The following is a 144,179-nucleotide window of genomic DNA, read 5'->3' as shown; positions in this document are numbered from 1 at the left end:
ATTCTTGGGAAAAAAGCATTGCTTATTCCCTGAGTTTTAAGATAATGAATTTAAGATGACTCAAGTTTCCATATCACGTTGGGTAATTTCTTATCGTTCACTGGGCTTTAAAAATCTGAAAAAGTATAGTTGACCTTGTCTACTCTAAGGTTCTTTACAAATCCAAATTTTCTCCCTTGGAGGATTTTCATGATTTGTTTTTATAGGCCCAGACTACAGAGCTGAATAAGGAACAAAACTGGTGGCGATTCTAAAGGTAGAAACATATACCATTTGTAGGAGTACGCTTACCAAAGGAAGCCATGGTTAAAGACACTTAAGGTTTTACATGGATATGTTATAGTTTGCGATGTCTCCTTTCTTTGGTTTCTGAGCTTAGAGTTTAACTGATGTCCCAAATTTTTGGCAGGAATATAGAAACTAATCTTATTCATTTGTTGTATCCTAACATTTTCACTCTAATTTCCTTTCATCTTATTTGATGTGTTAAGTTTCCAGCTCCCTAAAATCAAATCATTGGAAGATATCCTTCTGGGCGCCAGTGAGTCATACCTGTAATTCTAGCTGCCCGGGAGGCTGGGCTCTGGAGGATGGAGCCTTCAATCTAGCTTGAGACTTAAGTTCACGAGACTCCATCTCCAGCTAACCAGCAACAGGTAGAATGGAGGTGTGACTCAAAACCAGAGCAGCAGTGGAGCAAGCAAGCACACGTGAGGCCCTAAGTTCAAATCCTAGTACCAACAAAAAATGAAATCAAATCAAAGAGACCACACCCTATCTAAATCAGCAACCAATTACTAGACATGGCCAATATTACCCTGGAAAGGTTATAACATATCTTAAAGTAGAAATAGATGAGGTGTCAATACATGCTTCGAACAGCCAATATTCAACCATCTTCGGGATCCTAACGCTCTATCCACTGCTTATTTGGTCTAAAGTGCAAATGGTCCCTGTGCCTGTGCTAAGCAGGAACTTTGGAGACGCCACAAAGCGGGCCACGGAGCGCATCCGACCCCAGCGTCCTCTTTTGCAGCTCAACCTTCAAGCGTGGAACTTCTGAAGGGGAGACGGCTGCCTATCCGGGGACAAAGCTCTAGGCTGCCGCCAGCCCGTGGGCACGCAGCTGTGCTGTGCTTGGCTGGGGGCCCCTTGTGTGTAAGCTGCTGGGCTCCATCCTTTAAATCATGTCCAAGCTGGGCGGCGGTCCTGCTTTGTAGGGCACAGAAAAGGCGTGGTGATTAGAATTCTCCCACAAAAGAGAGGCTGGCTGGCTGGGGCCTGGAGAGAGACTTCCTATGGGAACCGTGTTTGGGTCACTACTAACGTCCACATTATTGCCTAAGAGACCTAGAAGAAGGTTCTTGAGGGGAACTTAGACATTAAAGTGTTGCTCTTTACACTCATTGCAATTGTCAGAAAGTTACAGGAACACAGGGAATTCCTTCTTCTCTAGGAGATAATTCAGAATTTTCACTCACAGCCAAGTATTTTTCAGAGTGAGTTAAGACTAGAAAAGCTCCGGTTTCTAAATGCAATCTAAGTTAAGTCAAAGACAAAACGAAGACTTTTTAACCTGCTTTCTTCTGCCACAAATGGCGTTGGAATAAGTAGACACAATTGGGAATTGGAAGATCAGTTGTGTGGTCTAGAATTGAATCTGGAGGCAAATGCCAGTGTTGATCTTAATGTAAGCGTGAAGGTAAAAATCCCTTGGCACAGGGTTTCCTGGGCAGGAGGGAGACTGAGCCTCAGCCTCTGCCAGCTGAGAGCAACTTGGGATCTACCCAGTCAAGCTGCAAGTTTCATGGGTTCTCGTCCTCAGACGGAGGCGGAACTCAGAACAGAAGGGGATAATAAGAGCAGGGACAGGCTTTCATTAACGCTGCTTTAGAAGGCAGAGAGCTAATACACACCCTGTCTGATCTCACAACATCTTGAACCTACCGGTGGGTCGCTCTAATATATTATTAAATGACATAATCTGTGCGCATTCTTTTTGGGGGACGGGGTCCCAGAGAACCCTCGCCCCCCGAGGCCCGTGAGTGGGCACGCGCACACCCATCTGCTTCTGTGCGAGGAAGAGCTGTGTGTTGCCGTTGAAAGAGCTGTAAGAGGCCGTAAGCTCTACTTTGTCTGTCTTCTCTGTTGTACTCATGCAGCCCTTCAGAGCGGCCAGACGCGGGGTGCTGGCAGCCCTCTGCCTGTCCTTGGGGGCTGGCAGACAAATTCTGCACAGTGGAGGGCAGGGTAACCAAGGGCAAGCACCTGTCTATAGGTGATCACAGGCACAGTGACTGAGTTGTGCTGGGTCCTCGGGAAGGAGAGGGCGAAGCTTGCCACGGAGGCCCCGCTGGTCCCAGGAGAACTGACCTTGGGGTTTCTGAAAGAGGTGCTTCGGAGTCCCGAGTTTGGGAAGGAAGCCCCACAATTGCCCTTCTACTCTCCATCAGCTGCAGGGGCAGCAAGCCGAAGCCAGCCGTGGGCGGCAGGGAGGCGGTGTTAGGCCGGGCTCCTTCCTTCCTTCCTTCCTTCCTTCCTTCCTTCCTTCCTTCCTTCCTTCCTTCCTTCCTTCCTTCCTTCCCTCTTCCTCCTCCTCTTCCCCCTCCCTCCCTCCCTTCCTCCCTTCCTCCCTCCCTCCCTCCCTTCCTTCCTTCCTCCTCCTCTTCCCCCTCCCTCCCTCCCTCCCTCCCTCCCTCCCTCCCTCCCTCCCTCCCTCCCTCTTTCTTTCTTGCCGTTGTAGGGCTTGAACTCAGAGCTTGGGTGCTGTCCCCAAGTTCTCTTGCTCAAGGCTAGTGTTCTGCCACGTTGAGCCCTAACTCGAGTTTTGGCTTTTGAGTAGTTCATTGGAGATAAGAGTCTCGTGGGGCCTTTTCTGCCTGGGCTGGCTTCAAACCGTGATCCTCAGCTCCTGAGTTTTTACAGGCATGAGCCACTGGTGCTCAGTTTAACCACTGTTTCTAAGAGTTTTGCACACAGCCCTGATTTCCACACAGTGTGTGGGTCGTAGCCTGTGGGGGGCAGGGCAGGCCACCTCGCTGGACACGTTGCCTAAGTGGGACCCGGAGACTGCTTACAACATGGTAAACAGCAAGCAGACTAGCAAACCTGCAGGCAACCGGAAAACCTGTCCTCTGGTTTCATCATTTAACAATATTCTTTACTGCATATGTGTATTGTAAACAATGCAGAAATAAGCAGGAGGAAATATGATTCACCAGTTGTTCTTTCAAAAGTTTGTAGGATCAAATGACACAGTATGAAAGTAAATGTACTCGTTACCTGACACGTGGAAATGTGACCCCCTGTATACCACCTCTATAATAACCAACAAGCAAGTAAACAGAAGAGTTAAACACGTAAGGATTGTTAAGAGTTGTTAAGAAAGACTTTTAAAGAATTTAATAAAGTATTTTAGAAATAAAAAAATTACAAGAATCTTGATGTGAATCATTATGCACAAATTAGTGGCGGAATGGTGAAGGTGCTACTAAATGTCCTCTCTTGAAACTGGGTAAGGCATGAGGCTCACACTTGCAGTCCCAGCTCCCTGGCGGATAACAACGGGAGGCCGTTACCTAGGAGGATTGTAATTCCAGCTTCTCCAGGCAAAATATCTGCAAGACTCCATCTTAGCGGATAAAAGCTTGACGCGACGGTGTTGGCGGTCAGCCTGGCTCCATGGAAAACGTAAACAGGAGTGTCGGCGACCAGGTTTCCCTGCACATAAACGTGAGACTCTGTGTGAGAAATAACTCAACCCAAATCAGCAAGGAAAATCTATATAAAGGCTGGAGCCTTTCAGAGGCAGAGCGCTCGCTTCCGGACGAGTCCACGGCTCCGCATCCAAACCTCAAGCCACACAGGAACAAAAGCAGTGGAGGGGAGGGGAGCTGGGCGGGCGGGGTGGCCCGGGACTGCGGCGCCGCTTGGCCGGAGTGGGCTTCCCCGGCACGTCTGGCTCTGCCGAGAGCGAATCTCCGACCCCCGGGCTAAGAGAGCGGCGGTGCGTTTGTGTCCGTCGGTGAGAGAGAGAGAGGCCCGGGTGCAGGTGAGCGCCTTCTGCTCCTGAGGCCCCGAGAGGCCTGCCCACAGCGGCGGCAGGTGCAGCTCCGCGCCGGATGCTCGCTGGCCGTTTACCTGCTGTGTGCAGGAAGGACAGCGGCTACCCGGAGCCCCTCCTTCAGACCCGTCTGCATTCGAGTTTAAGCCTAGCGTGCGCGCGTGATAACCGGGATAGAAATACGGTCTGTCTTCACAGGGCCAGATTAAATAAACCTTCCATCTGTCTTCCGCGCTGTGGCCAGCAGAAGCCTTAAAGAATTACGTTCCTGACGGCTTGCGCAGGATCTAACAGTGGGAAGCTCCAACTGAGTCTTTATTGAATTTGGCACAAGTACAAGTTTTTGTTGGATGTTTGCATATAATTTTATTAATTCCACTTTTACCATATTCCAATATTTTTGGTTAACATGGGAATTTAAAATTAGTGGCCCATCTGCTTTAGATGTTGCAGGCTGCTTGCTGCCAAAGATATGGAAAGATGCGAGGCACGAGATGGGCCTGTTGTCACTGTAAAGCCAATAAAATGATGAAAATGCTGCGCTTACTATTGTCCAAATGAAGCCTCCTGGGCCTTTAAGTCAATCACCACAAAGTACATTCTGAAAATGAGATTTCTGCCGAGAGATGTGTGCATTCTCAGAAATGCAAATTCTTTAACACCAAAAATATTTTACATTTAATGTCCATTTTAATAATGTGTGCATCAGAACGTTTTTAACTGGCTTGGAAAAATATTAATATGCAAATGATACGCACCTTGCGATCGGTAAAACTGTCCTGCCCATGTCAGAGAGATAATGTAGTGGACTGTTTTCTTTATTAGTAGTGGTGTTAATGGTGGATTTTCTTCTCTTCTTTCTTCGCCTCTTCTTTCTCCTCCTTCTCTTCATCTTAGTCTTCTTTACCTTTTTTTGGTTGTTGTTTTTTTTCTCTTTTTGGCATTACTGGGAATTCCTCTCTGAGCCTGGTGGTTCCTAGGCAGGAATTCTACCAATGCAGCCCCTCCAGTAGCTTAATGGAGACACGATGTCAGGGAGTTCTGTTTAATGACCCATACGTGTAGTTAGAGAGAGACGGACACTTTAAACATGCTGGCTTATTCTGATTGGCATGTCTAGGAAGGCTCATCTAATCCCTTATTAAAAGTTATATCAAGTAGTGTAATTCCTTAGAAAGATAAAGTCAAAGTTCAACAAAATAAAACACCAGGAACAGATACTCAGGGTAGGGTCAGGGCAAGGGGTTGCTGAATGAAGAGAAGAAGCACAGTCAGGAGCGCAAAGCATTTCCACAAAATTAAGACAAGTGAGGGAAGCGGGGGGGGGGGGGGGGCGGACGGGGAGGGACGGGGAGGACGTTGAAAGAGGCGATGTGGATCAAGAGGCATTCCGTTCCTACATTGCTCTGTTAAACGGCGACTCCTTTTGTGCACAACGATTTCAAGATAACAAAAATTAAAATTAAAAATGCGGCTTCCAGTATTGATTGATTCACATCAAGGGTTTTCACTGCGGACCTCCCCCGATGTGAGTGTCACCCCTGGCTTTGGAGGAGGGCCGCTTGTTTTCCTGTGTCTGAACAGGGCCGCCCGGTACAAAGGTTTCCAAGGCTTCCCATTTGACTTGCTGCAGGCCTGCGTGCTCCCATCTCAAGCTGCATGGCCTCCAACAACAGGTGACTCGCTCCCACGATGAGGTCGCCAGGTCCCGGAGAACCCGAGACCCACGGGGAAGGTCTGAAGACCAACTCCACCCCCATGTGCCATAGCCACACCAGTTTGGATCCTGGCACGGAGGGTTTGAGGCCTGGCCGCCTGTCTTCACGGAACCTGGACAGGTAGAGAAGAGGCTTTGAGCATCCTTGTTTTAACTCAACACCCGGATGCCTTTCTATCTGCAGGGACGTTTGGACGGGCAGTGCATCCATACTCACAAAGTCCTCCACCCCATGCTCGCCTTTAGAGTCCCACAGTTCTTACACGTTTTTTCTCTTAGTCAGTATTCGTATTTTACTTGTCAATCCGTTCTCCAATGGTATCATCCACCTAAGAGTACCATATCATGGTCTAGCTCACGAATTCCATTGTAGTAAGGAAAGCTCGTTTTCCTTAGAATAAAACAAAATGCTAGTGTTGCATTTACACCACTCTACTGTTACCTCATTATTTTAAATGACTTTATATTATTTTTAACTATAGAATCCAATTGGTATTTTATTTTCAAAATTAGCCAGTTTCCCACCCTCTACTGTGGAAACAATCCTCATAAATTAATTGAGAAAAGAGAAAGGATGCCATTTTTGAATCACCTGCATTTCTTGGGCAGTACCTATAGCAAACCTTGTGAGCAATCAGCTGTTTTTGCCTGGATTGGTGCACCCATTGGTTGTGGTCGCTCTCAAGTGGTTGTGGGGGGGGGGGGAACAAGCTACCTTCTTCATAATTCTGAGACGGAATGCTTCTTCTCCCCACGCCCTAGATGGGAAAATGCTGGTCAAATGGGCGCCGTCTCATAGAAGGAAGTCCTTGATGAAGCTTTGGACAGTCTCACCCCATTCAGTCCCATGACTAGGTGTGTTCTTTCACTGTCTGTGTGAAGAATCAGGAAGTGCCCACGTGCCCACGGAGCTGCCTCAGGCAAGTCTGGTGATTTCGTTCCACGAGAAACTCATCCTTTTTTTCTCATGGCGTGCAATGTTAATGGGAAAGAATGACTGAGAGACAAGTGGCAGCTATTCAGACTTGAGAATCGGTTAAATACTTACTGGCTTGGAAAATGAGTAAGTCTGTCACCTCGAAGGAACGCAGCGTATCTGTTGTCCACCGCAAAAACTGAGTTCTCCATCCACTTCTGGGCCCCTTGAGCACATTCAGCTCTCAAAAATCCAAGCTAATGGAAAGCTCCATCCTGGTAAGTTGCAGCCTGCCGGAAGCTCATTGACTCGAACCCAGATTTCACACTGAGCCAGCCGCGTTACATCATCACTACTACACAATGCATTTTGGTAACAATTAAAATAGAAGATCATCCACCATTATCTGTAATGTCTCCCTGTCCTCCACATGTTAGTGTGCAGCTTTATTTTTTTATGTATTCAAAACAGAACTCAACACTAAATAGTTATTGCATGATGAGAGAAGGAGTCCAACTGCGCCAATCACCCCAGACACTGCTGTGATACACAAACACAGTGAGCGTGCTTACGATAGTAGTAATTACCTTCGAAAGAGTTGTACTTTCACAACTAGAACACAAATGTAAGTCTTTTCAGGGTTCTCCTGGTTAATCATAATGAACCTGTTTACCCATTTTTATTTTACTATTGTAACACAAGATGCTATTTTTACCTGGGGAGGGAGAAGTGGGCGGATTTAGGGTCTAGACTATGGACTATGTTCCATTCATCTAAATGAAGTGGTTTTGTTTTCTAATATTACTCGAGCTTTGTTTTTTTTCTTCTCACTCTTGTGCAAACCAAGATGTTTTCTTGGTTGTAGTTATTGGCTCTTGTTTGCAGTACCTAAAGATTTCTCCCATGTATCAATTGGCGCTTCTTTGCCCCAGGCAGGCATTATACCTTGTTAGCAAATTCCTCTACTTTGCATTTTCCACTGACAGTAATATGAGGAAGCCAAAAGTTGTTTCAAGTTTACTTGCTCCAAACTGAAATCTCTGTTGACAGATGATTGAACAAGGAGTGTCATATGGACACACACACACACACACACACAACGGTGAGCACCCTGCCCCCCTCCCCACACTGGAATATTCTAGAAAGAAGAGAGCTTGTCATTCATAACAACACGAATGGACCTGGGAATCATTACGCAGAGTCAAGTAACCCAGACACAGAAGGACACATACGACATCCCCTCATTTATATGTGGGATCCACAGCAATCATTTCTGTTGCTGCTTTTTGGAAATTCCTCCATCTACCTTCCGATGTTAAAGGGTATCATTTAGGGGAGCGAACTCCTCTTCAGCACGTCGCGTGCAAAGACGTCATTTTTAGATCCTAGGGCCATGGTGCGCCTCGGCCTTGGTCCTGGGTGCTGGGTGTGTCCAGGGGGCAGGCACAGCTGCGGGGGGCTGACAGGGCTGTGTCACCTGAGAACCAGGCCTCAGTGGCTGCCACCTCACCGGTTCCACTTCCCGAAGCCTGGCCTGCGATGGCGGTGCAAGGACCTTCTTCCCATGAGGTGCTGACACCGTGGAGACCGTATGGTACGCTGTGCGTGGACGGATCATGTGGCTTGCAGGCTGAAGCTCGGAGTCCACCCCCGGTGGGTGCTGCCCTGTCTCACCCCGAAGGGGTGGCTCTGGGAGCCTCCAGGTTTACCTGGTGCGCCCATGATGCCCATTCCTCTCTTGGTCTAAGGGAGCCTTGCCAAGATGGTTCTGTGACTGAGCACCTGCAGAGGGTGCTAGCCAGACTGGGTGGCTCGGTACAACCAAGGCTTTGAAGGAGGAAGGCTTGCTGTGGATCTGCAGGAGATAATGATGCAGAAAGTCTCCCGGATGATGAGTGTTAGCATCTCAGCCCCCCCCCCCGCCCCGCCTTAGGACCTCAGCTCCTCCCATTAGCCCCCCCATCCACCCCCCACCCACCCCCACCTACTCGAATCATTTGAAGGGGAAGCGTGGCTGCTTACACCAATGGAGAGAGTGTTTCTTTGGCCTCCCCAGGGCGCTGCGTGCTCTACAGAGGTTGTTCTAGGGTCCCGCAGGCTGGCTGGTCCACCCAGCACGAGAGCTTTGTGAGAGAGTGTGAACTTGCTGGGCTCTGCTTCTCTCCACGAGCCCGAGAGCGTCCAGAGCTGGGATCCGGGTGAAGCCTGAAATGGTGAATTTAATCCCAAGCAGATTATTATCATAGGCGTGAAATCCTTGTTTTCAGCCTTTATTATTTTTCTACAAAGGGCCAGAAAAATCTATCAAGAATTCTTTGTTAGTACTTATTTCCTCATTTTTAAATACAGGTTGGGAAGTCAAGAAAATACGTTCTTAGCCATCACACGGGTATCCTAATCGGAGCTCCCCAGCGGAATGTGACGTTCCTCTGGCTTGCTCGCCGTGGCTTTGCTCATGGCCGGTGGCCTTGGCAATGCTGGCTCTTCGTCCCCCTGGGGCCGAGTGTGCCGCTGCTCTTACACTGCGCATCACATGACATGTAAGACTCGCACTCCGGAGCCGCCCGCTCTCCTGGCCGATTGCTTCTCGCTCCTCCAGCACCCCCCGCCCCCCCGCTGCTATCTCTTTGCTCCTCCCAGACAGCAGCGGGGAGGGGGGCCGGCTGGAGCCTCCGCTCACGGGGCACGCGTGTCCCCTCTGACCTCGGGGACTGACGTTCCCTGCAGCCGGCCTGGGTGTGACTCGCTTGGCTCTTTGCTTTAGGCTGTGCGCTACAGAGGGGGGCGAACGAGAGAAGGACCCTTTGGAAATCCTGCGTGTCTGCAGCCGAATGAGGCTGTGTTGATTCCGTTCTGAGGAACCTTCGAGGGACGGCATCGGCCAAGAGCGGCCAATCTACTAAATACTTACCAGAGGTTTCATTGTGAGAAAGTAACGAGAATGATAAGGATGCCTAAAATGTCTTTAATGAGATGCTTCTGAGTCAATTACTTATTAAAAACCACATATCTATACCGGTTTTTTTGTACCCACTAATATTAAAACCGCATTAAAAAGTTATTTATTAAAGGTCAAATTATTGAAAGGGTGGTTGTTTGGAATCCGCAGACGCAAACTCCAGAACGGATTGTCCTGGGGGAATTAAAACATGCCAGTGTTCCCAGGTTTTGTGCAGGGATGAGTGGACGACGGGCCCGTAGAGCCAGAGGGGCCGAGCTTCTTCCGGGGGGTCAGCGGGGTTCATGAACGGGCTGCAGGGAGGTCTGGGTGCGAATTTGCGCAGAGCAGTGGAGCGCAGCGGAGGCAGAAGGGGCCGGCAGCCCATGTGGTTACACACACGACCACGCGCACCATCACACACACACACACACACACGATCCCATGCGTGATCACACACGCAGACCACCCGCAGCGCCACGCATGGATTCCACCTGTGCGTCAGATGCGCTGTACACGTGAGCACACGCGAAGCCCGTGCTCATACTCAGGATCACACACATGGATTGCATGCACGGTCCCACACACGACCCCACGCATGGGTCGCCTGCACTTGCGCACACACACACACACGCAGATTGAAATGCACCGATGGCATGCGCGTGTCGTGGCAGAGCCCCTGGAGTGTCTGACGTTTGCTTTGAGTGGCTGTAGTGAACACGCGTCTGATTTAGTATGAGCTGTTAAAAAGAATCACTGGATTATCATACCACTAAAAACGTTCGTCAACCTGTCAAAGTTGTGCCTGCAATTTGAGCCCACTGATGATTAACTTCCAGGCAATTTTCAATCTTTTTTTTTTCCTTAATCATAAAAAAGAAGATAAATAACTCAAGTGTGAACATGGCGTTTTGCTGCAGTCTTCCCAGGAGCTGGTTGGAAGTTTGGGGCCCCTCCGACCCCCGGATTCAGCAGGAACGGCTCAGTCTCAGAATATTGGCTGGAGGCAACCAAGCATTTTGCACTAGCAGATGGAGTGTGTGGCCATTTTTGAAGAGGAACAAATGTATGAATTTAATTAGAAAGCGATTTGACAGCTCTTTGCTTTCATTGCATAATTTTGGAGATGATTGGTAAGAAGTGCATGCTTTCTTCTTAAAAAGCCACACCAGTGCAACATTTTCTCATTTCTTTATTTTTTTTTTCCTTTCTGATTTTTTCTCTCTGCCTCTCCCAGTTTAGGAACTCATAAATGATATTTATGCAACTTTTCTCTCTGGATTTATTGTAAAGACTGGTTATTCCCGTGATTATTTTAATGGAGACTCACTTGACATACAGGCGCTGAATTTATGGCCAGCGGAGTGTGAACAGCAGCCCGGCTGGGGACCGCGGCCCGGCGCCTCCCTGAGCTGTTCATCAAGCCTGCAGTGGGGAGAGAAAACACAATCTCCTCCGAGGGCAGGTGGCAAGGCATTACTTTCCTTGTACAGGGACTGTTTTAAAGACACAATCCTCGGCCTCGGAATATGTGAAAGGCAGAAGGACAAAGAAAACGCCGTTTAGTCCCAGTGTGGTTCTGGATACTGAATAGGAAATCCTCTACCACGCATAGTGAGCTTAGACATGCAGAAGGCCCCCCTAACTAACGTGGGGCTCACGCAGTGGGTCAACCCCGGGCAATGGAATTTCCACGCCGAGCCCGAGGGACCGCAGTGACACGTGCAGGGACACGGGAGGCATCCGGACCAGAAGGACGGCTGCGCCTGTGCTGTTCCGGCGTCTGCCGCGCTGTCCTTCCATCCTGGATCCCAGGCTACCGAGCGCAAGGGGGTGAAGGGGCCACGCCCGCCCCTTCTCCGTCGCTCTGCGCCAGGGACAAGCCACGGGGTGCTGGAGAATCCCCACGGCCGGCTCCGCGAGACAACTTGAACTTCAGAAGATGGCTGTCAGCGCCTGGCCAGGTGGCCGAGTGTTCGTCTGGCGTCACGCGCCGACTTGGCCGGTGACGACGCCACGGGAGGTGAATCCATGACGCCAGAGCACGTGGTGAAGTAGAGGAGGAGCGGTGGCCAGGAAGGATGGAGCGACGCGCATGGAGGCCCGGATAGGGAGGAGGCGGAGGGAGCGAGGCTTCCACGGGGGTGGGGGGGTGGGTAGGGTGAGGAGGGAGGCAGTTAGAATGGGTTTTCCACATTTCAGGCTGGCAACTCGGTGGGGTGCTTGGCTCAGAGGCCCGCGGGGGAGCTGCACGGCGCCGAGGTGCACGGCGCTCGGTTTAGAATGATGAGGAGCTAGGTGGTGTTCAAAGTCACCCGAGAAAACACAAGGGGCATCTCAGTGTTCAGAAGACGTTCGCCAGCTCGGAAGGGGGACGGGAGGGGGGCACGGGGAGAAGGCGCGGGAGCCTCGGCCCGCTCTCCGAGGGGAGCCAGCGTGAACGTCGGTAGCGGTGGGCATAGAACTCAGCGCCCCTCACAAATCTTATTCCAGAATCAGGACTCCCTGTCAGGGTGGTGGAGGCTGCTGTCGCGACCACACGTAGCCGGGTTCTCCTGCAGCCCCGAACTCCTCCTGTCCACTCACAAACCAGCCCCCCTCCACACACGCGGCCCGCTGCGGGTTGAAAGGCCTCCCCCGTGCCAAGTCCCGGCGTCTCTCACTGTGAGCTTATTCGGAAGCAGGGTCTTTCCTGCCTTAATCGCGTCTCGGCAGAACATCACAGCACGCCCCAGAGCAACGTGTCTGTCGCCCTCGTGCGAGGAGAAAAGTGTGGTGTGGAGACTGAGGCATGGGGGGGGCAGCGTAAGATGCAGACACAGAGTCATCGTGACAACTTGACCGTCACGTTGGACTTCTGTCCTCCAGAACTGGGAGGGGGAAACTCACGTGTCCCCCTCATTAAAAATGATCTCTAAGTGGTTGTACAAAGCAGTGTGTGGGTACGATACATCTCGATCAGTATCATGCTTCCAGCAGTCTCGCCCACTTCTCCCCTGCCTCTGCCTTCCCTCGCTCTTCTTAATTTTGTAGGACATCCGTTGAATATTGGTAGCCTTCTCCCATCCTTTCTTCTCTTCTTCCACCCCTCCAGATAGGTGTTCTTGGTGATAGAGTCGAAGAAACCTACGGCGATTCTGGATCCATTGGTGTCCACTGTTGTTCGGAAACCAGGCATCAGAAAAGAACTATCTGCTCGGTGGTAACAAATACTCAAGGGTTGGTGCCAAGACCTCCTTGCCAGAGATACTATTGGCCCAGGCTCAAATACAATGGTCAAGATATCAAGGGAAAGAAATGGACTAGCTTGTCCAGTGAATCAGGCGTTTCAGAAATATGGAGCAGATCTTACTACAAGGACAATGGGTTGATTTGCTGCTGTTGGGGTAAGGCATTACTTTGGGAAAACATAGCAAAAGAGGAGAACTTGAAAACCGCCTTGGAAGGTTAGATGTGCGAGCTGGAGGGTACGTTCACGGAGGGCGGGCTTCACCTCCTGCAGTGAAATGCATGGATGCGTACTACTTGGCAGACTATTGAATTGATTCACTCGAACACCGTGAATTCTAGGTTTGCCAAACCCAGAGACGACAGGGAGGGTCGCCCTCGTTCCCGGCACAGGTAATCGCTGCCGGTTCTCTTGGAGAAGGTGCAGGAGACCGTGTGTCCCCATCGGGGCCAGCCCACATCCATTTCTGAGCAGCAGAGCCATGCCCAGGGCAGAGCCAACAGGCGGGCACTTGACTGGAGGACAGACCAGCTGTTCTTCCTCCGGCTGGAGATCCAGAGGCCCTGGGCCCCGCCCGGCCCCGCAGAACAAGCAGCCCTGGGGCTGAGTGGAGGCTTGGATAAGGGGGCTCTCTGCGGGAGCTGGGCTGCATGGGCGTGCCGACAGACAGAACCGTGCTAATTGGCACAGCCTGGGTGGTATCCCCCCGCCGTCGTGACCACTGAGCGGGAGCCTTAGCGTGAGCCTTGCGTGAGCCGAGGAGATGAGGGGAGGGGGCAGGAACGACCCAGATCACAGTCACTCCCAGTGACCTACTTGCAGAAAGTGGCGATTCCCTCTCGTGCGCTCGTAGCGTTTGCGGGTTATAGATTCTAATGTCCAGAGAGGGGGAAATGACGGGGACCCACGGCTTCTATGAACACACAACACTGTCCTCAGAGCAGGGGCCCAGAAAACTAAAAGGAACGGTTAAGAAACATTTAAAGCCGTTCCCTTCCTCGACAAACTTAACAATTCAGGCATTGTGCTTGCGGAACGTAAGCAACTTGTTAGTCACAATCCTGTAAGAACTCACCTCAGCATTCACATCAAGAACGATACTCTTTATTCAGAGCCATTCTGAATGAACTTGAGGCATGGTATTTCATTCCACACAGGGGAAAGATGTGACCACAACCAAGCACAGAGCCTTTAAAAGTCTCCTTCATGTCACACTTACTAACGGGGGCACTTTAGACTTGAGGATGTGATTAGCAAGATATAATCAGCCATATACTCTCCAAATTACAGGCACAGATACTTACACTACTCAACTTTTATTTTCAAGCCACATAAAAATTTGGATACATTTTTTATTCCTGGCATCTGTTATGAGGTAAATTATTTGGGAAATTAAGATGAATAAAAACTAGAGAATTTTTATTGTTGCTATCTGTTAATGTATTTTTAAGTGCTATTAAGTGGCAGAGCATTATGTTCAAAATTATCTTTAGCAGGTGTTCTTAGGAAGCAAAAGCTGTGTTTCTATAAAAATATACAACAGGAAGCGATTGCATTAAAACAAAGCTTAGCATTTTTGGAAAACAAAATGGAAAATGGACTCTTGTAAATATGATTTTATTCTTTTGCACCATTTTAGTTTGTGATCTACCTCAAAGAACAATATTTTCGGCAACACTTTCCCTCCTAATCTAAGAGGATCGGTTGTTTTTCTAAGTTTAAAGAGACTAAGCCAGTCAATAGCAGCCACAAAGAGGAACCAAGTACTCAAGTCATGAAAACACGGAAGAATTCCTCCAGCCAGTGAGAGAGCTACGACGGACGCGGACATGCCAGTCTCGTGTAGCCTTTGTCTCTCAGGTTAAAGAAGAGTGAGCTAGCAGTCCTCGGGAGCTTGCTTATGACTTTTCTCCTTGAGGACGACGTGGGATGAACGACACCCAACTGCAAGACTGGTGAGCATCCTGACTCGAAGGCCTGGCCTCTTGTTTCACTCCAGACCCAGGAGAGTCCCTCCTCCTCACACACACGCGCACGCGCACACACTTTTCCCATGCCGCTGGGTTCGGCGGTTCAGCACACTGGCTGGGCCGGCCCCCGGCCCGTCCTGCCCTCCCCCATGACCGGCAGGACGGCCCGGGTGACGTGGGCCCTCTTCTTGTCCGTCTCGCACCTTCTGCGGGTACTGATCGGCGGGTCGAAGCCCGGCCGTGCTAACAAGGCAACATATCAGAAAGTTTGATTTCTGTACATTGCCCATGAACCATGGCAACGTGAACTTAAATTAAGCATCATTACAGGGATATCAAAATCATAAAATACCTAAATATGAAACTGGTAAAAACACATGTGTAATGAAGACTTTCTGAATTATAACATACTGATAAGAGAAAATTCAGAAAGTACCAATAAATGGAAAGCTACACTGTGTTCATGGCTTGGAATATTTAATGTTTTAAAAATGATAATTACCTTCAAATTAAGCTCAAATTAATACCAGGCAATTTCAAACATTAGCAACCACCATTTTAGATACCAGGAAATAGTTACAAACTTGCATAGGAAATCAGAGGACCTGTAATAAACATGACAGTTTAAAATAACACAATTTTATAAAATTTGTTCTTCCTGATCTCAAAGCTAACTAAAAGTCTATAATAATGAAGAAAAAAATCAAGACAATTAGGTCTCAGAGAAAACAATATCACTGCCAGACGTGGACTCAGGCATAGAGGGCTAACATATTGTCAGCTGAATTTTGACAAAGGCACTGCAGTGACTCTGTAGAGAAGAGACTGATGCAATAGTAACTCACAAATGGAAGAATGAATCGCAGTCATCTGTTACTGTCCCTACGAGTAATCTCAATGTAGATCACAGGTGTGGATGTGAACATCAAAATGTGTGAAACCACAGAATAATAAAAGAAAAATCCTTCGGACTTGGCATAGCACCAGATATAAAATACTGCATAATTTTGCTTAATGGAGGTTCCAAGCTACCCTTGGAAGCGCACTCTTAAAAACACCGAAAAAGACTTGGTATATGTAGCACAGTGATGGAGTATAGCCTAGCATGCACAAGGACCTGGGGTTTTGCTTCTAGCTTTTTTTTTTTTTTTTTTTTTTAAATCAAGAGCACTGGAAAAAAAAAACCAAACCTAAAACGTGAAAGGAAAAGACAAATGTCCTACTGAGCTAAAAACATCTGCAAAAATAAATTGTTTGAAAGAAGGGATGGCATTGATTAAGATGCATTACATTTACAAACTAATGCGTTACACTGAAACTCTTTCACAAAGCTGCTTAAAGATAATAAAAATAATTAAAAAGTACATTGTCTGAATAGTGTCCTGTGATGATCTTTCAGCGGTGATTAATAAGTCCGCAAATCTAATAAAAACCAAGGGGAAAGGTTGTTAAGAAGCTCCACTATTTTTTTGTTGTTCACAATCGTGCGATGAGAAGAATTTTAGCTTGTGGTCAACGCGGGAGCCTTCCGTGCAAATCTGAACAGGAGTGTGGGGGGAAAGCTCACCGGAGCGCTTGCAAGCCTCCCCCTTGGTTCCCAAAGGTCACGCCCACCGTCAGGTTGTTTTGCTTGCTGGTATCCGCGTGTCACGTCTTGTCTCGCTGGTACCCACTGTGCGAAGCTGAGCAAGCCTCTCAGAGGAGGAGAAGCTCAGCGCTAGCTCACAGGCGGGTCCACTGATTTTCACATGGGTTCTGGAGTTTCTCTTCCATTGCACAAGAGCTAAGAGTGGCCTGTCCTTTGTCTGTGCTTTTGCTCCATGAAGGCTTGCCCTGCACACCTGTGCCCTTATGGGGAGGAAGAATGCTACAGAGAAGGACCGTGCCCCAGCCCAGATCACCGCCTGAACCACGTTCTCAGCCAGCTAGCTAGCGTTTATGTATCCATTACTTAAAATTATATAAGGTACGATGATAATGGAATGTATCCACTTTTAAACTACTAAATTTTTCTAAAATAACTTTAAAGTTATTTTTCAAAGTCTACAACTTGGTACACTTTTTTTGTTAAAAGAGAGCTGTAAGTGTAGAATGAAAAGTTTTCTCATTAGGTGTAAGTGTAGAATGAAAGATTTTCTTGAAAGATTATTCATGAAATATGATGGTATAAAAGGTTGTTGCTTAAACATCTTTTGCATTCGTAGGTCTATTTCTATGATTTGCTGTTTGCTAGAAACTAGCCCTATCACAGTGTAGATGATGACCATTAACCAACAAATGGTCCCAATGCATTACTGTCTTAGATGATTGCTTTACAGTGCCACACACAGTGTTTCTGAGTTTCATTTCCTTCACCTCCGGTTATGCCTCCTTCCTCTTCACAATATTTAAAGAGCTCAGGCTGCCTCCATCTGATAATCAGTTGCATTGATAATGTAGTCATCATTGGTGGTGAGAACTGACTTAACAACTATTCTAAAAAGAAGTAAAAATGTAACATGCAACTTTCGTTTCATTTAAAACCCTCAGTTCTCTCTACCAGGACTTTGTGAGTTAAGCATTTTCCGGTTTCCTTGGGATTCATTTCTGGAACGGGTACACAAAGATGCCACACTCATTAGAAAGAGCAGCATACCTCAGAAATGCACAAGAGGTGCTCTGGCATTGGAGAAATCTCAAACCAAATGGATATCTCCAGGTACCTGTCACCTCGTGAGTGCTCCCTCCTATTATTAAATTTAACAACTTCACTCCAAAAGTGAGACTTCACCGCCAAGTAATCGTTATAGCCAGAGAAACAGAGAAGGAGTTGGTTAAAATGTCATAGTAAACATTAAGCGACCATTGGACGACTCGTTGCATGGCTACTACTGACTACCATGGGGACCCTAGCATGGAGATGTCGCCCCAGTGTGAGGGGCGTTTTCCTGCAATGCTGGAGCTGGCCAGCCTTGTGCAGAGGGAGAGGACGGGGGACGGTGGGGGGGGGGACTGGCCTGAGCGCAGGCCTCATGCTCCCAGCACAAGAAGTGCACACCGGCAGTCGTGGGGTTGTAACGCCAATACCCACAATGCCCTCCACCAGGCATCCAGCGCCCTGGTCCCTTGCTCTCTGTAGATCTCACCATGAAAGAAGTCAGATAGTTTAGTTCCCTCTATAACCTGGTAAAGTGGAAATTCTGCAAGAGTAGGAGTTTTGCTTCTCGTTCATTAACAAACCCCTAGTTTCTAAGGCAATAGTTGCTGTTAGATGTGCTCAATAATGGTGTTAAATGCTAAAGAGTAAACAAAAAATAAGCGCACGTGTTTGGTATAACTTCTGTTTGCACCACTGAAAAGCCCTAGGACCTGAGGTCATCAAAGCAGTCTGAACTTGAGTGTCTTACTTTTGCAGCTGGAATGCTAATAGAAATGGAAGTGCTAATAAATGCTGTCTCCAAGGTTGTTGGAGGACTAAATCATACCGACAGACAATGAGAAAGAAGAGCAGCTAGGGGAGGTGATGCGAGCAGAGCGTTGGTGCTGGGAGGATGATTACCAGCACCAGTAGGAGTCGCGGTACGGATGGTGGCGATATTGGCAGCACTGTCTTTATTTTTCTGGGGATGAAGACTTAACTTCTCCGCTGTTACAGTGTATCCACTCAGGCTTTCATGGGCACCCACCAACCACAGCCAGATACACAAGTACCATAGCTCCTCATCCCCGAATTCCCTCCCACAGGGGTTAAGGCTAGAATGGAAATTAACTGGCCTGTAAGCTTCTGAGTCACACCAGCCTCAGTGATGTGAGAATACTAGCTAATGTATGTGCAATGTATCGTGTGTGTCTTGGTGTGTGTGTGTGTGCGTGTGTGCCACCTCTTTCTAAGTCATTGTACTCAGTGGTGATGGACTATCACTAGTGTTTCACGGTCCAGATTAAACGGCTAGGAATCTTTGTTTTCTGACATAGTTTGAGTGATGGGTAGTTTCTGCCATTGATCTCTATATTCTTAGGAAATGGCATCCTGTCAGTTCAGTGTGCAATCTTTTGGCTCTTTCCTCTCCATTGCCTTTGAGGTCGTCTAACCAAAGACATTCTAAGCAAGCAGTGCACTCGCTCAACAATAGTAGGCTTGCTAAGAATAAGCAAAATCCGTGCTCTGAAATCCATCCAGCAGGGTGACATGACCAGCACTAAGTGACACAGATTTTGGGGGGCCTGCTCCTGAAGAGACGCAAGTGTGGCACCCAAAGGCCTTTGAGGGTCTGTTCTGCCCACCCACCCTGTCATCTCCCACCCGGCCCTGTGCCCCAGCCCCTGCTGCTTCTGCTGGGAGACTGTGCCCTGAGGTGGGCATGCCTGCCCAGAGGGCTGGGGAGCGAATCTGCCTGGAGGATTTGACCTGAGTCTGTGCGGCAGGCTGCTCAGGTGGACGGGGCGGGCACTGCTTCTCCTCCTTGTATCCCTGCGTGTCCCCCGGCCGGAGGCTCCTGGAGCTGGCCCACCGCAGGTGAGAAGATGGTGCCTGTCTCCAGCTCCGCCGTGGTTCTGACAGCAGCGCGGCTGGGGCGCCGAGGGCCCGACCCCTTCCTCGTCCAGCACTCTGAGCTCGGCCCGTCCGCAGCGCAGGCACTCCTGGATCTCCCCTCTCTCCGCCCAGCGGGGGGATTCTTTCCTTTCTTCACCTCCGTCATTGCAACTCCATGAAAAGAAGACGAGCAGCGGTGGGCCAGCGTAGCACTGGCTCCGCAGGGCTGGCTGCAAGATGACACCTGACAAGGCGTCCCTGGGGTCGGCCCGCCGCCTCCTAATTGGCCACCCCAGCCCACTCTTCAGCCCCGTTCTGTGCCAGAATTAGAAGCTTTTAATGCAGACAAATCCCCTCCTCTCCCGCTTCCTGACACCTCGCCCATCCACCACCACCGTGAGATCCGCACGCTGTGCGCATGAGCGCCACCCCCCCCAGCTCCTCCTCGAAGGTCAGACGACCGAATGAGAGTCAGAGAGAAGGGGCGACCCGCGTGGGAATGGCCGCCCGTGCATGGTGCCACAGGCCAGGGCTTTCCAAAGATAAATGTCCTAGGCAGAGACAGGGCTAAGGGACCTCGGTGCTTCCACAGTGTACAGAGAGATTTATAGCGGCCCAGCTGCTTAGCACAGCTTCCCGCAAGCCCCCCCCCCCCGCCGCCCCCACCAGGCTCCCCTTCCCTCCGCTCCCCCTCCCCTCGAGCCGCTCTAGGCCTCATCCCCGCGTTTCCCAAGGTTGAAATTTCCGTCGATCCAGGTTTCATTAAATGTTTATTGCTCTATCATTTAACTATGGCCAGGAAGCCACACCGTCACTTTCCTTAGCAGCACAAATGGCTGCCTGAAAGACTTAGCTAAACACCCAGACTGGATGATGGGTTGTTTCAGTCACTCACCAAGGCAAAAGCAATGGTCAAGGCCTCTTCACCAGCAACAAGAAGAGTACACAGCGAGCTCGCTCAAGTGACTGAAGCTTGAGGAAAACGGAGCACGAACGGGCTGGACCAGAGCACCCACCATTCTGGTCCTTAGGACAACTCTGCTAGTTTGCGTTTCTGACGGTCACAGTGTCCTCTGTCCGGCCCCGAGGACACAGGCAGGAGACGGAGTCGTCAGGGCTGAACCGGCCTGATAGCAGGAGAGTCCAGATGCTGAACTCCGGCGGAGCTTGCGAGGGGTCAGATGAGGCCGCTTAACTTCCACAAGTGTTTGAACAAGGACCAATGTTGGTGCTAGTTGGAGGATGGGGTGATAGCGGGCCCCCCCTCCCGTGTCCTCCCCGGGTCCGCCCGTGTCCAGCGTGGGGCTCCCACCAAGAGGAATCATGACACCAGGCGTGGCCACGGGTGGCTGCCACCGGCACTTCCTGACCCTCACACCTGCAGCCCGTGGGGATGGCGGTCCCAGCAGGTGTCTCCTTCTCGATCGGCCATCGTAAGCCTAAGCCAGGGCCCTCTAGGGCTTCGGTGGGGCTGGAGGAGGGCGTGGCGCCCTAGTGGGCAGCGTGATAGTTACACAGGCCCGGGTGGGCCCCACGGTGCTACGTGTCACAGGAACAAGGTGGGGTTTGAAGACCAAGCACAGATGAACCTGTGGTGCGGAATCACAATACGTGCCGCTGGAACTTCACTGCAATGCGACAGGGGCCGGAGTATACAAAGCAGATACAAATTTACTCTCTCCTAAAACCCCTTACAGTGATGACTACCTCAGCATTCAGGTCAGTAGAAGCTCTGTCGTCACTGGAAGCACCCAGAGCACCGCCGGACCTTGGAGCCGCAAGGTGTGAGCGTGAGGCAGGAGACGGGCAGCCCCTGCAGCGGTGACACGCCGGGTGCTGAGGTTTTACAAGAGCTGTCTTTTTCCTAATCGTATTTTAAACTTTATGACCAGGTAACCCGGGGTACCGGGTGCTGTGTGGTATCTATCCTACACCTCACAAGCTGGAGTGCTGTCTCTCGAGCGGTCAGGGCCGGATCCTCCTTCAGAGGGGAGGCAGGTGGGATCTTGGGGAGCAAATGCCTCCCCCAGTGCAGAGGGCTCCCGCGGGCTCACTGGAGATCAGCCGCCTCCAGGCCCCTCCACCGCGAGACCACAGCTGCTCTAATTGCTCTGGGCCCTTGTGCCAGCTCCACACAGATTTTTAATGATCAATGGACCATGAAGTTCAGAATCTTTGCTCCGTGTCCTTCATTATCCAATTGATTCCTAATTTCCATATAATTAAGACAAAAATGGCTCTGTAGTGAGGGACTGGCTTTATTTCCTAGAGACCCGTGAAAAACACGAGACACATCCAATTAGCTGAGGGAAAATTTAATTTCCGCTGCTGTAGGTATAGGGAAGACTCAATTATCTATATTTAAAGGACATAATTGACATCTTTCTCTAACATACTAAGCAAAGGTGGAAATGGGGGTTCTGATTCTAGTTCTCATCATCCAGGATTGGTCACACAACTGCACAAGTTTTCTGATACCTTAGTCTACCCAAATCCCAGTTGTTGAAGTCATGGGAAAAAAACCAACTATTTTAATAGTAAACAAATGCTATGAATATCAAGAGTGCACTTGATTATTTGGAGGCGATATATTAAGGTAGACATGTGAGAGCATTGTCTCAGACACAGGTGCAAAAGTACAACAAAGAAAGGCATGACTAAAATCTCTGATCCACGGGCAAAGGCCTTTTGCTTAAAAGTGATGTTCATGGCATCTCTGTGACTATAACATTAAAAGAAAGTTGGTCTCGGGCTGGGAATATGGCCTAGTGGTAGAGTGCTCACCTCATATACATGAAGCCCTGGGTTTGATTCCCCAGCACCACAAATATAGAAAAAGGCCAGAAGTGGCCCTGTGGCTCAAGTGGGTAGAGTGCTAGCCTTGAGCAAAAAGAAGCCAGGGGCAGTGCTCAGGCCCTGAGTCCAAGCCCCAGGACTGACAAAAAGAAAGAAAGTTTGTCTTGTTTTGTGCAGAGCATGGTTACAAACACGCGTGGAAGTGGTGGAGGGGCAGGGTGTGGACAAAGGCTGCAGTGGGACTCACTGGATGCTGTGCTGAAAATGATCTATACAATGTGTGGGTAGGGATGGGGGGGCGGAACTGGGAGAAAGCAAGTGAAGTGGTGACATTGTCCAAAAGAAATTTGTTTATGACCTGACATACGTAACTACAATCCTCTGTACATCACCTTCATAATAACAATTTTTTTTTTTTTATTTTGGCCAATCCTGGGCCTTGGACTCAGGGCCTGAGCACTGTCCCTGACTTCTTTGTGCTCAAGGCTAGCACTCTACCACTTGAGCCACAGCGCCACCTCTGGCCATTTTCTATATATGTGGTGCTGGGGAATCGAACCTAGGGCTTCATGTATACGAGGCAAGCACTCTTGCCACTAGGCTATATTCCCAGCCCCAATAACAATTTCTTTAAAGCATTGTGGTATGTACCAGTGAGAGAATCACCGAAGCAAGGGCTGCTCCTCCCGTACTGCGCTGACAGGCCTTCCAGGAGGTTGTCTACATTTGCCTGCCTGGCAATTGCCTATAGATAAAGTTCCCTGGCATTGAATGTAAATCAATGGAAAACCAGATTGTTTGTATCTTAACGCACTAAAACTTTCTTATCATTTGTTAAGCAAAATACTATCATCCCCAAAAAGGTAAGACTCAACTGAATTCTTAGCCCAGGCCTCTAATCACTTTGAGTGAAATGTTTGAACGATAGAAACAACCCAGTGGATGGTAGTCTTTCTGGTGGTTGGACTATTGTGTATTATGGGCTGTGTTTTAGAACTGAAAGATGGAATGAAAGAAGCAGTTCCATTGAGAATTCTCTTCAGATGGGCAGTTCTCTAAAATAACAACAACCAGATCAAACAAACTTTCTGTAAGCAAAAACTAAGCAAGTTGGAAACATGCACGTGCACACATATCGACTTTCCAGAACGTGTCAACATACCAGGTCTGCCTGGGTGGGCGGGGACACTGGCCTTGGCCACCCTGCATAACCTGCTTTTCTTCTTGCTCTACCGATGATGTGGGAAACAAACACACGCCTTATCTCTCTTAGAAAACTTTGTGGTTGTCTACAAAGGCTCATAGACATATTGGAGAAGTTTTTGTCCCATTCCCTTTGAAAAACGATGTTTTCCTGGTGATTTGTCCTATATGTGTGCAGGGATGGGCTTAATGGACCCATTCATACTGAGGAAGGGCATCAGGTTCTGCCTCCTGTAGGGCCACTAGAGAAGTTTACTTATTTATTTATTTATTATTTTTAACTGCCTTGGCCCCAAAGGATCTCATTAAGGTGAGGAATAGGCATAATATTGGTGATACAGCTCTTCCACTTCCTGGATACTGAGAATTCTTCAACACGGGGCTCGAATCTTGTAGGATCTGACACCCACTGTGCAGTAATAGAACAGATATTGTTCACCTTGAGGGTCTGAGACGCAGGTGGCTCTGCCTATTTTCCTCTTGCTTCCTTGAGTGAAGTAGATAGAGACTCTGAACAGTACCAGGAGTGTGCGGTTTGAAGAAGGATTATTCTGGAGCTTCTAGTAACAAAGGAAGAGGAGCGCACCGTGGTTTTGACATTTATTACCTATAACTTACAAGTGATACGACCCAGGCACACAAACAAGGACTGGGTTACTGTTTGAGGAGCTTCACAGAGGCGGGGCCGGAGTGGACCCTGGGAGCTCTGTTACTGAGAAGAGCATCAGCACGGCCGGGTGGGGAAATGGCTACCCATTCATCATGACAGAATTTGGTCTGAGTCAAGCACTGGCCCCACCGGAAAGTGTGAGGGGTCAGCTGGAGGGCAGGCAGAGGGCAAGCAAGGGGACAGGCATCGGATGCTACTGTTGCCCAGGTCAGAGATTTCTGCCTGGCTGAGGAATTGCTGGGAGGGAGAAGGAGACTGCCAGGGGAATGTTCCACGCTCGCTGGAGAAGACTTCCCGTCGAATCCTTGCCGTGACCTCGCAACCCACTCCTGTCGTCCTGCTCCCCCAGCTGTGCTCGGGAATGCCCGTTCACAGCAATTGTGAGCCACCGAAACGAAGCTGGAAGTAGGAAAGAGCTTTGTTCAGCTGCGCCTGGCAGTGGGGCGCCAGGGGGGCCCTCTGCGGGGGGGGGGGGGGCCCACGAGCACTCTGTGGGATTCAGGCACGCCCGTGTGACCCGCAAGGCCTTCGGCTCTGTCCACTCGGCTGCTGTCCAGCATGGCGTCCGCCCCGCCCTGCCCATCGTGTCCTGGGCGGGGTGAGATCATGGGACAGAAGTTTCCTTTGAGGAACTCTCCTTCCTGTCTAAACTGATCTGGACAGGTTTCAGATACCACCACACCAGCTTGGGTCTGGAGGAGGAGTTTGTAACTTTTTCCCCGGTCCTCCTGTTCCCTGCCTCCTGAGTGGCTGGGGTTATATAGGTATGAGCCCCTGCGCCCTTCAGTGGACGTTTTCAATGCAGCGGTGTTTCAGGGACACCCATATAGCGGAACGGCTTTTCTTTGTGTCCGTTACACTGCCAGGGCCACGGAGAGGCGTCGGCAATGACATCACAGTTATCAGGTTCTCCCGATAAGCCCTGTGCTGTGGAAAATGCTTTGTATGAAGCGTCTGGCTGGACGTCCACACTTGTCCAGAGAGCGAGGCCTGTGGCTAGCGTCCTGTTGAGGATAAGCACGTGGGTACACACTCTGTGTGTTCATGGGCAAGACCTAAGTGCAACATGACCGCGAATTGCCTGAAGCAGGAACCACTGTCTGCTCTAGAGCAGGATGGGAGCAGACGATCAGAGACAAGAAGGAGGGGCTGGAGTCTGCTCTACGTCTGGTTTCCATTATGTCAAGGAAAATGGTATCCTTTAGAATCCATTCTTTGATTCTCTTACCTTGAAAAGTCCTAGAGTAATAACTGGAGAGGTGCCCGTGAGTCGTGTTGACTGTTTCTAGACTGAGGCTGCATTGAACCAAGTCTGCATGCATGGGGGCACGTGTGCTCTCTCCTTAGACGAAATCTGCATGCGTGGGAGCACGTGTGCTCTCTCCTTAGAACACCCAAGCAGAAGCCCCTGGAAAGCTTATCGCCCAGTACCATTTGTCAGCCACACAGTATCATCCTGTTCTGTTATCCACCATTGACCTATGGGAAGACAACAGAGACGGACCCTGGCAAGAACCTTGTGAAATCAGACCAGAAGTGGGTACAAAGCTGAGCTGAGAAGGATGTGTCACTGGTCAGATAAAATAAAAAACCTTAGCTTTCCAAGGAGGCTAAAATCCAGAGGGCCTGGGGTTCAAAATCAGCCCCAGCAGAAAACTCTACAAAATGCCATCTCCAAAATAACAAGCAAAAGGTTGGGATGGAGGTGCTCCTCAAGTAGCAGAGCCTCAGCTAAGAGAGCAAGCCAAGGAAGCGCGAGGCCTTGGCTCAAACCCTGAGAGAGAATAAAACTGTTTTCTGGGCCAGTTTAACTCTAGAACTTCAAAAGGTGCAACCTTCGTTTGCATTACTATAAAACAACATCATGATAAGGATTTGAAGTCTATGTGTATTGAACGCTGGGATGTCATACAGAGTTCTGTAATCTCTCTTCTTTTACTTTTATCCTCATTAGCACATGCCTTATTCATTTGATCTTAATACCAAGGTTAAACAGAACTAGACTAACACTTTACCCTCTGCACACTCAAGGTTAAATGGAACATATGCTCTATCCTTGAGCCCTAATTATACTTCTAACCATTTGTCTCTGGTATTTTAACTCCCAAATACAATGTGAGAGGAGAATTTGGAAACTTCACAATTTTTGAATGAATCAAAATCCAATTAGCTAATCATCTGATGTCTATGCTAAGTCTGCAGAGTGAAGCACGAATTAGAAAAATGAGCTGTAATTATTTTGGGAAATGTTCCAGAAACACCAGAAAGACATCATTTGCAATAAATTATTATGACTTCCTTTTCCTCATTGTTTCTTTATATATTGTAATTACAGTATTGATTCCTTCTGAAGGATTAGTCCGTGACTAAGTGAACACAACCTGCTTTGCCTGGTTAAATCAGCAAACACTACACGTTATTGATTCCTAACACTTTGTACCAATTAGTAACAAGGGAATAACCCATCGCGCCGTCCAGCTTATCTCCCCATACTCTAGATTTATGAGAACTGCTTCCTGTTACAGTAGGCAGCTTTCCTGGGGCAGGTGCACAGCTTAACGGGCGAAGAGCAGGATGCGATTGCTATTTCCATGTAGGTTTTTGTCCTCCACTAAAATGCAAGACCCGGGAAGACCCAGGCATGAGGCAGTTTCAGCCTTCATGCCATTCCTCTAAGAAAGCTAAAACTTCAGGGACAATTCTCTTGACGCATTTGCAATTGGGCCAGCAGTTTCCTCGAGCAGAGCGTCAGGTCAGATCCACCGTGTGCTTGCTCTCCTTGAAAGAAAACATGGGTTCTTAGGAAAGGAACAGGCCAGCCCCATGACTTACCATTGCCACCTGACCTGGATTTTAGACCCCTTTGGGCCGACACAGTGCTAAATGCGTGTGTGTGTGTGTGTGTGTGTGTGTGTGTGTGTGAGAGAGAGAGAGAGAGAGAGAGAGAGCGCTGAGGACCAACCCAAGGCTTCAAGCATGCTCTAACCCCAAGCTCCATCCATCAAAGCTCATGAAGCCTGATCTTTAGGATCAGTAGCAGGAGACTCAACGGGTCTCTGTGCGTGAGCATGTTCAGACACGCACATGTGCAGTACATACATGTGTAAGATGTGCGGCTTTTCTTAGTACGTGGGTAAATTGATAGGCCTTTTTTTTTTTTTTTAGAGAAAGGGCTGGGAAATGGCAAGAATGATTTACATTTCCACAGGACAGAAATTGTACTTCTAGAAATTTGTTCAGAGTGAATTATTTCCTAGAAAAATAAATGCAAGCAATGGATATATTGTTCAGATAGGACACATGAAAACATCTGAGCTATTACGAACTTGGGCTATTATATATAGAATATAATTGAGGGATTCATTCAGAGGAATAAAAAGTAAATAAACGGTATCATCCCAGAAAAAGAGCAAAGACGCAACACTTTCAATTACGTGAGCTATACACGCCTATCAGTCTGCGTGTACACAGGCGTGTACGTCAATCACTAGATACGGCACACACAGTGAAAACTTTCATCTTTGACTTTTACAATTACGTGAAGCAATTTAAGAGATAATATCTCATTTCCAGTTAAAATAAATTCAACGACTTTGTGATGGCCAAGGTTAAAAACCTAGTATTTTGCAGTTACACACTATTCTGGAAGAAATAACCTCCCCGACCCTTTATCAGAACCCTAGCACTATCAGATTTAGATTATAGCTGGGCACTGGGCTCATCAGCATTTCCTGACAATGTATTCATGCAAAAATCATTAGACTGAGGGGCAAAAGGATGCTGGAATCTTTGTGAAGATGCATCTGGAATTTTCAATGACCCGCCAACCTCAGAATCTGTGACCAGCGGTGAGACTCGCTGCGCAGGGCGGGGTCCAAGCTGTGGCTCTTTGTCCTTGGGATACAGCTGGGTGGTCGAGGCTGGGAGGGGACAGCGGGGCTGTGTGCGGGCAGGGCTGTGTGTGTGCAGGGCTCTCTGTGTGTGCAGGGCTGTGTGCAGGGCTGTGTGTGTGCAGGACTCTCTGTGTGCGGGGCTGTGTGTGTGTGCAGGGCTCTGTGTGTGTATGTGCAGGGCTGTGTGTGTGTGCAGGGCTCTGTGTGTGTATGTGCAGGGCTGTGTGTGTGCGCAGGGCTCTGTGTGTGTATGTGCAGGGCTGTGTGTGTGTGCAGGGCTCTGTGTGTGTATGTGTGGGGCTGTGTGTGTGTGCAGGGCTCTGTGTGTGTATGTGCAGGGCTGTGTGTGTGTGTGCAGGGCTCTGTGTGTGTATGTGCAGGGCTGTGTGTGTGCACAGGGCTCTGTGTGTGTGTGTGTGCAGGGCTGTGTGTGTGTGCAGGGCTCTGTGTGTGTATGTGCAGGGCTGTGTGTGTGTGCAGGGCTCTGTGTGTGTATGTGTGGGGCTGTGTGTGTGTGCAGGGCTCTGTGTGTGTATGTGCAGGGCTGTGTGTGTGCGCAGGGCTCTGTGTGTGTGTGCAGGGCTGTGTGTGTGCACAGGGCTCTGTGTGTGTGTGTGCAGGGCTGTGTGTGTGTGCAGAGCTCTGTCTGTGTGAAGGACTGTGTGTGTGCGCAAGGATCTTTGTGTAGGTGTGTGCATGCAGGGCTGTGTGCAGGGCTGTGGGGGGGCTGTGTTTGTGCAGGGCTCTGTGTGTGTGTGTATGTGTGCAGGGCTGTCTGTGTGTGTGTGCGTGCATGGCTCTCTCTCTTTGTGTGTGTGCTGGGCTCTGTGTGTGTGCAGGGTTCTGTGTGTGTGCTGGAGCCCTGGAACTGCCTTTCCATCAGCATGGCGCCCGGAGCCCAGAGCCCGCGGCCACAGAGCCAGGAGCCCGGAGCAGGGAGCACCGAGCACGGAGCAGGGAGCACCGAGCACCGAGCACGGAGCACCGAGCACGGAGCACGGAGCCCGGAGCCCGGAGCCCGGGCCACAGAGCCCAGAGCCCGGAGCCCGGAGCCCGGAGCCCGCGGCCATAGAGCCAGGGGCCTGGAGCGCGGACCGCGGAGCCCGGAGCCCGGAGCACAGAGCCGGGAGCCGGGAGCCCGCGGCCACAGAGCCAGGGCCGGGGCCTCCTGGGGGGCTGCTCTGCTCGGGAGCGGGGAGACTCGGGCTCCGGCGCCCCAGCCCGGGCCCCGGGACCCCGCAGGAGCCGAGGCTGCCCAGCGGGCTTCGTGGGAGAGGCCGCGGCCCGGGCCTTCCCGCGGGCCCCGTCGAGGACTGCGACCGTCCCCCTGGCCACACGTCCGACGCCGCCTGCGCGCGCCCCGCTCCCCGCCCCCCGGACCTTGCGCGGACCCCAGATGGGTTTGCACTCGCTGGAGTGCAACGGCAGGATCCATCCGGGCTGGGGCACCCGAGGGCACCGGGGCTCAGCAGTGTGAGGAAGGAAACGGGATCATCATTCTGGAAGCGCAGCTGTAAGGGTCAGCGAGAGAGGAGGCGAGAGGCGGCTCCCACCAAACCCACGAATAATTCCCTCCACACATCACAGGCGAGCAGGAACCGGCTCACTCTTCACCACTTCCCTCCAACAGCCCCGAGCATGTACACTATGCCCGCCACAGGGAGAGGAGACATCCCCGGCTTTGGTGGGCTGGATTGTTGGAAGAACCCAACGGATTCGTTTGCCTTGGTTACCCATTTGACTGTCGGAGGGGGGTGGGGGTGGGGTGGGGGTTGACTGTTGGAACCCTGCCTTTTCTCTACTGGAACATTCCCTCGCATTCCCCAGAAATAAGGGCTGCAAGTTATACCTTTAAAACAATCCAGCAGTGATTACACCCGGCCGCCTGTGGCCCAAGTGTTTTATTCATGGAAACGATGTCAGTGACCAAATTCAACGTAAAGAATTACGTCGTTTTTGATATTTTACTTTATGATTGGGAGGAAATCAAGAATACCAGAAGTGTTCTCTATTTCCTCTTTAAACCTCGTGAAACCCATTGTGGATTTTAGTTTAATTGTACCGCTAGTGAGTAGGAAATAGTCACCTTTACTTCTGTTGATTTAGAGCCTGCTGCTGGTTCCTAGCTATGTATAAATGTTTCAGCCTCGTACCAGGAGAGATGGAAAGAGGAGCCAAGAGCAGCTCTTGCTCTCAATGAGCCTTTTTATCAGTGTGGCCCTCCAACTGAGGAATCCCACGTAAAGACTGCTTTTAAACGGAAATTAATAATGCATTTGCTGTGCGTGAATGACTATCATAGGTAGTGAGTGACATGTAGTACTTCTCGAAATTGTCGAGACAGTGCCGAAGGGCTGCTGAGGACTCTGGCTTTGATTGCGCGGATAAAATCCATTCCGTGTCATTTACACAGAAGGGCGCACCTGGCAGGCCCCTGGCCGCACGAACAGAAGGGCGTCCTACGTTCCACCTCTGCCCATGAGCTGTGTGTGGAAATCCAAAGTGCCGAGTGTGCGGACAGCCGGACCCCAGCACGTCATCCGATTATGACAAACACTGTGATCTCTCCACCCCGGAAGGGAGCTGCGCTAACCAAGCAACCCCACACCTGCCTTGGCGCCCCATCTCACCGCTGACTGGGGAGAAGGAAGCTAGCGTGGATTTGCACCAGGCACCGGTGGTAGAGAACTCGTGGACAGGGAGGCTGTGAGCCAAATACAACCCCAAACCCATAAACAATTTCATGGCACAGCCTGCTGGCTGAGCGCAATGGTATTCTAGCTTGTGTAATTGTAAGGTCTGAGAAGGAGAGACCCACCGTATTGTTGGCACGAAGGAGAGGACAGAGCTAGTTCTGGGGGGTGAGGAGGTAACTCCTAGAAGCATGAGATTGTCACACGCACAGAATACAGACAGGACCACTGAGAAGCGTACTGGCCCAAGGGGAAGACGTGGAGTAAAGGTGCAAAGGGGACTCATAGGTTTGTTAAGTTAAAGGGGGATGAGGAAGGGCAGAGGGAAAAGGGGCAAAGAAATGTGTAGGCTTCCTTGTTGCTTTAGACTTTGACCTGTGGCCCAGGCCTGGGGCTTCCAGTGCCTTCCGTGGCTTTTGAGATGGGAACTGCCAGCACTCCAGAAAAGGAACCCCTTAATTAACTGCCTTCCTCAATGACTGAGGAAGACTTCTCCATAAAAATCGACTCACCCAGGGATCGGCTTCTGACCCCCGTATCGTGAGCAGGCTTGACTCTAACTGACCCCAGCCGTCGGAAGGTGATTTGTGCAGCAGGAAGCCAGAATCAATGCGATACAATCAGAGCTTTGTCCAGCAGTTGAAACTGGACAAAACCCTACACAAATCCACTCATACGCTATTCATACTGGTGATTACAGAGGGTGGTTGGGAAGGAAGCCTTTGGAATGGCGAAATGGAAGGAAGTGATCCATTAAGTGTGAGATGGGAATGCACTTGTAAATAGACTTGTAAATTTCTTCATGAAAGAAATACCAAAGGACTTTAGTCCTGGAGTTGGGGAATTACAAAAGAGAAATTACAGTCTATTGTGATATAGCCCCAGACGCATACAAACCTGAGTAATGACAAAAAAGCAATTGTACGTTATATTTGACAGTTGAGAAGGAGTGGAAAGGCCGTGTGCACGTGTAGAAATTTCACTTCAGCAAGTCCGGTAGGAAGGAGTAGGGCATGCACTCTCTGTGGTGGTGGGGGGGCGGGGGTCATCTTGTGCTCCGGGCTTTTCCAAATGTAATTGAGGTGCAGAACTAAGATGTAGATATATTATTACTCACACACACACACACACACACACACACATACACACTTTCCAAAAGCCTAAAGCCAGTCTTACACTAAGTACTGCTACCACCCTTCTTTCAGGTGATTGAGTCTACAAAAGCTCTAGTCAGAGGCATGGAAGGTATTGTTACGTCTTGACCACGAAATGGTGACAGGACTGTACAGATACACAGTGATGATGTCAGAAGATTGTCCTCCCCCTTCCCTTCCCATCTGTCTATGGAGTGATGTAAGTAAGTCTTGAAAACAGGGGAGAACGAAACGAGGGACAGGAGAGCTGCGGGGCGGGGGGGGGGGTGGGAAGGAAAGTGGAGCCTGTACCTAGAGAAGATTCTCTCTGACACAGGTGGGTGGTTTGAAATTATCTTACACAAATACTGCTAATAATAAAATAAAAATACTGTCCAATGAAAGCTCTCCAAGACAAGTGAAACACACGCTATTGTTGAGACAACAGAAAACATGGCTCTCCTCCTGGGTCTTCTCTGGCTGGTACCGAGCAAGCGAGCCTGGGGAAGGGTTTATTGCCGCACAGGCACTGGTGGAAGTGTCCCCCGGAGGAAGAGGAGAACAAGAAGTACAACGGAGCCATGCTGCTCCATAGAGCAGTGGGAAAGGCTCGGGGTGTCCAGGAACTGGAAAGGTAAAATCGGGCAGCGCCCATTGAACGTCCTCCTTTCCTCCTGTGGACGTGGTAAAACCCGTAGCGGTGCCCATGCATTGTGTGTGTGCGTGTGTGCGTGTGTGTGTGTGTGTGTGTGAACCGTACGTGCTGTGCCGCACACTCCGTCTGAGGAGTATAACTGGACACATGTAAAACCACAGCACTGACCCAGATAACCGTGCCTGTGTGTGTGTACACACAGCGTGCATATGAGGACATGCATGTGCCCGTACACACGTGGACATGTGTGTGCGCTGGGCACGCTGGGACACACGCAGCTAAGGTTTGCGTCGAGCACATCGATGCGCTTCCACCTGAAGGCTTAGGGTAGGAAATGGCGGGATGCTAGCCAAGAGCTGGGTCAGGCCCACCTTCCTCAATGTCCCGTGGTGCCTGGCTGCACCTTTTCGCTCTTTCTCTCTGAAGTTCTGTGCCCTCCCCGCACCACGGCAGTACACCACACCGGAGGTAAAGAAGACAGAATCATCAAAACCGAAAATCTGAAAGGAAAAAAGAGAAAGAGAGGAGACTCTTGTCTTTACATCTTGGAGTTGGTTTCAGTATGCATATTTTATATAAAGTTTATATATATTTTAAACTTTATTTACATTTATTATCTATTTATGTGTTTTATTGATATTGTATATTATATGCATTTTACATATGAAGAGGCGCTTAGGCATGGCTCCTTGGTGATTCTCTCCTACGAGTGCCCTCCTTGGTCTCTCTGTGTGTGAATATCGAGAATCCTGCCTTTATCACAGAGCTTGAAACTGCGTAACGGGCGAAACTGAACAAGATCGAAGGTAATTGACGCCGTCCCGTCAGGTCTGCAGAGTTCCCCACAGGTATGGGAAGGAGGAGAAGACACTGGTTCTCGCGTGACTATGCAGGTGGCCTCTGGACTGGGTGCGAGGCCTCAGGCCTGTGACAACACGGGTCAGGGTTCACTCGTGTGGTGTGCCCCAGCGCAGCTGGATTAAACCACACTCCAGCCTCCCTGAGAATGGAGTGTGCTTTGTTGTTACGGGAACACACGGGCGAGTGGTCCATGTGCTTGATTTAAATGTTTAATATGCTCACTGGGTGTAAATATTGTATGGCGCCATCCCGGGGGCCTGTGCTGCTGGCAGGGCAAGCTACCTGTGGACTCGCATACAAAGATGCAAGCTGGGTGTGCTTTGTTCTGTTCATTAGGAAAGGCAGTGCCCTCGGAAGAGCTGCGTCCACGCGGGACAGCAAGCTCGTCTTGGGAGCGGTTGCGGGTAGCTGGCTGGGGGTGGAAGCATTCTTCCCCCCGTACTTGAGGATGGAGCGAGAGGGAAGGAGCAGGCAGCCAGGGGCCAGGGACGTCCCGTCCCGCGAGCGGGGCACGTGGAGGAGCCGGGCCGGGAGAGTCCCCGAGGGCTTCTTCCTTCCTCCTCCTTCCGTGTCTCAGAGGCATCGGTCCGGTCCTATCTGGGGTGCGTGACGTCAGATTGTGAAATCATAACGAAATCACCCCCTTGACGAGGGGTCCTCGCTCCCGGACTCAGAGGGAGGCAGAAACAGAAAACAGGAGCACACGATACGTTCAGAAGGACACCCCAGACCCCACCACCGCCACACACTGCAGCCAGCCCCCCCGAGAACCCCCCCCCCCGGGGCAGGGGGGCTCAAGCCAGTGCAGCTGCAGGCCCTGGGAGCACAGGGTATGGGGGGGGGAATGGTTGTCATTGGCAGCCAGATGCCCTCCCCGGTGGGGTAGCAGGGGTGACCTGGGGGCGGGTCCAGCCACCCCTGAGTCCACACAGTCACAAGGGTACAGCCGTGGGGGTGGGCTGAAGCACACCCGACGATGGAATTGGTAAATGGTACAGATATCCTACGCGTGTATATGTTTGTACACATCCACGAATCAGGGCGCGCACACGCACACACGCCCAGAGAGAGGCGGGATGGCCTGGGCCGCCAGCTCCTCCCGCCTCCGTTCCCCGAGCTGTAGTCCCGGCTCTGCGTGACCGCGGCTACCTTGGTGACTCTCAGGTGGAATCTCGGCGTGCACCACCGTGCCACGCACGGGTGGCTTCCCGCAGCCTGGCGATCGCGGGCGGCCCGGCTCCCCCCTCGTGAGTCCAGCACAGATCGACCGTCTCCCCCCGTGAGAGCCTGGTTTCCTCGTGCTTCATCATCATAAGCGCATCACACGGAATACTTGGGCTTCGTTGTTGATTCCCGTGTGTCACAGCGTCGGGGATCGGGGGAGGCGGCGGTGAGCAGCACCTCCTCCCCGGAGCCTGCCGGACCGCTTCTCCTCAGCACCCCGACTTCTCATTTTACTGTTTTATGAGATGAACCTGGGACTTTCAAAAAAAAAAACAACCACCCAGCATGCTGACATAGGAAAGACACCTTCACGTGAGACCTTGTCATCTCCACGGGAGAACTGTACGTTGACTTCTCAGGCTGGTTATTTTGTTTGCTATCTCCCTCTGTGTCCCTCATTTTTTTTTTTTATCATAAACACATTTTAAAGAGAACCCAGTGTTTTTCTTTTTGTATAGTTTTTTCAGTCTGTGATGTCGTTCAATGCAAATAAGTCATGCCAATGGAGTGCTAAATATTTTCAGATTTTGTTGCTCATTTATTTACATTTCTCCCTTTGTGTTTGAGGTAAGCTCTGATTGAAAACGAGGAAGTCTTGAGAAGTGGAATTATAATTTTTGATTTGTCAATCACTCCTCCTGAGTCATTTGTTGAGTAGTGTGTCCATACTCTCTCTACTTCTTTATACTGCACTAGTTTCTTTGGTATGATATTTTACTTTGCTTTAAAACATCCACCCTTTGCCCTTTGTCAGGTTAATAGTATACTGCTTGAATTATTTGAAACTGTGTCTTCATGTTTCCTAGCTAAGCCATTTTGACCTGCTTTGCATCTATGGTTTTTTTTTCTATTTATAGTGTTTCAAGACTTGAAGGAGGTCACTTCTAATTTTATGAAGTCAATGATTGCCATGGGAGTTTTGTAAGACTTTTATAGCCTGTGGTTTTGATCAAGAAATCATCTTGGCACTCTTGTATTTCCTCTCATCTCTTCTCAGTCATGTTTCGCCGTAGTTTTCATGATGCTTCTAACACATTTATGTTAATTTTCAATGGACTACAAGAAGATACCCATATTAAAAGACAACACTTAAGCCCCCACCTGTGGCGGAGTACAGTGAGGGACAAGAATTACTGTTACCAGGTGCTGGTGGATCAATCCTGTAATCCTACCCACTCAGGAGGCTGAAATCTCAGTAGAGTGGTTCATAGCCAGCTAGGGCAGAAAAGTCCGTGAAACTCTTTCCATGTAATCATCACTTAATCATCAAAAAGCAAGAAATGGCGTTGTAGCTTAAGTAGAAGATTGCTAACTTTTAGCAGAAATACTCAGGGGCAGCATCCAGGCTCCGAGTTCAAGCCCAGGGCTAGTAAAACAAAATAAAGTCCACGTTTAAGCTGGGCATCATGGTGCACACCTGTAATTCTATCTATGTTGGGGGCTGAGTTTGAGAAGACCATGGTTCAAAAACAGCCGTGGTAAAATGTTCACAAGGCCCTCATCTCAGCCATGTAAAGAGCACAGTACACAGAGGCATGTGTCCACCATCCAGTCACTTGGATTATGAATAATGCTCTAGGCTGGCCTAGAGCAGAGGGAGAAACTACTGATAAAATAGCAGAAGCAATATGGCGGCAGGCATGGCTCCGGGAAAGAGAGCCTGCCTAGGAAGCCTGAGATTGCCAAAAACAAAGAAGGAAGGGAGGGAGGAAGGGAGAGAGGGAAAGAGGAAGGGAACGAGGGAGGCAGGGAGGGAAAGAAGGAGGGAAGAACGGAAGAAAGAAGGAAGAAAGCAAAAAAGGAAGGAAGACCTCATTAAACATAATGTCCCACATGTCAGTATCTCGATTTCTAAACACCATGTTCCCACTTAAACGAACAGAGTCTCCTTAGAGAGGTAACGTGCAAGGTAAATGTAAAGTATCTTATGCAGGGAAACAAGAAATGGTCAGAAGTCGCGGAATCTGAGTGCTGCTGAAGGAGAGAGGTCTTCTTCTTCTCTGTGGATCTCAGTCTGGGTGTGCAGGCTGGCTAAGACTGGAAAACGTTATTGATAAGCACAGTGCCTATGGGCGTGTGTGTGTGTGTGTGTGTGTGTGTGTGTGTGTGTGTTCTTTCTCTGTGTGTGTCTCTGTCTTTCTCCCTCTCCGTGCATATGTCCCTGTGTAGAACATTGTAGTGGGTCTGTGAGGCCATTTCCAAAGTTGCTCTTTCTGCTTCTAGGCCGCTGTGTGTGAGCTGCTCTTCTCAGCCAGGCTCCCTCACTACCATGAGCTGAAATCAGAAGCCAAGGGCCTGTCTCTCCCCCCCGCCCCTGACCCACCATTAGGTTGTTTTCCTCAGATATTTGATCATTGACAACATAAATGACGAAAGCAGCCTATCCAGATTCACCATTCTGAGGAGCTCACACAATTTGTGAATAAAATCAACCATGACACCAAGGAATATAGTGGGATGGAAAAACGACGTGAGAACTGCGTGCATGGCAAATGCGGAAACCCGCAGGGCCCCAGGACCGCGACGGAGCTGAGTGGTGAGTGCAAAGGGCTGGCCACGGTGGGCACCACTGACTCCAAGTCCTCACGAACCATTAACTGTACAGAGAACGCACATGACAGACCATAGCTCAATCAGATTCAGCATCGTCAGTTCTGGAGGCTCCAGGCACCACTAGGTTTGGTGTCTGTATGGACTGTGATACTTTTTTTTAAAAAGGCCGCTCCATGACGACGGGCATATTTGCTGGAAATGATCTTTCCTGTGGTTTGCACAAGATCTTATTTAGTTCCCTCCGTTAAACCTGGCAGAACCTTGTGGACTATTACATGTAATATCGTATCTTAAGGTGTGAAATACATAAATTTTACCTGGATAGTGATCTCCTCATTTATTTTATAGCAGTAATCTTCATGAAACAGAATTTCATAGCATAATTCTTTTGGCGCCCATGAAAATACACTTAGTGTTTGAGCTGTTATTATTGATTTTATGAACAATTGGCCTATAGAAATGGGTGGCGTTTTACCTCACGTGGCCTTGCAGATTTCCTCCACAATCAGGAAGTAGGGAGGAAGGAATAAATAGACCATCTTTATTCTGCCACAAATAATTATTGTTTGAAACTATGTTCTTGGTGACAATATAATTCCAGAAGGAGCAGTTAGAAAGATGAAAATACCAGAATCTGTCATTTGTTCTTTTTTTGGTGTTTGGGTTCAAGGAAAGAATGCTTACATTGAAAACCAGGATCCAGGGAATAATCTGGTTGAAATTGACTGCCACCTGTTTGCGAAAGGTCACTTCTTTTCTACCCCCAAACAACAGGAAATGGATCCACTCTCGGTGCTTTTTGTTTTCCAAGTTCTCCCATTTAGATTTCTCTGTCAAATACCAGCTTGCACAGTTTGTAGGTAGCTGTTACTAAAAGATGAAAGAGGAGTGAACTAAGCAATTCATCATGTAAATTAAGCAATATTTTTTTAAAAATCAAAGTATAAATTTCAAGTGTTGTTTACTGACACGAAGAAATGCATATGCGAATACACCACCAGAAATCTCTATGTTAATTAGGTAGGCTAAATAAATATGATAAAATATATACTATAATAAAACAACAACTCCTATCTACAACAATCTAAGGACTTCTCCGACTCCCACAATTGCTCCAGGAGGAAGCAGTCTACGAAAACATTATGTATTTCATGGGGAAAGTATATTTACCTTTCCAAATGTGACCAGGTAAGCTAGTATGTGAGGACTGATTCCAGAAGCAAAGCCTATGACCCAAACCACAGTGGACAGGACAGTTCAGGCCAGAGTAGAGCCACTCTGTACCCAAGGAACACACACTATGGCTTCTCCTTGGGGTCTTTGCATCTCTTACCCTGCAAGGGTTCTCATTACCTTAGACTGGAGGTGCCTTGCATTGAACCTTGCTTTTTCTAGGTGGAGGTATTACTGAGATACTCCCGCTCCTGGGCTGGCATAGGTACCCAGTAGCAGAGGACAGATCACCAGTCTCTTAGTCTAAAGGCTGCAGGACAATACAGGCCTATCATTGGCGCCTGCAGGGAAAGCTCTATGCAGAGCAGGTCCTGAGCTGCGATCGGCATCCAGCGACCGGCTGAGCACCTGCTTTCCTGCCTGACGCACACAAGTGTATTGCATCCAGGACGCATATTACACTGACATTTAGACCATCCGTTGTTTCTTGCTCCTTTGGTGGTGGTGGGGGTACCTACATAGGGCTGACACTCATCCCTCCTGGTAGGTATTTGCGGTTGCATGGAATATGCTCCAAAAGTAGAGTTGTAATAGTCACTACTCTCACTAGAAGCAAGGTTTTTATACATCTGGAGATGCCACCAAGTGTGCCACAGTGGGGAGCAGACATGGAGAGCGGAGGAAGGAGAGGGAGGAGATCTGAGTCCCCCACAGGGAGGCTGTCCCTGCTAACCCCGTCAGCTGTGCAGTACTGCTGACTGAGAACCCAGCGGCTGGTTCACGAGCGGCTGGGTGTTCCAGGGCTGCCCTTCACGAGTGGCCGGGTGTGCCAGGGCTGCCCTTCACGAGAGGCTGCGTGTACAAGGGCGACCCCTCAGCAGCTAAACTTCTGCAATTGCAGACACGCACCCATCTCTGGCAGCTTTACTTTAAACATGACTTTTCTTTCCCTTTGAGTGTCAGGGTGTGTGTGTGTGTGTGTGTGTGTGTGTGTGCGTGTGTGTGTGTGTGTGTGTTTTATGTGTGATAAAGAGCCTTTTCTCTTTTTACCATGCTTAAAGCCTTTGGCTTCCCTTTGGGATTTATTTTATAATACTTGGTAGCTTGATTTTTTTGCTCTTCTGCCCTCTTAAAAGTCCATTTTGAAATCAGTCTTCAAAAATCATGTAATCTCCTCACTCAGGGCACTGTTTGTACACCGTATATTTCAGTGTTTACACAGTAGTCCAGAGCAGGACCAGTTTTTAAAAAATCACTGTGATGTTTTCTCTACACAATATGAAACTGCCGTTCTAACCACTCTAAGTGTTCGGGTCGGCGTCATTATTCACGCGCACAATGTTCAGATTGCTGTGGCAGCCCACATGATTTCCTGCCGAGGTAAACATGAAGATTACCTTATTCTGAGCTTGAAGGAGGAAGGCAATCAATTATTTAAAAGGAGATCTCCAGAGAAGACGGCAGAATACTTTTCCCCGAGAATTTAGAGGGGCCGTGTGTTCAAGAGTCCTGCAGCACAGCTAGGGCATGAACAGCTGGCAGGCCTTGCCAAGGCTGTGTTTAGACGAGAACAGGTGCTGAGGTCTGACGTTATAAGCAAAGGTTTATTTGGAGTTGGATCTGACTCCAGGATGCACCCAGTGCCACCCCTATGATGCAGGGATTACAAGGAGGTCCTCTGTACAGAAGACCCGCAGTTTGATCTTCTCTGTCTCTGGTGCCCCCCCTCCCCTGCCCCTCAGGCACAGAGGGGGCTATGAAGGAACTATCACTCTATTGAGCCACATCCCAATCCTTTTTGCTCTTGCTGGTTTTTAGAGTCATGGTTTGCCTGGTCCAAGTTCATGTTGTAATTCCCCTACCTGTGCTTCCTTCATAGCTGGGATCACAGGAATGTGTCACCACGCTCTGTCTATTTGTGGAGACAGGATCTCAGTGATTTTTGCTGGGGTTGCCTCATACTGAAATCATGCCAACCTGATTCCTGAGTAGCTGGGATTGAAGGTGTGCGCTACCACATCTAGCCCTCTTCAGCACCTCCAGTGCAAGGCTTCAAGGAGTTTGACAGCATGACTGGCTGGAAGATGCAGTTGTCAAAGAAAATCTGTGTGGCTGAACTTCCGGTGTGCGCTGTTCCTAGTTCACCATGTGATTTTGGTGCATGAAAGGTCTTTTCCACAAAACCACTGCTGTCAGGTCTAAGACGTTTCAACTAATTTGAATTAGCACTTCAACTACCTGGTTGAGTATTGATAATGCAAAGGCCCGTAGGCACACCAGGCTTTCTGGGCTCCAGAACACCAGGGCTGAGCACAGCCAGGGTTCCCCACATGGCATGTTTTTCCTGCCACTCTGACAGCTGCTGAAAGATTTCCTAGTATTGTCTTGCTTTTGAAGGAGCCAGAGCATAATGAATTGCTAACTCAATGCGTAGCAGCAATGTGCAAACTTCTGTGACAACATCTGGAGTACAGGTGCCCATTGTGGGGTTGTATCATTTGCTAGTTAACATCTCAAGAAGTGCATCCCGGGTGACTCGCTGGCCCCTGGGCTGGGGCTCTGTGACACATGGCATCACAGCTTGTGTTCTGAGACCAAAATGATGTTTAAATGCAAGGGGGGAAATGTTGCACCTGACAATGCAAGTGACATGACTGAAAGAAATTGAATGAAGGTGAGTTTTGTGTTGATATCACATTCTCCCCGGTAGATGTTACATTCTGTCGAGGAAGGGTGTCAGAGCTTTGTCCAAAACCTCAAATAAGAAGGTGATGCTAGTCAAAAGCAAAGAATTCTGTCCTTTGAATAAAAAAATCAAACCTGAGCAGAAAACAGAGTGCTGGGGTATCACAACACCAAACTTTTGACTCTACTGCAGTACTATGCTAATGACAACACCTCAGTACTGGCACGCAAACATGCCTGAGGACCAATGGAACAGCATAGGTGACCCAGAAATGGAAGCGAAGACCAACAAACATATAACCATCTAATATTTGAGGAGGGAACCAAAAGCATAGACCGGAAGAATGAGAGCCTCTTCAACACATGGATCACCACATGCAGAAAATCGAGCCTAGGTCCTTATATGTCACCTTGCATGAGCATCAAATCAACATGAGGGCAAAGGCCTCCATGTAGGACTTGAAACCATACAACTACTTCAGACAGGAGTAGTAGAAACCCTAGGACTCCTGGGAACAGGAAAGAATCTTCTGAGTAAAGAACCAGAAGCACAGCAAATCAAAGAAGATTTGGTCAATGAGATTCTATCAAACTAAAAAGTTTCTGCCTGGCAAAGGACATAGCCAAAATGACAGCCTACAGAAGAGAAAACTATTTTTTGCCAGCTACATGTCAGACAATGGCCTAAAATTCAGAATATACAGAGAACTTTAAAAATCAGACCTTCAGAAAAACCCCAACAGCCCAATTAATAAACGAACTGATGAGAAGAAGTAAAATGGCCAACAGACAAATGAAGAAATCCTCAATATCTCTGGCCATAAAGGAAATGCAAATCAAGACAATACTGAGACTCCATATCACCCAAGTCAGAATGGCCATTATCAAGAAAACAAATAATAACAGACTCTGGTGAGGCTGTGGCCAAAAAGGAATGCTACTACACGGCAGGTGCAAGTGTAAACATGGCCAGCCACTCTGAAAAGAAGTGTGGAGAGGAAGCGGCACTGTGGCTCATGTGGTAGAGCACTAGCCTTGAGCTGAAATGCTCAGGGACAGCGCCCAGGCTCAGAGTTCAAGACTCACGACCAAAAAACAAACAAACAACAAAAAAAAACCCCACAAAAGACATAGAACATAGACATAGACATAGAACTCCCCTATGACCCAGCAAGTCCACTCTTTATCCAAAGATTACAAACCAGGTTGCAGTAAAGCCACAAGCACAACCATGCTAATAACAAAACTATTTACCATAGCCAAGGTACGGAATCAACTCAGATGCTCTCAGTGCGCTCGCGTATCAAGAGAATGTGGAATACACGGAGTGGAATTCTTTACTCATACATTAGAAGGAATTATTTTATACTATTTAGAAGAAATTGAAACCCTGGAAAAAATACGTTGCCAGACCCCCAGAGAGGCTGAAGACACTTTTTTTTTCTTTAAATATGTGGAAGCTAGATTTATCATATAAACTTATAAATAAATACACTGGGGTAGAATGCAAGTGTATTGACTGAAATATGGTAGATTCAAAGGAGAACTCAATATCCTTCCTTAGAGAGGCAACATCAAAATTTAGCAAAATAAAACACCAGGAAGAGGGTACTTGAAGGGGTTGAGGTGGAGTTGAAGGGAAAAGGGTAGACAATGAAGAGGAGAAGAGGGAGAAAAGGCAGCCAGGAATTCAATGTACATCCTACAAAATTAAGGCGAGGGAGGCAGGGGTAGGTGGGGAAGGGATGGTGAGACTATTGAAGGGGTGACACTGGTCAAGATACAGAAGGATAAACTGCTAAACTGTTAAATGGCAATCCCTTTGTTCAAGTCCTTAAAGATAATTTTTAAAACGACATGCGGCACACCCACAGTTTATGTATGAAATCTCAGGTCAGATAGAACGCTCATTTTCCCCCATCATTCTTTTATTCACAAAAAGGAAAAAAAAAAAAAGAATGGCCAGAGAACTTTGATTTTAGAAATGAGCAGCAAACACCTTACGAGTGAGGCAGAACTCCGAATGCGGTGCCGCGGGCCTGGGCTCCCGCGGCGTTGGAAGGATGAAGGAAGTGAGAACGTAAGGCCGGCGGGAAGCAACGCCGTGGCCGGAAGGTCCTGCCGGGGCCAAGCTCACCGACGTGATCCAGAGTGGCGAAGATCACCGACGTGATCGAGAGTGGCGAAGAGGGTTCAGAGAAGTCTCAAATGTGAAGACAGACTCGCCCCTAGAGCAGAACATTAAACTATTATGTAGACTTTAAAACTCAAACTGTGGGAACAGAACACACTTTCACCTGCTAATTATTTGTCAGTCCAAAGTTTGAAGATCTTTAGAAACACGTCATTTCCCTCAACAGTTTCACATTTATTCAGCAATATAATCTATCCTATCTACTGTCTGTCTATCTATCTATCTATCTGTCTATCTATCTATCTATCTATCTATCTATCTATCTATCTATCTATCTATCTATCTATCTATCTCTATCACCTGCTTGAGTCTTAAACTGTATTTGATCTTAAACCAGTACCTCTCTCTTGGCTTGCGTGTCCGTAATCATCCCATGTAACCCCCCACGGCTCCCACGCAGGCCGCACTGTGCAGGCGAGGAGGGGCATGGGGGCCCGAGCTGTCCATCGAGGCCTTGGCTTCCCTCCGGGTCGGTGCAGAATGTGACCCAGGCTGCCGTCCAGACATGAGGTGTCTCCCCATCCTGCCGTCTCTGGGTGGAAGCAGCGCCTTTGCACGGTGGGTCCCAGGACTCCGTGAGGAGCCGCGGGGTCTGTCTCGCGGTGGCTCGATCCTGTCCCCTTCCCCAGCCTGGCACGTCCCTCGTGGACATGCTGCAGTCCCCGGCAGCCTGGCGGTACTCGCTCTCCAAGACTGCCGAAGTGATTTCCCCGCGCGTGGGGTCGCGGCACAGAGCATCCTCAAAGCAAGCTCTCCCCCCGCGGCCCGCCTGGGCCCGGTCATCTCCGTGTTTTAGACAGTCCTCCATGAGCAAGGAAGAGTGGAGGGGAAAAGAGCTCACCGACCTTCAAACCTCCTTTGGGGAAGACAGCAAGATAACAGCACCCTTTGTTGCTGGCAATCTATCGCTTTAGCAATCACAATGGAGAGTTTCCCTTCTCCTTTCCCTCTTATCTCATTTTTCCTCTTCTTTTACCCTTATTATTGTCCTTACTCCTTCACTGTACCTGTCCCTTTTATCAAATAGCCAACAAAACTCCATGTGCCTCCTTGTGCACTTTTTAGCACTCTCTTCCCTGCGTGCGGTAGGATGTGGTTTGTGTCGATCGCTAAATGGTGCTGAGGAGTTTCCACCCTTTATATCTAGCCTTCACAGTGACCCTGAAATGGTGATTTCATCACCTCTATTTTACATATGTAAGGAATCTAATGAGTTTTCCCTTTTGTTATATCTATTGGATCGGAAGCAGCCATGTATTTGGTGTGGGTGAATCAAGTGTATCTTATAATGTAGTCATTATGATTTTTGTGCACACATTACTGAACTCCAAACTGCTACCACTATGTGAGTAAAGCAGGTAGAACCTCAGTTGGAAATTTCCACATTTAGACCTTTTAAGGTGATTTTAGTCAGGAAATTCAACTTAAATTTTTTTCTATGCATTGAATAGTAATTGATTCACTAGGTTTCTTTTCTCAGACCCAATGGCTATAGAAATATTCCACACATTAAAACTTGATTGTTTTGCATCAGGATGAAGATATTACTACAAGATGAAGATAATTCTACCAGATGGCTGGAGCTCAGGGGAAATGGAGTAAAAAGGAAAGAAATAGAAATGAAATACGGCTTGCTCCTCCATGTGCTCCTTCTAGAAAACCTTATCACGGAGTAAGCCGCTATTCTGAGAAGCCGAGAGGCAGAAAGCGGACACGCGGGTCCTTTTGCACCGTTGGGCACACACAGTTGCGCATGCGCACACCTGCAGGGTTGAAGGTCAGCTTCCCGTCCCCACGGTGCCTCTGCTCCGTGCTCCTGGCCGGCGACCCTTGGGGCGCGATGCTCTGCAGCCAGCTGCCTTCCCGCCCGGCTTTCCCGCGTGCGCGGTCCTGGAGGGGCACCGAAGCCCGAGCGGGTCTGCGCCCTCCGGTCTGGCCCCGCGGGGCGTCCCCGGGCTGGGCTGCGGTCAGCTGAGTCTGGTTTGTTCTCGGGATCTGCACTGTGGGGCCCAGCCTCAGCCTGCTCTCGTGACACCTCCTTGGTGCAGGCGGTCAGGGTGCTCTTCTGACCTCCGGGTGCCCAGGCTGGACGGACAACGACCCTCTCCCACCTGCAGTGACGTGGACCTTCCTGCCTGCCCGGCCGGCCTGCCCATCCCTGGGTAGGGGCAGCTCTCCACGGAGGCTTTGCCAGCATCCCCCATCTCCACACGTCCTCATCCTCTAGTGTACTGACTTTCCTTCACTCCCAGGAAACAAGGAAACCGAGAACTCTTGTGCTGCCACCAAAGGTAGAGGAGGCGCCCGGACGGAAAGCGCTCTCCCTGTCTGCTTGGAAGAGGAGAGAAGCAAGGCGAAGGGGCTGGGAGTGTGATCCTCCAGGCCCCTGCACCTGCAACCCGTGTGGCCTTCAGGACGCCACACCGGTCGAGGAAGCGCCGATTCTCACTGTAAACCAAGCAGTCCTCCGCTCGGCCCCTCTCAGCCGCCTCAACACAATGCCAACGAGAAGGGAAGGACCCCAAGCTGACAGCGACACACCAGGAAGGACCTGGCTGACCGGGACAAGAGATGCCACTCAGACAGCAACTGCTGCTTCTTGGCTTAACTCCCTCGCTATCCACAGTCAGCAACAAGGACTCCCCTCCTCCTGCCGGAAGCTGGATGTCCACACACAGGGCAGAGGGCCTCACCAGGTACCGGGAGAACAGGTTCACGGCGGTGACAGGCAGAGGGCCTCACACCATGTCGCTGGAGAGCAGGTTCACGGCGGTGACAGGCAAACGACTTCTCAGTCTAGCTGCATAGAAAGGAAATTTCACAACTCTGACAACGGTGAGATATGATCCTCTGATGAAAAATGTATAAAATATCATTCCACCTGCCAACTCCAGGATGTGTTTTATAATGTTTGTGGGCGTGATTTACTAGATAGGAAAATGTCTTTTTGTGATACGAAAACTATACCAGGGCTATCACTCCACTGAGACTACAGGTACCTGCTCGCTCTAGACGAAAGGAGGAAGGCCCTGGGAGAAATCTGAAGAACGACGTGGAGCAGCCCTTTTGCTAAACTGTCACTCCGTGAAGCCTGGCTCAGCGCAGCGCGGGCTCTGGGGACAATGGTGGCCTGAGTCACATTGTCACCTCTGCCGGGCTGTGACCTTAATCACAACGGAGCGTGTCCCTCACCCGATCCAGCTAATTAGGAGAAGTGGGATCATAGTTGGGGTTATGTCCTTGAGATCTCATGGTGATTATGTGTTCTCCATAAATTAACGAGGAGAAGGTAAACCCACCTTTCAAGTGTACTGGGTTTGAGTATCCCAGCCCATGTCGTACCCTTCACAGAGAGAATCTGCGGTTACGGCAGCCACAGACTGCGTGGCCTGGAGGATGCACTCTATGCTTCTCAGTGCTGGGGGCTGAGAGTCTGGCGTCAGAGCTGCGTTGGCTCAGGCGTGGGGGGCACCCCTTCCTTCCTCTTGTTTTATTTCCACCTTCGATGGGGCCTCACGGGGTCAAGGACTGAGAGAAGGTCGCTCTTTTCTACCTGTTGGGATGAATGTGTTCATCTCATTCTTTAGCCAGGATTTCAGTACATATTTGAGAAAACACAAAAATTCACTCGGTAACACCTCCACCTCGGGTTATACAATAACCCGCCAGGTGACTCAGACAACATTATCTGTTTCTAAATAGGCAGCACGTACAAATCCAGAATGTTGAAAGGACAAGCAGAGATAACTCTGTAACAGACTGCGAGAAGCAAGCCAGTGGATTTGACGTTTTATAGCCATATCCTGCCCCGTTTTTTGGCTCTTGACAGAGAGCCGGCTCTCAGGAGAGAAAGCCATGTTGAACACAGTCAATCCTCCTCCCCACAGGTAAAGAGAATCTCACCCACTGCAGCTCCCAAAGAAGGGCTGGGGAGGTCAGATAGACGCCCTTCTCTTTACTTTGCCTTCTCACATTTCCTGAGTGAAGAAGAGGCAACTGAGGAAGTGGCCCAGAGGGTTTTAGTAAGAAGCTGGATCTCTGTCTAGCAGCTGGGACGTTCTACTAACACTCAGAACCTTCCATTTATCCTTCCAGTTATCCCAGGAGGAAAACTAAAGATAATGTGAAGACATTAACCATTGAGGGTTCCTCTCCTCAGTGTTACATTTATAGATCCATACAGTCAAGAGTCTCCTCACATAGGTCTTCTGAGGACCCCAGGTGGAATGCTCCTGTCTTTACTAGAATATTCCGAACCTTTGCTCCACAAGACCCTTCCCCGCGTCTCAGAGTTGGCCTGCAGATGCTGCTGGGCTCCTGCAGTGTGTCATTACAACATGTAAAACATGAACATGTTACAGCAGAGAGAAAACGAGAATCCTTAATACAGAGACAGCGCGTACTTGCCCTTGTGACGCTGGCTTTGGGAGGAGGCTGTCAGGCTGTCTGGCTGTCTGCCATGGCCGGGGGGACAGTATCTCCTTCTCGTCCTGCACAGGTGAGGCTCAAGGCAGCCGCGCGCCTGGAAACTGAGGATCCGTCGTAAGCCTGGTGTAAAGGAAACGTTTAAAACCCCTCCCCGAGTCAGCCAGCGAGCGAAATCTGAAGAGTCAGTCGACAGCTAGAGATGACAGTATTCTAGGAACAGGAGTTTGATTCCTGGCAAGCACTTCCAGGATCAGCTTGAAGGAACCATTTGGGCGGTCGTTTACATAATCGCCGGCATGATCATGGAGAATGAAGGGCATCTGCCTCCCATCTGGCCATGCGGCAGGGATGCTGTTCTGAGGGTGTTTCCTAAGACCCGATGCCCTCGGAACTGCACGTGGGCAGTGGTGAGAACCGGAGCCAGAACACCGAGTGCTGGTCTCCCGGGGCTGGGCCCGAGGGCTCCATCTGTTACCTGAGTTTTCCCACGTGTGCAATTTATTTTTAATAAATAAGGAGTGAACCTCTTCTCAGCCGAGCCTGTGCTGTGTTAAGGACACAGAGAAGAGGACTTGATGGGTTAGATGCTTCACGGGAATCGAATGAGTTGGTGGCACGTTCAGTGGACTTGTGGGTGCTCCCGTGGTTCTCATTCCGTTTCAGCATTCAGACCAACTGATAGAGACTGAGGAACTCCCTGCGCTAGCTACCAAGTCACTGAGCAAAAGCCCATGCAAGCAAAGCGCCAATGGTTGTCTGGGCATATAGAGTTTTTCCTGTCCATGAAGCCATCATTCACAGGACATCTTTGTTAGGGACAGACACCAAGGTCTGTGGCTTGAAGGAAGACATTCTCTATGTCTTCACACACTAGCAAATTAAGATATTGGGTACAAACTTTTCTATTGTCATCATTATGCTTCTCAGGTTAGTGGGAAAAAATCTAATAGCCACAGCCATTAAATCATAATGGTTATGAAAGTGTCTTGTAGTCTATAAAATTTTGCACAGATTGGTCCTGTTAGAAATCTCTATTTATTTCACTTGCACCAGGAAAGGATAAACAGAATTGCTTTTGCGAGAGACAGAAGATTATAGTCTCATCTGAGGGTGAACACAATCACAGCTGGGCCTTTATAACTGTGACTCATTTAAAATGCCTCCTTATTAAAACAGGATTGTTTGGGATTATGGCTTTCCTCAATCGAGGCAATGTGGCGCTCTATGTGATTCAAAGCCGTGAGCTCAGGCAGCACTTGATTACTTCAGCTTAATTTGTTGCGCATTTTGCTATTTTAAACAGCCACTGGATATCAAATTCCGAAATTAGATTTTAATTTTCTTTCCTGGGAACCTCCCATGTATCTTGCAGTAGCTTCCTGAACGGCCCGATGCCTGCCTCTCGGGTGAGCTCGTGGGTGCGCATGCCCTGACCGGCTGACCGCACGGGCCGAGGCCTCGGGGCGGGGGCCTGTCTGTCTTCAGGGCGGGTGGCCACTGCGGCTCTGGAGCAATCAGGCCCATCACGGCCGGGTTTGCGCGTTACAGCTGCCACCTCAGCTCCAGAACAGGTGGGTGAAGCCACTCCACCCCCTCCTGGTCCCTTCTTTTCTGTGCCTTCCAGGAGGACATACTCAGAACTGAGCGAGGCCCCCCCCACCCCCACCCCCACCCCCCCCCCGACACGCTGCTGGGGAGAGAAAGCCCAGACCCGCTCTCCGAGGACGGATGGCGATGACGCATGTTCACAGGAATGACGAAACGCGTCCCGGGTGTCAGCGGGGGGTCCCCCGGGGACGTCCCCGGACGCCTGGCCCAGCAGCCCGGCGCGGCGAGGCAGTTTCTTCTCCCTCTACCCGCTCTTTCCAGCCACACCCGGGGGCCACGAGGAAACCGTGGCCGGATTGGAAAGGTGATAGTGCTTGCTTTTGAAACGCCGTGGGATCCCAAGGGTGTACGCGCCTCCCTAGCCTTGGGTTATTCCCACGTCCATCTGTGGAAGGTGTGGAAGGTCTTACGGGTGCGGGCAGCAAGTGAGGGGGCCCCCGAGAGGCCGGAGCAAGGAGAGGAGCCTCCCCAGAACTCCAGCCTGGCGCACCAGGCGTGGCGTATTCACGGGGTGGCCGTGGTCAGCCCTACTTGAAAGAAATCCAGGGGCACCCGAGAGATGCCGTTCAGTTCACACTTAGCCTGACTGGGGCTTGAACCAATCCCCGTGACTGCAAAATCTAAACCTTGAGTGAGCAGGCAGGCTTCTGTCTTAAACCCTCCGTCTCGAATGATCTCTCAAGTGAGAGACATCCAAGCTTGAAGTGTTTGCAACTCTCGAAGCCCTCGTACCCGAGATGATGCATGATTTTCTGGTTGTTTGGACCTCCTGTGGGAGACCAGGACTGATGTAAGAGAAATATTAAGAAAGAAAGGAGAGTTAAAAATAAATAAATAGATACCTCTTTGGGGCAATTTCACAAGAAGACCCAGAAGGTCCCACGGAGCTGACTCATTGCTCTGGGGAATCTTGCAAACAAAACCAGAAATTGAGAGGACAGTGTTTTCCAAGAGAGAAAGCTGAGCTCATTGCAGTATGGAAATATTAATCCATGAGAAAAGTAAACAGTCACATCAGCAGAAGACTTGACTATAGAAACAATATAAAAACAACCTTCTAGAAGGAGGGGTTGGTGGCTCTAAAGAGGTGAACTTTTATAGAAAGTTAATCCCCGAGCTGATTTTCTGAACGCAGTATGCCTCAAAAAATTTAACTTTTTTACGAGCGCAGAAATAAATTTAAATGAATAGAATTATGAGTGAAGTTGTGAAAGCCAATTTTGATAAGATGGGTTCAACTGTTTTATGCCTTACCTTACCTCTCATGTGCAATGAAAACATATCTGAGGATTGCCATTTCAATTTCAGTTTTCATTTTCTAGCAAAAGCATGTCTTTCTGAAAAAAGCATGTCTTTATGAAAGAAACTATATACATAGATATTTGTTTTATATTCATCTTATGTGTTGATAATAACGGTTGCCATTATGCATCCTATTATTTGAATCATTATTTCTACCAAATGTAGCTTCAAAGAACAGTGGCTAACATCATTTTGTACTGGGTCTTACTTATCTGCCATTGCAGGTAAGTAACAAACGTGTTTCAACTTTCTTAACGAATGCAGACCATGTCTACTCAGACTCTGCCCCCTTTCCAGTCTGATCCAGTTTCTCCACAGATGCCCAGCCCCTTGTGTTATGTGGGTTTCTGTTTACCACTGACTGCACCATGAGTCAAGCTTTCGACTAGGACATCCTCCGGGTAATCTTAGTTCATGGTGTAAATGACTGCAGCTCTGTGTCCTAAGAATAATGACTCTCGCCCCAGTCTACTGCCCCGGTGAGAAACAGAGAGAGAGGAAGGAGAAAAACGGAAGACCAGGACCTCACATCCGTCCTTAATCATCTGGGTTCAAAACCTGCACAATTCCATTTGTGAACCTTTATGCTACCCACACGGAGACATATTCTTGATTCACGATTACATTAAATATTTTAAAGGCAAAATGTCATTATTTAAAAGTGCTCATGGCCAGTCGTCAAGTGCAAGTGAAGTGACATATTGAGTAAGCAGAATTCATGAGCTAAAACGTGGACTCCATATTAGCTCTGTGTCCCAATGAGCCTTTAAGTATTTACTTTGCTGCTGCTTGAAAATATTAGAGATCCCATGATAATTATTTCCATGTTTAATTAGTAGAGTGTACTCTCACTTTAAAACACAACATTAATTCAAACCAATACACAGATAACAAGAGAATAATCATTCTTAGGATTAGGTGTTGTTTTAGCTAACAAAATACAGAAGAGATATGCACACGGTAAGTTAGCAAGAATTATGGAATAAATCATAGAACATCTGGGCAAATGGAGAATATATTTTCATAGATTAAATGACTCCGTTTTCACAAGTCCGTTTTTGTTCTCATTTAGTGGCAAAGTGAAGAAGAGAGGGGTTTTGGTTTCATATGTAAGGAGTGAGTTCATTTCTAATCTCACCAAACTGAGCTATAGTAGCAACATAATTCCAGTATAAAATTTAGTCAGAAAAATGAAGAAATTAAAAAAAATAAAAGGGTGACTTAAGAAACATTTGAAAGAAGAAACCAAAGAGTTATAAAATTCGCACTGCTTGATTTTAGAACTTAGAAAGCTATAGTTATCACAACTTTTGTGATTGTCTGAAGCATAAACATATCTCAGTGGACCACTATAGTCTAAAAATAAACCTGCTCAATTGTTGACAAAGGCACAAATGTAACTCAATGAAAAAGAAAGTCATTTCAAAAATAATGCTGGAGTAATTGGGCATTAATAATCTTTCTATACAAGAAAAAGCTGTGGGCCAGATATTCAAAAAGTAAATGAAGATTCATTTGGAACAGTTTGTGAAATTAAGTAGAAGACCTGAATTAAAAATTACCAGAAGATAACAACGGAGACAATCTTTTCAATTATATATTTGATTTTTTACAGGTTACATTAAAAATAACTAAAAATAAAATGTCCATCATTACAACAAAAATTATATATTCTCAAAGTGCAATTAAGAAAATGAAAAGATCATCCATAAATGATGATACTATATATCCAAAAGATAAGGCAGTTGAGTCCCGAATGTATAAAGGACTCTCAAAATTCAGTAACCAGGAAACAACATAATAGTTAAATTTGGTTAAAGAACAGAGAAACTTCAAATGAGAAAAGAGACAGATGTCATAAACATATAAAATAATAGTCATCTTTATTATTGTCGGGAAATTAAAATCACGAAGAGATTCCAGGGAACTTTCATTTGAAGACTCAATATTTTTTAAGAAAGAAATACCTATGACACCATGAGCTCTGAGGAAGGTATAGAACGAGTCTCGAGTGTCACTGGTGGGGTTGTAAGCGTTGCAGCCTCTCTGGCATGGCAGTTGCTTTCGTTACTGTTGGTCATGGAGCTGGAACTCAATGCCTGGGCGCTGTCCCGGAGCTCTTTTGCTCAAGGCTAGGGCTCTACCACTTTGAACCACAGCTCCACTTCTGGTTTTCAGGTGGGTGGAGATAAGAATTTCACAGACTTTCCGGTTTGCACTGGTTTTAAGCCGCCATCCTCAGACCTCAGCCTCCTGAGCGGCTAGGATTACAGGGCCTAGTTGGAGTGGCAGTTTTTTACACAATTAGGTGCACAATTCTTTTAACCCACTTTCATATGCCTTCAAGAGTGTTAAAAAGATACGTCCAAGCAAGGCTCTGCATCCGCCTCTTTAAGATGCCCTTACTCCTCATCTAAAACCACCAGAGAGAGAGAGAGAGAGAGAGAGAGAGAGAGAGAGAGAGAGAGAGAGAGAGAGAGAGAGAGAGGCCCAGTGATCTGAGGATGGTGAGCAGGCAAACACAGGCTGACACATTTGGATGTGGTGACATCAGCTGTTAGGGAAACAATTTCAACGACTGATTGTCTGCATTGAATGGATGAATAACCGATGTGCTGTTCAAGCAAAGCAGCCAGGCTGCAAAGACCGGTCGGACGGCATGCGGTCATCTTGTGGGAACCACAGGACTGAGGCGGGGGCCGGACTGGATACCCAGGAGATGATAGAAAGGTAGATAGACAGGCAGGCAGGCAGACAGATATATAGATAGAGGATAGATAGATTATAGATAAATAGATTGACGATAGGTAGATGGATAGATCTTACGCCTTTCACAAATGTCTACAAGGTCAGCATGGCGTCCAGATGACACACAGCTTCAGTGGAGGAGGAAAGCAGAGACTCTTACAGGATGACAGCCAGGCAGAGATTCTTACGTCAACTCTTTGCTCCCACCCAGATATTCCGGTGGTTCGCGCTGACTCAAGGCAAGCTCAGAGATGGAAGCAGCATGGCTGCAGTAGAGGCCCTGCCTCAGGCTACCTGGAAGCGCACTCCAGTGTCTCAGTCATCACGAAACTGGACCGGCCCAGCCTCCCCGCGCCGGGCATCAGCTCGAGAGAGCGCGCATCAGGACGGGTGGAGCTCAGGTTGCAGGGTTGACTCTTCATCATTGCAGCTCTTAGACGGTGTGATCCCATTTCCTAGCAGCCCTAAAATAGTGGAGGAGATGCCTGCCGTTTTATTATGTGTCATTTGCATAGTATGGAAAATACACACGAGAGCAAGATACTAGGGTAGCAATAAAAACCTAGCGCTGTGACTGCATACATTTAAACACGTGCAAAATTCTCCACAAGAAACCTGGGACGTGAGAAGGCAGGTGCTGAGGAAATTCAGCTGGCCGGCCTGTGCTTCCGAAGGGGGAGAAGCTTCGAGAGAAGGCCGTTGGGGGGAGAGCGCGTGGGAACAGCGGAAGGAAGAGGCCAGGGTATGGAGAACGCAGTTGGAGAGCCAGCAGCAGGGGCCGGGCAGCCCGGGACAAGGGGGGTGTAGCGACACCCCGACACACCTGCAGAATAAAATAAGCACCGCGAGTCCAGGAAGTTCACCCCGTATTACGACCCCAAGAAACACCAAAAGACAAAATTCCTGGGCCACACATGTAGAAAGTGTACATACACGGTGGGAAACACAAACGTCGGTTGAGACAGAATGTGTGCAACAGGCGAGATCAGAAGGATGCGCTCCAAAGAGGTGGAGACAGGTACGTCAGGAAAGAAAAGGGAGTTTGGTACACGAGCGTCACTTCTCCTTCTCTACGCTAGGAAGAGCAAAGCAGTGAACGCATAATTAATTAAAAAATACAGATAGCCTCAACTGCTGTTATTTATCAAACTGAAGAAGTATTGCTCAAAAAATTTCCATGTAAGAAAAGCACTTATTATTTTAAGTGGTTACAATAGGTTCCTGGCTATTCATGTCTAAACCCTGTGCAAACTTTGCAGAGTTAGAAGTGCAAAATTTTAACACATGAAAAGTGGCCAACAAGTGCTCCATTTTAATCACTATCTATTGCATTCATTATCTTCAACACATAAAAAAATCAGTGAGACTTGGGGGACATGTCTGCGTTGGTAATAACTATCATTATGAAGGGCAGACAGACCCTGCTATCCAGGCTGCTGAAAACCTGGCTACACCTATTTGCTTTGACTAAGTAGGCATTTTGTTCACCCACACGTGTGAGATTCACTTGCACATGGCAATACCGCTCTGTGAATACCAGCCTGGTTCCCTAACTTGTGACAGGCCTAAAGCTCTGAGATTTGTCAGCATTCTCTACCTACTATCCTATCAAGCCGGAAATGCTAAATTTTACCTTAAATATAAAAGCTAAATTACTCTCTAAAGGACTTCTGGGTAGCTGTGATGCTAATCATTTCTGGTCCTTTTGCATATCCATAGTTTATGCTACCAAGTATACGAACCTTCTGAAATGCAAAGCTTCTAGAAAAAAACAAACCAACCCAATGTCCTCCAAAATGGATTTTTTTTTTTGTACAGAGGTGATACAGTTATATACGTAAGGTAGTGAGAACATTTCTTGTCATACTTGTTACCCGCTTCCTCTTTTTTCTCCTACCTCCCCTTCCCCCATCTCCCACCCCCGTTTTCACCATTTTGTTTTCTTTTTTTTGCCAGTCCTGGGCCTTGGACTTAGGGCCTGAGCACTGTCCCTGGCTTCTTTTTTGCTCAAGGCTAGTACTCTACCACTTGAGCCACAGCGCCACTTCTGGCCATTTTCTGTATATGTGGTGCTGGGGAATCGAACCCAGGGCCTCATGTATACGAGGCAGGCACTCTTGCCATTAGGCCATATCCCCAGCCCCCCATTTTGTTTTCTTATCTTCCTAATGATGGACATTGTCCTCATCTACAGTGCTTATGAACTCCATGAACATTAGCAATAAAACAATGTCTTCCAGGTCAGCTGATATATTTCTTTCCCTTTGCTGAGTATAATCTGGTCCCCCTTTTTCTCTCGTTTTTTTTCTCTTCTCCCACTGCCGTTGGGTTGCTCAGTTCACTTTCATCAATGTCCATTGCAGCTGTTGGGCCTCTTCCCTGTATTTTTTTCCACTTGCTTTCCATTAATTCTGTGCTCTCCTCCAATCTTCGCTCAGATGTGCACGTGTATACACCACGTGTGAGGTAAAGAATCTAGAGTCCTCTAAATCCTATAAGACTAATTAGGGAGGGGTCCCTTGTTTCCTTATCTTTGGAGCTCTTTCCAGTCTGTATATTATTTTAAGTACATATGTAGTAGTGCTTAGGTCTTACTATTTGGTGCCTTTCTCCCAAGACTGTCCTTTTTTGGTCTCCCTGTGAATTGGTATCTTGGGTCCTGTTTCCTTTATCATGTCTCTTTGTTATTTCTAACGCTCACATATAAGGGAGACCATGCACTGTTTGTCTCTCTGTTCTAGGCTTGTCTTGCTCAACACGATTTGTTCTAGTCCTGTCCATTTCCCTGTGAATGAAATTCCATTGTGTACAGGCACCACATTTTTTTGATCCATTCATCTGTATTGGGGCATCTGGGTTGTTTCCGTATCTTGGCTATTGTGAGCAGTGCAGCGATTAACATGGAGGTACAGGTGTCCTTGTTGTATCCTGGATCCTGTTGCTTAGGGTCTATGCCTAGGAGCAGTATGGCTGGATCATAAGGTATGTCTATGCTGTTTTCTGAGGAACCTCCAGCCTGCCCTCCGGAGTGGTTGTACTAGTTTACATTCCCACCAGCAGTGCAGCAGGGTTCCTCTTTCCCTGCATCCCCTCCAGCGTTTGTGGTTGCCTGAGTTTAGGGTACAGGCCTTGCTGACTGGGGTAGGTGGTATCTCAGGGTTGTTTTTATTTGCATTTCCTTTACTGCCAGGGAGGATGAACATTCCCTCCAGATGGAAATTTTCATGATGCTAGCCCTTCACAGGCTCTTGTCCATGCATCCTTGATTGTAACATGGCTATCTTCTTTAAGAAAACACGTCATTAGATGCGCCCAGCATCTCCTTTGCTCTGAGCCATTGGCCGTCTTCCAGCGTCACCTGGGACTGTAGGAAGGAACACTGCTGGGTACATTTTTATAAGAAGGCGGCGGTCCACCTTGCCCCTCAGCGACCAGTGACTTGCTCGTTTTGACACGGCCTGGTCCGATCCATCCTGAGGTGATCGCCAAGTTAGCACGGTAACCACTCCCCCTCCCCCGGCCCTCCCAGTGCAGCGATCGTGATCTCCTGCCTTCTGCTCCTGCTCCTGCCCCACCAGCACGGGGGCGGGGGGGGCGGGGTCACCTCCACTGCCCCCGCCCCCCCACGGCGTGGAGGGTGCTCACCCTGAATGCTTTGTGCGCCCCACCTGTGGCCCCCACCTGCGGCCCCCACCTCCACACTGCGCGCCCCACCTGCGGCCCCCACCTCCACACTGCGCGCCCCACCTGCGGCCCCCACCTCCACACTGTGTGCCCCACCTGTGGCCCCCAGCCTCCTCCTTGCGTTACCTGTCTCCTTCGGGTGTCTCATTGTCAACACCTCAGTTGGACTTCCGGCAGGATTCCATTCTGCCCTGGGACGTGAGGAAAAGGCTCCGCTGGGCACAGGAGTGACGGGGTGAGCAGGGGAACCCCCTCTCACGGCCAGGGCGCCTCTGTGCCAAACCATTTCCCCCTCGAGCCCCACTCCGTGCCGACCATCGCAGATGCCACCGGGGGCCACCCCCAGCCCTTCCCTCCGTTGCACATGTCGCCGCTTGAGGCTGCCCGCCCCGCCCCTGGAGGTGTAACTCCAGTCAGTCATTCCTTGCTGCCCTCGGTGGGAACGTGAGCGCGGGAGACCCCTTTCGTTAACCACCAGGCTTGAACACCCACACCGGGCCCCCGCCGCGGGAGACTGTGGCCACTCTGCCTTGGTGAACGTGGTGCTCACTCTCCTGCCAGCAAGGTTCGCAGTCTGCACGGGACGATGGCGTCCACTGTGCCATCACCACACCCGTCGGGTGAGTGGAAACGTCGCGCGCCATTCTGACAGGGGAAGCAGGCGTCTGAATGTTCGCCATGGACTCAGGAACGAGCATGCCACAGGTTGTCTTCTCTGCTCCACGACCAGGAGAGTAGCGCAAGTTTACATGCCCTGGCTCCCTAATGAGTTGCAATGGCAAAGAGACCATTGAGATTGGCTAAGAGGAAGGGGCGATTAGGCAGTGCTGGCTTTACCCATTTGGGGTAGCGGCCTGACTTGGGGGGGCTGCGTGGAGGCGTTGGCGGAACGACCCTTGGGGAGATGCCACGCCTTGCCCCGCACGCGGCCGCCACCCTCGCAGCCACAGGGGGAACTGGAAACGCAGCCCCTCAAACCTCATAAGATGACATCCCCTGAACCGTGTTTCTAGACGAACTGATTGCGGTTTGGATAGTCTTCACAGGGCAAGCACCTGCCTCTTCATTTGCATTGACACAATTTCCTTCTCATCTAGTAATGATGTAAAAAGAAGATGAAAAGTTTGACCTATCGCTTTCTTATTCTTCTCTGGAAACTAGACACCACATTACGGACAAGTTGCTCTTTTAATGCTCACAAAAGACAGATTCATTTAAGCAAAAGGGTGTGTGGTTTATTGTGTCTCTGGTCTCCAAAATGCCTGCATGCATTTTGTTCTGTTGCATGGGCTCAGAAGACGTGCAGATGTGCCGCACTTGATTCTCCACCTTCTTTCCAGGGCACTTGTGGTTTTTATCCCCCTCGTCCCCCGTTTCTACCTGCTAGACGTACCCTGTCAGATCAGCTGAAGAACACCACAGGCATCTTCTCTTTTCTGTCTGAATATAGGCTAACAATAGTTCTATCCCCGACCTATTAATACACAATGAAAAAGAGATACTTATATCACTATAAAAGCAAAGCTACAGCAGTACAAAAGTATCTTTTCTATAAATATTCCCTACGAACTAAATTATTCTTGCCCCCGTATTTCACTAGCTACAAAGGCCTTTCGCGTAGCCAACGTGCGGGCTCCTTTTGTGGAAAACAGAGAGAACGCACCGAATGCGGGCGCGATGAGAGCCAGCGCGAGTTTGCGGAGGGGAGATAATCAAACCCCAGCAGGCTGTAGAGCATGCTAGAGGCGGGTGCCTTCCTCTCTTTCCTTCGGGTTCTTCTCTGGGCTCTCAACCTCAAACCTGCCTGGCAGTGACCAAGAGCGTCCGGACGCCCCCGGCACGAGGCACTTCATCCAGTCCCAGCGCCTGCAGCCCCTGTGGCCCGCTGGGGCAGGTGGCTGTTACCCATGCCCCGAGCGGTGGAGGTACTGAGGTGGCCAACCGCGGAAAACACGGCGCATGGTGAATTAATGGTTATGTGGGATTTACATACAGTCAACATCCCTTCTTCCCCAAAGCCTGAATTTACAAACAGGCTAAAAATGAATGCCTTTCATCATCAGCTTTAATTTTCTAATGCAGTGACCCATCCTAACGCTGGATAATAACAGGTCCCAGAGTGACAATTAAAATAAATCACCCCACAGACTACGCCATTAGAAGCATTCATGCCTCATCAGTAACCGAATTGTCTTATATAATATATCCTGAGGAAATATTTATAACTTGAGCCTTGGCTTCCCAAAGCACATGCTGATTAATATTCTGCCCTTGTGGTAGAATGGAAATTGAAACAGGATTCGAAAGTTATTTGCTGGGGGACGGTCTAATTTCGTTTTAATGGGGAGCACCAATGGTCAGCAATGAACCAATAGGTATCGATCCAGTGCGGAAACCTTCCCTTGGAAATCAGATGGACACCGCTTCCCACAGCCCCTACTCTCCAGGAAAAAAAAAAAAAAACCCACACTTTTCCTTCTCTCTGTGAAGGTGATTTGGTTATGCAATGTTGAGATGTAAAACTTGTTTCTCTTTGATTTTTCACAAACAACAGTCCAAGTGATGAAAAAATACATTACCAGAGACCATGTGAAAGATGGCTCTCGCCACCCCGACCTTCCAAGTTTTACCTCTCAAAGGGAGCTGTGGGGTCTACAGGCGTCAAGGTCAGAGGGACAATCTTTGGTTCCGTTTCTGCCATCCCAAAAGCTGCCCAGCTCCTGCAGCTTGAGACAGTTGAGGATGAGCCCTAGAGGAAAGCTCATTCTTCACCACTGGTGGGAACGTAAACTAGCGCAACCAGCACAGAAACCAGTGCGGGAGTTCACAAACGCGAGTGGGAAATCTCACTGAAAACTGATACACAACAGAGGCGACCAACAGCAGGTTAAATATAATACGTAAATGTGGGAAATGCCCAGGTGAAATCTTTGGTGCATGTAATGTACATTCAAACGAGTGACCGGAGAATGGAACGGGGTCTTCTGGGGAGGTGGGTGTCGGCAGGATGGGGTGGGTGGGGGGGTGACTGTGAGCCAGGTACTCTACACACCTACGTGAAGAGGAAACAGTACAGCCTGCTGAAATAGCTTCAGGGAGGATCGAGGTGGGCGGGGAAGGTGGAGAGCGCGAAAGGCGCGTAGAACGATGCCGCAAGGAAAGCCATCTTGTAAAACCAAAGCATGCCCAGGGAGAACCCTTCTGACTCAGGCGCCGGTGGCTCCCGCCTGCAATGCAGTCTCAGCTACCGGGGAGGCTGAGATCGGAGGATGGCGGTTCAAAGCCAGTCCAGTCAGGAAGGTCCGTGAGACCCTCACCTCCGGTCGCCCACCCCCGCCCCTGGAGACGGGAGGTGCCCTGCTCGGCCCGCGGTGTCCCCCGCGCTCTGGCAGCGGAGCCGGTGCATTTCGTCTCCTGCTGGGTCCCGCTCTGGCTGGGCGCCCAGCCAGCAGCAGTGAGGAGAGCTCCAGGGGTCCACTTGGAATCTCAGTCCCGGGGGGGATGTCAGGTTCTGACCCACTCCGTGGGAATCCCCGGACTCACAAGAGCTGGACGTGTGGAGCCCAGAGAGGAGGAATTCAGTCAGGTCAGGAATGGCTTTCTGGGCCCAGACTCTGGTCCCGACACTCTGCCCTGGGGCTCTTTGAGGCGGACAATGCCGGATGGTTTGAAACTACTCCAGCCCTGAGGGAGGGCCCCGGTAGGAAACGTCTGACATCCGTGGTGTGTATTTTCATCCGTTCCAATGTCCCATCCTGACACGCGGTGGACAGAGGGCCTGCTGGAGGTCTGTCCACAAGACAGCGATGGACTTCATGTTTTCCCGTCAGTGAAGCTGATGGCTGGCGAAGAAGCCTTGGCACGACTGAGCTGGGGTCTCCCATCAAGTGTGCTGCCATCGCCTCCCTAGCTAACACCCCCACTCTCCCCGCAAGGCTGTGGGTGCAAACCGCGCGGCCCCCGAGGAGCCCTCCACTTCGAGACTGGCTTCCTGTGGGTTCTCACGCGTGCAGCCCTCTCCGCCAGGCGCGGCGTGCTCGCACCGCCTCACAACCGGCGTGAGGAATTCTGCGGCCACACGAGTCTTCTGGAAAACTCTGGCAGGAAGGCAAAGGCACGAGAAGAGCTTGCTCCATGCGTGCAGCTGGTGAGCTCGGCGTATTCGCTCAGACCGCCACGGCCCCCGAGCATGGGGGACCCGCCGAGGATGGGGTAACTCTGCCAGCCGCCCCCACGTGTGGAGCCGTCGATGGGTTCTTCTGATCGTACTTTTCCCAATCCAGAAACGATGGGATCGTGGCTCTCACCGGTCGGCGTGCCCCTGGGGGAAGCGGGGCGCGTGTCCTCACCGGCCTCTCCGCTGTGCCCTGCGCCCCACTTCCCGAGGGCGAGGCGGGGTGGGGGGGGCAGACAGCCTTTCCTGTGACCAGCTGCGCATCCTGCCGCCCGTGTTCGCGGGGCGCCCCCAGCCCGAAGCACCCTCTCCTCACCCCCGGCCCTGCCGGGAACACAGAAGCATCCAGAAAGACAGACGCAGACCGCACAGAGACGGTGAGGCCCGTCTCCTTCCCTCTTGGGGATCCCATCTTGAGAGGCCGCTTCTCTCTCCAGGGGAGTTAGTGATCTGTCTTTCGCCAGAGACAGCTGCCTTGATCACCCCAAGGAGGTTCAGAGGATCTCAAGAGTCAGCACCGGAGTCACAGAGACGTTAAAATCCGTCGTACGCTCTGCTTCGAACGCACCACCAGGTTCCATTCCTGCACGCTGAAGTATCCTATTAGCCAGAGGCCGCCTGTTTCTTTCAGCAGTTCATGGCTGGGGTGCATCTACGTTCAGGATCCCGTCTTCCTCTTTGCCCCCCTCCCTGGAGACGTCCTTCGAATGCGTCTGCGGGGCTGGAGTTGCCAGGCCAGAAGTCCCAGAGGCTTTGCGGTGCTCGCCCTCCTTGGGGCACAGGATACCATGCCCACCCTTCAGTCCAGCGCAGGTGGGAGGGACTGCAGCGTGCCGGACGGGAAAGCAGAGCCGTCGGGGGCTGTAGCTGAGTCTCCATCCCGAGGAGAAGCACTGGAGTTCCAAACAGAACAACTTGTCATCAGGAACGCGCAGGGACAGGCTGATTAGCAACGGAAGCAAAGCAGGCCATGGCCCGTCTTCCAACATGCAGACAGTAGACATGTCTGCATAGGCAATGTGCACACACACATGCGCACACACGTACACCCCAAGAGGAAAACTTTACCTCCACTCCCTATGTTCACACAGTGAGACAGCTCTTCGAGAGGCCATCTGACTTCACTGCTGTCGGAACTGATGGAGTTGTCATTGCTCACAGAATGGCGTGCATGCCTTTCTCCCACGCTCTACAGCATCCCCTGTGTGTGGCCGGCGTGGGAAAGGCTGCCGCTCCCTTTACAGGGCCACGGGGGGAGGGATGACAGGAACCGACAGCGTCGTCGTCATCAGAATCCTTCCTGGTCTCTCAGGCCCGAGGGTACGCTTTGCTCTGAGACAACAACAGACGTCATTAAACAGCTTTTCCACTCCCATGAGACACGTGCGCGTGCGCACACACACACACATCAGATTTGAAATCGAAACATCCTGGAACTCTCCTTGCTCCGCCCATCCATGAGAAGACCCCGTGCTGAGCAGGACCTGGTCCCTGGCGGGAGATGCAAGGCACAAGGACGCGTTCATGAGCTGACGAGGACTAGCGGTGAACTCTCACTCACAGTCTTGCTGCGAGGGCTTCCTCCACAAACTATCTGTGCGCCAAGGTGTGGTGGCTCACCATGAGCTATCTGTGGAGGACAGGAAAAGGCTTAGGAGACAGACACGTCTGTCGTGACCCCTCGGTGCTGTCGATGGGGAGAGAGGAGAAGGTGGACTCTAGGTGAATGGAACCAGGAATCTGAGCAGATGTGAGCAGACGTAAGCCTAGAGGGGGGCTGAGTAGGCAAATGCGGGCAGACGGCACTCCAGGGTTCTCCCGTCTCCACATGGCAGGCGGTAGAACCAACTCGGAGGAAGCTATGCGAATGGGACGCGTGGTCTTTGGGCACCGGTCAGCACGCTTGTTTCCTGTGGGGGGGGCCAGGGTGCCTTGGAGACAACGATCTGAGTCAGCCTGGGCTGAAGGACCATCTGGCGCCCAGGCAGCGAGTGTCGGCTTGCCCGAGGCCCCTGGGGGACGGGCACAGGAGACGGAGAGGCGAGTGACCCCGAGGTGCACCTCCCTCCCCATGCACGTGGCCACCGGGGATTTCCCAGACCGCCCGATAGGCTTCGGCCCCGGAGGGCGGTCGTGGGGTGAGTAGGGGGCCCAGGTGACGTGTTCACCTTTCAGATTTCCCAGGTGACCCTAAGCTGAGCCGCTCTCAGCATCTAAAGACTGCGTTGTGAGGCTCTTGGCCTGCGCCAGCGAGCGGAGCAGCACGGCTCCGCATCTGCTTGTCACTGAACGGATGCTGAGCTACGGATTTGCCGTGTTCTCTCAAGAAATACCTGCAGCAACAGAAGTCCGGGTGTCTTTCTGCGCACGTGGTGCGTTGGTAGAAGTCATTAAGGACATAATCTCCACTCTGGCTAGAGTTGTGCAGGATCAGGAATGACAGACAGCAGAGAGAAGTGGGATGTGCAAAGACTGTAACGGGACGCCCGCTGTTAGCAAAGGAACCAGGTGAAAGGACTGGAGACTGCGGAAAAGGCGACCACAGATCCCCGTGCTACGCAATGAGTGGGCGTGGCTGCCCTCACCAAAACCACGGTATTTGAGGAGGATCTCAAAAACGCCAGGGATAAGGGAGACTTTCAGGCCCAGGGAGACTGGTGGATGTCTTTTAGGAGAAGCTGGTTTCGGCGCAGTTCACGGAGGGGAGGGCCGTGGGTGGAACTGGAGCAGGGGAGTGAGGGGAAAAGGTGAACGCCGAGACTGGAGGGGAAGGGCCCCGCTCCCCAGCCATGCTGTCCTGAGGTCAGAAATCAGCTTTGCTCGTGCATCTGCTTAAAAGAACCCCTTGGCTGCGTATGTGGAGTGCCCGGGACCCTAAGGCAAACCTTGCTTTTTAGTGTTTTTCAATGACAAAATTAAGACAAATTCATTATAGATAATGTGCCTCTCCCTTGGATTTTTTTTCTTTTCGTGCGTTTTTATTGTTATTATAAAGGTGATGTGCAGAGAGGTCACCGCTACATAAGTCAGGGAAAGAGTAGTTTTCTTTTTGGACGATGTCAAGCCTTCCCTCTTTCTCCCAGTGTTTTTCCCTCCTTACTTGGATTTGTTATCATGATTTTGATTTGAATATTGTAAACATACCAAATTAAGTGAGCTAGTCCTTTTATAGAACGCTTCAGTAGAGCTTGTGAGAGGTAAGTACTTTGCACTTCATCTTCTTACAATAGATTTAAGAATACAAAATCTTATGACAGAGATTACACCGGTAACAGACTCACCTGAGAACTACGGCTTGAGGTGCAGACTTTGACTCAGGAGCACTCAGAGTGTATAGTTGGAGTTCAGAGCTAGAACTCCTTATAATCAAGGAAAATATCTATCGATCCTGATGCCTAAGGACATTGAAAGACGGGTTATCTCCAAGGCACTGGTATGAAAATGTCAGCCACGGGTCATGGCTGTACCCGGGACATGGCGGAACCAAGGAGTGGTCGGTGCGCAGGGAGCTCCAGGCCTTGTTGTTTCTGCCCTCTCCCTGCAGGCTGTGGGCTCCCGTGCAGATCAGAATGTCTTGATTGCTTCTTTAAAATGAAAAATAAAGAAATACTGAATACTATAACCTTATCTTTGATCAAGAAAAACTGGAAATAGAACTATTTTCAATATTCTGATTCTATATATTCACTGTGAGAAAATGAAGAATTGTTAAGTCTTTGTGCTGGACCATCCAGGGATACATTTCAGTAGAAAGACCAAAGAATCTGATAAACAAAAACAAAAATAAAAAACACTTAAGTCACAGCCCCAAGCAAATCACTTTAAGTTAACTTCTGTTTTCCCAGCTGGTCTGGTAGGAAAATCAAAACTACCTAAGCCTAGAGATGTGTGACTCAGGAATGTCAGAGAATCACAGTAAAAATATTTACTAATGTTAATGATACATGTGGGATGAACAAGTAAATTAAATCAATGGATTAAACAGATGACCAGGCAGAAATTTCTATGTGCCAGTTTTAGCCAGTTGATAACGTACGATGTAAGTATATATGGCCGTTGTGAAAAATCCAAAGTGAAAAATGTAAATAAGGCCTATGATTTTTGTTTTTCATTGTCCAGCTACATCTTGCACATTACACATGATCACTGTGTTTCTGAGATGGACAAAGGATAATTGATCTTAGAATTCAGCATATATGAACTAAAGCCCAAGCCGTAACATTTATTAGCTCTATGATGTGCACAAATTTCAAACACTCTCAATTTCAAGTTCATCATCTATAAATAATATAACAATTAGTACAAATAGTTGTTAAATATTATGTTAGATTAGAGAATACGCCTGTCAGTTTCTTCTTCCAATTTCCTTGTCCATCCTGCTTTCAGTGTTTGAAAGCCATCCTACTTGGTATCACCACCCATTTTTTATTCATCCATGTGTGCATGCATCCACCCTTACATCGGTGATCCACCCACCCATCCATCCATCCTTCTTTCCATCCGTCATCCACTCACGCATCCACATATCTCTTTCCATCTACCTGCCATCCATCCATCCACCCACGCATCCATCCATCCATCCATCCATCCATCTATCCACCCACCCAACCACCCATCCACCCATCCATCCATCCACCCACCCAACCACCCATCCACCCATCTTACCATCCATTCACCCATCCACCCATCCATCCCTCCACCCATCTACCCATCCATCCACCCACCCACCCATCCACCCATCCATCCACCCATCCACCCATCCATCCATCCACCCATGCATCCATCCATCCATCCACCCATCCATCCATCCATTCATCCATCCATCCATCCATCCACCCACCCATCCATCTATCCATCCATCCATCCATCCACCCACCCATCCATCCATCCACCTACCCACCTGTCCCTCTATCTTCTCTTTTTGTCTCCCTTAATCTCTCAGTGACAACTTCTCCTAAATTGCCTCTCTTTTGATTATGTTTTCAGCCCAAGATTCTCTCTTACAAAAGAATTTTCTCTCAGTTCAGGAAAACAAAAAGTCCTGGGGATGGGTGTTGAGGGTGGTTGTGTAATCACAGGAATGTGCTTAATGCTGTTGAATTATGCACTTGAAGTGATTAAAATCATAAATTGTATGTAATGTAGCTCTTACCTTGACATAAAAATCTCCATATGTACCTTCAAGTCATATTATTCCTTCGCTGTCTAGTCTCCTTTGTAGCAATGTGTCAAGATTATATTTTCCTAAAATTTGCCTTCCCCTGTGAATTCCACTGAGATTAGAGTCATTAAGGCTATCTCTACTACTCTTGTAACCAAACCCATACAGAGCACTAGTTAGCAGCAATTACCTTACAAGGCCCTGTATTTGACATTCTTTTATTACACCACCCTTTCCTTATAATCTTAACTGCTTTTACTCCAGATCCCCCCTCTCTCATCTCAGGTCATCTTCCAGGCCGCCAGCTTCAAACTTCTTCCGCTGTGTCATTACTCACCGTAGACTGTGTTACCTCCAGGAGCATAGGGTTTGATGTTGCGTTTTTAAGTTGTCTATGTGGATTTTGTTGTACCTAAAAACCACACGGCTTCCCTGCCTTTGCTAACGACGCCCTCCACAGTGAAGGCTCCCAGAATGCTCCCCGCTGTGTCGTCTCCACTCCTTCTTTGGACATTTTGCCTTCCCAGCCCCTGCTCGTCTGAGAAGCAGCTCCTGCTGAAGTGAGATGGATCCCACGGCCAGTTTCCGGCTCTGGAGTCTCCTGGCCCTCCACGAGGCCGGCCCCGGCTTCCCTCCCCCCCCACGCCCCCTCCACCCCCATCCAGGCACAGGGCGCAGTCAAACACTCTCACGACGCCCCAGGATCCCCCACCCCACATTCCTGGTTTGGAACTGAGCTCTTAGGGTCACTTCTTTTCAATGCCTTCTACTCCAGCCGTCTCCCGCGGGTCCCTGGAGAGCTCCCGGAGGCCACCAGCGGGCTTGCTGGCTTTCTCTCACCTGACCTGTTTTCTCCCAGTGGAACCTTCTGGTCTTGGGGGTCACAGACCAAGTCCAATGTGATGGCGCCCCTCTGACTCTGTGTTCTCATGGTTCCCAGGCCCCTGCCTGTTAGCACGCCCTCATCCCAAGGCCCTTCTCCCTTCCAGGCACCCTCTCCCCAGTGCCCTTTGACCTTCCAACCCCCCCCCCCCCAATGGCCCTTCCTTGCACACACCAGCATGGCTCCCTGCCCTTCGGGGTCTCACTATCTCGCTCGCTTCCAGCTCCCCAATGGATGCCACTTTGTTGTCGCATCTGAATTACCGTCACACTCTCACAGGGCATGGTGACCTAGGCTGGAAGACCTAGCCACTTGGGGGAGGCTTGCGAGACTCCATCTCCACCGACGTCTGGGCGGAGCAGCACGCACCTGGCTCTCCAGCCAGGTCAGGACGCCCCCGAGGCGGATGCTGGCGTTGGGATGGGCGTAGCGGGGCTGGGGTGAGGGTCCTGTGCTACGGTGTCTGCTGGGACGGCCAAGACTCCAGTTCAGTGACCAGTACCCCACCAGAAGCAAGCGACCCATTGACACAGGACGCGAAGGCCACACTCTCCGTTGTCCTCCCGGGGTCTACTTCCCTTCAGACACCATTTAACTGGGTAATCCTCGGATAGGAAGAAGTGCAGAGGCTCCTTCTCTTTACTGAGGCACCCTTACTCGTGAATAGAGCCAGTACAGGCAAATATCTATCTATCATCTATCTATCTATCTATCTATCTATCTATCTATCTATCTATCTATCTATCTACCATCTCTCTAGCTAGCTATCTACCTACCTATCTATCAACTATCTATCTATCAACTATCATCTATCTATCTTCTACCTATCATCTATCTCTATCATTTTTATATGGGTCATCCATGTTGCTACAAGTAGATAATGAATTAGATAAATAAAGGCATCTCTCTACATTCACTCCACCATAATGCTAGGGAAAGAAAGTCTTTTACCTCTTTATTTTTAACTCTGAAATAAATTGTACCCAGTTCTTAACCTAAATTCCCTGGCACAGTGTTTCATTCATTTCTAAGCTTTCTCCCAGAATGCATATGCCTGGTATTTTATTTTTTCCCCAAACCCCCTCTTCCTCTACTGCCATTGTTTCCTATTGACTTGGGCCACTTGCAAGGCCGCTTGACCTTGTAACTCACTGGCCTCCTGCCCTCACTTCACCTCTGTCCAAAGACTGGAGGGGGTGTGTGCGTGTATGTATGTGTATGTGTGCCTGTATGTACATATATACACATATATATATATATATATATATGCCTCTGTGTGTGTGTGTGTATGTGCATACTCACACAGAAAAGTCTGGCTTGCTTTAATCATTCTTTCCAGAAGCATATTGCTAGTAAAACAGAAAGTGATGCAACATGTTTTTGTTGTTTCCTGAAGAGAAAAGAGAAACATCACCACATAAGCCTTAACTCGCAACTTTCAGCAAGTTCCCAGTGTTATTCTTGTTCCTGTATGAAACACCTCGAGCTGGATAATGTCGGTGAGAAGCTCGCTTGGTCGTCTCTCTGAGCACAGGAGCGGGGTTCCAGCCCTGGCTGGTTCTGGAGAGAACCCCACGGCAGGTGGCAGGACTGTGCTTGAGAACAGGAAGTCTCGGGACCCAACAGGAAAGCAAAGAGAGGTTTGAAGGCTCAGCTGGCTCTCACAGCAGCTCAGGGCCCCAGGAAACCCCCCTGAATCCCTTCTGATGCCAGCTTCTCCTTCTGGAGACCCTTCTCAAGGGCTGGCTCCTGCGGGTGCCACTCTCTTGTCTACACTTCCACACCAGGGATCAAGCCCCCAACACAGGTGCCTCGTGGTACCTTCTCAGTCCGTTACAATCCGTGGCACCACGTGGCCTGAACAACACTCCTGCCGGCCTGTGGGTGTGTCAGAAGGGCCTGCTTCTCCTGCTTCTGGGCAGATGCTCAGCCTCAGGAGAAGCAGGCAGAGGCAAACGCAGGGCAAGCATGGCAGGAGCAGCACCGGGGAGCCCTGGAGACACAAGCTGGGTGGAGGCCACGCCGCACTGGGAAGACCTTGGGTCTCCACCGGGAAGGAGGTAGCCTCGCGCTAACCAGCTGCCTGGTTGTGTGACTTGACTCTTGGTACTTAATTTGCCAAATGCCCCTCGGTCCACAACAATTCATAAAGGAGAAACCTACTCTACTGCATCTCCAGGCTTTTGTGACCACAGCACATGTGAGACAAACAGCAGGTAGGTTTTACCCAACCCACTGAAAGATTCCCATATTTGATGTTATTGTGTTAAATATGATCTTCCAACGGACTGTAGGGGGTCACCCACAATATATTACTTGCAGATATTTAAAGTTAAATACTTATGGTTGAAGTATTAAGGCTCAATGATCTGAGAAATTTACTAATGTGATTACATTGTCCAGAGAATTTGAATTAATAGTGTGTGAACGCACACAACTCTGTCCTTAGGGAACTTGTCCATGCATGTACAATAACTCAAAAATATGTCTACATAGATATGCAAGCATCATATCCCATTCAAATGTATTTATATCAATAGAGTAAGCATTATCATCAAGTATATATGAGTTTCCCCAGTGCAAACTCATAAACAAAACAGAAAAGATAGAAGTGGTTATAAATAATTTGAGAATTTATATGGTTATTATACACGTAAATGAATGTCCAGGCACACACATATATAATTGGTGCTAATTTTATTATTTATTTCACAAAGCAGTAACACATTGCGATTTAATTTATAGATGCTTTGTGACGGATGCATTTTTCAAAGAAATGTTGGATCATCACATTAAGGCTTAGTATGTAAGAGTAGGATGAATTATTTGTTTTATTTTTTCTTTTTGCTAATATTTTACCAACATTTCCACATCAGGAGGGGGTGCACAGAAGAAATCAGAGCTGTGAAATTCTAGAACCACTAGGTATTTGTTCCTACTCGTCTATTTTACTCCATGGTTTGTTGATGTAATGGAGGCAGGAATTGATCTGTAGGCCAGGCTGGCTCCAGACTCCGGGTCCTCCCCCCTCAAGTTCAACCCAGCAGTAGTGGTCATCGCCAGGCTCCACAGTATTCAGGGGTCCCCTCACATGCAGTGCAGGGGCCGGTGGGGAGGCCCCGCTCCCCGAGCTGGGGCTGTGCACACTGACTTCCTTCCATCCCTGTCACCCCAGCCCCCACTGTCTGTGCTGCTTTCCCTCTCGAAGCTGAGGACATGGGTGTGTGCCCAGAAGAAGCAGCCTGCAGAAGGGAGCGGCCAACACGCGGGCCCTGGACACGTGGGCTCAAGTGGGGCGCGGGGAGGGGAAGGGACTTCCCAGCTCCTCAGGAGGCTTTGCCTGACAATTCGTGGCACCTCCTTTCTAGCCCCCCAAAGCACACGGCAACGGCGTAGAAACTGCATTCCAACCACGGCTAAAACACCTGCTTTCTTTACCGTGGGTCCTGGGGCACCCAAATGTGAACTTCAGTCATTCATCGGTAGCCCATGCCCCTCAGGCAGAAGCCTTGCACTTCTGAAGTTGCCTGTGCGAGTTTTTGTTTGGTGTGGTACTAGAAGCTACATGAACTTCTTCTTTACTAAATTTATTAAAGTCTCACATGACTGCATCGCTTTACATTTATTCTGTTAGGTAATGGAATTTTCCACAGGTGTTTTCTTTGTGTCCTGATTTAGTTGAACCCATATGTCACTGCTTTCAAATAGTCTTTACTTGTCATAAGAAGCATGGTTGAGTTTCTTTGCTATGCGTGAGTAAGGCTTGTGGAAGATAGGCGTGAGCAGAGGCACGCAATAAAGACTATCCTAAGGATCCGCTTACAGGTTGAAGAAAGAAGACTGAAGATTACAAGCACAAGATGCAGCATTTTAAAGAACCTGTTGGGAATTGTCTGCTTATATTCATTTTCAAGCAACAGATGACTCAATGATCCATTTCATTTATTCTTTGCTTCCTTCTTTCCTTCAAGCCCCCTCCCTCGCCCACTCGGCATGGTAAAAGCACGTTCTCTCTGTATGTTCTCTTACCACAGTGACTACATTCTCTCAGACGCCGTCTATGATCTCTTCCTTCTTTATCCTCGATTAGGATTTAGAAACATGACTTTTGCCCTTGCAAGCCATGAAATCGGGTTTCCTGGATCTAATTCAAGGTTAGGCGTTTGTATTCTTCAGTGCTCTCTGTAGAATCTTGCCTGTCCTCCTGTTTTGCCCCATTGAACTTTGTCTGCGATTGCTGATTTTCTTTTTTTTTAATTGAAATTTTATTTATTTTTTTATTAAATTTTTATTGTAAAACTGAGGTACAGAGAGGTTACACTTTCGTACATTAGGCATTGGATACATTTCTTGTACTGTTTGTTACCTCCTCCCTCATTCCCCCTCTCCCCTCCCCTTTTCCCTCCCCCCCACCATGAGTTGTTCAGTTCATTTACACCAAACAGTTTTGCAGGTATTGCTTTTGTAGTCATTTGTCTTTTTTTACCCTGTGTCTCTTGATTTTTGTATTCCTTTCTATTTCCTAGTTCTAATACCAGTATACACGGTTTCCAATGTACTCAGATAAGATACAGAGATCATGCAGGTACAACCATAGGAAGGGGATACAAGAGGATCATCAATAATAGAAGCCACGGTTTCACACAGCATGTTGAAAGTAATTACAACAGTGATATGACAGTCGTTTCCATAACATGGAGTTCATTTCACTTAGCATCATCTTATGTGATCATAAGGGCTATTGGGCTGTTGTGATCCTCTGCTGTGACTAGCCTATACCTGTGCTAATTATTCCCTATGAGGGAGACCACAGAGTCCATGTGTCTTTGGGTCTGGCTTACTTCACTTAGTATAATTTTTTCCAAGTCCTTCCATTTCCTTACAAATGGGGCAATGTTATTCTTTCTGATAGAGGCATATAATTCCATTGTGTATATGTACCACATTTTCCTGATCCATTCGTCTACTGAGGGGCATCTGGGTTGGTTCCAAATTCTAGCTATGACAAATTGTGCTGTGATGAACATTGTTGTGCTGGTGGCTTTAGTGTGTTCTTGTTTGTGGTCTTTTGGGTAGATACCCAAAAGTGGGGCTTCTGGGTCATAGGGGAGCTCTATGTTTAGCCTTCTGAGGAATCTCCATAACTCTTGCCAGAATGGCTGGACCAGTTTACATTCCCACCAGCAATGAACTAGGGTTCCCTTTTGGCCACGTCCCTTCCAACATTTGTTATTGTTAGTTTTCTTGATATCGGACATTCTTACTGGGGTGAGATGAAATCTCAATGTTGTTTTGATTTGCGTTTCTTTTATGGTCAGTGATGTAGAGCACTTTTTCATATGTCTCTTGGACATTCTCTTTTCCTCATCAGAGAAGTCTTTTTTTAAGTCTTTAGCCCACTTGTTGAGAGGGCTATTGGTTCTTTGTAGTTTTGTTTTGGAGGAATGTAATTTTTTTAGTTCTACATATATTTTAGATATGAGGCCTTTGTCCGTTGTATGGCCAGTAAAGATCTTTTCCCAATCTGTGGGCTTTCTGTTTATCTTGCGAGCTATATCCTTTGCCTTGCAGAAGCTCTGCAGTTTGATGCAGTCCTATTTGTCCATCCTTTCTTTGATTTGCAGCATTTCTGGGTCTTTGTTAAGGAAGTTTCGTCCTGTGCCAAGGAGCCCAAGTGTTTCTCCTACTCCTTCCTTTAGTGTTTTCAGGGTATCTGTTTTAATTTCAAGGTCTTTGATCCATTTGGAATTGATTTTGGTGCAGGGTGATATATAAGGATCTAGTTTTAGTCTGTTGCATGTGTTGAACCAGTTTTGTCAGCACCATTTGTTAAAGAGGCTATCTTTCTTCCAGACTATTTTTTTAGCTCCTTTATCAAAGATTAAGTAGGCATAGTTCCGTGGGCTTATTTCTGGGTCTTCAATTCTATTCCATTGGTCCTCAGGCCTGTTCCGGTGCCAATACCAAGCTGTTTTTATTACTATAGCTTTATAATACAGCTTGAAGTTTGGTATTGTAATTCCTCCAGCACTGTTCTTTTGGTTTAGGATTCTTTTTGCTATCCTGGGTCTTTTATTGGATTTAAATTTTCATATGCTGACATGAACCTCTGATTGTCTGGTGATATGGCCCTGTATGCTATATATTAGAGAAAGAGAGTGTTGGTGCTTCACTTTGACAATAAAGAAATTTTATGAAAAAGAGACTATTGGACCAATAATGAGCAATGACCACCATTGATTCATCTTGAAACAAGAGGAGATTTGGGTTCAAATGTCAGTCTGTCTAGCTCTAAATTTTGATCTTTTTAACAGAAAAGCTGTCTACCATAAATGCACTGTGAATCATTCTTTCAGGCCACTTCCGCAGCATGCAATTCTCCTAACTCAAGCCGAAGACGTGGAAGGAACCTACATGGCCAATGGGAAAAGCTGCTTGTCACTGGCAGTCCTCCTCAAGGTCAGCTCATCCTGCTTTATTGTCTATGTTAGGGAACTTTAGGAAAGCAATAAAAACTCATGGCTGTCTCATGATCATACACTCAAAGTCAAAGCTGCTCACTTCCCCTAGCTCTAATTCTAGAACATCAGAGAAGCAATCCAGGGAACAACAGAGTCTCATCTTCTGAGCACCTTGCCTAAACCTATTCTTCATGGTTTTTGATTGTTATATTTTCCAGAAAATTGATCTCCAGGCAAGACCTGTATGGTGAATTTCACAACAACAAATACAATTACCCCCAAATGGAGACAGTGAGGTACTTGTCTACCTCACCGTGAGAAAGTGTGATCTTGACAACTACAACAGCTCTTGGGGATTGCCCCGGAGAGCAGTCTGTTCAGGGAGTTTGGAGTTAGCATGTGTTGGAGGCGAGAATTATATTGGGTACTCTTAATTAACAGTTGTATTTGATCAGGGATTTAGAAGTTATCACTTGCGAGAAAGTGAGAATTGAATTCAGAATGGCGGACCTCAACCGAAGAGCTGTATAGGAGCTGTCTTTGGGGGGAGCTTGAAGCATTTGTGAAGACCAGTATAGGAAAGACAGGAGAGAGAGAGAGAGAGAGAGAGAGAGAGAGAGAGAGAGAGGGAGAGAGAGAGAGAGAGAGCAGTAAAGATGCAAGCAAATGGCTGCCTCTTTGCAGGAGAAATGGAATGCATGTATTATGAATTCCAGAAACTTACCATATGTTGGACAGCTAATTTTGATCCTAAATTTACCAAGAATTTACCACTCTATCTATACATGGGGCAACACAACCCTCTTGAAGGCTGAGGCTTTTACAACTGGCTAGCTCTGGGTATACTGCAGTGTTTTGTTGTTCAGACTTGAACATGACCTTTTACCTCTCACATTTGCACTTTCTCCCTTAGTAAAATGGAAGCTATCAAACTGGCCCAGCCAAATGTAAAGAGAAAATGCAATCACAGAACAGTGCAACTGTGATGACATCTCATAGAGAGATGCATGTCCACTTGGGGTTTTCCTAGGGCCCTCTACCTCCCATCCAGGTAAACCAAGCCCCCGTGGGAGCTTCTCAACCACATAGCCTCCCCTGCCCCTCTGCTGCAGACACCTCCCCCTTTCCTTGCCTCCTCCTTTGAGAAACAGTTGTTAAAGAAGGCTACAATGATTTGTGCCTCTCAAATTCTAATTCTATTGGCAGCCCAGCTTTTTTAATCTGCTCCATCTAACAAGCCTATTCTGCAAACTCTTGCCCGTTTCAACTTTAGAGTTTAGCAGGGGTGAGCTCCGTTGCCTTTGGGAGAAAGGGGATCGAGCTCTGTGTGTTCAGGTTCTTTATTGTAAGGTTTAGCCCAAAGGAAACCACCACATGGTTCAAGAAGAAAAGAGTTGGTTGGTGGTCAAGCCCTACAGCTGGCCCACGGGATATAGAGAGAGAAAGGGGAAGGAAGGGAAGGGAAGAGGGAAAGGAAGGGAGGAAGGCAAGAATGGGAGAAGGAGCGTCTGGCAGGGTTGGGGTAAATGGAGGATGGGGTAAATGGGGTAAATGGCAGGACTGGGGAGGGGAGGAGGCACAATGGGGTGGTCCAGGATATGACCTTAGAGAAAGGGGAGGTGACTGTCCCCAGGGGCGCTGGTCACCTGGGCAACGCAGAAGAAGGGTGGGGAATTCTATGGAAGGACAGGTGGGGTCCTGCATGGAAAGTCTACTTGCAGACTGGAACGGAAAAGAGCAGCCCTGTTCCCTGGCAGAGCTGGCACGCATCTTCTGCCTCGTGGGATTTGTTCTCAGGGTTTCCACCTCATTCCAGACTTTCAACATCCCTAATGGTTGGCTTTCAAACTTCTTTTCCGCTGCTTTCCCACCTGGATATCTCTCTATTTAAAAGAAATACGACGTTCAGTTAGGACCCCACTCATGATCTCAGCTGGCTTCCATACCGTCAGTCACTGGGATCCAAGTTCACTACACCCTAGACTATGTCAATCCTATGTAATACTTTCGTTGATTAACTTTTAAAAATTGAGACCTAACGGTTGCAGATTTTTGCGGGGCACATTAGGATGACCCGATGCACACAGAGAATGTGCATTAGTTAAGTTATTACAATCAGCCCTTTCTTCTCTTCAAGCATGAATCATTTTTATGTTTGGGGAGTTTTGTATTCTTTTCTAGTCAGTGTGAAATGTCATGGATTAAGGTAACTGATATTTATTCTAATGTGCCATAGAAAAATAGAAAACACGGAACTAATTTCTCCATGCTGTGTCTTGGAGCCCTTATTGGATTTTCTGCTGCTCCTTTCCCCTGCCCTTCCCCATTTTCAGTGACTCCTGGCTCCTTTCTAGTCCTTTCTGCAGGTGTGTGCCATAATGTCTCTCTTTGCAGCCAGCAGGGTCTATCTAGTCACACACAACATACTTCTACATGCACACACACACACACCCATTCACACATGCACACACCTTCACCTGACACACAGCTCACTGAACTCAAATCTACTTCTAATGGCTGGATCATTTTGCTCAGATACTATGCAAACTTTTTAATGTAAAATGGACCAAGTAATGTTTCTTATCTCCTATGGCTGCAGAGTTCCTCCACAGAGCCTGCCTGGTCTTATGCTTTGTACACTGCAGTTTCTATAAAGCTGAATTTTTATATAAAATCACAATTTAAAGTATGTATAGTATTTCATTTTAAATTTAGTTTTATTGTCGTGGTGATGTACAGAAGGGTTACAGTTACATACGTAAAGTAGGAAGTACATTTCTCATCAAACTTGTTACCTCCCTCCCTTATTTTTCTCCCCCTCCCCTCCCCCCAAGTTGTACAGTTCCTTTCCAGCATAGTGTCTTGTGAGTATCACTGTTGCATTGGTCCACCCTTTTCCCTTGTCTCACCATTTTGCTGTTCCCCTTTCCTTATTCAGATAAAAGCATATACAATACCAGGATACCAAAATCAAATACAGTGACAACAGGTGATAAACCATAGGAAAGAAAAATGAAAAAAAAATAATCTCACATGTACATTAAAAACAACAACAACAAGGAAAAACTTCTTGTTTCCATATCTTGGAGTTCATTTCACTTAGCATCATTTTATACACTTATATGTATGTAGCTATTGAATTGTTGTGATCCTCTTCTAGGACTATCGTAGACATATATTACCAATGAGGGAAACCATGGAATCTATGTTTCTTTGGGTCTGGATTACTTTGATTAATGGTATTTTCTATAGTAACATTTTAGAACTCCAGAGATGGTACAGAAAGTAAGTTATTTGGAGTTTAGGCTCATGCTCTTGCTTGTTTAGAGAAGCTAATCTATCAGTTGAAGAACCACAGCTCTGAGTTCAAGCCTTGGTAACTGCACAAAAACAAGTAATGTAGTGTTTGAATTGCATGTTTGTCCCATTCCACCAGGAAGTACCCAGGTTTCTGTATGGAATGGCCAATAACCAAGCAATCGCTATGTGAGGAGTTGGTCCTGAGTACACCAGCCTTTTATTTTCTGTATGGGTGGAACTGAAAGTTTTCTGGTGCTTAGAGATCAAGCTTTAGAAGGGATTTGTGGTCTGAACCAGTCGCCTGCTTCTCTTGCTTATTCTCATAAGAAGAACGAGTGGAGGGGCCCCTTCTGTGAACACACAAATACCGACCTTGGTTCACTCAGTGTCCTGGGACACAGGGAATGCAGAACCAAAAAAGAACTCAGCACACCAGGTCACCCATCACTAGCACCGATTGCTGTCAAACTTGGACGGATGCATTGGTTTTCAATAAAAGAATCAGATATCTCTGTGATGTTAAATTTCTGGACTGTGGCAAGTTGATCGAAACCTACTGAGGAATATCTATAAACCCATCAAATAGTATCTTCCTTCTTTTATTTAAGGTAAGAATTAATCAAATCAATATAATTCTGGCATTTAATGATTTCCACTTGCTATTTGCTCTGGAATGTAAAGTAATCATTAACGTTAATAAACATGGTGATCCATTAGAATGTCAGAAGTATGTATCTTCATAGCCACGATAAATGAGCCTTCAGGAGAGGCGCCTTTCACCTCCTCTGCTCTCCAGAAAGGCAGCTCTGAGATCCTATGTACAGTGACTGCAGCACAGATGGTGACGATGCTATCGCATATCTTAGCACTCTTCAGCTTGGCATAATCTGATGAAATCAATAAAATAGCCCCAGTTTTCCCAGTGCACGCCCCGAAGCCATGCCTGCACTGATACTCAGGCCTGCACACATGCGTGCATGCACGTGCGCGTGAATGCACACACACAGTTCTAGAGTATCCACGGGTTTAAAATACTGACCCATCTGTTAAGAATAATGAAAGGCAGAGGAAGTGACATCTATGCTGTGAAATCTCACGGACACTCCCAAGGCTAAACCTTCTTGTTGCTTCTCCTTACCCCTCTCTCCGTCTTCCCTGAAATTTTGCCTCTTTTTCTCTTGACTAGAAAATTCTTCAATTAAAAAAAAAAAACCCTCCGTTCCTTCTTCACTCTGTTTCCTCACTTTCCAATTTTCTCTCATGAAGTGTTTGTGGTCGTGCATGCCATGCTAATTCAGTTGTTACTTGTGTATGTGCTGAAGGCCTATGGTAATATCACACTTTTTCTGCTTTTGCACACTTGACACTAGGTTTCTCCAAACACCAAGCAGAGTGTGGTGGGCCACAGAAGCTCAGACTGGCTGGGAGCGCTCCTGCTCATCCTGGCAGTGGCCTGCTCAGCCTTCCCAGTGAGCACTGGGCCAGGGGACATGCGGACACGGGCTTCCTCGACACGAGAACACGGGCTTCGTCACCGTGAGAACACGGGCTTCCTCGACATGAGAACACGGGCTTTGTTGCCATGAGAACACGGGCTTCGTCGACACGTGAACACGGGCTTGGTCACCACAGTGCAGAGAGCTGCTGATGTCAGACCAAAGCCTCTGATGTCCTCCAGAACAAGTAGAAAATAATCGACCACTTCGATTGTCTGAATTTAATCACTACGACCAAAATATACTCACTTCCCAACCTCAAAAATAGAAGGATGGATATTTTTTTTAATCAGTTTTAACTAAGGGATGATGTGATATTGTATATTCATAAATGAAAATGGTTAAATAAAATTTATCCTGACACATTTATTTTCAAAACCGTTTCCTTAAGTAAATACTGGTATGCTCACATCTTCTTTCAGCTTGCATTTGCATCTAAGCAACTAAACCTGCCTTCCTTTCATCAGGCATTTATTGAACCGCAGAGTTTACATTTAAAGAAAACTCATACATATTTTAATATGAAGCCTAATATTTTACCAATAACAATTTACCAATCACAGATGTGCTATAAAATTATGTGCTCGGGTTACATTTGATTTATTTTTGTCTTAAAAGGTAGCATATTGTATTTCTAAGCAGTTCTGTTAAATGGCAACTCCTTCGTACAACCACTTAAAGATAATAATAAAAGGGAAAAGAAGTAGCTTATTCTCATTTTATTTTGTAGTGATTATACACCATTTTATGGAAGACGATATTTATTTACTCAGTGGCACAGAGAAACGGAGTGTAAGAATGTAAAATACAGGATTTTAGTAATTTCAGGGGAAACAATAGGACTCAGACCTCCCCCCACCAAGACTCTCAGACCCAAAGCACAGGTCTGTGGCCTCAGTGGAGAGCCTCTGAGTTCCAGAATCTCCAGGCTCAGCCTTTTCTTTTTGCATAAAAGCTAAGTCATGGAAAGGAAACGATGTAACTGTCCCTACTGAACAGTGATGGGAAACACAGGAAATTCTAGGAAGACACTCATAAAACTGGTGCCTAAACATTGCTAGCAGAAATTATTTTCCCAAACAAAAAGTACTTAAATCAATCCTCAAAGGGCAGGAAAATTCACAACCTGTCTACAAAGTGAGGCTTTCCCAGGTATAACTCACACTAACTGTGAAATATGGTTTCCTGGCATTTTGTTACAAAGTAGACCATGAAGCTGGTCGTATAAAATGAACAGATCTGCTCAGAAGTAGCTCTGGAAAAGACTTCAGGTTGACCATTTATTCATTCCAACGCTGGCATCCTCTCCGGCTACTTCTCTTTGTCTAGAAGACCATTTGCTTTTGGCCACGCTTTGTCTCCGACTTAAGTCTCCCCACATCCAGTTCCTGGGTGCCAGCCACCCTTTCCACCATGGAGAGTGGATGGAGACTGGGGGACAGATTGCTGGCAATTGTGTCACGAGCTACCCACAAAACTAACAACTGAGGAGCCATTCCTGTGGTCTTGGTCGATTTCTCTGGTGAACATATCCCACCATTTCTCAATTCCAGCTGCCTACTCGAAGGACGAGGACTTGGGGAGGAGGGCATCAAGGTCGAGGAGGGCATCAAGGTCCAGCAGGGGAGGGGGTGCCCGTTAGAGACGGGAAAGTGCTGCCAGCAGAGGAGAGAGGGTCCCAGGAGGTCTTGGGTGAGTGGAGGGGAAGGGACACACCTGAAAAAGATGCTGTATTACTGCTGGGCTTCTTAGCTGAGCATTCTGGGTAGGCAGATGCTGTATTACTGCTGGGCTCTTAGCTGAGAATTCTGGGTAGGCAGATGCTATATTACTGCTGGGCTTCTTAGCTGAGCATTCTGGGTAGTGCCAGTCAAGAACTGGTTCTTTATGTATGTAGGAGAAGTAATAGTCATGCTAAGCAGGCAAGCCCATGCTCAGTTAAGTTCTGAGCTATTTGCAAACTTCCTTAGCTCTAAGATTTATACAGAAATCATAAAGAAGAAGATTTCTTAGTTTAACGCAAACTGACCCTGGTTTTTCTTGGCGGAGTCTTAAGAAATCATCTTTCAGGCTCCTGTCGTCTGACTGATCAGACAAAAAATGGAACCATGGAGATGGAAGGCTTGGGCTTGAAGGGAAAGGAAGTAGCAAGGTCTTTACAGCCCTGCTGAGCTGTGGAATCACCAGGGTAAGTTGAAGCTTTTCTTTGCTTGGCATGTCCTGCAGAGACTCGAGCAGAGTCTGGGCTGGGGAGGGGGCCTTCCATGGTTTGCAGAATGTCTGTGAGCCTCCATCTGACTGAGGCGCTGGACCTAGCCCCTTCCTGATGGAGTGACTGGGATCTGAGGGTGGGGTGGACAGCAGGACTGGAGGGGTCAGCAGGGCTGGAGGGGTCAGCAGTGAGCTGCAGCAAGCCATGCCACAAGCACACTTTGTGTCTAGATAGGTTTATTTTTCTCCTCAAACTCTTGCTGCAGATGAGGCTGGGATCTGACGTACTGCGGGTTGCCAGCACTTATGAGACGTTGGCATGCAGAGGCCCTGCCGTCCGTGGTGAGTGGCATCCTGACTGCCTTCCCTCACTAACAGCTGGGTGACAATGTGTTGATGAATGCGCTACCTGGTACTGAGAAACCTATCAGCCTTTCTGGAGGATATCTGCAGACGGGGCCTCCACCCAAAGCACTGCCTCCCTGCGGCGGAAAGCAGGGGCAGGGGAAGCCAGTCTTGTAAAGCTGTTCCCTGTCATACAAGTTGTATTGCACAAGCAGCTTAGTATTACAAAGTGCAATTTGTCTTGTGGAATTTTATTTCTTTTTTATTTCTTTTTACATTTGCCTTAGATATCAGCTCCTCAGCTGGAAGCGTAAGGGAAAGCTTTGGAAGAGTGACTTCAGAAAAAGATGCAAACTAGTGTTTGTATATTGAAAAGCAGTTCAAGACAGTGAGTGCTGGATAAGGTTAAAAATAGCTTTATCAAGTACTTAAAAATGGCATTTTCCTTATAAGCAGAAAAATTATTCCACAATCATAAAAATAAATCTACTTGAGATGCTTATTTTTCCTTGGTGTGAGACTAATTTGGGCTCTTAAGTGTAGAAGATAAGTATGATTATGGCACTGACAGAGTTTTGTGGTAATGGCACAGTTATCCATATTCGCAAATACTCCCATAACTATCTTCTCTGTGCTTTTCCTTTGTGTCTTACCTCTTCTATCTTGCTGTCTTTATTTTCTCCATGATGATTAAGATGGAATCGGATGAGAAACACGGGCCTTTTGTCTACTGTGATTTGTTCTGCTTTGGCACTTTGAAGATGAACAATAAACAGCCTTGTCCCCACGAACTCCAAGGCTTTCTGGGCCCTGGAGAAGAAACGTATTGCCTTGATCCCTCGAACTCTCTCTTCCTCAAACACAGGCTGTGATGGAAGGCGGTAGATGTGTGACTGTTACACTTACATCCGTCACTCAGGTCTATGCACGGCTATGTCTGGACCTCCGTCACACGCCTGTTGTGTCTACCAGCAGTTGGGGGGAGGTACTATGTGAAGTCACTTTAGGTTAATGCAATGGGAAGGGAAGGTCTCAACTAGTAGTAAAGGCCAGAGGCACCAAAGATCACCCAAGAATACAGAAAACAGCCCCCAAATCATATCACCATCCATCACCAACCAAGAGATTTAGGAGCCCTGGCGTATCCATAGCCTTACCTATTCAAGTGGAGTTCTGGTGTAAATAGTTATCTGTCTCCAATCTGTCTCCTCAACACTAATCAATTCCTAGAACACTCAGGATACGGCATCTCAGTCTGTCCAGTTGGTCCCTAGATATTGATACACAAGGAATGCGTTGTGACATGAACTAGAGAACTCAGACAATGCATTGTGAGCAGGTCCTCTAATGGCCCTGCAGTGGTAGATGCAACAACTTGCGTGAGGTCTTGAAGGTGGTCTGAGAGGAAATGGTGCTACGAGCTGGAGAGGAGACCTCAGGAGGAACCCCATCCCAGCAGGGGCAGAGCAGGCTGAAATGACCCTGTGGCCAAGTCATAACCACAGTTGTCCATAGATCAAACAATTTTAGAATAAGACATATATTCACCTACAGCCTTCACGTCCTCTTTCCTTCCCACAGGTTGTTAGCCACCAAGCTTTGACCAAGCATGTCACTTCCTTGCAGTATCTAACCCTGGCTGGAAACGATCAGGAGTTGGATGAGGAGTGTATTTGCCTTCCATGGCTTGGCCCGCACCCCCTTGGGCTGACCAGGAATTTGCATAAAAACTGGGTACCCATGTTCACCCACTGAATCAGAAATGTGGAGAAAGCAGGAACAAGGGTTGAGAAAAAGAAGGGCCTAAGAGACGGCGGTCATGCTCTTGAAGGGCAACCTTATCCATGGGGAGCAAGAGATGTCTAGAAATGTCCAGGTGCTCAGTAGACTTCAGACATGTCGAAGAAGGGATGTCAGTTCAGAGGAATGCAGACTGCCGTCAGTGAGGCAATCCGTGTCATCACTAGCTGGAGACAGTTACTGCTTCTGTGAAGCACACGTCGTAGGAGACCCTGGGGCGAGGCGCAGGAACGCTGGCCTCACGTCAGCTCCGCGCAGCCTGCGCTCCGGAAGCCTGCGCCGTGCGGTTCATCTTCCCGCAGGGGGACCGCGTGGCGACGGACGCCACTGCCGCTTCCAGCAACTGTGCTGCGACGCAAGGCCGCACCTGGACGAGACTCTGCGCACCGGGCTGTGTGGGGGGCTGAGTGCTGCTTCCCTGCGGTGTCCTCCCACCTTGCCCTGACGCAAGAGGGAGCCGCGGTGAGGACGGGAAGACAGAGCCACGGGACGCCGAGGCCCCGCTCCGCTCCTGGAAGAGCCAAGCTCTGGTAACCCTGAAAGATGAAGATGCTGCTGCCCCCCGAGAGTAGAGGCCGCACATCCTCCGGCACACAGCACGGGGGCTACGGACACAGCCCCACAGAACCTTCCAGGCTCGCAGGCCCGCAGTGTCAGGGGGAGAGGCCGGGCCGGTAGGATGTGACTAGCCCACAGATGGCGAGGGCCCCAGAGCCCCGTTTCCATCTGCTGTCCACCATAGCGCACTTCTGACCACGGCCACCCGGAGCCCACCCTGACGCTTCCAGGACACAGCCACACTGATCAGTGCGAGGCCAGCAAACTGTGTCCTTCTGCCAAGGCTCCTGTGGGAGCTGAGATGGGCAGCCTGTGTCTCCTTCCTGCCCCTGCAGAGCCAGCGAGGAGAGCCGGGACCCCCTCCCTCTTTACCCCCCCCCCCCGGGGAGGAGCTGGCCTGGGGACCAGCCAAGTTGGCGCCCACAGCCAGCAGGGCTGGGTCCCTGGGGCTTGCCAAGGTCATGTGACCCGCAGCAGTTTGGCTGTCTAGGAAATCCTGGGCTCATGTGTGTCTCAAGAGTCATCTTCTTAGCCCTGCATGGCTCTGATGGGTGCAATGAGGGCAAAGCAAGTAGAAACTATGTGAACTGATACAAAAAAAATCAACCTCGTGTTGGCATCATGGGGAGGAGAAACGCGTGTCCCCAGTTCCCTCCCTGGGGAGAGCTCCCGACGGGCCTGCTCACCAGAGGGTGGCGGAGCTGTCGCAGTGTGACAGAACTGGCAGCGTCCACACAACCCCGTCCCGAGTTCCCCTCCATCGCTTCTGAGGAAGGAGGGGAGGGGAGGGGAGGGGAGGGGAGAGGGGAGAGGGGAGAGGGGACGGCGCCCCCCTCCTCCCCAGGAGCTGGAAAGGCTTCCTGCAAATGCAAACTACCCACCGACAAATGTCACCACCTCCGGGCTCTGCAGAGGGTGACACGGGAAAGACTCCAGGAGGAGATAGGGAATATAAGTTTGGGTCAACGGAACGAAGGTTTCATCTGGTTCTTCTAAGCTGCCTCGCTCATAAAGGAGTTTGGTCATCTATCTCAGGTGAGACATGGTCTGAGTTTCAGTACTAAAATAGCTTGACACAGGCCTCAAATTAGAAATACAAATAGAACCAGTAGCACAGCGACGTGGGAACTACAGCATTCTTGGATGGGGAGAGAAACCCATCTAGTTTGTGCAAAAGTAGCAGACAGAAAGATTCCCAAAGCTCAAGGGGTATACTTAGAGTACAAATTAAGCTCCCGGCTAGTCAGGCTGTGTTGCATCAGTTAGCACCCAATTAGGCTGATGCGCGCGCGCGCACACACACACACATGCACACGCACACACACGCACGCACACACACACACACACTGAAGCCACTGAGACACAATAGTAAGAGGAGGACACTCATGCACCTGCAAGCGAGCAAGTCAATGAACTTGAGGCAGTCTCTGGGAGACTAAATGGGCGGGGGAGGGGACGCAGCACCGCCTGCTGAAGGTGTGGGATTGGGAATGTCTGTGACAGTCACGGTAAGGGCTGAATCTCAGGGCTCTCAGCTGTCCATGAGGAGCCAGACACACGTCATTACGTAGGACACCGCACCACTACCGTCCTTCTCAACGCTGGCCTCAGCCTGCTACGGTACACTGCAAAGCCAAAAAGAGCAGGAGGCTGGGCAGCCACCAGCCCCTGTGGACCCGGGAGTTGTTTTTCCGTCTCTGCACCTGCTGCCCCTGGAGGACAGCGTCCATGCACTGCTAATGCTAGAGGTGACCCTATTATCAGGGCACAGGCTCTGTTGGCTCAGACATAGAATCCGGGATGCTCAGGGGATGGAGCCTGGGGTGACTGCAGTTCAAAGCCAGCCTGGGCGGGAAATCTAGAAGACCTCATGGAAAGAGAAAAGGCTGGGCCTAGTCGCACACACGTGGTGCCGGCCACACGGGTGTCTCTAGCTAGGAGGACCGTGACATGGGTTGGTCCAGGTAAAAAGCAAGATGGTGTATTAAAAATAACCAGAGAAAAAAGGACTGGAGGCCTGACCCGGGAAGAAGACAATCTTCCTGTAAAACTTAAGGCCCGAGTGTAGACCCCAATTATTTATATGCATATGTAAATATATATTATATAATAAACACAGTATAAGTATAATCTATTATAGTATATAATAAACATATATAATATATAAATATGTGTTTATTATGGGTGCATATCACATCATCTTTCTGATTACTAATCTACATACTGCTCATGCAGCATCTCTGCACTTGGCAAATTTCTGAATTAGGATGTATATCAGTTATATGAACTAGAAACAAGTGTAACTATCATAAGGCAGACGTGCGCTCGCATACTTGATTCCAAACTCTACACAGCTTTTGTCTCAATGCCATTTAATAACTGGTAACACAATGAGAAAATGTGAGGGTGGATGAAAGAGGAAATACGTTGGAGAAGAATATGAAGGAAGAAAAATATAAAGGAATTATTTTCCCCAAGAGAATGTGCATTTTTTTCCAAGGGTGTAAGCCCTGATTTTCTAGCCAAAATACAAAATAGCGAAACAAACAAAAGCCTCCTCCAAGAGGAATAAATACGTTGAGTTCCCCCAGAGACTTGTAGCCAGCACTGGCTAGCACCCACAACCCAAGCCTTGTACCTTCCTCTTTTCCTTCCCTCCCCCCTCCCTCCCTCCTTCCTCCTTTCCTCCTTCCCTCCCTCCTTCCAAACATTTGCAAGTGTGTTAGCTTGTGACTTATTTAGGGAATCAAATGTATGAGTAGAATTACTGGGCAATGGGATGGACAGGTAGGTCGGCAAACAAATACCCTGTCATCAGACACGAGGCAGGAGAGAAAACACAGAACCATGATGCACGGTTGCTACAACTTCAGACTCCCACACTTCTGGAGCAGGGTTGAGGGATGGAGACTTTTACACTTCAGGATGTAGATTCCTACACTTCCAGGGGAAATTAGCTCTGGAGACTCTTGCTTTCAGGGACCTACTGTGGAAATATCCAGGTGTGACTGGGCTGAGGTTAGACATAGGGGTAATGCTGTTGAATTGAGAGTGTACTGTTGCTAAGCGGTGTTCAGAGGAGAAAGGCAGGGGGCCACCAAGGAGACTGGAGGCAGCCCCAGTTCACGACAAGCGCCATCAGCTCTGAGCTCACCTCCCCTTGCCCCCCCTTACCAATAGTTTCATCAGGCACAGCTGAGCTCTGTCCCTTGGAGTTCTTCCTTGCAAAGTGTTGAGAGCAATGGTGACAGAGGCAATTGTTTAAAATTCGTGAGTTGTGTCCGCATGAAGTGGGAGCGTACGTCCATCTCTGTGGAGTCCATCCATTCATACCCACAGAGCCCCTAGTACACATGGGCCATCGCCTTCGCCTAAGCACACCCACGTATGTCATAACGCGTTAGTAATAGGTAACGGCATGTTCATGGGGTGATTCAACTTCTACAGCAAGTGTAGAACTGAGGCTGCTGGCTTTTCCTCACCACTGCTGCACAGTGGCTGATCAGCATCCCAGGCCTCATGATCTTTTTTGGACTCATCCTTGGAAGGACAGGAAGGACGTCACGAACTTACTGGAGACTGAAGGGCCTGGTCACTCCACCGGTCACTAGAACCATCCGGAGGAAGTCTCATTGCTTTTCATTTGAATCTTACTTCCATTTCTTGTCTTGAGGCTCATTAGCATTAAATGCGTTTAGCAGTCGTCTCCTTTTATTCAGTCCGAATGACCTGAACCCATTAAAGATGCCCACCACCCAATTGTTGCTTTGTGTGATAGTCAGCACGGGCTCTAAGGCCTCGTTTGCGATGGCAAAATCAGACGTGTTGATTGCGGTTACCTGCGTAGACACGTGTGCCCTTTCAGAGGGAGGGACGTCTAAGTTAGTGCTCCAATAACCGTGTGTTCAGCTGACAGGGTGAGTCCCACAGGCTTGCTATGACTTCACCATGGCAAGTGCAGAGCTGTCAGTGAGTGGGGGTGGGGGGTGGGGGGGAACGAGGGGGGGGGAGAGAGGAATCATTCCTCTACCACCTCACTACACTAAAGTGAGTCGTTTTATGCTCGAGATGGATGCTCAGCAAGAAAATGAGGGAAGAGGACTTTTCTCCCTGCTCTGCCCACCACTGAGATAACAGGTCACTTCTCCAAGGTCCAATGCGAAAGAAGTAACTAGGGTCCGGGAAAACTTAGGCAAGAGTTTTAGAGATAAAACAAAATCATATCTCCCAAATTTCTCTTAACAAAGAGTATTTTATGGAGTTGGAACACTGCTATCTTTAAATTATTAACTAAAATAGTCATAAGGCTGAATAAAAGATAAATTAAACACACAAATGTGTTCTAAATATGTGTATGTACATATATATGTATATATGTGTCTGTATATAACTATGTGTAGTAGATATTTGACTATATAATGTATGTGTATATACAATCTCAAAAACTAGAACATGTTTCCAGAAGTTGGGTGGGAGTATCTTAATTCTAAGAAATAAATCATGTTATGAGTTATATAATAGAAGAGCTAGGAGCTCATGTCTATAGTCCTAGCTATTCAAGAGACTGAGACCTGAGGATTGTGGCTCATAGCCAGCCAGCGCGGAAAAGTCTTCATGGTCCATGTCTAACATAGCCAGCAAAAATGCTCAAGTGGTTGAGGACCAGTTGAATAAGTGCCAGGCCATGAGTTCAAGCAAATACTAAAATTTCACATCATCATAAAATTAAGGTGGTTTTATAGGCAAGGTAAAACAAACTATGTGATATGCTTAAAGCGTAAAACATTCAACAAGCAAAACAAATGCACGTAAGTAGAAAAGGCAAGGGACAAAAGTGTGTGTCATAGCATTTCAGCGGGTACTGTGCTTTCATAAGCAAGGGCTGTCGGGATGCCGTTCAGCATCCGGGTTCTGTCAGGGAACGTGTCGATGTTGCATGCATCTGCAGCTTAGGGCAGCAGCTCTGTCAGCAGAGCTCGGCTCACTTTTCCTGAATCAGATGCAACCTTCTTACTGCTAACTTGGGATCTCAGCAGAAGATACATTTGTAAAACACATACTGTCGATGATTGTTTTCAGCAAAAGTTTGTATTCGATGCTTCGCTGTTGACTGCGTGAGTTACTCTGTTACTTCTCTTCCCAACAGGCAGCAGAGTTCTAGGGGCGTGGGAAGGGGCGTTGGCAGGCTGAGCGGGAAGGAGCTCGTGCAGGAAGTGGGCTGAGGAGAGATGCGGACGGGAGCGTGGTGCGAGTGAAGCCAGGACGCAGAAGGAAGAGCCCACGTCACCCGGGGCTCTGTGTCATGAGAACCCAGTGAAGCCAGGGGTGAAGGAAGAGCCCTCGTCACCCAGGGCTCTGTGTCATGAGAACCCAGTGAAGCCAGGGGTGAAGGAAGAGCCCACGTCACCCCGGGCTCTGTGTCATGAGAACCCAGTGAAGCCAGGGCACAAAAGGAAGAGCCCACGCCACCCAGGGCTCTGTGTCATGAGAACCCAGTGAAGCCAGGGCACAGAAGGAAGAGCCCACGCCACCCGGGGCTCTGTGTCATGAGAACCCAGTGAAGCCAGGGCACAGAAGGAAGAGCCCACGTCACCCGGGGCTCTGTGTCATGAGAACCCAGTGAAGCCAGGGGTGAAGGAAGAGCCCACGTCACCCGGGGCTCTGTGTCATGAAACCCCAGTGAAGCCAGGGCGCAGAAGGAAGAGCCCTCGTCACCCGGGGCTCTGTGTCATGAGACCCCAGTGAAGCCAGGGCGCAGAAGGAAGAGCCCTCGTCACCCAGGGCTCTGTGTCATGAGAACCCAGTGAAGCCAGGGCACAGAAGGAAGAGCCCACGCCACCCGGGGCTCTGTGTCATGAGAACCCAGTGAAGCCAGGGCACAGAAGGAAGAGCCCACGCCACCCGGGGCTCTGTGTCATGAGAACCCAGTGAAGCCAGGGGTGAAGGAAGAGCCCACATCACCCAGGGCTCTGTGTCATGAGACCCCAGTGAAGCCAGGGCACAGACGGAAGAGCCCTCGTCACCCAGGGCTCTGTGTCATGAGAACCCAGTGAAGCCAGGGCGCAGAAGGAAGAGCCCTCGTCACCCGGGGCTCTGTGTCATGAAACCCCAGTGAAGCCAGGGGTGAAGGAAGAGCCCACGTCACCCGGGGCTCTGTGTCATGAAACCCCAGTGAAGCCAGGGCGCAGAAGGAAGAGCCCTCGTCACCCAGGGCTCTGTGTCATGAGACCCCAGTGAAGCCAGGGCGCAGAAGGAAGAGCCCACATCACCCGGCGCTCTGTGTCATGAGAACCCAGTGAAGCCAGGATGCCAAAGGAAGAGCCCACATCACCCAGGGCTCTGTGTCATGAGAACCCAGTGAAGCCAGGGGTGAAGGAAGAGCCCACGTCACCCGGGGCTCTGTGTCATGAGAACCCAGTGAAGCCAGGGCGCAGAAGGAAGAGCCCTCGTCACCCAGGGCTCTGTGTCATGAGAACCCAGTGAAGCCAGGGCGCAGAAGGAAGAGCCCTCGTCACCCGGGGCTCTGTGTCATGAAACCCCAGTGAAGCCAGGGGTGAAGGAAGAGCCCACGTCACCCGGGGCTCTGTGTCATGAAACCCCAGTGAAGCCAGGGCGCAGAAGGAAGAGCCCTCGTCACCCGGGGCTCTGTGTCATGAGACCCCAGTGAAGCCAGGATGCCAAAGGAAGAGCCCATATCACCCAGGGCTCTGTGTCATGAGAACCCAGTGAAGCCAGGGGTGAAGGAAGAGCCCACGTCACCCGGGGCTCTGTGTCATGATAACCCAGTGAAGCCAGGATGCCAAAGGAAGAGCCCTCGTCACCCGGGGCGCTGTGTCATGAGAACCCAGTGAAGCCAGGGCGCAGAAGGAAGAGCCCTCGTCACCCAGGGCTCTGTGTCATGAAACCCCAGTGAAGCCAGGGCACAGAAGGAAGAGCCCTCGTCACCCGGGGCTCTGTGTCATGATAACCCAGTGAAGCCAGGGGTGAAGGAAGAGCCCACGTCACCCGGGGCGCTGTGTCATGAGAACCCAGTGAAGCCAGGGCGCAGAAGGAAGAGCCCACGTCACCCAGGGCTCTGTGTCATGAGACCCCAGTGAAGCCAGGGCGCAGAAGGAAGAGCCCACGTCACCCGGGGCTCTGTGTCATGAGAACCCAGTGAAGCCAGGGGTGAAGGAAGAGCCCTCGTCACCCAGGGCTCTGTGTCATGAGAACCCAGTGAAGCCAGGGGTGAAGGAAGAGCCCACGTCACCCCGGGCTCTGTGTCATGAGAACCCAGTGAAGCCAGGGCACAAAAGGAAGAGCCCACGCCACCCAGGGCTCTGTGTCATGAGAACCCAGTGAAGCCAGGGCACAGAAGGAAGAGCCCACGCCACCCGGGGCTCTGTGTCATGAGAACCCAGTGAAGCCAGGGCACAGAAGGAAGAGCCCACGTCACCCGGGGCTCTGTGTCATGAGAACCCAGTGAAGCCAGGGGTGAAGGAAGAGCCCACGTCACCCGGGGCTCTGTGTCATGAAACCCCAGTGAAGCCAGGGCGCAGAAGGAAGAGCCCTCGTCACCCGGGGCTCTGTGTCATGAGACCCCAGTGAAGCCAGGGCGCAGAAGGAAGAGCCCTCGTCACCCAGGGCTCTGTGTCATGAGAACCCAGTGAAGCCAGGGCACAGAAGGAAGAGCCCACGCCACCCGGGGCTCTGTGTCATGAGAACCCAGTGAAGCCAGGGGTGAAGGAAGAGCCCACATCACCCAGGGCTCTGTGTCATGAGACCCCAGTGAAGCCAGGGCACAGACGGAAGAGCCCTCGTCACCCGGGGCTCTGTGTCATGAGAACCCAGTTAAGCCAGGGGTGAAGGAAGAGCCCACGTCACCCGGGGCTCTGTGTCATGAGACCCCAGTGAAGCCAGGGCGCAGAAGGAAGAGCCCACGTCACCCGGGGCTCTGTGTCATGAGAACCCAGTGAAGCCAGGGCGCAGAAGGAAGAGCCCTCGTCACCCAGGGCTCTGTGTCATGAGAACCCAGTGAAGCCAGGGCGCAGAAGGAAGAGCCCTCGTCACCCGGGGCTCTGTGTCATGAAACCCCAGTGAAGCCAGGGGTGAAGGAAGAGCCCACGTCACCCGGGGCTCTGTGTCATGAAACCCCAGTGAAGCCAGGGCGCAGAAGGAAGAGCCCTCGTCACCCAGGGCTCTGTGTCATGAGACCCCAGTGAAGCCAGGGCGCAGAAGGAAGAGCCCACATCACCCGGCGCTCTGTGTCATGAGAACCCAGTGAAGCCAGGATGCCAAAGGAAGAGCCCACATCACCCAGGGCTCTGTGTCATGAGAACCCAGTGAAGCCAGGGGTGAAGGAAGAGCCCACGTCACCCGGGGCTCTGTGTCATGAGAACCCAGTGAAGCCAGGGCGCAGAAGGAAGAGCCCTCGTCACCCAGGGCTCTGTGTCATGAGAACCCAGTGAAGCCAGGGCGCAGAAGGAAGAGCCCTCGTCACCCGGGGCTCTGTGTCATGAAACCCCAGTGAAGCCAGGGGTGAAGGAAGAGCCCACGTCACCCGGGGCTCTGTGTCATGAAACCCCAGTGAAGCCAGGGCGCAGAAGGAAGAGCCCTCGTCACCCGGGGCTCTGTGTCATGAGACCCCAGTGAAGCCAGGATGCCAAAGGAAGAGCCCATATCACCCAGGGCTCTGTGTCATGAGAACCCAGTGAAGCCAGGGGTGAAGGAAGAGCCCACGTCACCCGGGGCTCTGTGTCATGATAACCCAGTGAAGCCAGGATGCCAAAGGAAGAGCCCTCGTCACCCGGGGCGCTGTGTCATGAGAACCCAGTGAAGCCAGGGCGCAGAAGGAAGAGCCCTCGTCACCCAGGGCTCTGTGTCATGAAACCCCAGTGAAGCCAGGGCACAGAAGGAAGAGCCCTCGTCACCCGGGGCTCTGTGTCATGATAACCCAGTGAAGCCAGGGGTGAAGGAAGAGCCCACGTCACCCGGGGCGCTGTGTCATGAGAACCCAGTGAAGCCAGGGCGCAGAAGGAAGAGCCCACGTCACCCAGGGCTCTGTGTCATGAGACCCCAGTGAAGCCAGGGCACAGAAGGAAGAGCCCTCGTCACCCGGGGCTCTGTGTCATGAAACCCCAGTGAAGCCAGGGGTGAAGGAAGAGCCCACGTCACCCGGGGCTCTGTGTCATGAGAAGCCAGGGCACAGAAGGAAGAGCCCTCGTCACCCGGGGCTCTGTGTCATGAAACCCCAGTGAAGCCAGGGCACAGAAGGAAGAGCCCTCCTCACCCGGGGCTCTGTGTCATGAAACCCCAGTGAAGCCAGGGCGCAGAAGGAAGAGCCCACGCCACCCAGGGCTCTGTGTCATGAGAACCCCACAGATCCGGAAACCAGGACTTGAGTGCAAAAGTTAATCAATAAGTGTTCATCAGCTACATTCAAGTTTTTCTCCTAACTTTCCAAATTTCGTTTTGCCAATACTATCTTTGATCTGAACTTTTGGCCATAGTTTCTTACTTCTATATAACTTCTCCTGTCCTCTGACTTGGCCAGTTTACCTCCCATTCTGAAATGGGTCCTTCCCATTCCACAGTGAGTAGCTGACAAACACCTGACAGAGACGACTTAAGGAGGAATAACTGATCTCAGCTCTGGCTTTCTGAGATTTCAATCCATTGTTCTGCTCTTCACTGACTGTGGTGAGGCTCACGTGGACTTGTGATGACATTGGTTCCTGCCAGATGGGGAGCGGAGAGGAAGGGCTGACAGTCAGCCATGACCTTCACAGAAATCTCTTCAGCGACCTGCTTCCTCCAGCTAGCCCTCACCTCTCCAAGCTTTCAGCGCCAACCCCAAACAGCAGGACAAAGTGGGGACCAAGCATTCAGCCCACGGGCCCGAGGGAGACACAACTTCCCCATGGTGATTAACTGCAGCATCTTATCGGTAAACATTTTGCAGTATTTAGACCACCTGTACAACTCCACTCTATGACTACGGAGGTATTAAAACAAACGGAGGCTACCTGTCGGTGTAGCACATTGCCTATTGAGATGTTTTCAATGAAGTGATCATTGCTTTAGTTAGTTAAAGCACAAACTTGACTAGTTTACCCTGTCTAATTTTAAACCATCTTAAAACCAGAGAGTTGTGATTCATTACCCACTTATTCTGTTTCCAGAGGAGTGAAAATATGTCTGGTAATTATTGCCTTCGTGGAACTTAAGGATCCAGGTGCTCGAGGAGAGAGTGTCCTCAACACTGAATATCTTTCAAGAAGCCACCCATGATACACGGATGGCTTTTAAGTCATGGTGAGATAATTCACATGGAGTAGTGGAGTAGTAATCTACAACAGATTAAAAAAAAATCGAAATTAGCCAGTACAATAAGCTCTCCGACAGGTCAGAGCTAAGCAAGTGGAGGAGCAGAGAGGCCTCCGTGGCAGGGTGACTCACCCACTGCTAATTTGCCTGGGTGTGAGGTGGCGGGAGGCACAGTAACCCCACACGGAACGTGCTGATCATTAAATCCCTCTGATAATTACATCATGCATTAGCAGGCCCTGCCCGATCCATTACTCACGTTCACTGTCTTGGACAAAACAAAACGGATCCGCAAGGGACCCTCGGTGGAGCAGATGCTCGGATGGAAGAAGGCAGCCCGATCCTGTTGACGTAACGTGATCCAGCAACCGCAAAAGCAAGGCGTCCCTCCCCCTCTCCCTCCCCCGTGAGCATCGGGTTCCCTGGCATAATGACTCCCAGCCCCGGCCTCCTGCCCGACCGGGTCTGGTGGCCAGCCTCACGGAGCTCCCCGGCACCAGCAGTGAGGCCCCACACCATCGCTCATCCCAAAGGGGGTGCTGGCGGCTCTGTTGATCCTGAGAAGACAGCAAGTTCACCATAGAGAGAAACCCTAGGTGTCCTTGGATTGGAGAGTTCAAGTGTTATTCTTCGTTGGATCATTAAAAGACCCTTTTGAGATGGAAAGAGGTACGTGCCAAGCATCATCACAATCTAAAAATAGAAGTATTTTATCTCCAAAAATACACGCTTCTATTCATAAACACACACACACACACACACACACACTTCCTGGTGTTTGAAGTGTTTACACATTTACCACAAGTAATTTAAGCATCTCAAAGTTTCTGTTGAAAATATAATTAACGAAAGTTTAATATACTCCAGATATTCCCGCCAAGAGTAAAAATTGTAATGAGCGAGAATCCAAACAACCCAAATTGTCAGTTGTGCTGAATGTTTATGTTGTAGTAATGTTTTAGAAGAAGTTACAGAAGAAGACAGAAAAACCGTTCACAGATGTCCATGTTAAAAATCGAAAGAAGGGAAGAACGCTTCTTAAAGTCAAGTGGTTTATTATTATTATGATGGTCTCAGTATTCAATATATCATTTCAGGCTTTTCCTAGACGAGCCTTAGTCAAGACAGAAGTCACGTGATCTTACCAGCAAGGTCGCACTTGCGACATCCAGCCCCGTTCTTCCCTGCTTGGTTCCCGCGTCTGCTTCACTGCTGTCTCTTCATGATGCTCCCCAAATTCAGCGAACATGCGAGACCTTGCTCGGGCTCTGCATAACTTGTTCAGTAGATGAACACGAATTCATAGCTCAAAATCATTTCCCAGGAAACACAGAACACCAGGGGCTTCCGTCGAGTCTAAAGCGGCCACGCGGGGGACCGAGAGCGCTACGGGGGCGTTGTCCTGCGGCCTCGCGCACCGGGGCACGGGCGGCCACCTGCCTCGCCCCAGGGCTGCGCGGGGGGAACCTGCGCCCGCCGTGCTGGTTCCCACCCGGTGCGTGAATGCCGTAATCAGAGGCAGCCGCTGTCTGGGGCCGGGGCCGTGACTCAGCTCCCGTCCTGGCAGGGGACGGGCGAGAACCGCCCCAGGGTCTGCACTGGACTCAGGCTGGGCTCCGGGGAACTGCGATGGCGGCGCCCAGCCCCGGCCTCCTGCCCGGCTGGGTCTGGTGGCCAGCCTCGCGGAGCTCCCCGGCAGAGGCCCAACGGTGAGACCCAGTGGCGTCGCCTAGGCCAAGGGGTTTCTGTCCACATGTCCGAGAAACACAGAAGAGCCTCCATCTGGAGAGCGCGAGCCATCTGCACCCCGGCCTCGCAGCATGAAGCGATTGGAATACTCCATGACAGTCACATGCACAAATGAGTAGTGATGACTATACCACAATACTTTATTCTGACTATTATGCCTTACGTGCATGGAAGACACAGCCCTGGTGCCCAGCACCTGCTGTGACCCCATCACCTTTCTCGGACCCAGGTCTAATGGCGAGAGCCCCCAGGAAGTCCAGGACACCTCTCTCGGTTGATTTCTTGTGGAATGTGTGTGCACACAACAAGCACCTGTCCTTCTGGCTGACCAACCCAAGCCAGAAGATGCTGGTTCCCCATCTCTTTCATTTCAAACCTCTGGCCTTGGTGGGTCCTTTGGCGATGCCTTTAATCCGCACCTCCTGGGATCTGCCTTTCGTAAATACCAATTTGACTTGCCAAATTGTCTCATGTTTCCAAAGGAGATGGTAAAAGTGGAGAAGGGATCACTGGGAAGATGCCATCCTGGGAAGGCTGTGCCGGGTGAGCAGGGAGGACCGGCCAGCAGGCACCTGCTAAACTATGAGTGCACGGAAGAAAGCAGGGAGGAGCAAGAGTGGAGGGCAGGGTGCAGAGCCGGTCACTGGGCCCCCTTCTTCCCAGTCTTCAGGCTGATTAATTCTACTCTAATGGTTTCTGCTTGGACTGCGAGCAGATTTAAAACTGGTGGATTAGTTCGCCCTTCCCAATTCTCATCTGCTACGACTTGAAAGGACAGGGGTCATTACAGGTCATGCGACAGGTTATTAGGAGAATAGTCAAACAGGAAGCTGACAAGTCTCATAACTCCCAGGAAAGGAAGGAAAGTTAAAGTAAAACACGAATCATAAAGAAACAAGGAAAGGCAGAAGGGAAGACAAGCACGCCAGCCCTGCGGGGAGCCATGCTCTTTCCAGACATCTGACAAGCTTCATTTCTGTGGCCGGGAGCACATCCAACCGCTTAGAGCAACTGTTTCTTCTTCTCCTACCCGGGGCCCCCCCACAATTCCCGGAGGAATCCAGAGCCAGTGGGAATGTCTCTAAACATCTCCCTTTCAGAGCTCTGTCTACTGACTTAGGTTTTGTTTGTTGCCATTTTCCACTGGACGGGACTGAGCTGAGAACTTGGGATCAGCCACTGGCAGCCGGCGGCGAGGGCCGGCCCGGGCTTACGGAGACCCACACGCCTGACACAGCCACACAGAAGACGGGGTGCCGAGCGTGGCGGGGGAACGGGCCGTGGTTGCCGTGCACCAAGTGGCGGAGAAGCACTGGGTGCCCGTGCCCCACCCGCCAGCGTGAGGACGGAAGCGCTGTGCTGTCCCCTCTGGGCGGCAGAAGGAAGGAGGAAGGTGAGAAGCGAGTCACCCCGACGCCGAGCTGCCGTCTCTGTCCCGTGTGCTGCAGGAGCAGGTGCGGCTCCCGTCCTGGGCTTGTGACACTGCCCTGAGGTCCGGGGTGCGTGCTAGGCTCTCTCAGCTCTTCCCCCTTAGATACGGTGAGAAGCACAGAGCCCGATGGCCTGCGGGACTGAGAGCGAGGGACCGGCCGGGAACCCGGGGAGGAGGGCCCTTCAGAGTCCTGCGCGTGGGAACGGCGCGTCTGTGAAACCCCTCGGGGTCGTGACATCTAACGCGAGGCCTCCACTGGCTTTGCGCACTGCCCCTTTAGACATTCCCCACTCGGATCGGGCTTCCTGTCAGATGACAATGGATGCCATGCCCTCACATGGGCGGAAGTGTTCGGGGTCCCCGTGGGCAGCACGTCCTCAGCCGTGGAATCCCCAGGCTTTGCCACACCAGATACCAACTTCACACAATGGTAATGGGTTGCGGGACAAGGCGTTTATTTCTAGGCCTAGGCTTTAATTATGCTTCTCTTCTTTGCTGGCCACACGCCCACCCTCCTGAACCTCAGTTCAAGTTCAGCCTCCCTGCAAGCTTCTCTGTGGCACCAGACAGGGTGTACGGACTCTTCCTCTGGCTCAGGGGCTTAGACTTGAGCTTTAGCTCTGACCCCACCAGAGTGGCTGACTCCACTGAGCTTGGTCCTCTCAAGATGTGGGCTTCCTAGGTGTGCCGTTTACCTTTGCACACTCCACAACCAAGGAAGACTTGGAGTCGGGTGAAGAAGACTTCTATGAAAGCTTTCGGCGATAGGGAACAGGAGAACCTGACTCAACAGCGACGGCGTTCTCTCAGAATTCCTGCACAGTGAGCGCGTTCCGGTCAACTGGATCATTCCAACATTCTCAATGGTTTGGACCGATCCTGAAAAGTTAATAGAGGTACATTTAGGGCTAAGGATGAAAATCTTAGGGATGAAAAGTTTAGGCACTATATCATCTCAAAGGAAATGCAAACAAAAGTTAGGCTAACACTAAGCAGAGCCGTATGTAGTAGGCACTGTAGTACGCAGACTTGTTCGTGCCACAGCGGAACTCCATCCTCTTTCTGGGTGCCCAGGTGGAGAGGGCAGCCGCACATACCTACCTCACTCCTGAAGCCCATATTTATTTCCAAAGTCCACCCACAGGGACTGAGCCAATGCGATGGGTGTGTGAACACCGGCAGTGCACGAGGCTGGGGTTTGTGACATCTGGAAGAGCCAGGATGGAAGACGCCCCTCCCCGCTGCAGATCATGGCACCCAGCGCTGTCAGAGAGGCCACGCCCTGCCCTCTTGGGCTCGTGAACCCAGGCGTGCAGGGCCGACCTCGTGGGGTGAGTGAGCGGCAGGGCTCAGGCCTGGGCTGCCCCCTGCCGCCCCCTGCAGGAAGAGGCCGGCTGTGGGAACGCGTTCTCGCCCATCTGCTGTCTCGCGCCAGCTCTGAGCGGGTTAATGGAGGAGACTGGTGAGCTGCGCAAAGGACCGCCAGAGTTTTCATATGACAAAGAGGCGTATGGGTAAAAATGTAGGTGATATCCCTGTCTTCACTGAGGCAGAGAAACAATGCCATGTACTATCTACTCCCAAATCTCCAAGTCTGTGTACTGTAAGGTAACCTCACAAATCCTGGGGTGCGGGGGGAACATCTATGAGAGTCATACATTTTAGTTATTTGATTAAGGAAATTCCTGTACAAGTAATTTTCATTACTTCCAGGGTGGGTGAACACAATGGAAGCACATGGCGCGCATGAAAGTGTCATGAAATGGTGGTTTTCAGATACTGACCCATGCCTGTCCCCGTGTTTGGGGTCACGACTGTGTCACTCACTCAACCCCACAGACCACACTCTCTCCTCAGAATGGGGAGCTGCTCGGTGTAAAGCGTTTTGCTACAGCAAGCTGGATGGAATAAGATGCTTCGCATTGCTCGCGGATGGATGACGGAGGGCGGGGAGCAATGCCTGCCGAGTGCCCACTGAGACCGCGCACAACGACTGAAGGTCCACTCTCCTCCCGGTACCCAGCTGTCTCTCCTCTCAGCACCTTTTCCATATGGAGGACAAAAAACACCACACTATTACTGAGTCTACTAATGCTGTAACAAACCTTCCCCAAAGTAATAATGATAGGCACTCCTTCTGTGAGCTGGGTGCTTGTCACTTTCAACGCTAGATCGTGTTGCCACCTTCTTACTCAAGGCTTACCTTTTTTGAGAGGTCCCAAACAAAAAGCAAGTGTGTTGGTATTCATCACTGTGTCCTCTGAAATGCTGCTCCGTGTGCCCGATCTGATTCCAAGGTGTGAGAAATTACGTAGTGCTCTCCACATGGTTGTGAGCCCTGGGTAGTTATGCTTATTAGTGAAGGAAGGATCAACACTTTTTTCTTTCAGTTTATGTGTTATTTTTACAATAAAAAAGCTGTGAAATTGTTTCAGGGAAAGGAGATCAAACAATTAGTAAGATCACAGAATTTAGGAGTTCAAGGACACCAATCACAGAGACGTCGACCAGGTGACTCCTTCTAGCCGTGTTCAATCTGTCTTGGTGATTCCATTCGCATGGCAGCATTGCCTCCAGACCTGATGGCACTGGTCTCAATTCTGGGTTTTCCAGAAATCTCAGTTTGTCACTGAGGGAAATTAAATTGTATTAGAGAAATTTTAATTTGGGTCTATCCTGGACTGGAACTGAGACTGTCAGTCCGAAAGTTCATCCTTATTTTCCTCTAGCATGCTTGCAGCAAACCAACAAATTCCATTACACTTCGGATTTCCTCGAACATGTGCAAGTGTGAACTTTTCCTTCTATAGATAGGCGCTGAGAGTGGCACACAGACAATGGTTTTGTCCTTGCCTGGCACGGTCCAGCAGTGTCCTCTTCACAACCGGAGCTAGTGCCCTCCACCTAGCGGTGGGCAGAGAACTAACTCTGGACTCTCACCCTTAGGGCTGTGTTGTTAGAACTACTCTGAGTATCAATAACAAGCTGCACGGATGCAAGTAGAACTAGGAACTTCTCTGGGTTAAGTAATTAGACCTGACAGAATGGCGGAGGGCCTGGGAAGCCAAGCTCTGGTGAAGGCAACTGAAATCATCAGAGCTCCTCACTGCGCTGATCTAGGGAGCAGCTGGGGAGCTCATCTGCCCAGCTGTTGGGGTAGGCCTGGCCGGAGGCGGTGGATGCTGGAGGATGTGTTGGTTTGTGGCAGCTCTTCAGGCCTCATCTGGTTCACAGCAGAGCAGAGGAGCCTGCCTTTCTGTGCAGGCTCAGCTGAGAAGAAGGAGGGCAGCAGGCAGAGCAAACCACAGAGCACCCATCGGGCCTGAGCCCAGTGAGTGACTTCCTGTCTCTGCCCCTTGAGGGCGACACCTGTACTTCATGCCTAGCCCACCCACCAAAAAGCACAGGTGTGGGACAGAAACAGAAAGAACTCCCAGAATTCCAGTGTCTAGCGCATGCATTCACTTTGCCAGCCGTCAGGTTGCGTACAAGCCCATTTGTCACTTCTCTGCTAGCTCCTTCTTTAGTTGGCTTCTTTCACCAGTCCCCTCTTGCTCTATTAAATGAGTCCAAACTTTGAAAGAAGAACCAGATTGTTTGACACCTCTCTCTCTCTCAATGCTAGGATTTAAACTCAGGGCTCTTGCTTGCTTGTTCTATTATTGGGCCATTCCTCCATCCACTTTTGCTTTTATTTCTGAACTGGAATCTTGATTTTTTTTATGGCAGGGCAAGCCAGATCCACAATCCCCTATTTCTGTCTCCTGCTAGTCAGGATGACAGGCACAGGCCACCAAGCCCAGCATTTTTTCTATTGAGAAGAGACCTTGTGATTTTTTTTAATTTTTTGGCCTAGACTGGCCCGGACCTATGACCTTCTCCGTCTCAGCCTTGTGCGAAGCCTGGATGACAGACCTGAGTCTTGGCTCAGGTTGGACCTTGTGAATGTTTTGCTGAGAACGGATGTCCTGGAACTATGATCTTCCTAACCCTGCCCGTCAAGGAGCTAGGATTGCAGGCGTGATCCACCTGTGCCTGCCGGCTCCTCAGGTTCCTCCAACTCCATGCCCTTCCCCCAGTGTGCATATGTGCATTGCTTTTAGGTCCCCCAGGCTGTCATCAACAGCTGACCCCCAACCTTCCATAACTGCCCTTCCTCTCAAATCAAGGTAACTTCTTCTCTTTGATTTCTAGAATCACCATTCTTTCTATCAGACTATCTTCCTCACTATAAAAAAATTATGTTTTCATTTTTCATAGTTGGATGCAAACTCCTTTCCATTAAGAACTCTAGTTAATGGATTAAAAACTTTAAAAAATGCAAATCATATAGTAAACTCTACACAATAAATTGAAAGAAAAGAAGAAGCAAAAAGAGAGATGAAGAAGAAGAAAGGAAAGAGTAAAAGGAAGAGGGCAGGAGAAAGGGTCTGCATATCATAACCAACATGCTTTACTTCTCTTCGGCGTTTAGTCTCCATAGTTCACTGAACTCTAGTTCTTCTACTGAGTCAAGACTTTCCCTCCACTGTCATGACGGGATTACTTCCTCCAACTTGATACAACTGATACCATATTATTAGAGGAAAAGAGCCCTGAAGTTTCGCTCTGTAAGGTTTTAAATCATCCCTGTTTGGTATAACATATAATGAGTATGACTTTTCCTGAAATAGAAAAGAGAGTGCATGTCAGCTTGTAGACAAAGACTAGGGTTGCGAACAGGAATAAGGTGCAATAGAAACTGTACGGGGAGCCCCTGCCCCTGTGTCCAATTTACCGACATGTTATAGAATGTGGAGCAACTCGTGTCTCTCAGCTTCTGTTTGCTGCCTGCGATGACAATGGCTCCCTTTCCTCACGCCTCACATGCATTCCCCAGCCTCGTCTGTGCGACACCCACGTTAGGTATTTTTATCTCCATTTGCAATAGTCTCAGACGTGGTGAATAAGTGTCTGGGAGCACACACCAACTTAGAGGCAGATCCAGTTTCACCGAGTCAATTTCATTCCAGAGCTCTCGTTCTTAAGTCCTACACAAGGAAAATGATTGTTTAAAGGGGAATCTGCTTCCTGTGCGAGGTGAGTGCCGTCTGCACACCCATGCCTGCCTGAGCTGAGCGGGGCTCCGACGCGGCGACTGCGGATTCGGCGCACTGTGCGCAGAGTGTGGCGCGGAACAAAATGTTCGCCAGCAGCCTGAGCGCGGAAAGTTTCGATGTTGATTTTGGCTTTGTTATTTGTCTCTCTCGCTGTCAGATTGTCAGCTATGTTTGCTTTTTGTTCTCAGCTGTTCTATTTCTAGCTACCCTTGTTGCAACTTGCTGAACCTAATCTGCTGTGGGTGGAAAACAGCCCAGAGAGGTGCTGAGTGGATGTCTTCAGTATAAGAACTATGAATTATGAGATATATTTTGTAGGATTTGCAATATCTATTTTTACTAAACAGAATCCCACAGCTTCACTCCTAAAACAAAATCTATGTCTAGTTTCTCAACTGTTCCCTTAGTAGTTAAGGTCCAAGGCAACAATTGCCTTTGGACTTAAAAGACTTAATTATATGATAACATAAATGTCCTATTAGTCACAAGATATTCATGTACATTTAGTACATTTAGTGCTTTTATCTATATTATAATAACAACTGTGACTCCCCTAAATTAAGACCAAAATGTTGGTTCCATCCCCCAAACCTACACAAGTGTGAAAATTGCCAAAAGCTGCACTGGGGCGGTTGATGACAGCGAAGAGTATCGAAGAGAAGACTCACTTCCTGTAGTAAGGGTGACTTTGTGTAAGCACTGAACCAACAGGAGAGAAAATGGAAACTCATATCCTCCTTTCTGTCAGTCCACTCTTGTGTGATTGAGGGAATCAAGTTCACATGGGGGGAATTGAGTTTAATTTACTAAAGCAGCCACAAGAGCACCATCTTCTGACTTTGTCCACCGTGAGTTTAGTGTCCAGCCGTCTGTGCATTTAATTGCAAACATACAAGGTGACTGGGTAGAAACTGGGCAGTATGTTTCCAACCCTTGCCAACATCCATCTTTGGCTCGTGATGACCAAGAAACTTATCTGCAGGACAGAGGCAGCTCCGCATGTTCACATCCGAGCATGGAATGCTTAGAAGACACTGGCTTTTAAAAAGTGCAATGGAAAGATATAGATGGAGATTCTCAAAGAAACCACATTAAGGACACGAGCCCATGGAGGGAAGATTAGATTACCAAACGGTTGTGCCCGGTGTCTCTGTAGCACTAGGAAGCAGCCACGGGAGCCCTGGCCCTTGCGTGGGGCCGGGGGGGGGGGGGGGAAGCCACCTTTGGTTCTCAGCACCTTCCTCTCTAAACGCAGGGTGTCAGAACAGCTCTCACAGGGAAAGGGCTACGCGCAGTGTGCAACACACCACACCGACATTGTGCTTTAAAGAAAGTACTGACAATTGAGCACCTGAACTCCAGATGTTGTTGTTTACTTGCAATATAGCCAGAGTTTCTCCTGGTCCTGTGCAGAAAAAAAAAAAAAAGAGAGTGAATTTGACAGGAGACTAGAAGGTGCCTATTATGTGCCCAGAGAGAAGACCACATTTTGGAACAGATTTCAAACACTCATCTCCGTGGCGGGGGGTGGGGGGGGGGTGGGGGGGGGGTGGAGAGGTGAGGACAGGCCGGGATTGGGGGGGGGCACTGACCTGTGTTTTCATAGTGTCCTCGTGAGGTGAGCACTGCATTCTATTAGATTACAGACGCTTAGAAGACTGAATCGTGCTTTGAGGTTCACGGAAGGAAACACGAAGTAGAACAACAGTATGCAGTCCGTCGTTGCATTCTCCTCCAGAGCTTTGACACAGGCATGCGGTCCCCAGAATTGAACAGCAAGAAGGAGGGCTGCGTGGCTCCCGGCAGACCTGGTGGGTGAGCGGTGCTCGGCCCGTGCATTCGCCGGGAGGGTGGAGTCCTCGCGTGCACGGGGTTCTCGTCCCGTCTCATCTCTCCACGATCACAGATTCACTCTTCAGGGCCAGGAGACCCCCGGCGGGCACCCTCACCAGGCCTGTTTCGCCCTTCAGTTCTCCTCTCCAGGGCTGAGAGCGTGGATTCCCGCTGCTTTATTGGCTCCATCCCGGCAGGGTCAAAAGATCCCGTCTCCGAGCGCAGAAGGCCCTCCGGCCTAGAAGCCTTCCCCACGCCCCTGCGAGGATCGACACGCCGTGCCCGGCCAGGTCAGCCTGAAGCGCACCGCCACCGGGTCCCCACGCCCGGGCCTGGCCAGCCCTCGGAGGGGGCGTTCCCCTCGCCCTCGGAGTCAGCCCCGCCCCCTGCGTCACCCCTCGGAGTCAGCCCCGCCCCCTGCGTCACCCCTCGGAGTCAGCCCCGCCCCCTGCGTCACCCCTACGAGTCAGCCCCGCCCCCTGCGTCACCCTTCAGAGTCAGCCCCGCCCCCTGCGTCACCCCTCAGAGTCAGCCCCGCCCCCTGTGTCACCGCTCGGAGTCAGCCCCGCCCCCTGCGTCACCCCTCGGAGTCAGCCCCGCCCCCTGCGTCACCCCTCGGAGTCAGCCCCGCCCCCTGCGTCACCCCTCAGAGTCAGCCCCGCCCCCTGCGTCACCCCTCAGAGTCAGCCCCGCCCCCTGTGTCACCCCTCGGAGTCAGCCCCGCCCCCTGTGCCACTCCTCAGAGTCAGCCCCGCCCCCTGTGTCACCCCTCAGAGTCAGCCCCGCCCCTGTGTCATCCCTCAGAGTCAGCCCCGCCCCCTGAGTCACCCCTCAGAGTCAGCCCCGCCCCCTGTGTCACCCCTCGGAGTCAGCCCCGCCCCCTGTGTCACCCCTCGGAGTGGGCGTATCCCTGGCCTTCCTCAGAGTCAGCCTCGCCCCCTGTGTCACCCCTCGGAGTCAGCCCCGCCCCCTGCGTCACCCCTCGGAGTCAGCCCCGCCCCCTGCGTCACCCCTACGAGTCAGCCCCACCCCCTGCGTCACCCCTCAGAGTCAGCCCCGCCCCCTGTGTCACCGCTCAGTCAGCCCCGCCCCCTGCGTCACCCCTACGAGTCGGCCCCGCCCCCTGCATCACCCCTACGAGTCAGCCCCGCCCCCTGCGTCACCCCTACGAGTCAGCCCCGCCCCCTGTGTCACCCCTCATAGGAGGCGTTCCCCTCGACCTCCTCAGAGTCAGCCCCGCCCCCTGCGTCACCCCTCAGAGTCAGCCCCGCCCCCTGCATCACCCCTCAGAGGAGGCATTCCCCTTGCCCTCCTCAGAGTCAGCCCCGCCCCCTGCATCACCCCTCAGAGGAGGCATTCCCCTTGCCCTCCTCAGAGTCAGCCCCGCCCCCTGCGTCACCTCTCAGAGTCAGCCCCGCCCCCTGCGTCACCCCTCAGAGTCAGCACCTCCCCCTGTGTCAACCCTCAGAATGTGTGTTCCCCTGGCTCTCCTCAGAGTCAGCCCTGCCCCCTGTATCACCCCTCAGAGGGGACGTTCCCCTAACCTGGCCCTCCTCAGAGTCAGCCCCGCCCCTGCGTCACCCCTCAGAGTGGGCGTTCCCCTGGCCCTCCTCAGAGTCAGCCCCGCCCCCTGGGTCACCCCTCAGATGGGTGTTACCCCCCACCCTCCTCAGAGCCAGCCCCTCTCTGGATATGTGAACTAACGGAGGAAGAAGAGGACAGGGGGAGCTGGGGATATGGCCTAGTGGCCAGAGTGCTTGCCTCGTATACATGAAGCCCTGGGCTCAATTCCTCAGCACCACATATATAGAAAAGGCCAGAAGTGGCGCTGTGGCTCGAGTGGCAGAGTGCTAGCCTTGAGCAAAAGGAAGCCAGGGACAGTGCTCAGGCCCTGAGTCCAAACCCTAAGACGCCAAAAATAAATAAATAAATAAAAAGAAAAGAAAAGAATATTACCTAAAAGAGATTTTCCTTTCCTTTCGGGCATGCCAGGGATGGGACTGAATGCCTGGCGCACTAGGAGAGCCCTTATCACTCGAACCATATCTGCAGCCTTCACTTTTTCCTTTAGTTTACTACTGCAGATTCTTGCATTTTTGCCTGGGGCAGGCCTTGATCCATATCCTCCTGCCTTACCCCTCCAACCTAGCTGAGATCACAGGTGTAGCTGGGTTCACAGGCGTAGCTGGGATCACAGGTGTAGATGGGATCACAGGCGTAGCTGGGATCACAGGCATAGCTGGGATCACAGCATAGCTGGGATCACAGGTTATTTGGGATCACAGGTGTAGCTGTGATTGCAGGCATAGCTGGGATCACAGCGTAGCTGGGATCACAGGTGTAGTTGGGATCACAGGTGTAGCTGTGATTGCAGGCATAGCTGGGATCACAGCGTAGCTGGGATCACAGGTGTAGTTGGGATCACAGGGGTATTTGGGATCACAGGTGTAGATGGGATCACAGGCATAGTTGGGTCACAGGCGTAGCTGGGATCCCAGGTGTAGTTGGGATCACAGGCGTAGCTGGGATCCCAGGTGTAGTTGGGATCACAGGCGTAGATGGGATCACAGCATAGCTGGGATCACAGGTTATTTGGGATCACAGGTGTAGCTGGGATCACAGGCGTAGCTGGGATCACAGGCGTAGCTGGGATCCCAGGTGTAGTTGGGATCACAGGCGTGGCTGGGATCACAGGTGTAGCTGGGATTACAGGTGTAGTTGGGATCACAGATGTGGCTGGGAACACAGGTGTAGGATACCCAGGGCATTTTCCAGCTATCTTTTGTAGATACACTTCATACAATTAAAAAAAATACTTTCTGTCTATTTTTACTACCCAGATGTGTATATGTATATTTCACATTAATGTCCTATGTATGTGACAATTTATTAAAAGCTTTCCCAAATATATTGAAATGTTCTCATGTGGCCTCTCTCCTTTTCACATTTTTAATGTGATAGTAATTTCTTATTTCATCTTGAACTTCTTTAAATGTGATAAGCTTCGCTCCTTTTGTTCCCCTAGTGTTTTGGAGTCATACTGTTATCTGTTTTGAATTGATTCTTCCTATGTTTCTGTAGATGAGGTTTTCTACTGTAGTTAGTTTCCTTCTCCCTCGTAGATCCTGAAGATTGGATCGAGAACTTTGAGGGCCTAGGGTGGGGTTTTACCTGATGAACTACACCAGGTCCCGTGTGCGGAGATGTGTTCAATGTTTCTGCAACCTAGTGCTTCCCAGGTCTGGTAAGCACTCCAGCCGGAAGGACATGGAGATGAAGAACACAGATGAGCCAATATCTCACCTCAGACATCAGGCCCAAATTCAGCAACGAGTTGTTGAAGGTCACGGCTGCAAGGTCAGGGCTCTGAGCAAAGACCAGCAGCAGCAGTCACCACAAGGCCTGTAGGGGTGGTGCCCCATTGGGGGAGAGGTCCTTTTCCTCTTATTCATTCACTAGAACGTCATAAATGGATTCTGTCTGCTGTGCCCGCCCTAAAGCACTACTTCCTGGTTCATTATCACAATCACATAGGAAGAATTGGAGAGGCTGAGCGAATAATGTGGTGCAGGAGAAACAAAAACTGCTTGGGGTAAGAGTGAGAAGGAGAGGAAAGGAGAGAGGGAGAGACAGAGAGACAGAGAGTGGGAGAGGGAGAGCTGTGTTGACAGCCCTTGTGGCAGATGCCAGAACTCACTGGATGGGACACAAAGTAAGGACCCACCCATGCACACAGGAATCCATGCATAAGGAACGTTTACCCTCAGTTTAATGCAGCATGCAATAACAGGAAAAGAAAAGGTTCTTCATATTTTGCTTTATGAAGCCCAGTTGCTCTGTACGTTCCCCTGGAGCCCATGTAATAAGAATAGGATGTCATGTAAACAAGCACATAATCATTCAATAAATTAAGTATTTTTCAAATGAAATTATCCAATGTGGAATGAACTTTATTTCAGGACACAATGGTGAAATTCAGGTTCTAGCAAATTAGTTTCTTAATCCCAATAGGCTAAATCATATAGAGTAATTTATGTTTGGTATTTAATGAGAGAAAAAAATGCATTCTAATGCCATGATTATAATTCATTAAAGAGTACTCCGAAATTATTTCAGTGTGATTTGGCAACAACAGCAACAGAACAATAAGAATAAAAATAAATTGAGCTGAGTGAGATTACTTGCTATCATTACTAACTATCATTTCTCTGGGCTGAGAGTTGCGTGTGCGCATGATCTACACACCTAATGATAAGGTGCTAGAATTGAGCATCTGCTTCGGTTACTTGGGTTAGAAATTATTTTCCTGCATCCTTTCCCATGATCAGAGTACACTTGATTGCTCCACTTTCCAAAGAGCTGTCTTCTCAGGGAAAAGAGGCAAATTTTACAGGGAACACGTGACCAGCTTGAGTTCTTGCTGTGGAAACGGTTTTCTTTCTCACCTAACGGCAGTCTGAGCTGTTCTCTGAGCTCCTGTCCTCCAGAGCTGAGTCTCCAGTGGTACTGACCGGACGTGGCCTGCCTGGCCTGCCCTGCAGCTCCAGATGCCCGGGCTATTTTCAGGCAGATCCCGGAGTCTTCCCCACACTGAGCCGGGACGGGACGCTGCTTCTGGCCCCACAAAATTCTCAGCAGTCAGCGTCTCCCGCCGTTCACATAGTCAAGTTCCTTTCAATATTGTTGCGGACTTTGCATTCATGGAAAGTTCAAACATCCCACTGTGAGGTGTTGTTTAGCTTCTACATTGTCAGTGTATTCAGGGCCTTCAGTTCTTCGGGGCTCTCTTCTTCCCAACAGCAGTAGGTCTATTCAGATGAGGGCATAGGCAAGGCTTGCGTTCAAGAACTGTCTCACTCAGAACTTAGCTCTATCCCGCATATTTCTCAGCATTTTCTTTTCTAAAGAAATGCTAGAATGTTCCAAAATCTGAATTCAGTTCATTATTGATGGGGCCTTTACTTTATTTTATATTAACAAGACTGTGGTGGCTAGATGCTTGGCTCCACGAAATGTGCCCATGTAACTGTGTGAAATACCATGTCAAGTATTTCCTCTTGTGTCGCAGATCAGAGCAGCCCTGGGGTTCCAGTCTGAGAGACAGTGAAGTGAGTACCGGGGTTCCGATGCTCTCAACGTTCTGCGCTGCACGGCTCCGCTCCTTGCTGTCTTCCCAGCACGCTTGACCACCTAGAGCTAGCACTCCCCAGCATGCTTGACCACCTAGAGCCAGCACTCGCCAGCACACACATACATACGAAATGCAACCTCCATGGAGCAGGCAGGATAAGACTTTACATTTCCTTTCACTGATCCGTATTTATGTGTAATCGCGGATGCCCTAGAATCCTTCAGATTTGACCAGTAGAGTGATGGCCTTAAGAGCTCATCAGTGTGACTCCGTGGCTGTGTGGCTGTGTAGGTATGAGTACATACGTGCACACGCCGTGGCGGGCCTGTCTCCTGCTGACGGCCACGATGCAGTTTAATCCTCGGAAGCCCCGACCTCTAGCTGCACACACCTTCTCCTGAACAGCCGGTTACAGTCCCTCAACTTTCCTCACGTTCAGACAGTTTCTAGGTGACTCATGATCAGTTCCTTACTTCCAGCACAATCAGCTGTCAGAGGCTTAGTCCATACTCTGCAAAATCTTCTAAATCACCAATATGCATATTTTAAAAATATGCGAACTCACAAAAACCCAGTTTCATGTAATTTGAACTGACACAGATTCTCCTTAGTGTCAGAGGTCGCCACATCTCCCAAGACAATGGTTCCTTAGAATGAGAAGTGGATTTCTGCTCCATAGGTGGCTGTTTAGTACTGGCTTGCAGGGACTGTAGCATATATTTTATGGAAGACAAAAAATTAGGGTTTGATAATAGTTTGGTAATTGGTGTAAAGGTTGTATGATTTGATACTTATTCAAGTTCTCTGATTTTCTATTTTTTATCTTAAAACGATCATCTTGGACCTTAGTTATCTAATCTAATTGTATGTTTTCTTTATTCTATCTAAACTATCTTGTGTACATGTAAAATAGTTCAAAATATCAGAATAGCCAAATCATTGTTTCTGGAAGAGGAAATATGAGAAAACCAAATAGTTATAGGCCAATAGATGCAAAATAATACCTCTTCAAAACCCACTGTGCCCAGCCTAACTAGAATAATTCTAATTTAAGCACCACCAGATGAAGACCAAATCTATTGCCTAAGATGCTTCTCAGACTTGCGCCTGCTGGGAAGCTGGCTTCATACCTTGGGACCATTGCTGTAAGGGCGACCAGAGCTGGGGGTGACCGACACTTCTGGGTGGTTCTGATACCTAGATTGAAGTCCCTAGGACTTAAGGCCTTTGTGTTGGAAGCGATATCATAAAAAACTATTCATCGATGTCTGACATTGATCTATAGCCACGCAGTGGCTGGGCAGGGCCGTTCGCGCGTAGCTTCAGTGATCACCCGGGGAGGATGCAAAGCCCTGCTCCCCGCTGACCTTCTCTATCTGCAACTACACACAGCGATCTCAAGCGTCAGCCGAGGACAACTCGGGATCTGAACTGAGATACAAGTGAGCTCTATTTATGTCTTAGACCGAAAAGGTAGACCAGATAGGACTTCCCACGAACTAACATCTTAGGAAAGTATCCGTGAGGTATATGTAGTACCTTCTTTCTTAGCTGCAATGCTTAATTCCCAGTTTGAAGCGTGGTAAGAGAGGAGACACCTCGCTCACCCCACTGCAAGCAGCCTGGGCCGAATCCTCAAGCACGGCCTGCTGTCTGTGCTGAGTCCTCTTGATGAATGGAAGCCATCGCTGCTCCCGGTGTAATTAGGAGTGATAAATAAAGGCCTTTGCAAACAACCCAGGCATTTTAAAGCTCCCTACAATTACAACAGATATAATTATATACAGATTTTTTAAACATACAGAAGGGCAGAAGGAGCATTACTCTGGGACCTTCAGGTCCTGGTTGATTCTGAACTTTATGGTTCATTAACGTTCCTCCTGCCTCTCATGTGAGCACAGACACTGTGAACGGGAGGAGCTATCTGCCCATCCCTTTGGAGTACCCACGTCCTGGGGTTTATTTTGCTGAGCTCCTTTCTAGGGAGTTACACTATTTGAGTTCTCCCTTGGATCTACTGTATTTCATTTAATACATTTGCATACACTGGGAAGACTTTTGGCTGCACGGTGACACCCTGTCTTGAACAAAGAATTGTTTTATAGTGACCCGCAGTATGTCTTCGGTGTCCCCGCTAAACTCCTCACGACACCAATGGCATCCTTTGGGGTTTACCACTGTCTCCAGATAAGCACCCTGGGTGCTGGTATGAATGCATGTGCTTGGGCTGCTGGCCCTGAGCCGCATCTGCCCTTGAAGCTCTGGGATCGCGGCGGTGGGGCTCTCAGCCCGGGGAGGGGGTGGGGCGGGTGAATGGCAGGCCATCTCCAAGTAGGGCTTTCGGATAAGGACGGTGACGCCGAAGGGAATCTGGAGGCAGGCATTGCACAGGTTTCAGCACTCCCTGTTCTTCTCAAGGTCAAAGGCAAAATGCCTCCACGGCCCCTCCACCGGGAGACAGCAGGTTGAGCACCCCCGGCAGGGCGAGGCTTCTCTTGGTCTGGAGACGGGACCGGAGGAAAAGCATCAGGAAGCAGCCTCCACCCTCCGGTTCCGTGCTTCCCGCCCACTGCCTCTCCTCCTTTGCCTGTCATTACGCCCCAAGCTCGCAGGCTTTAGATAAAGATCCTACGCAAGCTGGAGCTCAAAGCCACTTCTTCGGGAATGATCCGCCTTGCTGACCCACTGATGTCGCCTCTGCTCCGTGGCTGCGTCTGTCGGGAATTTGCGCTTTGCCCTCACACACACGACTCACACTGCTACATCTGCCATCACGTCCTAGCGAAAAGCAAGAACTAAGGTGGGGACTGTGCTGTGTCAGAAGCCCGAGTGTGTCGTTCAACCCAACGCCGTGACAATCGCAATGCCGTCCCTGCCGCGCAGAGATCTTGATGAAGGAGTCTTCCCGCCGGTCCTGCGTGCGCCTTCCTTGCCTGTCACCCGTGTGGGGCCTCTGTACTGCCCACCCCCCCGCCAGGTGGTCCTGTCTCACCTGGCTTCCTGTGCTTCCTGTCTTGCTGTGCTCCCAGGAGAGGCCATGGGTGGGAAGCTGGGGACAGGCTCACGTGGCCCGCTGAGTTAGCAAGCCAGTGGAAGGGTAGCCCTGCCCCTTCTCCCCTTCCCCGGGGCGCTGGTGCTCTCTCACAAGATAACTCTGGTTCACCATGGTCAATTTCTCATGCAGATTCTCTCCTACGAAGACTTCTGCTAATGTGCCGAAGGCTGCATTCTTGCAAATAATGGATGACAGCTCAGAAATGTACCACACGGGCCTTTTCCTAGCAGGAACCTACTTAGGTGATACCTTTATTGCAAACCCATAACATGCTGTGCGGTGCTCGCCACTCTGACTTGTAACGGAGTCTTTGCAGGTGTTGTGCTCTGCCTGCGAAACTCCGAGGGCCCAGGGGCCTCCAGCCATGGGGTCGAGGTCCTCTTGCCCACTGCTTACCTTAATCACAGTGCTCCCAGACCCACGAGGAACCCGGGAAGTCGCTAATAGCCTGGCGCTGTCTTTGCTGGGAGATGACTGGGCCAGAGGAGTTAGGGAACTTGAATCCTTCCTGAAGAAATGTGAAAGCTCATGTATTAGTGTCTCCCTACCACTGTGCATACAAAGTGTTGTTTAAAGGAGGAGGGGTTGCAACTGTGTGGAGCAAATGCCGTCTCTTTCTCTACCTCAGTAGATCTCCCAGGAAGAAAACCAAGACAAGAAAAGGTTCTTGCTACTTGCCAGTCATGGCCGCTCAGATCCCAACAGAGCCCATCCCCCACCGCCTTCCCTGCCCCCGTCATACGCTGGTCAGGTAGCACCTCACATCCTGAGGAAAGGTGACACATGGGCGAGGGGCACAGAGCCTGCAAAGCCAAACATCTGGTGGCTGGGCAAGTGGCTCCCCACCGCCACACTTGTCACCCCGGACTTCAGAGATGTGCAGTAGATACATGGCAATCTTTAAAGCTATAAATGTATAAGCCTTGGTCTAATGAAAGGATCGGATGATAGGCATGGAACAGAATGCCGGTCTGAGATGGGCCCCTTGAGAGAGAATGCGGGTTGGAAATTCAGATTCAGGGTAGCTCTGCACCTGGTCACAGAGTGGAAATGACAGGTCCTCGTGGATACCTTGTCCCATCTTTCCTCGGCCCTTCACTGGTCATCAAACCAATGGGGCGTTGCTCTCTGTGCAGAGAAGGATCTGGTGAAGCACAAGGGCTTTGGGGCTCTGGGAAACAACTGGGAGACCACTGTCCTTAGTAGCCCTGTCTCCTATGATCCTTGTGAGGATGAGCAAGACGGCAAACATGCAGAAGAACCTAGAAGGGCAGCCAACAGACCGCGTCAAGCGTCGTTATGCACCCACCTTCCACCGGGGTGGGTGTCACCCTCGCCTCCTTCCTCCCCCTCCTGTTTATCTGCACAGGGTCCAGCAATTGCATGCGCACGTATTTCTCCCAGAAAACCAAAAAGGCGTATTTCCACAAGCGCCCTAGCTTGTGCCTAGCGATACCTATTTCATTCATGAAAAGCGAGAGATGCGGCGTAGCATAGACGTTCTCCAACAGATGCATGGTTCCATGGGCTCTGCTACGGCTGTGTTGTAGCGCAGTGTCCCAGCACTAGGAAGGGCGCACGCTCTCACTCAGCGCCTCTCCTGACGAGCTGGGTCAAGCACTTAAGCCACTCGCAGGAAGACTGCGTGTCACAGTTGAAATGTTGGCACAACCTCATGGGTGACAAAGCCGTGTGGAGGAGGAGCAGACGACTGGGTTCCAGGAGCTGGAGGGGGAGCCGCTGCAGGGAGGAAGTGCGATTCCCCGTGGAGGGGCGGCCAGGCACTGAGGGCCGAGCATGCTCCCTCTCCACCTCGCCACCCGCAGCTTCCAGGTGCACTGCCTGAGCATGGGGGGAGGATTTGCAGGGCGTTTCTAGGACAGAAAACTGGGTGAGCAGGTCGAGACAATCCCTGCGCCTTACTTGTTACAATCACATGCACTGGCATTTGGATGCGAAGGGTTAAAGACTCGATTCCTGGCTGTGGTCTGGTCACTGGGCAGTGAATGGATCAGGAAGGCTCTGTGATGATAGCGAGGCAGTAGAGATGTTCCAGCCCGAAGAAGAACGTCACTCCAATCGTGGCGTTGGGGGCTGAATCTTTTCCTAGGCCCCATCCTCCAGCATGCTCTCTCTCTCTCTCTCTCTCTCTCTCTCTCTCTCTCTCTCTGTGTCCCTTTTGCCCCTCTCTCACTGTACTTCTCTCGGTGAGCCTCTTTTGCCCTGGAACCTCCGATCACAATCTCTACGTACTCAGATTCACAGTGCCCCCCTGCTACTTTTCCAGAACGTTCCTGTCATCATGGTGTGGCACTGTCTGTTTCTTCTCCTTGAGGTGCCTGCTCTCAGCCCGGGCTCCCTCCTCTGGCTGCAGAGCCGGGGCAGGTTTCTCCTGCTCTCCCTTCTCCCAGCGACCCCGGCAGGCTTCACGTCATCATGGATGACACAGAGACCCGGGAAGGGGAGACACTGTGGTTCTCACGACGCTCTCCGACAGTCCTGTGAATTTGTCAGAAGAAGGAAGTCGTTTCTCCTTTTACACCCACTGCCTGTCAGTAGCTAATGGATGGCCAGTTGTCACAGGGAGAATTTGTCTGTTAGATTTCACAACAGTAATTTGACCTTCATGTGCCCTCTAGCCTGGGCCCGAAGCTCAGACCCTATGCGCTTCTGATCGCATGTAGCTGCCCTTTCCCTGCCTCTTGGAACTCACCTGTCTTAGCTTGTGAGAAGCGGCCCTGAGCACCGCCGCAGGAGAGCCCGGCCCTGGGCCCTGGGAGCCCGGCACAGGGCATTCGCAGGGCCACCAAGCTCCACCCAGCTGCGGGCCTTCTCTGCTGAGTGCCCTCCTCCACCACCGACCACCAGCTGGCCCGGATAATTGGCCCCCACTCCAGCTTATCTTTTCATGTAGTCAGTTACTCCGAAGACCACCAAGTCACAGGCTTTGAAAAACCAGCAATGGACAGGAATAGTGACTCTGCTTGTAATTCCGGCCTCCTGCCACCAGGAGGTGGAAATTTGGAAGGATGCTGTTCACGACCAATATGGATAAAAAGTTAGCGAAACATCAGCTTTTTGCCACGTGCCTATCATCCCAGCGATCCAGGAACCACGAATAGAAGGATCGTGTTCAAACCAGCCTGCACAACATGGGAGACCAAATTCAAAGGATAATAAGAGCCAAAGGGGCGGGGTCATGTCTCAGTGGTAGAGTACCACGCAAATGCAGTTCCCTGGGTTCAATTCCCAGAATCAACCACACAACACAGAAAATAACAAAGCCCAGTGGGGCAGAAAATCCTATGTAAGAAGCTCTTTGGTTATTTAAATAAGGGCCGTGCGTCCTCTGTGAGGGATAGCGAGGGAGGTACCAGAGGGGTGTGTTGTGCTCTGTGATTAATGTGACATGTTACTGTTGCTGTTCTGATGCTGACACACAAGTCAGTAGGGAGTGACAGCCAAGCAATGATAAATACAAAGGTCAGACATTTCCCCATTTCTATTATATTCTCTTATATGTTCTTTTCATAAATATACTAGAGGCACACTTGACAGAGGCCTTGAATGCAATCATTTCTTTATCTCAGAGGATATCCCCATGAGTTGCTTTTGAATACACTGCTCTTATTTCCAAAGGACTTAGCAAATATATTAAAGCATCGTAGAGGAGCCCTGGAGTTCATCTGACCAAAGTCTGTCTCTGTGAATTCCCTAGAAATGATGGTACATGCTAAAGACGGTTGATTATAACATACGGCTCTCTCTGTTACAAACTCACTGGCAAAGTGCAGAGACATTGGTGGATGTGTTCATTTCCAGAATGCCATGTCTGCCCCTGTGTAATTTACATCACAAGCCAACGGTGTGTTATGCACTGCGATGCCGCCTCTAAAGTTGTTTAAAGTAGAAGTTACAGCCAAAGAAACCCCTGAGCATGGCCCAGGACTTTCCACATTGATTTATCTGTCATTCATTTGGTTAAGCCAAACACCAGAGACACTTCCCATGAGGCAAATTTTTGTGAAATAACACAAAGGAATCAAAATTAAATCATACTGAACATAAACCAAATTTGACCCCATGCTAGTTGTTTTTTTTTTTATTGGGTTTAAGTTACTACATATATTTCACAGTACACATTTTAACTTTCACAATGGTGAAAACGATCATTCTCTACGTAGCTTACTACACTATCTTATCTACTCTACATAGCTTATGAAGTCTATGAACTTTAACAATATAATAATTTCCTCCATTTTGGATGACATGTACATTACTGCTCCCTCTGCCACTCATTCCTTCCTTCCCATTCCCACCCATGAGTTGCTTCGTTCACTTTCATCAGTGTCTCATGTAGCTGATGGTCCCCTCTGCTCTGGTGTTATTATTATTGCTGTTGTTGTTGTTATTTTCACACACTTTCCACTCATGCTGTGCCCTCTTATCTTTTTACTGAATTTTGGTATCTCGAGACCTGTTTACTATGCTCTATCTCCTTGCATTTTAATTCTAACACCCGCATATCAGGGAGACCATATGCCGTTTGGCTCTCTGTCATTGGCTTGTCTCACTCTGCATGATTTGTTCTAGTTCCACCCATTTTCCAGCGCATGCCACTATTTTATCCTTTTTTAATGGCAGTGTAAAATTCCATTGTCTATAGGTACCAAATTTTTAAAGTCCTTTCTTCTGTCCTGAGGCATCTGGGTTATTACTTCCATAGCTTTCCTATTGTGAATAGTGCTTCTTAGCTGCTTTTACACATACCATTTCATCCTGCAAAACAATTCATGTAAGTTAAAGGAATTTAAAGTTCTTTTGTTAATGTTTAACTTTAGTCCATATATTTTATACTACACATTAAGTAGTCAAACTAATGTTTTCCGATCCCAATTTTCTTTCTATAGAAAGTAATAGCACCTTTTAAATATTTTTTAAAGTATGTGTTAGTGTAATTTAACTCACAATGATTCACCTAACACCCATTTCGAGTTGTTAAAAGAGGAAAAAGGCGAAAAAGGATGAAAAGAAATAAAAACAATTGCCTGTCTTCTAACAACGCTATTTCTTAGCTGTAGCTGATTCCCAGAAATCGGTGCCAATCAATTGAGCATTCTTTCCACCCACCCTTGGCGTTATTGATACAGAGGACTCCTTGCACGTGAGGTGCTCAGTTCTTGGCTCACCTGTGCATGCACCCGTAACGAAGCCACAGGAAGGCTAGCCAACGAGAGTGAGTCCCCACCTCCTCCCGGGGTCACGGGTCCCAGGACCTTGGGACGAGCTCTGCTGCTGCATGGGGAGCAAAACCTTAGCTGTGATCCCCTTTTGTCCAGTAAACATTCCCAAACACCTTCCATGTCCTCCTTGTTTTACTATTTGCCATGGATGCAAATTTGATGAACGAAGACCTAAGTGCGGTGATCCGAGAGTGCAGAGTATTGGGAATGAGAGGTAAGGGTCTGGACAAAGTCACTCCTTTAATAGCTGTTATGATGGAGGCAGGCCAATGATAACTGCTATGATAGAGGTAAGTCCTGTAATAATTGCTATGATGGAGGTAGGTCCTATCATAATTGCTATGATGGAGGTAGATCCTATCATAATTGCTATGATGGAGGTAGATCCTATCATAATTGCTATGATGGAGGTAGGCTATCGTAATTGCTATGGTGGAGGTAGGCTATCGTAACTGCTATGATAGAGGAGGTAGGCTATAGTAATTGCTATGATGGAGGTAGGCTATATTAATTGTTATGATGGAGGTAGGCTATCATAATTGCTATGGTGGAGGTAGGCTATGGTAGTTGCTATGGTGGAGGTAGGCTATGGTAGTTGCTATGGTGGAGGTAGGCTATGGTAATTGCTATGGTGGAGGTAGGCTATGGTAGTTGCTATGGTGGAGGTAGGCTATAGTATAATTGCTATGGTGGAGGTAGGCTATCGTAGTTGCTATGGTGGAGGTAGGCTATAGTATAATCGCTATGGTGGAGGTCGGTCCCCACACCCAGTGGCACACTTCTCTGCCTCTTGCATCGCATCGCCTACTTGCTTATTTGAAATCACAGCATCTAAGTTTTGCAGAGCACTTCTGCCCACTTTTACAAAGGTGTGCGATCACCCGGACTGCGGCCAGTGGAATGGCTTGGAGAGCATTAGGGAAGTGCTGATATCTAGGCTTGTATTTGGGGACGAGGTTTGTGTTGGGGTGCAGCTTGTGCCTAGTCATCAGGCAGCTGAGAATCACCGCCTTACAGCCGAGATGGAATTTGATCTCCGAGCACCACCTTGGAGATGGCTTCTGCTCTAAATTCCCACAGTAATTACTTCTCGGGAACACTGATCGCAGATAGCTTCTCGATGCAATTACTAATGGAAAGAGCACTGGGTAAAATTAGGTTTGCCTTTTAGATTAGATCACCTCTGCCGCAGTGAATTTCTTGAGCCTGCTTGTTCTCATGTATAAAATGAAGGCATGGCGGACGATCCCTAAGTGACCTTCTAGCTGGAGGATTTGGAAATCAGCTTCTTGTCTCCTAAACTCATTCGCAGCCTCCTGGAGCGTAGGACTCAGCCACCAAAAATGCACCTGGGGTCCTAGTGCCATCCACCCCCTCCTCTTCCTCCTCCTCTTAGGGTGAGCTCATTAGAGCTGGGCAGCTTCAGTGGCAGGACCCTTGGGCTCCCGGTGCATTCTTCCAGGGTGGAGGCTGCCCGCTGAGCTGGTGGGGGGCGGCTGGGGTCAAACCCCACAGGCCTCTGCCGCCTGACATCCAACCCGGTGCTCAGAACGTCCTGCAACGAGATGATTTTCTTTGTTGTGTTCCTTGAAGGCCATTTCCAGAGCATTAGGAAATTTGGGGGAGGGGACCTAGAAGCAAAATGTGACTATTTGGGTAAGCACTCTGGGGTGGTACAGCCAGGAAATGGGTAGTGGTAGAAAGGGAGGCGGGGTCAAGAGCAGAGGTATAGACAGACCCAGAGAGGCAGGGTGAAAATACAGTCATAAAACCCAATGCTTGTTATACAAAAAGGGGAGGGTGTAGGAGGGATGAGGGAGGGTGACAGAAGAGAGGACATTGATGAAGATGCACTGTACTCACAAACTGCCTTGTGGAACGGCAAGAAGTGTACTTAGGTTGGTACTTAGGTCAACTTCAGGTTCTTCCTACTGTAAAGAACTCAAGCCAGTGGGAAAATGGCTGCCCAACGGTAAATCCACGTTCATTCTCGACAATAATGTTTTTAAAGATGGCTTTTGTTGTTGTTGTTGTTTTTGGCCAGCTTTGGTAGGGAGTTGGGAAGGGAGCTCATCTTACTGCTAGCTCAGAAGTTGGTTTCTTGGCAAGTGTTCTGGAAGGACCCACGTGACCCGTGCTGCGGGAGGCTGTCCTGCGGGCTTTGGGAAGGGCAAGGGGTGTGTAGGTACGTGGGAGGAGGCACGCAGCCGCGCTGGCTGCCATCGCCGGCGGCGGAAGGACGCATCTCAAGGCGCAGACAGAGACAGAGGCGCTGGCGAGTGGCTCATCTCCCAGGCCTCTTGACAGCCCCGGGGTTCGGCCGCTCGGGTTTACTCCTGCTTCGTAGGTAATGACCTCTGCTCGGGCAGAACCTCAGGCTGACCGTGCTGCTGAGCACTGCAGGGGGAAAGGTGAACTGGACGGTAGCACTGGAACCCGACGGGGGAGGGAGGGGACGCCCTTTCCTCGGCTGTGCAGATAGTCCTTGGAAAAGTTGGAAATCCATACTCTTGTCATTTGAAATGTACACACGACTTTCCACACCTCATTTAATTATAGCACTGGAGATAGTGTTGTAAGGATTTTTAAAACATAGGTTTGAAAATTATAAATATAAAAATATATAAACATAAGCATAAGCGTAAAATATATTCCAAATCTATCTCGTTGTATGCATACATGGTTCTCAGGTGGGACACTTAGTTCATGTGTTCAAATCAAGGTTTATTTGGCCCTTAAAAAAAACCTCATTTAAAGATTACAGATACTATAAAATAGATCTGTGGAGTTTCTATTTGCCAACCTAAAGTTTTAAAAAAAATTTATCCAGTAGGAGAGATTGTTAAAAGTACCCATTAATTACCCTCTGAAGGCAAATATTAGTCAGGTAAGGATTAAATCACATTCTGCTATTTATAGCAACTATTGCCGTGCATAATCCAAAACTGAACTGTTATACACTTTGACCTTTTTCCTGAGCTAATTTATAGAAATGCAGCCTTTTTACGACTTCCATACCTTTTATTCTTTCTTATTGATTATGAGCCAGCCTGGTTTTCCTTGGGACATTCAGTTAGTGGTGATTCACAGGCAAGTCAGTCGCAACTATATTTAGGTAATGTAAAGAAAATGTAATAGAATGTGCTCCAGTACTGGCAGGAAACCCTTTGCTAGCCTTAGCTCATTATAGCTGCTTACAATATATCATGACCTGATAATAAAAGGTATTAACTAATGTCCACTCAGCTAAAATTTCTGCCTATAGGAATATATCTCAGGAAAAGAGAGAGGAGCTTTCTCTATTCAGGTCATGTCCCAGAAACCAGTGCTGCTTTAAAACATCAGCCATGCCTACTTATTTACAAAAAAAATTACTAACAATATAAATTAGATGTGTCGGGATATGGTATGCCTTTTTTATTCCTCTAGCTCCACTATGCCAAGAGAGTTCGCATATTTAAAATGAACACTGGATAGACAGCATTAGGAAGAGAAAATACACAGAAATAACCTAACTGTATCAACGTTATGGCAGCATTTGGGAGTGTGACGCTCTCTCGTTTTCACGACAGTTCTGGAGGCGACTACGTGGGCATCCCGCTGGCCCTTCTTTTACATGAATGAGCTGATCCTATTGACTTCACAAATACAAACACACACGACGGTGCTCATTGTTCTGCAAAATGAAAAGGGTATCAGTCATGCACCAAGACGGTGGTGCTTTGAGTTCCATATTGTGGGCTGCTGTACAGAGCCTCATCGACTAGGTGGCTAATAAACAATGCAACTTCCTTGCGCACCGTTCTGGAGGATGGAAGGGCAAGATGACCGCGCTGGCAGATCTGACGTTCAGTGCACCTCTGCCTCTGTGTTCTGAGGTTTTGTTGTCTGGCCATGTCTTCATGCATAGGACAAGAGAGCTGGGACTCTGCACCTGCTTCATACAGGTGTTGGGGGGGGGGTTGCACACACATGTGTGTGCCAACGTGCAGGCTATTCTTCAGATAGAGCTGTAACATCGATGTGCACATTAAAAGTAAGGTAAGTGGTGACAGAAAAGTTCTAGAGAGGTGCTTGCTCCCGCCAAGTGTCAGGCCGAGGGGTTACTGCTTCCCTTTGTTTTGCCGCTTGTTTAAATGACTGCGAATGCCTTCGCAGAGGAGGCTCTGGAGGGCTTTTGCTCCACGGATTGGATCGTAAGCACGCACGCCCATGCAGACGTCTGCGTCAGGTACAAGAGGCAGAGCCCGTGCCTGGGGTGTAGATGGACGGCGAGCGGGCCAACCGCGCGTAACCAGACCCAAGGCCCGGCTGAGTGCCCGGCACCCCAAGTCCGCTCTTGGAACAGCCTGCACGCCCCGGAGTCCACTCCTCGGGGCAGATTCTCCGTGATCTTGCTCTGCTGCTAGAAGGCAGATGGACGGGACGGTCCCAAACCCAGAAGCAGCAGATCCTCCCGTGGTGCCCACATGGTGGAGAATCTCCTTCCTCTGCCGTGGGATGAGGGGCGCAGAGGCGGGGGGGAGGGGTTACAGAGGCGGGGGTGGAAGTTGCAGAGGCCAGGGGGTGCAGAGGCCGGGGCGGGGGGGGGGAGTTGCAAAGGCTGGGGGGGGGGCACAGAGGCCAGAAGGCACGAATTTCCACCGCGGCACGCCTGTCTTCAGTCCCAGCAAAGGGGCCTCCTTGTGCAAGACTAGAAAGGAAAGAAACGAGACGTGTTTTTATTTCCAAAGACATAAAATTAAGTGAAGCAAATGACCACCGAGTAAGGTTCAAAAGCTTTGCCCTTATCTTAAGAACTACGGGGAGACAAAGGCTCTATTATTTTCCACACCAAGGCGTTCACATGGTGACATGGGAAATCTTTTTTTAAAAAATATATTTATATTTTTATTATCAAACTGAATTACAGAGCGGTTACAGTTTCATACATTAGGAATTGGATACATTTCTTGTACTGTTTGTTACCTCATCCATTATTCCCCCTCCCCCTCCCCCTTTCCCTTCCCTCCCCAAGAGTTGTTCAGTTCATTTACACCAAACAGTTTTGCAAGTACTGCTTTTGTAGTTGTTTGTCTTTATTTACCCTGTGTCTCTCGATTTTGGTATTCCCTTCCAATTTCCTAGTTCTAATACCAGTATACCCGGTTTCCAATGTACTCAGATAAGATACACAGATAGTGCAGGTACAACCACAGGAAGGGGATACAAGAGGATCATCAATAATAGAGGCTACAATTACACATGGCACGTTCAAAGTTGTTACAGCAATCGTTTCCATAACATGGAGGTCATTTCACTTAGCATTATATTATGCGTTCATAAGGGTATAGCTATTGGGCTCCTGTGATCCTCTGCTGTGACTAGCCTAAATCTGTGCTAATTATTCCCTATCAGGGAGACCATAGAGTCCATGTTTCTTTGGGTCTGGCTCACTTCACTCAGTATAACTTTTTCCAGGTCCTTCCATTTCCTTACAAATGAGGCAATGTCATTATTTCTGATAAAGGCATAAAATTCCATTGTGTATATGTACCACATTTTCCTGATCCATTCGTCTACTGAGGGGCATCTGGGTTGGTTCCAGATTCTAGCTATGACAAATTGAGCTGCGATGAACATTGTTGTGCTGGTGGCTTTAGTGTGATTATGTTTGTGGTCTTTTGGATAGATACCCAAAAGTGGGGCTGCTGGGTCATAGGGGAGTTCTATGTTTAGCCTTCTGAGGAATCTCCATACCGCTTGCCAGAGTGGCTGAACCAGTTAGACAAATGGGACTGCTTCAAACTGCAGAGCTTCTGCAGGGCAAAGGACATAGATGGCAAGATAAACAGAAAGCCCACAGACTGGGAGAAGATCTTTACTGGCCATTCAACGGACAAAGGCCTCATATCAAAAAATATATGCAGAACTAAAAAAATTACCTTCCTCCAAAACAAAACCGCAAAGAACCAATAGCCCCCTCATCAAGTGGGCTAAAGACTTACAAAGAGACTTCTCTGATGAGGAAATGAGAATGGCCAAGAGACATATGAGAAAGTGCTCTACATCACTGGCCAGAAAAGAAATGCAAATCAAAACAACACTGAGATTCCATCTCACCCCAGTAAGCATGTCCTATATCAAGAAAACTAACAATAACAACTGTTGGAGGGGATGTGGCCAAAAGGGAACCCTACTTTGTTGTTGGTGGGACATGGGAAATCTTTCCTCACTTTCACCCCACACTCGTGCGATGCAGGCTCGCCAGGAAACACGTGCCTGCCGCAGCCTAGGGTTAAGGAAATAGACCCACGTGCACAATGCTTCCTGGACTGTTTCCTTTGGAGAGCTTTGGCTGCAGCAAGATCAGCGCTGTTATCTTGCTGCCTGCCATCTTTCTCGCAGGAATAGGTAGAGGAGCTGCCACAAGCCAGCCCCACACAGTCCCTGGGGGCAGAGCTGGGGGGGGGGACAGAGGGCTGCGGGGCTGGGGGGGAGGGGGACAGAGGGCTGCGGGGCTGCTGTTTGCCAGCTGAGGTTGCGCTAGCTGGCGGAGGTTCTGCACTGAGCAACAGCCCCAGGGTGGGGAATGAAACACCAGCTTCAATGCTGCACAGAAACAAAAATTGCAATCATATGTGGTCAGAACCACAGGACGGCCCAGGTAAAAAGCAGAGAGAGAGAGAGAGAGAGAGGGGGGGGGGAACGTGCTTCACTTGTTCAACCAATGTCAGCCATTCTGGGAACCTAGGCTCATTCTTTTTGTCACTGGTGGGTCCTGTGGGCTCTGTCCCCCATCTCTTCAGCTCAAGACCAGCGTGCTACCGCTTGAGCCACAGCACCATGCCGCTTCCGGTTTTCTGGTGCTTAATCGGAGCTATGAGTCTCACAGACTTTCTGGTCCTGGCTGGATTTGAACGGCGATCCCCAGATCTCAGCCTCCCGAGTAGCTAGGATGACAGGCGCGAGCCGCCGGCATCTGCTTCAGGTTTCATTCTTTAGAAGCCTTAACAACCCGCTTGTCTATAAGTAGGTATTTGCTATGAGCCACGAGCCACAAGGAATAGAAAATAAATGCCATGTGTTCCTTCTTAGGCGGTGCAGTATATCTGACTGTTTCTATTTCCTTCGCTTTGTTGAGCTCTACGACAAGAGCACACGTTCTGTTTTAAAAAAGGATTCTGAGTTGAGAGTTTAGCGGACGGTGGTACATTTCACCCACTTCCAGTAGAACTGTCTGCTAGCAAGACAATGGCACCCGGCGGTGGGACGGCTGGGGACGTCCGCGTCCGGGGCCACCCCGAGCCGGAGGACTCCCCCGTGAGCACGGGGAGCTGCTCTTTCCCTGTGGCTCTGAGGCTCGACCGTGCACCTCCACAGTGGCTCACAGTACCGGGAGCCCCGTCCGTGCGCTGCGGGCACCGTCGCCACAAACCTGTCCCCAGAGGCGCTTTCCGCTTAGCTCCCTCCGGCCAGAACTAGGGAGGTGGCTGTGTTCAATAAACAGAAACAGCAGCACGCTTGAATTTAAAACAGCCGCAGCAAACACCCCGGAGTCCCTCTGAGGCACAAAACGAAGGAGAAATTAAATTTGCATGAGGCAGGCAATCTACAGACGCGACTGCACCTAACCTTTGGCGAGGGAGAGCCCACGCGGTAAGAATCCTTCGGCGTGGGGGGCGGGGAGTTGTAGCAAGGGTGTACTTTTGTATAGCAAGTGAAAGGAGAGGGGAAAAGAGATGTTCCCTGCTCCCCATGCGGTCACCACGGAGAGGACCCGGGGGGGAGGGGAGAGGGAGGGGGGCAGCGAGGGCCCAGGGCACAGCGGGTGGAGGACTTCACACCAAGAGCTCAGCTTGCCGGGTGGCTGGCCACTGAAAGAGCAGGGCGCCCACCACACAGAAGGTTTGGTCCCCGGCAGCCGCTTCTCTCCTCTCGGGAAAGGAAGGGAAATCTCAATAAACAGCCCAGCCCACGGCTCGCATCCCGCGAATTCCCAATCACTTCCCCATGCTGACGCGGGGCCCGCGGGCCTTTGCCGCAGCTCCTCGTACGGAGGAAAATAGCCCCCGATCACCACCGCCGTCGTGAAGCCTCTGCAAACCGGATTATTCCTCACAAAGCACAGGGGCCGCAGGTGACATGAGGTGTCCTCTTGCTCCCCGCCGTGAGGCTCACTTAACGCACGTCCCTGCGGGGATATTGGATTGCCGGTCACCCCACCCACCGGTCAGCTCAGCCCCTGGCGGATGACCTCCCCGGGCCAGCGTCCGGGTCCCAGGCTTGCTCGTTCACCTTGGCTCTTTAGACAGGCTCCCCGTCCCCCCCACCCCGCCCCAGCCTGGCCGACCTCACCCGGAAGAGCCGGCCCGCGACGGGCTGGGGGCACACACGCAGGAATCTCACTTCTTCCACACCAGAGACGGCAGTAGAGGGCGTCTCTGGACCACGAGGTGCTCGATGCGATTGCGGCGAGCACGGGGGGGAGGGACGATGAGGATGAGGCAGCCGTTTGGGCGTCCTGAGGCGTGGAGGACACGGGGAACAGCCCCCGACCTGCTCGCACAGGCGTGATCACACTCGGCAGCCAGGGGAGAACTCAGAGCCCGGCGGGAGGGGAGCTGCGCCGGCCCGCGCGCCCTCTCTCCAGTGTGCGACGAGAGAGACGCGCCCAGGGCTTCCGTTCTGGGAAGCGGGCCACCGCCGTCCATCCGCCACGCACAGCGGCATGGACACAGGCGCTCGCCGTGGCGCCCACGTTAGCCAGCACCCAGCCCCTTCCACCGGCGCCCCCCCCCCCCCAGCCCGTCCCTGCTCACCCGGCCTTCCCCAGACGCGCTCGCCCCGCACGCACAGCTCGGTTATTTTCAGGCGAAAGAGTTGCTTCCCCCTCTGGACAAAGTAAGGTGTGCCGCCGTATTATCTCAACGCCACGTGCGTTTGGTCGCTGCCTCAGTCGCCTTTCATTACCTTCTATCGGCATTGGTTCGCTTGGAGGCCCGTTTAGTATAGACACTGAGTACAGTTTAAATCAAGGTATAAAAAACGGTGGCGTTAGCAGAAGCCTTGAGACGCGGCCTACCGCAAGCATAGTTCTTCTGTTCACGTATTCAGCCATCAGATTCAAAGATGAAGTAAACATCTATTACAAACACACGTGACCGAGATGGTTCAACTCGGGAGGGAAAATAAATGACCCATTTTAATCTATTTATAAGCTCACTATAGAAAATACTTCCATTTTATTTTTTTGACAAAGCCATCTCTCTTATAATGCAAATTGACTAACATTTTCTAATATAACGAGCCTTTAGAATGAACACTAGGATAATGTTTTTCTTTCGAAAAGGGCACGTTGAGGTTTTATGCCTGGCTGGGAGGCTGCCCTCAGCACACATCTGGAGCGGCCCCGGCTGGGAGGCTGCCCTCAGCGCACATCTGGAGCGGCCCCGGCTGGGAGGCTGCCCTCAGCGCACATCTGGAGGGGCTCCGGCTGGGAGGCTGCCCTCAGCGCACATCTGGAGCGGCCCCGGCTGGGAGGCTGCCCTTGGCACACATCTGGAGCGGCCCCGGCTGGGAGGCTGCCCTCGGCACACATCTGGAGGGGCTCCGGCTGGGAGGCTGCCCTCAGCGCACATCTGGAGCGGCCCCGGCTGGGAGGCTGCCCTCGGCACACATCTGGAGCGGCCCCGGCTGGGAGGCTGCCCTCGGCACACATCTGGAGGGGCTCCGGCTGGGAGGCTGCCCTCAGCGCACATCTGGAGCAGCCCCGGCTGGGAGGCTGCCCTCAGCACACATCTGGAGGGGCCCCGGCTGGGAGGCTGCCCTCAGCGCACATCTGGAGGGGCTCCGGCTGGGAGGCTGCCCTCAGCGCACATCTGGAGCGGCCCCGGCTGGGAGGCTGCCCTCGGCACACATCTGGAGCGGCCCCGGCTGGGAGGCTGCCCTCGGCACACATCTGGAGGGGCTCCGGCTGGGAGGCTGCCCTCAGCGCACATCTGGAGCGGCCCCGGCTGGGAGGCTGCCCTCAGCACACATCTGGGGGGCCCCGGCTGGGAGGCTGCCCTCAGCGCACATCTGGAGCGGCTCCGGCTGGGAGGCTGCCCTCAGCACACATCTGGAGCGGCCCCGGCTGGGAGGCTGCCCTCAGCACACATCTGGAGGGGTGGAGACGACCCTGGAGCCCCTCCTCCCCGCATTCCCACTCAGCGGACAGAGCTCAGTGTCCTCCTCCGTGAAACACGCGGCCGGGGAAGGCCGGGTGCTGTCAGCTCAGAGACTCCACGCTCCCCATCCTCTCCCACGTGAGCAACGCAGCCATCAGCTCAGAGGAAGGTGATGAAGAATGGAGGCGGCACGCGACCTCCACGACGTCCCTCCCCACGCACGTCCAGTCCGCTTCCTCCACGGCCGCCGGGGCACGGCGCTGTCCTCTTGGAAAAGAGCTCCCCAGGGGTGCGGGCTTGGCTTCATGTCTGCATTTCTCTCTAGCTAGCGTTCATCTCCACGTCCCTGTCTACGTCTCTGGCGGGCCAGGATGAAATCCAACACTAAAGACAAGCCCTGCTCGTGGTGTTCCGAGAACGAAGGTTAAACCTTGGCTGGGGGGATTCCTCGGTCCTGAAGTCCCGTGTCTGTCGTAGAAGAGGTCAGAGTGACTCCTGTCCTACTACCATGTGGCGGTTGCTAGTGCATTGGGTCTCAAGCTTGGATGTGCACCAGAAACCCCACGCAGGACTGTTCCAACGTTCTCTACTGCAATCCGTCTCCAGGGAGATCCAAACTGTCCATGTCTTACACAATTTCACGTGTGTGAGTGCCAGTCATCCAGAGATCACACTTTGAAAGCCAAGGATGGGGACAGGCTGGGTAGAAAATGCTTCTTCTGTGTCATAATCTGCTTTCTCATCAGTAAGAGCAAGCCACGCCAACTAATGTTCTTTACTTCAATTTTTCAGGTAATCTTTTACAGCTCTTGAATTTCTGTAGAGAGCTTGAGCATTCCGTGGGACCTACTCTCCAGCACCTGCTATTTGTGCCTTCTTAGTAAAGAGGAGGCAAATGCAGAACAAACACCCAGAATATTACATTCTAAGTAACCACTATCGCTGTGTTGGTTGGCATGTGGACTCTGTTTGCGTGCTTTACCTGAGAGCGCTTAAAGTCCTGTGATTTTTTTTTAACGTGAAATTTTGACCATTAATTTTTGTCTTTCAGCCCATAGGAACTACTTAAAAGGCTTTAAAAGCCTGTGGCTCACACCTGTAATCCTAGCTACTCGGGAGGATGAGCTCTGAAGATTGTGGTTCGAAGTCAGCCTAGGCAGGAAAGTCTGTGAGACTCATCTCCAATTACCTACCAAAAAGCCAGAAGTGGAGCTGTGTTTCAAGTGATAGATCTCAAGCTTTGAGTACAAAAGCTCAGGGATAGCATCCAAGTTCTGAGTTCAAACTCTAGGAATGCACGCACGTGCGTGCACACACACACACACACGCACACACACACATCCCCAGTGGTTTTAACATAATATTTTACCTTGAATATCATCGTAGGCAGCAAATTCAAGAAAGTGTCTCTTCAAGCTGGATTCACTTGTATCTTTCTCTTTACATTTTCTATGAAAATTACTCCTTCAATGATTTATTACTTTATTCCTTTGGAGGTTCATTTTAACCTCTTGAATTTATTCTTATCCTACCTTGTGTCATTTAAAATTCATTTTTCGTAACACAATAGTGTTGAAAAGAGTACTTTATTCTTGCTCAATTTCAACTAGTGGGACAGTTCAGTGACCATTTATGTTTGACTCGATGTGATTTGGGGGAAGCTTGAGACTTGGCAGTCAGACTCTTATACAGTATTCATCTTCTCCTACAGTAGGAGTTGATAGGCTTAGCCCATTTCAGGGCAGGGGAAACTGAGGCATGGAGTGGGAAAGTGAAAAGCGCCGATTCCGCCTTGTCGGAGATGCTGGCTCAGGGGGCTCTCTCAGCGTAGCTACTGGGGCTCCCGGCTGCACACCTGACACTCCTGAAGGACGGGTACCATGAGAAGGCATTCAGGATTCTTGACCTCAAAATATTACCTGGGCCACATCTGAATCTCTCGCGCTTCAACTTGACGACTCCTCTGTGAGCCAGTCAGAGGAAGCGCAGCAAAGACCCCTGCGCCCGATCTTCCACGGTAATGGTGCGTCTTGGCTTCCAGACCACAACAGTGCCTCGCTTTTTGGTGTCTGAGCAATGGCAGGTGCCATGGGCCTCCAGAGTCTCTGCAATGTCTTCTCAGACACATCTTCAAAGACTTAGGTCAAAGGGAACCTTTATCCCATTTTTTACTGGAGTTTACCAAGCGTGCTTATCTCATGTGGATTGTGGTTAGGCGGTGTGAGGATGCACAGAGTAGAAAGTTCTGAGCCCCTGCAGCCGCCCAGTCCCTGGAGGAAAGGGCCATTCCTGTGATTTGTAATGACGCGTATTCGGAGGTAGAAAGATGTCACGCACAAGTGATGGTCAAAGACCACGAGATAGAAAAAGAAATCACAACCCCAGGGTGCCCGGAGCACCAGGAGCCCCGTAATGGAAGGAAGTAGCATCTGAGCTGTACTTTGCAGATTTGTGTTTAAAAGCACTTGCTTCCCAGATGTACAAGGTGACTTACTGCTTTGCAGGGAGTAAATATTAAATTTGCAATTCTAATAACTTTTTTTTCTAAAATTTGAAAACACTGCATTGACATTTGATTTATCATTGAGGCGGGTGCCTCTGCCCACACCCAGCGCTCACAGTAGACATTTGCGTGGTGCCTGGGGAGGGGGCCGGGCTCCGGAGGGCTGGTCGCCAGCTGCCTTGCAGATGCATCCCATTGTGCATTGTCTGGTCCAGAGCAGTCACCAGTTAGTTATGTCACTGCATTTTAATTAAGTAACGCACAGAGAAATACTCAAGTGGCTCAGAAAGATTCACCTATCAACGCAGGATTAAAGATCCACAATTCTGTTGTTGCTCAAGACAGACGTGACAGAGCTCAAGTTCAGTAACAATCACACTGTAGACAATAACAATCTATAATCCAGAGGACCAGTAGGGTTCTATCAATGAAAGGGTTTATAGTCAAATGCATTTATCATATACATCACCCCCAAAATGTACAGTTTGCCCTTATATATTTAATTTATAAACAGATACACATTCAATGTATTGGTGATGACATGAATGGACCTAGAAATTGTGGCTATCTTTAGAATCCAAGGAAAGCCAAGATGAAACAGTGTCTCAAAAACCTAAAAAAAGTCAAGATAAAGGCACAGGGTTTTATTTTTTTTCTACATGTCTATCAAAATGCATATTTTGTGAACGTTAAGGCGCACAAAAATTAATTTTAAAATGTTAGCTCATAGAAATGTGGATTTATTTTCCAGATAAATGCACATGAATTATTACATGGGGTGTGCCAAAGATACATTTTTTTCGCCAGGCAGTTGACAAATTGGGTGAATATTACTGTTTAAAGGGAGGAGCAGAATTCCTCACTTCTGTGGGCTCAGCAACGTCCCGGGAGGGCTTGCATGGCGTCCTGGTTCTGCTAAGGCCTTGGCCTCCTCATAATGTTGTATCATACCGGGTAGTAATGGCCCGTAGAAATGAACTGCTGGATTAAACCTAAAGTCATATCCACACTTCTGCACGACAAGGGAATTTGTGTTTTCTTTCCTTTATTTAGAAGTAGAGGCTTGAGGAGAGCAAATTACATTTCCAGGTTGTCAATGAAGTGAAAGCTAGATAACTTGTCCAAAATAAAACAAACACTGAAATCTTCCAAAGCATATGTATATATTTATACAAACAACATAAAATGTTGTCACTTGGTTCAACATTTGAAAGGATATCAAGTACAGTTTTATATTTTCTCTTTCATTTTTTCTCATAGTGCATGTTTCACAAAAGAATCATAATGTTTAAATAATTTCTTATTCTAATTACTTTATGCATTGAAAGGTATTTGTACCTTTTTAACAGAAAATCCCTAATTAGCATATTAATCAGAAGATTAAAAAATGTACAAGCTTTTTTTTTTTTAACAGATTTGACTTACTTTACAAGAAATCCTGTTTACAAAGAGCAGAGAAAGTTGTTTTTTTTAAAAAATCATTATGTTGAAATGTTCGTGGGACTGTAACTGAGAATATTTCTAAACTATGCTAAAGAGTACAGGTAAAAATGCCAATAGACCAATTAAAGCCCCACTGTCCCGTTTGCATCCCCAGGCGGTTCTTGTCTCTTCTTTGGCTCTGTCTGCAAGGCAGAGCACACATGGAGCAGTGACCCCAGGCCGCCTCGACGCCATGAAGGGGAGCCTCCGAGGCGGTGGGGAGACGTGGGGAGATGGGTAGACCTCGGAGGTGAGGGGGGGGGAGGTGGTAGGCCTTCCTCTGGGCGTTCACGCCATCCGTGTGACCTACCCCCTCCCCCCCTCAGGACATGCTGTCTCCAATCAAGCCAGGAGCAAACACAAGGTTCTTCTGCCCTGGCACTGGCATTGGAACTCAGGGCCTGGCAGTTGGTGGGCCAGCTCGCATGGCTGGCCCTAATTACTCTAGCCACGTCTCCAAGCCTGTAGTGTCTATCATTAAAAGGGTAGTCTCCTGAAGTTTCCTGCCTACGTTGGATTTAAATCACGATTTTCAGAATCTCAACCTCCCGGATAGCGAGAAGTACACATGCCAAACACTGGGGCCTGGCAAAAGGCGGGTGCTTTATATCGTGATCTATCAAGGAAAATTTCCATACAGTTGTGATTGTCTGTTAGTATCCCCAATTTGTATTTTAATTCAGTGAAAAAAAGTTATTAAAGAGTCGGTATGTTTGCCTTGTAATTTTGTGTTATAGATCCTCCACCCCAAAATACATCGGTGTACACTTCTGCTGCAGATGATAATTTAAAGAGCATTACCGCAGTTTCCTGTCCCGGGAGGAGTCAGGGGAGTGCGCAAGACGCTTTCCATCCGGTCCACAGTGAAGGATGCCGGGCGCCGGCTGGGCGGGGAGATGCCTCAGCTCACGACCCAGACCCACGCACACTGCCCACAAAGGTCCCAGCCAGTCCCCCTCCACACCCACAAACTCATGAAACCCAACGATGTCTGAGATGCATTCGACTCCTACAGGAGCCCGAGGCCACCGGACACCCGACTGTCATGTGTCTGGGGTCCTAGAACCCAGAAAGAACAGGAGGTAAACACTGTGGAAGTGTGAATCAACTGCAGGGGCGTGGGGTGTGGTTACAGTGAACGGATACTGGCTTAGTGTTGGTGACAAGTGTGACATACCGGTTTAAAGTCCTAGTGGTTGGGAAAACTGGGCAGCAGCACCAACTCTGCATTCCTTAAACTGCTTCTCTGTAATCTAAACTGGAAAATGACACCGGGTCTAGGTAGCTGGCTTTCACTACAGCAAGGGAGCCTGCAATTCTATGCGAAAAGAAAAGCGACAATTCCTTCCCTAAATGATAATGAATAAACTAAAATCACGTGCATTTTCAACAGGATTATCACAGTAATATAGAACATTCCAAAGTAAAAATAATTGACTCGGGGTAGGAATCAGGTGGATGCGTTTTGTTCTGTCCCTCCCTGGTGCAGGGCATTCTGGCCTTTCTTCATGATCTGCACTGGTCACGTGCCCATGTCTCATCTTTGCACCACTAGCACGGCGTGAATTCTCCCTCAAAGCAGACGGAAACAACAGAGCCTTTCCACTCAGAATAATGGAAAATAAAAACATAAAAATACTATTTTGGAGAAAGGAGGATGCAGTGGGAATATTGAGAGGTTTGAGATGTAAGCACTGCTTTAAGGGAAGTGGAGAGAACGCGGCTGATGTGCCATCCTCCGCTTCTGCAACGTTTTCCTCTGCGCTTGCATTTGGCTCGCTATTGCATATAAGTAAACTGTGATCTTCCCGTCTCTTCACCCTGAACAGCGGGAATCACAAGCGTGTGCCACCACGCCTGGCAAAAGAGAAAACTATGTGTATACAGCAGATAATATTGAGCCCCAAATCTATGGCCTTCGGGTAAATAGAAGTGAATATACAATGTCAATACTGTTGTCCAACTTTGATGTCCTTGATAAGCACAGTAATAAATTTCAGCAAACATCGACTTCATAGATAAGAAGAAAGGACAGACAACTGTATTGCTTCAGCCTTGTCCTCCTGCATCCGGCCGTAGTCTAGCTGGGAATGCGATGGGGTCAGTGGCCCCTCTGTACCACGCAGTCACACTAGTAGCATATTTTACCAGATCACCTGTGTGGCGATATTTCCATGTTGATGACGGTGATTAATCTGCTGTGGAAAGAATCTCGTAATAATTAAGTGATATTCTTTCCTGTATTTACTAGCGAAGGGACTATTATAATAAATTATCGCATAAAAACCTCTCTTAAATGCCAGCTGCTCTGTGATCTGCAGCAATGTAAAGTGAAGGCCACTGTGCCAGCTCACCGATGCCCAGGCTCATTCTGCAAGACCTGTAATGTGGCCATTAACATTCCACTGTCAGAATCCAAATCCCACGACCTGGCAGGACGTGCGGGGCCGGTGGCTGCTGGCGAGGCAAAGGGAGGTGTGCACAGGGCTACAGAGAGAAACCTACAGTGGAGCGGGGCAAGGAGCACGCGATCAAGTTCCACGGGCAGAATATTTCAGAAGGGAGGGAAAAGCTAATCAAAATGGCATCCAGGCATCTGTAAACACACAATCATGAGACATTACAGGTCAAAAACATCACGGAAAAACACTCTTCCCACTCCAGATCCAGAAGCACGGTGCAAGCACGAATACAGCATACTGAGACCCTACAGCCGGGTTCCGTGCCGTCCTGTGCTGAGCAGCCTCTCCGTGGCCTCCGTGGCCAAGGCCCGTGAGGATGCTCTGCAAGGCCCAGGCCCGAGGCCTCCGAGAGCCTGCAACCCTGCCTGCTCCGAGCGCAGGAGCGCAGCTCCGCTCTCCACCCAGCCTCCTCCTCCCTGACGCCTCCTCATTCCTATCTCCACAACGTCCCTCTGTAACCCACCAAGGCCTTGGCAACTCACGATCGCATTGCGATGGAGGCAAGAAGCACTGCTGCGAGTATCTGTGCTCACACCTTTCTGTGGACTCGTGCTTTTGCCCGGCGGTCTCCCGGAGTGGTCTCACGGTGGTACACGAGTGTCTTTTAATTTGAGACACTCCTTTCAGAGGGGTAGGTGAATGAAGAGGAGATGAGGGGGGGATTCAGTCAAGAATCCAGTGTGTATCCTACAAAACTCAGAAGAGAGAGTGCGGGAGTGGATTGGGAGGGCTGAGTGGGAACGAAGACGAGGCTGACACGGATCTGATGCATTGTCTTCAGAAAGTGCTTTGTTAAATGGCACCTCCTTCATACAATTAGCTAAAGATAATTAATAATAATAAAGAAACTACAAGCCATTTTACATTCTACCAGAAATATTTACTGCTTCTAGTTTCCCCCTGCGGACCCTTGACATTTGTCTTTTTACATTACAACCATTCTCGTATGGGTGTGGTGACATCTTATAGTGGTTTCAATTTATACTCCCCTAACGAATATTGACATGAAACACAGTTGCCCAACCATTTTGTTTTTACAGGAAATGGTTTGTTCCATTTGGTCGGCCACTGGTGTTTGGGTGATTTATTTGCTTTTGAACAAGTTCCTTCATTTCATGCGGTACCCCCAGTGCATGCGCTCTACCAGACAGAGACCCACAGCCCCAGGGGGCTGCTGATGACTGCAGGTCCCCATTCAGGCCGCCCAGGGGTGGTTGTCTGCCTCCTACGCGGACCTCCCCGGACTGTTCACATCTGGCTCACACCACGGCATCAAGAGCACTCCGTCTAGAAGCTGCCAGAAGCTCCTGACTCTCTCAAGCCCCGCACCCATCTTCCTCAGCCCCAGGGGGCTCTCCTTTCTTGGTGGACAGTAGGAAGGTGACCTGCGCAGGAGAGAGAGGTCACATTCACCCTGCCATCGGCAGCTTCCAGGGGTGCTTAGGGACACGTGGTTTTAGACTTCCAGTGTGTCTTTGGTATACAGCCAGAGAGTAGACATTATTTTGTGACAGGTTGTATGATTATCAGGCAGACATGGAGTTGCTCAGCTTTTCTGTTGTCATGCGGGGAGTCAGAAGTTCTCACCTTTTCTAAGTCTCCATTGACCTGAAACGGTGTTGCTGTGTTTCCTTTCTCTTTCCACTTGGTCTAGAATCTCTACTTCATGTTTCCAGCTTCAGGCGTTGAACTCACCTTGAAAACCGTGACAGTTTGACTTCTGTCCTCATTGCAATCTGGAGATTTCTATTTCGGGCATTGCGAGTGGAAAGCTCATTGATAAACGCAGCAGAATGGTATCAGGCCTCCATTTTATCACCTCCCCTGTTGGCAACAGAGGGCCTCCTCCAGGACTTCCATTTTCTGGGTTTTTGTAATGTCACACGCCTGGTTCTACTCAGTCCTGGGACTGTTAGACAAGTTCCCTGTGGTTCCCCAGGCGCCCAAGCCGCCCGTGAGAGCCCCCACAGGACACCTCTTCGCTCTTGTTAGTTCAAAGCTCATTTTTACCTTGACACAAATATTTTTCTTCCGCGCTTATTCCCAATTACTTTCTAGACACTTCCATATTGCTGTCCTGCAGACTTCTAGCATTCACAATGCCTAAAAGCAACTGTGTGATTACACAGTCATGGTGCGCACGCACCTCTGTTGGTAATGTTTCCATCTAACCAGATTCTGTCTCTGAGGATACAAATGTAGCTCATTACTCCTTCTTACCAATCACTTACAAAAAAGAATGGGCAAATATCCTTTAGTTTTCCCAGTTACTGATCCCCACGGTTACATTTTGGTTGGGAAGATGCCACTCCTTGTGGGAAATTCATACACGGTCCTACTTGCCTGCCTGACTCTTTCTCCTTTTTTCTGGGTTTATTTACAGAGGAGTGCATAACTGTTTTTTATTTATATATGAGTTCATGAATTCATCACCTTCATTCATAAATAAACTGATCCACAGAAAAAAATTAAAGTATTAAAAAAGTCATGCATTTTTGAACTAATAGATGCTGTGTTGTCTATAATTTTTTTTTATAATCCTAGTGTTGGAGGTTATGAAGAGATAAACTGAGATATATCACTTCCTTCTAACCTAGGTCAAATTATTCCTTCCATATGAAACAGGCAAAGGGCCTATACAACCTAGTCTAAAAGGACAGGAACAACATTTTAAATACTAGGACAGACTGATTTCCGGTGGAGAAACAAGTATAGCTTACGAGATTTTAAAAATATGAATATAAAATGCACAAGAATAATTTAAATTAGGTTACCAAATGCTCATTTATATCAACTTCATATGAATATTACATGTAACACATGCACACATATGTAAATTATGTGCATTTGTTTCCTTGAATAATTTATGTTCTGTTTAATTTCCAAAACGAAATTGCTATTACATGTTTAAAAACTGCATTTAAATAATTTTACAATATGAAAGCTACATTAGAAACATTTATTAAATGGATTTCATTACATAACCTAAATACTAAAAAATATTTTCCACATAAAGGCAAACCTACAAAACTGAAAATTAGTTTAAACTTTTCAATTTTTAATCTTAAATATACTTCATAGCCATGGAGCTGATAATAATCCAAATTGTTGCCAAAAATCTAAAGGTATCTGTGTGGGAACATGAAATTGAGAAAGAAAAAATACAAAAAGAAAAATTTCCCAGAAATTAAGGACCAACAAATTCAAGATCTGAAGATGAATTTTCCAGTTTTACAATGTACCCAAAAGCAGAACAAGCTACAAGCCCGCAGTTCCGGGACAACCTGTTCCAGAGGCAGAGCTTTTTACTCAGCTATGAAATATATTTTGTACTAAAATTGTACCCAAGTAAAGCCTATTTCTTCATGTTACTTCCTTCGCCTACTGATATTTAGAGCTTATAAAGATGAGAGAAAAAATTCTGTTTGACAGCTACTTGAGACCTGGAAGGAGACTATTTCACATTCCTGCTGTTCTTTAGAAAACCTCATTGCTTGTATAAATCGCATATGAAAAGAACATAGATATTCTGGAGAGGAAATATTTCTTAGAGCACAAAGTGTGTAAATGTCTTACAGAGCATTAGTTCAGCCACTTACTGGGCCTTGGACATGCAGTTATTGAAATCTGACTTCCAAGTGGGAAAGGATGACAGACTATACATGTATATTTATATTTATGTTATATTAATACTAAACCTAGTGTTTACAAATAGAAAATCATCAAATGATCCTTTGTCTACCTTTGACAAGTATCCAGTGGGGTGTGTGTGTGTGTGTGTGTGTGTGTGTGTGTGTGTGTGGACAGTACAGGATTGTAACACACTCGTGTTGGCTTTTGTGTTGTTTCACTTGTCAACAAGGCATGTGACATGCAGAAGTGAGTTCAGCATCTGTGGCATGGTGACTGTTAGCTTGCATCACGCCTGGCCTGCAGGTGTGTATCCTCCTCATTCTGCAAGCGTTCCCAATACAGAAGCACCTGTCTCTCCAAGCCACGCACATGTACTTGCTCGCTCTTGCTTTGCACAGACAGGGCTGGAGGCTGCGGGCTGCCAGGGCGGTCCCTCACTTCCCGCCCCGGGAGGAAGGAGGTGTTGCCGTAGAAACCCTGCATTCCCATTCTGCTTAAGAACACTCGCTGGATGCTCTCCAGGCCTGGGTCTCCGATGGGCAGGGCTGCAGTGGGAAGGCCAAGGAAGAGGGAGGGAGTCAACAGGAAAAAAATGACAGACCGGATTCAATCTGCGGAGAAGACTCACTTTGGCTACCTGCTGTCCTGCAGTTCTTAAAACTAAATCAGCAAACATAATGTTGGCTCTACTGACAGAGCATCTTGAATTCAGCCTTGCCGCACAGGCACTAATCCTCGAGGAAACTGATGCGATTGCTCTTCAAAGAACCGAGAGGCCTCCTGGACCCTTACTACCGAAGTTCGGATGCTAGCAAGAGTGTTGTCATGTTACATCACTAACAACTGGCACATCTCCATCGTCACGCTTTCCACTCTCAATCAAAGCCCAGGGACATCTCCTGCTGTCTGTCCGAGGACCTGTGCTCTGCTGTCAAGAGCACGGGAGCAACGGCTCCGGGATGGGTCCTCAGGGTGTTTATAACATGGGCAAATGCCAGCGGAGGACATGAGGCCAAACAGCGGTTAGTGTCAGGGGAAAATCTCTCTTTTTCACTAAAGGGTATTTTATTAAATGACTGATTGTTCCTCTGTTCCATATAGAACACTGCTTACTAACTTAGCACATTCCATATGCCAGACCTTGTGTTCAGTCCTATTTTACAAGTTTGGCTTTACTTCCTTCATAGATACTAGTTTCGAACTTCTTAAGATGAGCTACTACTGTCTTCTTAGATCAGAGGTATCCTCTGGAATAGGGTTGCTATATGAAACATATTTGTCTCCATTAATTTCCATTATTTCTACCATGACATAACAGATACGTTAAACTTCAAGAGCGTTACAGTAAACAATCCAGATTCTGCGTGATCATTAAGAAAAGGATGAAATAATTGGAACAGACTGTGTAATCTGCTTTGATAAGAAGTCTACGGATAGAAAAGAGCCGTAATACAGGTTTCCAGTGAAGGTTGTAATGATGAGTCACTTCCTCCTGTAATCAGTGTGGAAATGCCCCTCTCTATCCTTACCTTCTATTCCGAGCTGAAATCTAGTTATGAACAGTGAAGGTGAAAAACAGACACCACCATTCGTAATGCCGCATGGATGGGGTAAAGGTAACTGCAGGGGTGTACAAATGGAAATTTAGAAACCCCCCTGCCCACATAACCTAAATACGTCATAAAGGGTCTCATTTGTGCATTGTCAACATAGAAACACAGCCCATTAAAGGGTTGAGAACCCTTCCAGTCTTTCCTTTGAAACCAGTATGGGGCAGACATTGCGTTATTAAACTCATTAATTCCCGAACTTCATCCCATCGGCGGGGACGCAGCCCTGCAGTTCCCCATCTGTCCCCTAGGCAGCACGTTTGCATGAAGAGGCCACACTGGGGGCCTGGCACCAGGCTGGCAGTGCAGGTGCCGCCGAGCAGGCAGAGCCATCGTCTCAGGGCTGGTGCTACAGGGACACATTTTCCTTCCATCCAATTTCCCCCTACGGTGGAGTAGGAAATCTCGGCATTCAGATGAAGCTGCTATTCTTGCCAAATTAACTCCTTTTCCTTACCAAAGGGTGCTTACATAGTAGAGAACCAGGATGTATCATTTGGGTAAGTGATTAGATCTTCATTTGTGATACCAAATGGATTGACTAGCTTTTACCCAGGTCAGTGGTTGAGCAGTCTTAAGGGCTCAGGTGTGTGAAAGGGAGGATTATCGTGGTTACTATGATTATTATTGCGGTCACACTATACTTTGCGATTCAAGAAAACGTTGATGGATAAATGACAGCAGTGTACAGGTCTACTCACTCGGCAGCCCTCAGCTTAAGGAAGTGCCCACGATCTGTGACATGTAGAATACTGGAAAATCTTGCTCACCGCTGCTTACGCATGCCCGAATTTTGGTCGTTCTTCATTCCCTGAACAGCAGAGTTCACTCAGATTCGGACAAACTATTTGAGTTCAGGCCTAGCTCTACCGACATGGCTTGAGTAGTTGAAATCAGAAGGTCGTGACTCGAATGACCGCTTTGAAGAACAGCTGGAGATGATGGTGACTTGGGAAGCAGGGGCTGGAGTCGGGGCCAGCAAAGCCTCAGCATAACATTCGGCACAAATAACGCTGTTGACAGTTCACACGAGGTGTCTGCCGATCTACAAATGGCTGCAGCTTCTAATAGTCATCTCTGGGTCATGCCATCTACGAGGTATGGCTTCATTTCTCCACCTATTAAAGACTTAAAAGGCAAGAGATTGCCTAAAGCAGACAGGACAGGTTTATCTGAAGGTGAAATAAAACAGCATGAAAAAAACACAGAAAGACTTTCTGCATTGCGACAGGGCCCAGCGTCCGGTCTAGAGCTGCTGTGGAAAGAGTGTCTTCCCAGACCCCGTCCTTTGCAATGGTCCTTTGGAGACGTGAGCCACCATGGCTCTTTCCACTGATTGAGCAGGAGCCCAGGGCATCATGGGAAGACAGAGCCTGTGAGAGGGAACTCAAAGGCATTACTGGAAGAAAAAGGCATTGAGCAGGAGGCCAAGGCCTGCTAGGAACAAGAAGCCCCACAGTGGGACACATGTCATCCGCCACACGTTATGCCCCACACTTCCTGTCCTTACCTGACAGCTCTGCTTGCGTTCCCTCACCTGTAGTCTAGCTGCAACCTAGGTCAGTACTCACGACCTTCAACTAAGTCAGAAAGTTCACCAGCACTACCAAGTTTTCTTTTATGTGGAAAGTTGAAAAGGAGAGACAGAGACAGGTGTGTGTGTGCGTGCTCACACATGCGTGTGCATGTGCACACACGTGTGACAGAGTGAAAGGGGAGAGAGCATGTCTCCGCGAGGTCAGTCCGGCCCCCACCGGTTCTCGCGGGTCCACACAGCTGCCCCCACCACCCTGGAGGCCGGGTGGAGCTTCGCACTTGGCTCCGGACGCCCGGCTGCCCACAGCCCGCCCGCGTCTGGTGAGGACTCTGCTGCCGCCACCGGAAGCCGCCCCGGCGTCTCTGTGCTCATCCGGGTCTCAAGCAGCAAGTCCGGAAGCCGCCCCGGGGAGCACCTGCTGGGCTGAGCCCCCTGCCCCTCGCTGAAATTGCCATCCGCCAGCCGACGTCTTCAACCGGACTCCCAGGTGGAAGCCGTCGTCTTCAAGACCCGGCTGCGCCCAAGTGCTAGTCCGGGAGCGAGGACATCCTCCCATGTCGAGGGACCCCTCCCCTGCCAGCTTTCCTGCTGCTTAATTGGCACCGAGAGTCCCACAGGCCTCCCTGCCTGGGCTGGCTGAGGACGGCGGTCCTCAGATCTCAGCTTCCCGGGTCTCGAGGGTGACAGGCCTGAGCCCCAGCGCCCGGTGACTCCTGGACATGGATGGAGCCGAGCCTCTTCAACTTCCCGTCCCCTCTTGATTCCAGTCCCAGCCCCGAGAGGCGCGCCCATCACGTTCCAGGCCGGAAATCAACCTTTCCCGTCAGCCGCCGGCGCACGCCTCCTTCTGAGACGAAGGCCTGTCGGACAAGCTGATCTCCCGGCGGTTATGAACGCATGGCAACACATGCTAACCGCCGAAAGCCGTAAATTATAATAGATTTAAACAAAAATCGACACCCTCACACTCTTTGTTTAGGCAAGATCATTTCAATCACCCATTTTAAAAGCATTAACCTACCACTTTCGCATATCATGAACTGGATGTACTATTATGCCGTTTAATCTATTATTTTTAGTTTGTAGAAGGCTGTTTAGAAGACTGTTGGATTGCATCTTATTATGTCTGAGAACATAAGTAAAACATATTCAGTGAAGCAAAAGAATTTTAGGAAAAAGGATTCAATTTTAAGCAGATGAATAAAACATGAACACGTCAGGGTGAATGCAGATCCTGAAGGGGAAGCTGATGGAGTCTTCAATTGCGTGTGCATGCGTGTGTGTGTGTGTGTGTGTGTGTGTGTGCGTCAAGAGGGCTTGGGAAGAGTAAAGTAGAATATAAAATTAATATTTATTGGATGCCTTTGCTTTATATTTATGTAAGTTCTCTTTATGCCAAAATGTCACATTAAAGAAATGCATTTTCCATTATGGTTTAAAAATTACAGTACAAGTGTTTTCCTTTTATTGAAATGTGAATTGTTTTTAATATATTTCTGAAGCTTAGATAAAATAAGCTTTAAACTATTGGAATGTACAGTTTCACACTGTTGAAATATACTTTAAAATGAGCCTTCTCTTGCTCCCTTTGCCCTGCTAAGGGCCATTCCATTTCTTTATTATTGAAATTATTTCTTTTTTTGTCAGTGGTAGGGCTTGAACTCTGGGCCTGGAGATGTTCCCTGAGCCCTTCAACTCAAGCCTGGCGCTTGAGGTACCTTGAGCCACAGCGTCACTTCCAGTTTTCTTGTGGTTAATTAGAGATAAGAGTCTCATGGACTTTCCTGCCTAGGCTGGTTTTGAACCACGATCTTCAGACCTGAGCCTCCTGAGTAGCTAGGATCACAGGTGTGAGCCACCAGTGTCCCACCGGAGATTATTTCTTTACAATAGGAGCCCTTGTAGCATTGAGAAGCTCAATCTTTAATAGTGAGTTCCAAGCTCATGACCTAATGATAAGCTAGATTGTAGATCTATAGTCTAACTTATCTTGTGAGAAATGCTCGCTATCCCTGTAAAGTCTGATTTATGGAAAGTCAAGAATGGTGCACATTCAATAAACACAAGACACACAGAGGCAGGAAAAAAGCAGGAAATCCTTCATAATTAGCGCTCTGAATACTATGTGATTCTCAAATAGCTGTTCTGTAAGTGTCCAAAATTATTTCAGGAGTTATACTAAGTGTTTAAACAATGTATTAGTTAACAGCTCTTAATTTTTAGAATTTGGCGCCTTGTGTAACCAAATATTCTAACTTTGTAGAAGTTCAAAAATAAAAATAAATTCCACCATTCCATTTTTCTTCTCTTCTGTTCCTAAATGACTAATTAACCAATGAATTACTTTATTCCATCCCATGAAGATGATTTGAGTTTGCAAATTTTCTCTTAATTATGCTGGAAGAGAATTTTGCCTCAATTCTTCTTGAGATGTTATACTTAATAATACCCTCTGATTCAATGACATAGGTGACACAATTATATTTTGCTCCTTTTAGAGTATAATTAAATTATGTAGTGAAATCAAAAATAGCATTATAGAATTAAAAGATGGCTGTACTTACTAAACGAGGACTATTTTCCTCTTGAAGAAAACACAATCACAAACGTAAATGATTCCATCACTATCGGTCTGAGAAATCGCGAGTACACTTCAGATGAGTGGAATGAATCTGGTAACAATTGCGCAGAAAGATGAAGAATTCTCATAGTAAGCGATTGATGAGGCAAACCCGGGGACGTGGTTAGGAGGAGAGCTACCCTATTTGGGGTGTGAAAAATAACCAGAAGGCTAAGACTTGCATGACCTCTGAGGAGTCCGCATGGGTGACCGTGGTTTTGCCCTTGGCATTCATGCCACCGGGTTCCACAAGGCCCGGAGGTGAGGAAAGCCCGGTGCTGCCGGTGCAAAGCATCTGCACACGTCCGCCCGACTCAGACGGGAACAAAGCCTACTGTCAGAGAGGACTTCTCGCTCCATCGTCTCCCGTATTCTGCAAACACGGGAGCCCACCCCGTAAACATTTCCAACGGACCATGTCCTCGAGTCCTCCCGTGGAAAGACAGAGGCCGCGGCGTGCGCTTTGCAGCCGAGGAAACCGTGAGTTGAAGGTAATTTTGAAAGGGATGGAATCGATACTCACCCTGGAAGTCCAGTGATAGACTTCCTGAACTTTGACCCCCACGTTCCATCCATAACAGCAAGATCTCTTTCCTGGAAGGCCTCTTTGTTCCGACAGCCCCGCGTTGTTTATTCTACCGTCTTCGTATGCTTTCTGCTGCGGTGAAAGGAAACTCCACGGAGCAACTTGATGAGAAGTCCTTTCTCCTGGTTCTGCAGATGACAATTCTGGCGTTTTGTGAGGCCACTCAGGCTGCAATGTAAGTGGCGGAGAACGGAGGTGGGGGGGCGGGGTGGTGGGGAGGACTCAATTCTCCCTTCGAAGCTCTCTCTGCCCGCTGAGTTGCTGAGACCATGGATCCATGGGTGGGATCTGCAATGCCCATCTCCTCCAATTCGATTTCAAGTGTTGTTTCTTGGTGGCATGCACTTCTAAGTAGAGAATGAATTTTTTAAATGCGTTATAAGCTCTACGCATGAAATCATTTGCACCGCAATGCTTTAGGAGGATAATTCAAATGCTTTTTAAAGAACTTTAGGGACATGGAGATAGGAGAATTTTTCATCGTTTCTAAAACCACATACACTGGTTACCCTT

This window comes from Perognathus longimembris, chromosome 8 (genome assembly GCF_023159225.1).
Source record: "Perognathus longimembris pacificus isolate PPM17 chromosome 8, ASM2315922v1, whole genome shotgun sequence".
NCBI lineage: Eukaryota > Metazoa > Chordata > Mammalia > Rodentia > Heteromyidae > Perognathus > Perognathus longimembris.
The sequence above is the reverse complement of the archived record's forward strand: the minus strand, read 5'-3'. Positions refer to the sequence as shown.